This window comes from Salmo trutta, chromosome 37 (assembly GCF_901001165.1).
Source record: "Salmo trutta chromosome 37, fSalTru1.1, whole genome shotgun sequence".
Taxonomy (NCBI): domain Eukaryota; kingdom Metazoa; phylum Chordata; class Actinopteri; order Salmoniformes; family Salmonidae; genus Salmo; species Salmo trutta.
Genome location: NC_042993.1, coordinates 29,906,851 through 30,028,746, shown reverse-complemented (window position 1 = coordinate 30,028,746; position 121,896 = coordinate 29,906,851). Strand labels below are relative to the sequence as shown.

The window sequence follows — 121,896 nt, the reverse complement described above, 5'->3', positions numbered from 1 at the left end:
TTGGGCTCTTTCACCATGCTTCCAAATGCTTGCAATGAGCTTCAGACTATGACTGCATGTTGAACATAGCCAGTAGAGGAAAACAAGCAAGTAGAAAGGAAATGGTCTCTTTTTCAATGTAGATGAGGTGGAGTTGTTATGGAAGGGACCGTCGCCTTGTGAACAACAGAACAGAGAGGAGAGGTAAGGGAGTTGTCACTGCAGTTCTACCATCCAGCCTCCCTGTGGGTTTCCAAACGAGAAGGGGTCGGGAGAGAGACAGTGGGGAAGAGAGATAACAACGAACAAACAAACCGACGCAACCAATTAACACCATTTCATCAGAAATTTTATAGCAGAAAAACGGGAATTGCTATAACGTGTTCTCTCAAATGTGCTTCCATAGGCGACACAGTATATAGCACTGTTGAAGTGTTTTGTGATCAATAATGCTCGGCTGTCCATCTTGGGAGACACACCAGTAACACACCGGAGGCATCATCCTTCGTTTTCATATCATCCTGAAGGTCACTGAAGCGATGTGCAGTACAGCTGCACCAGAGACAGGAAGTAAATAAAAGAGATGCTGGATTCACTCCTCTCTTTTATAGACCACTTGGATAATAGATTTTAACGGTCCTCTTTCAGATACTGTGTTGTATGCCCATGTATGCATTTGTGTAGGCCAAGAATGTGTTTGCCCTCTTTTATTTGTTCACCTATTTCTATGTTGTACAAATTAAAATGCTGTAAATCTGCAAGCCTGATCACATCTCATCTGGAAGGCAATTATAGCAACCCCATGCAGCCACCCCTCACCCACAGACAGACAGACAGACAGACAGACAGACAGACAGACAGACAGACAGACAGACAGACAGACAGACAGACAGACAGACAGACAGACAGACAGAAACAAGCACTACTAATGCTAATCCTCTCAGGATGACACATACAGATAATTGCCCCCCGACCACATGAAGCCATGGCCACATGACAGACCAGGTCAATTAGACATCCATTAAGGGCTGGTCCCAGAACAGCGGTAAGGACTTCCTGATGTCTTGTTTTTCTCTGCATGGTGCTGCAAACCAAATCCATCTTCTCCCTCACCCAAACCTAATTACAGGTATAGATAGTCTGGGCGAGATGAAAAGCTGGAAGACGCTTTGATGGATGGTAAGGCCTCTGCAAAGAGAACAAACAGGTCATTAACATGACAATGGGGATGATGCAATGGTCTCATACAAAAGACACGGGAGAGCAGAGGTGGGGGAGAGAAGAAAGAGAGCGAAAAGCAAACTAGCCGGAGCCGTGAGAGACCAGCAGTGAATAAACTTTGAAGCCCGGGGTAAAGAGAAATACATCATTTCAATAGAACGGTAGTGGAGTGGTGGTAGTGTGGAGTGAGAGAGAACACCTCCACTCCCTCCTCACATAGGTTCTCCCAGCCCTGTTTTCTATAAGGGATTTGAGCGTGAGCGCTGGGTTAGTGGGGATGTTGGAAGCAGGCAGTAGGGAGGGAATAAATGATCTATCCTTCGACAAAGTATACCTCGTTAATATTGCATGAGACTGTATTTTAAGGTAAATCACGAAAGCACGGGGCTGTTGCATGACAGTTGTATCAGTTTCAAAGGTCACATCTGTAGCAGCAGAAGTAGCGCTCTTCCTATACAGAAGGTTCAGTTCAGTTTGTGCCTTGGAGTGTGAACAGTGTCAATACGCAGTGTGGGTATCGAGTAAATACGTATAGGGGTCTTTTTGCCCCTCCTCCTCTTTCTCTCCCTCTCTCTATTCCTTTCTCTCCCTCTCCCTCTCTCTCTCTTCCTCTCTCTCTCCCTCTCTCTTCCTCTCCCTCTCCCTCTCCTCTCTCTATTCCTTTGTCTCTCTCTCCCTCTCCCTCTCTCTATTTCTTTCTCTCCCTCCCTCTCTATTTCTTTCTCTCCCTCTTTATCTCTCTCTCTCTCTCTCTCTCTCTCATTTACATTTACATTTACTCTCTCTCTCTCTCTCTCTCTCTCTCTCTCTCTCTCTCTCTCTCTCTCTCTCTCTCTCTCTCTCCCCACCTCCCCCTCTCTCTCTGTGCTTTCATAAACTAACTAAGTGCTAAACAGCTACCTGTATGCAATGGAAAAGTACAATTCTGACTGATTTATGACTGTTGTTTGTGTTGATGGAAGATTAAATCAACGTATCCAAAGACATTTCTTTAACTAAAATAAGGAGTCATACAATCAAATGTCGTAATTCTTACAATTCAAACACAAGATTGTAAAACATGTTGAATATTGATTAATATTATCATTATGATGATAACGTGACATATTGCAAATTTCTATTCTCCATTTGGCAATCGCCTTGGTTGTATTCAGAGCCCAAACATGTCATGGTTCAACACACCAAGTGAAAACATGCCATGAACCCAGTTTGATAAGACATCACATGACTGAAAGCCTCCAGTAATTCCAATTCTACAACAGAAATATTCCTGTGGGATTATTCTGTTGACAAGACGCCTTTGTTTTGGATTTTAATCCACTAAACTCTCTGGTCTCTAATTATTTCACAGCTTCTGTGCATTTTCACAGAAGTACTGTTTTTATTATCTGGTTAAAATAAAAAATATGGTTAGGAAACCACATTGATTGGTGTTTAGCTAAGATCAAAATGAGTTTGGTTATCATTGACAACATGTTTAGGCTACACGTAAACATGTTATCTACTTTGAATAAGCTCTCGCTGAGTTAGGCTAGATCTCCAGGTAGCCAAGTGGTTAGAGTGTTGGGCCACTAATCGAAAGGTTGCTAGATCGAATCCCTGAGCTGACAAGGCAAAAATCTGTCGTTCTGCCCCTGAACAAGGCAGTTAACCCATTGTTCCTAAGCCGTCATTGTAAATAAGAATTGGTTGTTAACTGGCTTGCCTCGTTAAATAAAATAAAAGATTGAGTACCATCAATATTTAATATGACTCCTATTATGAATGAAGTTTGCTACACGCTTTGGGAAAACTCCTGCCTCCAATGAAGAGGTCCGTGTCATAATTCTAAAAGTGATTTACAGATGACAGGCATGCGGGGCAGTTCTTGGAAGACGGGAGGGAGGTTTTGAGACAGAGCAGACAAGACCCAGAGCGAGGCTATTGTTGTGTGTCCCCAGCCCAGAGAGAAGGAGGATGAGACACCCTGCTGTGACCAATCCCTCCTCGTTAGATAAGGACTTATTATAAACCAGAGGATGTGATCGTTCCTTTGTAAGGGACTGTCTCAAAGCATATCATAGGACTGACCACGGGTGATGGGAGGCGGTGGTGATGATGATGATGATCGACGTGCACAGTGAGTGAGTGAACTGTAAAAGCATAAACGGTTTTTAAAAGAACATGTCATTTCCAATATCCGTTGTGTGCCAACTGTGTTGCATCCTATTGTTAATATGCCTTTCCTTTCATAAAAATGAGTATAAAACCATTTCACTGTCCCATGCTTTGAAATGTCCTCTAAATATAACCAAAGGTGCCTATTGACGCCATAACATATCCTATAACGACACGCTGACACAAATACTTCGACAGAGTGCGTTTACTTTGTTTTCTTTCCTGTTGAAGTTTGAGGTGTGTCGTTCTTCACTTGTTTATTGTATTTCAGGGTGTAGAGGCTGTTTTTCGTCAAGCACTCGAACAAAGATGAGAGGAGAAAACAGAGGAAGAGGGAGGAGGGAGAATCTAAAACCGCCCATCCCCCCCCCTCTCACAAAAAGCAGTAGCTCCATGATTTCCTCCTTTACCTTCTGATGTTGGCGCTGTTCTTTTTTTCTTCTTCTTTCTTTCTCTCTTGCTTTTTCTGAAATACTTCCGTCTGAGCCTCTCGCACTTCAGGCGATTGCTGCTTCGACTACAACAAATTGAGTTGCCCTAACGTGAAATAGACTCAGTCCTGTGAAGAAGGCAACAGGTTTCCCAAAAATATGTGAGAAAAAAAAAGAGTCTTTTGATCATGAATGCGTATCACATAACGTTGTAGATTAAGTCGCTAAATTCTGAGATGTGCTCGTATCTCACTCCTAAAGCTAGAAACATTTTCTCATTCACCTGTCGGATGGTATTATATATCTCAAAGTCAGCTGGGCTTCTGTTGGCTTCAGCTGTTATTGTCTGGAGGGAGTGAGTTCTTTTGTGTGTGCATGTGTCCGTTTGGGGGAGGGGTAGAGTGTTGAGGAATAGGAGATTGGGGATTCCAGTTCCTCTATGTTTTTGTCAAACTCACTAAACTGAAGCGTTTGTCTAATTACAAGACGAGTTGAGCACTCAGCCCTACACAAACAACAGCTGTCTCTGACACACACACACACACACACACCCACACACACACACACACACACACACACGCGTGCACACACACATGCGCGAACACAAACGCGTGTGCACACGCACGCGCACGCGCACACACACACACACACACACACACACACACAGTACTTACTTAGACGTAATTAGTGTGATCAAGATGAGTGAAGAGACAAAGAGATAAGCAATAGATCTATATTGAGCCTGTGAATTTCATAGTATGTGTTATACTGGTCTTGCAATATAATTGTACTTTGAAACTTCAATTCTATAGTCACCTACAAGCAAGGCATTGGATTTACATTATTTTGGGACACATTTATGTTAAAGAAGGAGTGCTTAGGTTGCGTTATGTGTCTACTGAGGATATCTCAGACAGCAATGTGCTGGCTGGAGAGCCCAGTCAATAGGGCTAATGGAACCCTAATGCCGGACAATGGTGTGCATCGAGAGCTTCAGGGCAAGGAGCTGCCGAGATGGTCGAGTAAAAGATGATCAAATCAGATCAAAAATCGAATCAAACGTTATTTGTCACGTGCTTCTTAAACAACAGGTGTAGACTAACAGTGTAGACTAACAGTGAAATGCACAGTGACATGCTTACTTATTCCCAACAATGCAGAGAGAAAGAAAATAGAGAAATAATAGAAAAGTAATAACATATAATAATAAATACACAATGAGTAACGATAACTTGGCTATATATACGGGGTACCAGTACCGAGTCGATCTGCAGGGGTATGAGGTAATTGAGGTTGATATGTACAACTCATATAACTAGGAATAGAGTGACTAGCTATTTACGTGTAATAACTATTTAGCAGTCTTATGGATTATGGCTTGTGGGTAGAAGCTGTTCAGGGTCCTGTTGGTTCCAGGCTTGGTGCATCGGTACCACTTGCCGTGCGGTAACAGAGAGAACAATCTATGACTTGGGTGGCTGGAGTCTTTGACAATTTTTAAGGCATTCCTCGGACACTGCCTGGTATAGAGGTCCTGTATGGCAGGGAGCTTGGCCCCAGTGATGTACTGTGCCGTACACACTACACTCTGTAGCACCTTGTGGTCGGATGCCAAGTAGTGATGCAGCCAGTCAGGATGCTCTCAACGGTGCACGTGTAGAAATTTTTCTACAGGTGCATGCCAAATATTTTCAGCATCCTGAAGGCGAAGAGGCATTGTTCTGCCTTTACTTCACGACAGTGTTGGTGTGTGTGGACCACGATAGGTCCTTAGTGATGTGGACACAGAGGAACTTGAAGCTCTCGACCCGTTCCACTACAGCCCCGTCGATGTGAAGGGGGGTGTACTCGGCCCTCCGTTTCCTGTAGCCCACGATCAGCTCCTTTGTCTTGCTGACGTTGAGGGAGAGGTTGTTGTTTCTGACCTCCCTATACTGTAGGCTGATCAGCTCTGATCAGGTCTACCACCGTAGTGTCATCAGCAAACGTAATGATGGTGTTGGAGTCTTAAGTGGCCACGCAGTTGTGGGTGAACAAGGGGTACAGGAAGGGACTAAGCACGCACCCCTGAGGGGACCCCATGTTGAGGGTCAGCATGGCGCAGAGGTCTAAGGCACTGCATCTCAGTGCTAGAGGCGTCACTACAGACACCCTGGTTCCAATCCAGGCTGTATCACAACCGGCTGTGATTTGGGAGCCCCATAAGGCGGCGCACAATTGGCCCACCGTCGTCCGGGTTTGGCCGGTGTAGGCCGTCATTTTAAATAAGAATTTGTTCTTGACTGACTTGCCTAGTTAGGAAGTCCAGGATCCAGTTGCAGAGGGAGATGTTAAGTCCCAATGTCCTTAGCTTAGTGATGAGTGTGGAGGGCACTATGGTGTTGAATGCTGAGCTGTAGTCAATGAACAGCATTCTCACATGGCTGCTCCTCTTGTCCAGGTGGGAGAGGGCAGTGTGAAGTGCAATAGAGATTTCGTCATCTGTGGATCTGTTGGGCGGAATGCGAATTAGAGTGAGTCCAGGGTGTCCGGGATGATGGTGTTGGTGTCACTGATCACCCTAAGCAGCAGAAAGTGCAACCAACTAGCTTCAGTGACATTTTAATACAATAGTCTTGTATTGGAGTGTGCTCATGCCAAATGAGCTTGATGATCAGAACATTTCACTAGCTGAGCTGTCACTCACACAGGCACAGAGACACACCCACACACAGTGTTGGTAGAAATGTCTATTCAACATGATTCAAGGGATAGTTCACCCAATTTACAAAATATTGGCTTCCTTACCCTGTAAGAGGTCTATGGACAAGGTAAGACATTAATCCATGCTTTGGTTTTGTTTACCTGGCCACTATCCTTAAAAGCTAACTTTTTATCATTTCAAAATCAATACAACTCAATATCCCCCACGTTAGCATTCTTTGAGCTTCATATCCCAATCATCTTAAAGTTACTATACCCCTAAATGCATGAGTGCATATTATGCATTATTTAGTCACTATGAATAGCATCAAATACACTATATATACAAAAGTATGTGGACAAACATTCAAATTAGTGGATTCGGCTATTTCAACCACACCTGTTGCTGGGGAAGGCCCTTGCCTGTTTCAGCATGACAATGCCCCCTTGCACAAAGTGAATTCCATGTAGAAATAGTTTGGAAGAACTTGACTGGCCTGCACAGAGGCCTGACCTCAACCACATCGAACATTTTTGGGATGAATTGGAACGCCGACTGCGAGCCAGGCCTAATCCCCCACATCAGTGCCCGACCTCACTAATGCTCTTGCGGCTGAATGGAAGCAAGACCCCGCAGCGATGTTCCAACATCAAGTGGAAAGTCTTCCCAGAAGAGTGGAGGCTGTTATAGCAGCAAAGGGGGGGGGGGGGACCAACTCCATATTAATGCCCATGATTTTGGAATGAGATGTTCGACAAGCTGTCTATGGTCTATTCAACTATTTGTCAACAAATAAAAGTTTTCTCAATGCATTCAAACAGCTAAAAAATGACCCTGCTGGAGCCCTGTATTTAAAAGACACTGATGAGAGGAGAGAGTGTATCCTTCCTTTCTCCTCCATATAATGTGTCCTCAGTTACATATGATGAGGCCATCATTGAAAGAGAAACCGTGCATGGCAAAGAATGAGAAAGTACTTCCTGCCTCTGTGATCCGAAACAGGATATGTACACAATGTATTCAGTAAGTTGTAAAGGTAGGGTACGATGACAATGTGCAGTTCACCTCCTCAGCTCAGGAATCATATTATCCTCTTAGTTGTATTTTTTTGTCCATGCCATCCTGGCAGCTTACTGTATAAAACACATTCATTCACGTCATGGACTATTTTTTGATTGTTCTTTGTTCTCGCAGCACCTTGGTCTGTGTGCATGTTTCTCTTGCTTTGAATGATCTCATTCTTCTTTGTGTGGCAACTGGGACTGTATGTGTGAGTGAGGTGGGGGGGGTTACAGGGGTTTTGATGAAGGGAGTATAGTGTCTGTGTGTGTGTGTGTGTGCATGTGTGCGTGTGCCTGCGTACGTGCATGTGTGTCTATCTGCATGAGTGAGTGTGTGCCTGCATGCAAGTTGACGTGCACGGGTATGTCGGGGAGAGTGGGTTTCAGACAGTGATAATTCTGATGAAGAGAGGCAGAGGAGGGGCGGGTGGAGGAAGGAGAGCTGAAGAAGACAATCTCAGTGCTGCAGCATCATCACTGTGTGCTGTATCCATCAGGCTCCCTCCTCCTCCTCCTCCTCCTGCAGTCACTGCTGTTTAAAATGCACTGCCAGAGACACACACACACACAACACAGCCCCCACAGGAAATGGGTTCACTTCCTGGGTTGGCTGCTGGCTGCGCAGGAGTCCACTTTCTCATCCAAGATAGGATTAGCATGATATTACATGATTACACCACATGATTATATTAGCGGAGGAGGATGCAACCTGGGACTTCCCAATCAATTGCCTTATTCCCTATCTGAGGCAAGACTTGTCAACGCAATCACACACCCAATAACCAATGACAGGCGTCTATTCATTTTACACAGCAATACGGACCTGTATCAATATCCACTTCAATAGTCAAACGCAGATGAGACCAACGTGTAATGCCTAGACGTTAAGTCAAGTCACCTTTTATTAACGGTGCATTTCACATTTTGAACAGCATTTTGATGTTTGTGTGACGCCGTGTGGCGTTCTCGACCAACCCGGGTTGGTTACCTGTTCTGTTGGCATTGATAGCAGGGGTCGTTGGGATGTAATGCTTCGTGTTGCACGTCAAGGCCTGTGGTCGGATATTTTTTTCCCGGTCCTGAACGACGCGGTTAAAATAGCGTGATCAATGGAGGGGGCGGATCCACTCTCTACGGCCACAGTGGAACTTGATAAGAGGGGATTTCAAACAGTGCTTTTAAAAAGACAGCGAGGGGGAGGACAGAAACAGCGAGAGGGGGGGGGGGAGAGAGAGAGAGAGACAGAGAGAGAGAGGGGGGAGGAGAGCACGTTAAGGAAACTGATAAAATGACGAAGGCTGGAGGATAGAAAACAGAGGGTAAATAAAGTGTTAGTTATTTGCCTCTTACTCAAAACAAGTAGTCTGATACATCACATGAATAGTTGATATTGTATAGCATTATGGTGGGGATTGCATGTGCTCATGATGTGGTCATTGGCCGTGAGGTAACAAAGCACTCCCCCTCAATCCTTGTGGTAAGGCAGTAAGGTTGTCAGTGCACACCAAACAGCTGACAATTAGCAAGGCGTCAATAATGTACTGGGAGCTAATTGAGCACAAGGGCCTGTGGTGTCAGTCAGTTGTGTAACACACCTTCACTGTTACTGCAAGCTAGCCCAACTACAGGACTTTTATAAATATAGTCTCTGTCGCGTTCCTGTAAGAGTGGAATATTACATAGTGTATGGCATTGTGGTGAATACAAGTAGAAGCTATTAAAAGCCCGCCCTGAGGTTAGGACCAGCATGTGTTTGTGTGTGTTTTTGTGTTTTTGTGTGTGTGTGTGTGTGTGTGTGTGTGTGTGTGTGTGTGTGTGTGTGTGTGTGTGTGTGTGTGTGTGTGTGTGTGTGTGTGTGTGTGTGTGTGTGTGTGTGTGTGAGTGAGTGAGTGTGTGCATGTGTTTTTTTATGTGCATGTTTTTGTGTGTGTATGTGTGTGTGAGTGTGTGTGTGTGTGTGTGTGTGTGTGAGTGAGTGCGTGCATGTTTTTTTGTGTCTGTTTTTGTGTGTGTATGTGTGTGTGAGTGCGTGTGCATTAGTGTGCACTACACTAGTTACTTGTGTGTGAGTATGAATGAAGCCTAGAGGGTGACATTGATTCCAATGATTCATTGAAGTTTTGCTACAACCCTGAAGCAGAGTTATTGCAGTGTGAATAAAGAACCGCAGTAGGACGTTTGACAAATGACAGGGAAGCCTCTTGAATGACTGGCTTACAGAGGACACCTTGTCTCTTGACCTTCCCTGCCTCTCAGATGGTAGAGATAGAGGGAGCTTGGAGTACGACCCCTCTGTTGTGACAAGAAGCATCTCAGAGCACGAGTCTAAGACACTGTAGAGAAACATAAAGAGGAAGCGGGCTCTATAGCCATGTTGTTATTATATGGCATTGTGTGTACTGTACACATGTTCAATGCATATACACTTTTAAAAGGCTAACTATCTCTCCCAAAATAATGATTTATTTGCTTGTCTTTGTGTGTGTGTGTGTGTGTGTGTGTGCGTGCGTGCGTGCGTGCGTGCGTGTGTGCGTGTGTGTGCGTGCGTGAATATACAGTTCCTTCGGAAAGTATTCAGACCCCTTGACTTTTTCCACATTTTGTTACGTTACAGCCTAATTCAAAAATTTATAAAATCGTTTTTTCCATCATCAATCTACACACAATAACCCATAATGATGAAGCAAAAACAGATTTTTGGAAATTTTTGCAAATGTATTAAAAAAAAGTATATATATATATATATATATATATATATATATATATATATATATATATATATATATATATACTGCTCAAAAAAATAAAGGGAACACTAAAATAACACATCCTAGATCTGAATGAATGAAATAATCTTATTAAATACTTTTTTCTTTACATAGTTGAATGTGCTGACAACAAAATCACTCAAAAATAATCAATGGAAATCCAATTTATCAACCCACGGAGGTCTGGATTTGGAGTCACACTCAAAATTAAAGTGGAAAACCACACTACAGGCTGATCCAACTTTGATGTAATGTCCTTAAAACAAGTCAAAATGAGGCTCAGTAGTGTGTGTGGCCTCCACGTGCCTGTATGACCTCCCTACAATGCCTGGGCATGCTCCTGATGAGGTGGCGGATGGTCTCCTGAGGGATCTCCTCCCAGACCTGGACTAAAGCATCTGCCAACTCCTGGTCAGTCTGTGGTGCAACGTGGCGTTGGTGGATGGAGCGAGACATGATGTCCCAGATGTGCTCAATTGGATTCAGGTCTGGGGAACGGGCGGGCCAGTCCATAGCATCAATGCCTTCCTCTTGCAGGAACTGCTGACACACTCCAGCCACATGAGGTCTAGCATTGTCTTGCATTAGTAGGAACCCAGGGCCAACCGCACCAGCATATGGTCTCACAAGGGGTCTGAGGATCTCATCTCGGTACCTAATGGCAGTCAGGCTACCTCTGGCGAGCACATGGAGGGCTGCGTGACCCCCCAAAGAAATGCCACCCCACACCATGACTGACCCACCGCCAAACCGGTCATGCTGGAGGATGTTGCAGGCAGCAGAACGTTCTCCACGGCGTCAGCAGACTCTGTCACGTCTGTCACATGTGCTTAGTGTGAACCTGCTTTCATCTGTGAAGAGCACAGGGCACCAGTGGCGAATTTGCCAATCTTGGTGTTCTCTGGCAAATGCCAAACGTCCTGCACGGTGTTGGGCTGTAAGCACAGCCCCCACCTGTGGACGTCAGGCCCTCATACCACCCTCATGGAGTCTGTTTCTAACCGTTTGAGCAGACACATGCACATTTGTGGCCTGCTGGAGGTCATTTTGCAGGGCTCTGGCAGTGCTCCTCCTGCTCCTCCTTGCACAAAGGCGGAGGTAGCGGTCCTGCTGCTGGGTTGTTGCCCTCCTACGGCCTCCACCACGTCTCCTGATGTACTGGCCTGTCTCCTGGTAGTGCCTCCATGCTCTGGACACTACGCTGACAGACACAGGAAACCTTCTTGCCACAGCTCGCATTGATGTGCCATTCTGGATGAGCTGCACTACCTGAGCCACTTGTGTGGGTTGTAGACTCCGTCTCATGCTACCACTAGAGTGAAAGCACCGCCAGCATTCAAAAGTGACCAAAACATCAGCCAGGAAGCATAGGAACTGAGAAGTGGTCTGTGGTCACCACCTGCAGAACCACTCCTTTATTGGGGGTGTCTTGCTAATTGCCTATAATTTCCACCTGTTGTCTATTCCATTTGCACAACAGCATGTGAAATTTATTGTCAATCAGTGTTGCTTCCTAAGTGGACAGTTTGATTTCACAGAAGTGTGATTGACTTGGAGTTACATTGTGTTGTTTAAGTGTTCCCTTTATTTATATACTTTTTTTTAATACTATATATATAGGCTATATATATATATATATATATATATATATATATATATATATATATATATATATAATGTTGAAGTCGGAAGTTTACAAATAAATTTAAACTCAGTTTTTCACAAATCCTGACATTTACTTCTAGTAAAAATTCCCTGACTTTGTCAGGGATTTCTTCGTCGTCAGACGATATGGCGAAATCATCGTCGGAAAATGAGGACCAATATGCAGCAGAGTTGAGATAGTTCATTTTGAACGTTTAATAAACTCAAAACGAACATACAAAAATAACAAAATAAACTCACGATTTACAGACAGTCCTGTTATGCTCACTCACGCTAAACAAGAAACAATCTCCCACAATTACACAGACAAACACACCCAACTAATATAGGACTTCCAATCAAAGGCAACACCACACAGCTGCCTTCAATTGGAAGTCCACCCCAATTAACCAAACATAGACATACAACTAACTAGATCAACATAGAAATACGTAAACAAGGAACAGTGCCCAAAAACCCCGGAATACTTAAATCAAATGCCCTTTTAGAAAAAACACCACCCCTAACCACATGAAACAAATACCCTCTGCCACGTCCTGACCAAACTACAATACCAATTAACCCTTATACTGGCCAGGACGTGACAGACAGTTAGGATCAACACTTTTCTTTAAGAATGTGAAATGTCAGAATAATAGTAGAAAGAATGATTTATTTCTGCTTTTATTTCTTTCAATACATTCCCAGTGGGTCAGAAGTTAACATACACTCAATTAGTATTTGGTAGCATTGCCTTTAAATTGTTTAACTTGGGTCAAACGTTTCGGGTAGCCTTCCACAAGTTTCCCACAATAAGTCGGGTGTATCTTGGACCATTCCTCCTGACAGAGCTGGTGTAACTGAGTCAGGTTTGTAGGCCTCCTTGCTCGCACACGCTTTTTCAGTTCTGCCCACACATTTTCTATGGGATTGAGGTCAGGGCTTTGTGATGGCCACTTCAATACCTTGACTTTGTTGTCCTTAAGCCATTTTGCCACAACTTTGGAAGTATGCTTGGGGTCATTGTCCATTTGGAAGACCCATTTGCGACCAAGCTTTAACTTCCTGACTGATGTCTTGAGATGTTGCTTCAATATATTCACAAATTTCCTCCCTCATGATGCCATCTATTTTGTGAAGTGCACCAGTCCCTCCTGCAGCAAAGCACCCCCACAACATATATATATATCACATTTATATAAGTATTCAGGCCCTTTACTCAGTAATTTGTTGAAGTACCATTGGCAGCGATTACAGCCTCGTGTCTTTTGGGGTATAATGCTACAAGCTTGGCACACCTTGATTTGGGAGTTTCTCCCATTCTTCTCTGCAGATCCTCTCAAGCTCTGTCAGGTTGGCTGGGGAGCGTTGCTGCACAGCTATTTTCAGGTATCTCCAGAGATGCTCGTTCGGGTTCAGCTCTGGCTGGGCCACCCAAGGACATTCAGAGACCTGTCCCGAAGCCACTTCTGCGTTGTCTTGGCTGTGTGCTTAGGGTCTTTGTCCTGTTGGAAGGTGAACCTTCACCCCAGTCTGAGTTCTTGAGAGCTCTGCACAAGAGCAGATCTTTTAAAAGGTTTTTATGATCTCTGTACTTCTTTGCCTCGATCATGACTAGTCTCCCAGCCCCGGAAGCTCTTGGTCACCTCCCTGACCAAGGCCCGATTGCTCAGTTTAGCTGGGCGGCCAGCTCTAGGAAGAGTCTTGGTGGTTCTAAACTTCTTCCATTTAAGAATGATGGAGGTCACTATGTTCTTTGGGACCTTCAATGCTTCAGAAATGTTTTGGTAGCCTTGCCCAGATCTGTGCCTGACACAGTCCTGTCTCAGCGCTCTGCGGACAATTCCTTTGACCTCATCGCTTGGTCTTTGCTCTGACATGCACTGTCAACTGTGGGACCTTATATAGACAGGTGTGTGCCTTTCCAAATGATGTCAAATCAATTGAATTTACCACAGGTGAACTCCAATCAAGTTGTAGACACATCTCAAGGATGATCAATGGAAACAGGATGCACCTGAGCTCAATTTCGAGTCTCATAGCAAAGGGTCTGAATTGTTATATAAATAAGGTATTTATTTTGTCATTATCGGGTATTGTGCGTAGATTGCTGAAGAAATAAATATTTAATCAATTTTAGAATAAGGCTGTAACCTAACAAAATGTGGGAAAAGTCAAGGTGTCTGAATACTTTCCGAAGGCACTGTATATGTGCATGCTCAGGGAAGCCATTGTGAGCTGGAGTGTGGTGTGGCAGTGGGTACCCATTCAAGGCTTGTGGTTGATAAGAAGTCTCAGTGGCTTAAAGGCTTCTTTCTTCCCTATGCATGCAAAGCAAACACCCTTATCCAGGGCTTACTCACTGCAATGCAGATATGAATCTACCCACAATATAAATTGAACTCAAAGTGGCACAATTTAAAAGTAGTCTTATATTATCTAGGCCTCTTAGTTTAAATTCAACCTGCCATAGTCTAAAGTCAATTTAGGCGGATCAAGACATAACACTAAATGTATCTTTCAAATCGGTGTGCTTATACAGCCTTCCTATGCTAGTGAGTCTACAAAAATAGGCCAACCTACCACGCAGATATTTTTTTTCACTGAAACAACATATTACTATTTTACCTTTAACACCACAAGTGAATTCCACTGTATCAAAAACAATAGAGTAGGTTACAAACATATCCTGTATTAATGCAACTAACAAATGAATACACTTTGCTTTCAGCAATCATTACAGAATAAAAATGTAATTACACCTTCGTAAAGATTTTAATATAGCTAATACATGTTTAACTAATGTTTTTTTTATGCCATGGTGTTGTAGCGAACAGATGGAACGAGAAGCTAACTGGATCTCTAGAAAGGAAAACATCGTATGCATCGCACCAATAGAGTAAACGCACTTTGTGGAATTTTAATGTGGCTCATTAAACGAGGGCTACACTGCCCCATCCGAAAAGGAAGCTACGTCCCCGTACTTCGACTAACTTCAGCCTCACGGTGCAATCCGATGGCCCCACGGCCCCCGTCCCGCTTCTGACACTGATATAGCTAACGTAGGGCATGGGAAGCGAACCCGGGTCTCTGTGAAAGGCATACACCCTACGCATCTTGCCAATATGTTAACCCGGTGGGAATTGTAACCTGGCTCATATAACGTGGGTCGCTACAGTATATTACTAATAATTACCTCGGCCAATTAGAAGTTAAGCTAGTTCATCTAGGCTATTTGTTTAGGATTGATCTGATTCCTGTCTGTAACTGCATGCATACCAAACGGCTTCTGTCTGTGACGTGCGTAAACAGGTTTGAGAACCTGTCTGAATTGAATCCATATGATAACTCATTGATACTCAATATGTTGGCGAATATACAAGTGTTGGGCCTACATGTCATGTCGTCGTGTATGTCAAACGAATATTTTATTTAGTATAGTATCAAGAACTTTGTGCTGATGGAGACAATAGTAAATAGTTCATTTAATGCGGGAGAGACCATCCACAGGCACCGAAAGGTGTATCCATGAAACGATCGAGGCGCAAACGTCTTGGTTTTGCTCCTAATGTAACACAGTCCAGGAAATAGACTCTACTTAGGAGTTAAAGAAGCAATTGGAGGCTTTGCTTATCGTCATTGCTCGAGAGGAATCAAACTCTTAGTGCATTGACTACTTGGGAGACCGATGACTATCCCTGTGTCACAGTGGTCTCGACTCACTCAATCATATGCACTTCAACATACAGCGCATGCTTTCACCTTTGCGTTCGCCTATTCTTCGGGAGTGCTTCCAGGATATGTTTTGATCACACACTTGCACACAGGTACGTAAACTATATTAGATTATATTGATGTTTCGCTTCCGTGTGTTTGGTGAGGGTTCTGAATGGCAGCCGAGTCGAAGAGTAGGAGTTGGAGCAAATACGAACCTATTAACCTACTCGAGACTATATCAAACAAACAAAACAAACGTTCCATTATCAATAGTCTGTATCTGTATCAATAACAACATTCGTACGTGGTTTATATCATATGGGTTGGATAGAGCTGCCCTAATTAATATAGGCTACCTTTGCTTTGTCATATTCCTGAAATGTGAAGTTGAAAAGGTTGCTGTGTAATCATGCAACATCAAAACCCAAGGGATTACTCCGATTGGAGGAACGTTATTGGAAGTGCATGGTTGACTAGATTCACGATTGTTGTTTTTAGAAATCATAGTCAATTATGAAATGGTTATTTAATAGACTTTGTTGTTTGTTTAACAGGCAGAGACAGTGGAAAGCACATCCATATTAGGAAGTCGAATGTCCTACATATAGGCCTAATGGACATGCCATAGCTGTCATTTAGTTAGAGGAACATGACACATTTCATGCGTTCATAATAACTGATTTTGAGGCCGCCGACTCAAAAGTCCCCAACATGTTAAATAGGCTACCATCAAAATTAGTTGGAGCTCATTACAAATTCGAGTCTATGGTGGGGGGATGCAAAACATGTGGCGGGGATGTGGAGTCGAAAGATGCGGGCTGGGTGGGGGTGTCGGAATCAGATAGAGCACAACTTTTGAACTACATGTCTTATTGTCCTTTATTAACGTCAATACACCGTTGTAGACGGAGGTCCTATGCTCTATATGGGGAAGCCTAAACAAACAATTATTCTCCCGTTCTCCTAGACATGGAGATGTGTGTGACATTGTGGAAGGAAGAAAGCAGGAGGGCTGTGACTTAATCACAAAGTAGTGTCCACGTAGGGCGAGGGAGCAAATCACACGTCTGCGCACAGATGTCTGGCAGAAACAATTAGAATACGCTTAGCCTATTCAAACCTCCTATTTTTTTGTATAAATATTTTTTTAACATGTATTTACTTATTTGACTGGTTTTATTTACTAGCAGACTACACAGATTAACATTCGGTAAAGGCTATGGGCACAATACCCAAATCTATTGCCGTATAGGCTAACAATGAAACATGGAGTTGTAAGCCATTTAAGCCAGCTGTAGGTTAGTATGCGATGCATAACGTTGATACAACTTTTCTGTTTTCTTTTTTTTCCCACCCTCGAGCTGCCTGTCCTCCTTTCTAGTTGCAGGGACGTCACGCGGGTGCGCTACATTCTTAGCGCAAGTGACACGAGAGAGGAAGAGAGCCGGTGACAGAGGGAGACAGACAAACAGACAGGGAGAGAGAGCATTGAACCTGTACAGTCCTACGGCAACGAGAACAGCGCGAGTAAAATAAGCCAGAAACGTGTCACGCAATGTAAATAGTAATTCATAGAATCAGAAGATGAGTGGAACCGGCACTCTCAAAATATAGTGCCCCAAGTACCCTAGGCCTATCTGGAGTAATTCCCTCATTGCATAACCATACCTCTCCTAAGGTTAAAACGGTTGTCTACTGTCTTACTGGGAAAGGAAGTCGTTAAATACAGATTATTGTTCCTGGTTGCAGGTCGGAATGGTATTATAGCCTCAGACAAACTTATTTGACTCCGTGTGAATATGGTGTTACTTGATGAGGAATGGGAGCGGGCATTAAATTAGGCTACTATTTCGTTTTATTTGCTTGTGCCCTGATTTGAAGAATGGCATAACATCAAAACATGGCTGTTTTGTTTCGAGGACATTGCAACAATGTATCAGTATAGCGGTGTACTTGTCTGTTTTGAATGACCCTGCATGCTGAAAAAAATTGTATGATGTAGTTAGTCCTACAACAAGACGAATCTTGAAAGGTGGAAAATAACTTGACATGTTTGATACAAAGCAGACTAATAACAGTGCAGAATGCAGCGTTGGGGACAGTGTCCTTAGCCTTCCCACGTGTTCTACAGGATGCAGTTGTCGTCGTCTCTGGCAGCGTCAGGTTTCAGACGTATAAGAAAATTGTATTCACCTTTCAAAAGTCCACTGATGAAAATAGTTTTTTTTTGAGATACACAAACTCATCCGTGACAAATAAAAGTCAGAAATAGCGATTAAATGAATCACTTACCTTTGATGATCTTCATCTGGTTGCACTCCCAGGACTCCATGTTACACAATAGATGTTTATTTTGTTCAATAAAGTCCCTCTTTATGTCCAAATACCTCTGTTTTTTTCACGCGTTTAGTTCAGTAATCCAAAGGCACAAAGTGCGCTCACAACATCCAGACGAAAAGTCAAAAAAGTTCCATTAAAGTTCGTAGAAACATGTCAAACGATGTTTATAATCAATCCATAGGATCTTTTTATCATAAATATTCAATAATATTTCAACCGGATAATACTGTTTTCATTAGAAAGGAAAGAGAACGAACGGCGCGCTCACGCGCAATAAACAACTCATGGCTTTCAGCTGAGCAACTTGCTCTGAGTGGTCTTATTCCCTCCCCTTTCACAATAGAAGCCTGAAACAACTTCTAAAGACTGTTGACATCTACTGGAAGCCTTAGGAAGTGCAATCTGACCCCACAGACACTGGATACTGGATAGGCATTCACTTAAAAAACTACAAACTTTAGAATTCCCACTTCCTGGTTGGATTTTTCTCAGGTTTTCACCTGCCATATGAGTTCTCTTATACTCACAGACATTATTATAACAGTTTTGGAAACTTTAGAGGGTTTTCTATCCAAATCTACCAATTATATGCATATCCTAGCTTCTGGGCCTGAGTAACAGGCAGATTACTCTGGGCACGCTTTTCATCCAAACTTCCCAATGCTGCCCCCTATCCCAATGAAGTTAAACTCACTCTTTTGTCCACAGTATTCTCATCATGTGGACTATACCTGCACTGTAGGCGTTATTTATTTATTTAAGTAGGGAGTTCAGTTAAGAACGAATTCTTATTTTCAATGACGGACTAGGAACAGTGGGTTAACTTGTTCAGGGGCAGAATGACAGATTTTTACCTCGTCAGCTTGGGGTTTGATCTTGCAACCGTTCGGTTTCTATTCCAACGCTTTAACCATTAGGCTACCTGCCGCCCCTCTAACCACTAGGCTCCATGCCGCCCCTCTAACCAGTAGGCTACCTGCCGCCCCTACTCACAAGATGTTGGCCAGAGTGCATGTGAGTGTGCCCATACCGGAGTGGGAACATTAGCTAAATAAAGCAACCAAAAAATGTCACAAAACTATCAGTAGTTGAAAATGCGATGGAAACCCATTTAATTTGTATTTTTTATTAGGTACATGGGAATTTAACTGCAAAAGTTATTTTTATGTGCACAACTTTTATGTGCACACACACTTTTATGGTTACTATATGATTCCATATGTGTTATTTCATAGTTTTGATGTCTTCACTATTATTCTGCAATGTAGAAAATAGTAAAAAATAAAGAAAAACCCTTGAATGAGTAGGTGTGTCCAAACTTCTGACTGGTACTGTATATACATGCTCAGAGACTTGTGATCACATGCATGTGCATGTGGCATCTCCAAATCTCACAAATATAAGTTTAAAGTTATGAAAATAGAAACATGGTGGCCGTGTTGAACATGCTTTCTCAATCTTGATTAAATATCTATTTATATAAGGATCAACTTTGTAGCAACATACTGTACCATGATCCATAGCTGATCCCGCTGGGGCTCCATAAATGCACAGCTTCACAGAAGAAAGCCACTGGTGGAAAAGCCTGGTGCAATGAAGTCACACAGTAGCTCATACATGACCCAACAGAGATTGTATTTGATTGGGAAAGAGGGATGCCTAGTCAGTTGCTCAACTGAATGCGTTCAACCGAAATGTGTCTTCCGCATTTAACCCAAACCCTCTGAATCAGAGATGTGCGGGGGGGATGCCTTAAAAACATCCACGCCATGGGCATCCAGGGAACAGTTGATATTGTCTTGCAGAATGGCAGATTTGTCCAACTTGCTGGCTCAGGGAGTTACTGGCCCAACGCTTTTAACCACCAGGCTACCTGCCTGGTGGTTAAATATCATACTTTAAAAAAAAAAATCTTGACTCCAAATGAATGATGAATAAATTGAAACGTTAGTCTTTCATAAGTAGACTGTGTGCTTACTTTACTTTCCTTCTCTTGGCCTATCACACTTAAACTTTACACACTGTACCATGAAATGTCTTTCAAAGACGTTTTGTCATAGTTCCCCCTCCCGTTCTCTATCTGTAGGAGTCAAATTAGCGATTTCATTTTTTGAGCCGAATGTGTTTTATCGGCCTATGTGAAACAATGAGGACAAGGCAGGCCTTTGTGGTGGCTGCAATGCATTTTTAACCCATGTGAATGGTGCCTCACATTCCACAGCAGCAGGCCCTGGCTGAATGGCACCAGGCCCTAGCAGAATGGCACCAGTAACTCCCTCTGCTGTTTTCATTACTGATTACTCTATTGGGCTTTTTGGACAACACACACACACACACACACACACACACACACACACACACACACACACACACGAGTCATACACATCTTACTATATTTTATATCATCACATTATGGAAGATCCATAGAACCCCATTTGGTTATGCATCTTCATTTCCTGTGTATCCCGTCCCTTTGTCCGGATAACCTGAGGTGCAACACACAACAGTTGCCAGTCTTTTGTTTCCTCCATTTTTGTCTACCATGGCAACACCTTTATGGGCTAGGCTGATGTGGTAAACACACCACACCTCTACTACATTCTAGGAGATATAAGATACGTAATGTTGTTGCATAACCTGTATCCAGAGTAGAAAGTACTTTCTATAGTCTTTTATCCATACACAGGGTTGACTCATTTTGTTGTGGCTTACTTGGTTTGGGTAAAACAGCTAAAACAGCTATTTGTTATTATTAAATTAATTTACTGTAATGGAATCTGTACCTGGTGGCTGTCTACAGACAATCCCATAATTGGTTTATCGGCAGACTGATAGGTAGGGGTACCTGGCTGTGTTAGTTTGTGGCCATGGCATTGATTTCAGCTGCACAGTGGGACTCCTCCTGTGAAAGGGCAGTCTCTCTCTGCCAGCTCAGAAAGACTGTGGCTCCTGGATTAAATTATAAATGAGCCCCTCCATAGGAAACTCATTGCTTATGTCCTCAGTATAATCAAAAGGAATGTGTTTGGCAGAAGACTGACTGCAGTACCTTTAAGGCACTGCTGTATCTTCTCTCATCATCACTCCACACAAGAACTCACACACACACACACACACAGACACAGACACACGTGTTTTCTCCTAATTCTGAGCAAAGGGTAACAGGTGGGCGTGTAATCCCCATATTTGGGTCACACCTGCAACCCCATGGCTGGATCAATAAAATGCCATGCTACATAAGCATGGGCTTGATAGTAAGCTATCTAGCAAGATATCTGGCCAAATTAGACCCGAAGAAAATGATTTAGTCATCGTGGGATTAGGGGTTAGAGGAGAGGAGAGGGGTTGGAATGAGTTCGGGGGGGAGGCTGTGGCCGAGGGATTTAACATGGCACATTTGAGACCGCATGCTTAGCTAGTCAAGAGGCTGTGCTATTGTGATGGGGGAACATGTAATATGGTGTATTGGTTACAGTTGATAACACACATTCATGAATAATCATGAAAAATAACAATTTCATTATTTGTTAGAAGCATTATCAAAAAGTGTTACCGTTGTGTTTCAGGGAGTGTTCTAGTGAGACTGATTTTGGACTGCTGAATCTGAGATTGAATGAGGAGTTTCAACGGGACATTTGATTGGGTGATTTCGCGACTGCCTAGTGTGTGTATAGATTCTTCATACACATAAATGCTTCCCTTCCAATTAACACATCATGCCTATTATTGGCCATTCATCTCACATGAGAGAGCGAGAGAGAATGATTGGACAACACCATGTTGATTATGCATCTGCCCCACTCCTGGCGAGTCAATATCTTACCCCCACAGCAGATCAGATCACAAATACATTCATAAAACACTACTTTGATTAATACTCCCAGTAATTATTTGAATCCCCGTTGGTTGTGGTATGCTGTAGTAAATGAACATATATCTAATAGATTTTTGCCTGCTCTGTGAACCAATGGTGGCATTGTTGCTCTTGCTAAGGGATTAAAGAAGAGAAATACGATTAGGGAGAAGTAGCCCTGAGCCACGTGGATGCAATCAGGGATTGGAAAGAGACTCTGTGTGTGTGTGTGTGTGTGTGTGTGTGTGTGTGTGCGCGCGCTGGGGCGAGCTCATTGTCCAGCCCAGATGTCACTAGCAACTAGCTCACTGGTATTATTGATCCTTTTTTTATAGACCCACTGCTCAATAGAGTAATGACATTATAAGCAGACATTGTGTTGAATAAGACCAACATGATACAGTAAAAATGACTGTGATGAAACGCTCGCTAATAGAATCGGATTTTGTCTTTGATCAGTTACCTTCGTCCATTGCCGTTTTTATTCAAATTACGAAGGTCATCAAATGAAATTGATTGAATTAGGCCTTTAGCTTTTGAACATGACTTTTCCATAAACAAAGAAAACCTTTTGGTAAAAAGTCCCAGTCGATCAAATGATAATCATTAAATCAATATTAAGTGGGATATGAAGGAGGTCATTGCTCCTGTTTTGTCTACGTTAACAGGTAATATGTCCTTGATATATTTGTTTTAGCCTTTGGTATCTCTCTATACAGATACAGATAAAAATATAGATAACCTATCATCCCATCTGGTAGTGACTGTCTTGACTGCATCGAATCGATGTAAAGAAGCTAGCTAAGCTAGCTACCTAGGCTAATCGAAGCTTTTCTGTTGTACTTCCCCTTCCTTGTCCACAACAACTCCATTCAGATGGAACAGCAGCCTACCTGATGGTTGCTCGTTGTAGCCTACTCCTCATTTAACTCATTTAATTCTGTCATTTTAATTCCATTTTTGCATTGATTAGAGATCTCTCACGTTGGTTGCTACACATTTAGCCACTGACGGTACCACTTTGATTTGCCAACAATAACAACAAACGTGTGAAATCTCTGTAGGTTTCGCAAGTATTCAAACACTAACGTCCGTTCGGATATTCAAATAACCGTGCCCATCTCTACCTAACGCTAGTAGTGGCCTGACTCTGTGTCTGTCTCTGCTGTGTGACGGAGGCTGTGGCCTTCCTCACGACCTTGTTCATATTTGATGAGCCACCGCGAGTCACTAAGCCCCAGCCAGCTCTAAACACCCAACCGTAAGGTCTGAAGAGAGGAGAGGGTGGGAGGAGTGGAGGGGTATAGGGGTAGAGAGGTGGAGGGATAGAGGGGTGAAGGGGTGGAGAGATGACGACACTACGAACTTAATCCAAACTCTGTGTTCTAAAGGTCAACAAAGTGGGGTGGGGGGTTGGGGCAACGATGGCTTTAGCCTATATCTCATTCAAATCTCGAGAGGTGACCACATTTTTAAAAACAACGCTGGTTTAAAAATACATGCTACTGTTTTTCTGCCACGAAAGTGGTGCTTCGATTTCCCTTTGAATCCCAGTCGGATAACACGTCATTTAGCTGAGATTTATGTACAGTGGGACAACTAGCTGGCATGTTATTTTTGCCGGTCCATGAAATGAACAGCAGGAGATGTGGTTCTGCTGTGAGTGAGGCTGCTTCATGGTGGTTAGTGAATGCTCTTATTAGATTAGATTAGCACGGCATCGTAGCCTGGACAGGCTCACACAAAGACCACACCCAACAGTCACAGTCACACATACAAACAGCCCAGCAGACTCATTGAAGCATATTTAAAGTGGCTATACAGAACTTTTGCCTCTGGGTTGCTCATGAGCCAAAAGGGATCCCGTAAAATAGACAGACATATTGTCAAGAAAATACCTCATTGGAAAGAAAGGGGCGTATATTTCCACACCCGTCGTGAGCCAAAACATATATTGTTTACCTAAAACAAAGGATCTGCTTTGCCATCCCTAATATTTGTGGATGACAAATAACTGGAAATAGAACAGAGTTATGGCTCTGCTTTCCACTTAACTTGAGTTCTATGAGGATGATGTCGTTTCTAGACGGAGACACTGGGTAGATATGTGCTTTGAGAGTGGAACAGGATGGATGTAGGCCTAGTTATTGTGCTCTTTGAAGCCTGGTGATGTTCGACGTCTGAATGACTTAGGGAAACAAGCTGGAAATGCCTCTGGGCTACAGCTGATCATTCACCACAGAGGAACTGATCGTTAGCCACTGATGTCAACCTAACCTTGCCATGACGGAGGGCGATATTTCTGTTTCTATTTGTACGGGTGTGTATTGGGTTGTGTGTGTGTGTGTGTGTGTGTGTGTGTGTGTGTGTGTGTGTGTGTGTGTGTGTGTGTGTGTGTGTGTGTGTGTGTGTGTGTGTGTGTGTGTGTGTGCGTTCGTGCTTGCGTGTGTGTTTGTGTGTGTGTGTGTGAGGGAGGGGTCCCCCAGTAGCCAGGCCCAGCTGTGTTTAAACACATTGCTTCACTAGAAGTGTCTTTCTGTGTGTGAGTGTGTGTCTACGTACGCAAGTGTGTGTCCAAGTAGTACAGTAGTACAGAACAGTAGTTCTGCTTTTACTTTTTCTGTAATAAAGTGATAAACAATGTTGCTTTCATGCACATTATAGTATCCCCCCCCCCCAAAAAAAACCTGAAATGTTCGTTGTGGATGTGTTCTCTCTTAGTAAGCATCTCTCTCACAAAGCTACTCATGTGGAAAAGCCAGACGGAGGGAGAGATAGTCTAGGATGGTTATTTGATTTCTCCGTCTCTGTCGGCAGCTGTGTCTGCCATTCTCAGAATGAGGGAGAGAGATGGAGGCAGAGAAATGGAGAAGGAGGGAGTGAGAGAGAGAGAGAGAATCCACATTTATGCTTATTTATTTTACCTTTTGTACTTTAACTATTTGTACATCGTTACAGCACTATATATAGACATAATATGACACTTTTATTGTTTATTTCATTTTTGTTTATTATCTATTTCACTTGTTTTGGCAATGTAAACATATTTTTCCCATGCCAATAAAGCCCCTTAAATTGAAATTCAGAGAGAGAGCGAGCTGTGGAGAAGATAGACAGGGGCAGACTGGTTTTGAGGTCACTGAGGAGGTGGGTGAGGATGATGACTGCCAGGGGCTAATGAACTTGCCCCATAGCCATGTGTGGAGCTGAATGTAAAGCTGGACAGAGGTAGCTACCACATGATCCACTGACTTTGCTGGCCTCTCTCCACTACATCAGCCAAGGCAATGAAACAAAATGAAAGATCGCTGCTTCCTGAGTGGCTGTTCTCTTCCACCCCCCCATCCTCTCTCTTTGTCTCTGTCCCTGTCCCTCCCTTTCTCTCTCTCTCTCATTGCTGAAAGGCTGCGCTATTGTCCCAAACTAGGCTTAATCTGAGTCTGGGAAACCGACCCTCTATGTTTTCCACCTTCCTCTAGTCCAGATTCTGTTTTCTACCTTCTGCCTTCCATGGGCTACTGCCGCCAGCGGCCAGTGTTATCCACTGGGGATGCATGTTTCTCAGCTGCTGCCTCTGTACCTCTCGCCCTGGGTGTAGCTTGGTGGTGTAGTAGCAGTTCAGAGAGGGGAAACCAAAGTCAGGGAGCTCTTAGCAATGACCCCCAACCCCCCACTCGCCCCTCCTCATTGGTCCTTGGTGTTTTTAAAGACCTAGATCTCCTTGCACTCCCCCGTACGCTCCCCTACCCCGCTGACCTCGGTGTCCTGTTCCCACATTATATCCAGATGTGTGTGTGTGTGTGTGTTTGTGTGTGTGTGTGTGTGTGTGTGTGTGTGTGTGTGTGTGTGTGTGGGAGGGAGGGAGGGAGGGAGGGGCCCCCCAGTAGCCAGGCCCAGACTCAGATTATCTGAAGCTGCTATCTAACACACTCATTCACTAGACTTCTCTGTTTACGCTCTACTGAGAGAAAGGAAGTCAGATGTCATCATGATGAACTGACTACCATGCCCTCTTACACCACTTTCAATTTCCATGTATTTCCATGTATTTCCATTTAAATAAACACTTTACATTTTCCAGGGTCGAAAAGGAACCTGCCAGTAAGCATTTCGTTGGACGTTGTATACCATGTGTATTTATCCTGCACATACGGCTAATATATGGGAGAAAGTGAGAAAGGGTATCTTTTTTAAAAGTATTCGAACAGGGCGCTGGAGACATCTAGCCTAGCTTCTCTTAGCTCTACTGGGTTATAACGCTTTAGGAATCACAATAAACACTTTGCCGGGTTCTTGTTTTGTTTCTGTGATGCACTGTGACTGAACTAACTTCAAATAACATTTTATTTGTCACATACTTTGTAAACGGCAGGTGTAGACTAACAGTGAAATGCTTACCTACGGCCATTCCCAAGAATGCAAAAAAAACGAAACAAATTATATATATATATATATTTTTTTTTATAGAAAAATAATAAATGAGGTATAAATAGAAGTATAACAACACAAGGAATAAATACACAATGAATAACGATAACTTGGATATATACACTGGTTACCAGTACCGAGCCGATGTGTGGGGGTACGAGGTAATTGAGGTAGATAAATACATATAGGTAGGGATAAAGTTACTAGGCATTGGGATAGATAATATACAGTAACAGCAGCGTATTTGATGAGTCAAAAGAGATTAGTGAAAATAGGGACACTGCAAATATTCTGGGTAGTTTTTTGGTTAACTATTTAATCAACTATTTAGCAGTCTTATATCTTGGGTGTAGATGCTCTTCAGGGTCCTGTTGGTTCCAGACTTGGTGCATCGTAACCACTTGCCGTGCGGTAGCAGAGAGAACAGTCGATGACTTGGGTGGCTGGATTCTTTGACAATTTTTAGGGCCTTCCTCTGACACCGCCTGGTATAGAGGTCCTGGATGGCAGGAAGCTTGGCCCCAGTGATGTACTGGGCCGTACGCACTACCTTCTGCAGCACCTTGCAGTCAGATGCCAAACAGTTGCCATACCAAACGGCGATGCAGCCAGTCAAGATGCTCTCAATGGTACAGCTGTAGAACTTTTTGAGGATCTGAAGGCCCATGCTGAATCTTTTCAGCCTCCTGAGGGGGAAGAGTCTTTGTCTTGCCCTCTTCACGACTGTGTTGATGTCTGTGGACCATGATAGTTCCTTAGTAATGCGGACACAGAAGAAATTGAAGCTCTCGACCTGTTCCACAAAATCCCCATCGATGTGGATGGGGGTGTGTTCGGCCCTCCGATTCCTGTAGTCCACGATCAGCTCCTTTGTCTTACTGACGTTGAGAGAGAGGTTGTTGTCCTGGCACCACACTGCCAGGTCTCTGACATCCTCCCTGTAGGCTGTCTCCTCGTCGTTGGTGATCAGGCCTACCTCCGCCGTGTCTTCTGCAAACTTAATGATAAGAATAGTTTGCAAACCCTGCCACATCCGACGAGCGTCAGAGTCGGTGTAGTATGACTCGATCTTGGCCCTGTATTGACACTTTGCCCTTTTGATGGTTTGTCGGAGGGCGTAGCGGGATTTCTTATAAGAGCCTGGATTAGTGTCCCGCTCATTGATAGCGGCAGCTGATGTGGTAAACTCCTCAATGCCACCGGATGAATCCCAGAACATATTCCAGTCTGTGCTAGCGAAACAGTCTTGTAGCTTAGTGGCCGCTTCATCAGACCACTTCCGTATTGAGTGTGTCACTTGTACTTCTTGTTTCAGCTTTTGCTTGTAAGCAGGTATCAGGAGGATAGTTATGATCAGATTTGCCAAAAGGAGGGCGAGGGAGAGCTTGTATGCATCTTTGTGTGTACAGTGAAGGTGATCTAGAGTTTTTCTCGCCTCCAGTTGGACAGGTCACGTGCTGGTAAAAATGAGGTAAAATGGATTTCAGTTTTCCTGCATTAAAGTCACCGGCCACTAGGAGCACCGCCTCTTGGTGAGCATTTTCTTGTTTGCTTATTGCCCTATACAGCTCGTTGAGTGCGGTCTTAGTGCCGGCATCGGTTTGTGGTGGTAAATAGACAGGTACGACAAATATTTCCATGACAATTGTGGAAATGCAGTTGTTTGGTCTCCAGCATTGCTTCAAGTTGGACCTGTGTCACCATAGGAAAACGTCGCCATGCAAAAAGCTCCACTTGTTTTTGCTGAGCCCACACATGAATGGTAATCTAATAGACCTCGGAGATTCAGAGCTCGTTGTCAGAATATTATTGATTCGAGGTGACACAAACACACGTGCACACGCACACACATACACACACACACACACACACACACACACACACACACACACACACACACACACACACACACACAGACTCTCTCTAATGCCACTATCTTGCTCGGAATTATTGTTGTCATGGTATTCCCATAACAAAGTCAACGAGACAGAGGCTCTTTGCTCTTGAGGCTCCTGGCTGTGATAATCTAATCCCTGGCCACAGAACTCTATTTAAAGAGCAAACTAATCTCATCAGATTATACCTTGCCGACTACCACAAAATCACCCAATTCATGCCCCATGGCTGTGGGTGGAGAAATCTGTTCACCGCCATAATCGAGGGAAGCTACAGGAGGGCCGTGTTCATTTGAGCATGAAGCATAAAATGTTTTAAAACATTCAGTAACAGAAAACAAAAATGTCTGTTTCTTATTGGACAAGTCGAGGTAGTCCCTCCCTGGTTCAGTCTGCCTTCTCCTGTTTGGTGCCTAATGAACACGACCCTCGCTATTAAGGCAGAAAGGGAGTCAGTTTACAGGGAGCTGCAGGCAGGTGTCATTGGCCCAGATAGTGCTAGCGGACAATTGTGATGTGAACACTTGTATTGTCTGCAGCCTGTTCCGTTGTGCTGCTGTTACAGTGCTTCTTTGTCTCTGTGGATATTTACAGTCAGTGTACAACCACTACCTTATACTGTATGTCTTCAACTGTCTTCAGCTATGCCAATATGTTATTCTCTCCTCTCCTCTCCTCTCCTCTCCTCGGTGCTCGTCTATTCTGGTCTAAATCACCTAATTCTGTGCAGTGCAGACATCACTGACACGAGTTCTGTGTAGGCTAGTGTATTGCTCTGTGCAGGGTGCTGTAGCACAGAGCTGCTCTGTGTGCTGTGTTCCACCGTGCAGTCCCATGCTGCTGATTTACACAGAATACACACTCGGTGCTTATAGACGCACACACTACCAGTGAAAAGTTTTAGAACACCTACTCATTCATGGGTTTTTCTTTATTTTTACGATTTTCTACATTGTAGAATAGTAGTGAAGACATCAACACAATGAAATAACACATATGGAATCATGTAGTAACCAAATAATGTTCAGCAAATCTAAATATATTTTATATTTGAGATTTTTCAAATAGCCAGAAGATAGCCCTATTTGGTAAAATATGAAGTCCATATTATGACAAGAACAGCTCAAATAAGCAAAGAGAAACAACAGTCCATTACTTTAAGACATGAAGGTCAGTCAATACGGAACATTTCAAGATCTTTGAAAGTTTCTTCAAGTGCAGTCGCAAAAAACATCAAGCGCTATGATGAAACTGGCTCTCATGAGGACCGCCACAGGAATGGAAGATCCAGAGTTACCTCTGCTGCAGAGGATAAGTTCATTCGAATTACCCGCCTTAGAAATTGCACGCCAAATAAATGCTTCACAGAGTTCAAGTAACAGACATCTCAACATCAACTGTTCAGAGGAGACTGTGAATCAGGCCTTCACGGTCGAATTGCTGCAAAGAAACCACTACTAAAGGACACAAATAAGAAGAAGAGACTTGCTTGTGCCAAGAAACACTGAACATTAGAGCCTGTAGTGATGATCCATGGCACGAAGCCTCCAGTGATAATCCATGGCCCGGAGCCTCCAGTGATGATCCATGGCCCGGAGCCTCCGTCCTGACCATAGAAAACTTTTATTTTCTATGGTAGAGTAGGTCAGGGTGTGTCAGGGGGTTTTGTCTAGTTTACATTTTCTATGTTGTGTGGTTCTAGTTTCTGTTTTTCTATGTTGTTTTTTTGGGGATGATCTCCAATTAGAGGCAGCTGGTCATCGTTTTCTCTAATTGGGGATCATATTTATTAGTTGTTTTTTCCACCTGGGTTTGTGGGAGATTATTTTGAGGTAGTGTATGTTGCACCGCTTCGTCACGGTTTGTTATTTTGTTTAGTAGTTTATTTGTATGTCTTGCATAGTTTCACAGTTTAAATAAAATGTGGAACGATACACACGCGGCACCTTGGTCTTCCTTGAACGATGAACGTGACAGTCGGACCGCAGAGTGAAGGAAAAGCAGCCAACAAGTGCTCAGCATATGTGGGAACTCCTTCAAGACTGTTGGAAAAGCATTCCTTGTGTAGCTGGTTGAGAGAATGCCAAGATTGTGCAAAGCTGTCATCAAGGCAAAGGGTGGCTATTTGAAGAATCTCAAATATAAAATATATTTGATTTGTTTAACACTTTTGGTTATTACATGATTCCATATGTGTCATTTCATAGTTTTGATGTCTTCACTATTATTCTACAATATAAAAAATAGTAAAAAATTAAGAAAAACCTTTGAATGAGTAGGTGTTCTAAAACTTTTGACCGGTAGTGTACGTGTACATAAGACAAATACACAGACATACAGATGTAGAATCTTAATTTCACCAGTTTCTTACAGTAGAAGAATAATCCTGCAGCAACAGACAATGTGAATTATTGTTTGGATTATAATAAGTTTACATTTTTGTAGGGGTTGATACATTTTTTTGTTAGGGGAAATCAAGTTTGACATTATATAAAAAATATATATATACACACACACTTCTTTTCTCCCCAATTTCATGATATCCAATTACGATCTTGTCTCATCGCTGCAACTCCCCAACGGGCTCGGGAGAGGCGACGGTCAAGTCATGCATACTGCGCTCTAGCAACAAGGAGTGCAATAAGCCAAGTAAAGCCAGCCCGGCAAACCCTCCCCTAGCCCGGATGACACTGGGTCAATTGTGCACCTCCCTATGGGATTCCTGGTCACAGCCAGTTGTGACACAGCCTGGGATTGAACCCAGGTCTGTAGTGACATCTCAGACCGCTGCGCCACTCAGGAGGCCCCGAGTCTGACATTTTTTTAAGTGGAAATTGCAAACTTCGGAAGCTTTTTTAAACCTTGAATACACTACATTTACATTACATTTTACATTTTAGTAATTTAGCAGACGCTCTTATCCAGAGCGACTTACAGTAATGAATGCATACATTTCATTTCATGCATTTTTTTTTTTACTGGCCCCCTGTGGGAATCAAACCCACAACCCTGGCGTTGCACACACCATGCTCTACCAACTGAGCCACAGGGAAGGCCTACACTCCTCAAATGCAAATATGGACCTTGAAGCCAGTGCCATTGCGTTTTTTCATTAGTCACTTGTAATCAGGGACTGATTTAGACCTGGGACACCAGGTGGATGCAATTCATTATCAGGTACAACAGAAAACCAGCATTCTCTATAGCTCGTAGGGTAAGAGTTGAATACCGTTGCACTACATGTTTGCATTTCCTGCAACAACCGGGGGATCAAATTAAGAACGTACACCTGTACAGGTCTTGTTGATGTTTCCATCAGTAATGCATCCTCACACAGCTACAGTATATACAGTTGAAGTCTGAAGTTTACATACACTTAGGTTGGAGTCATTTAAACTCATTTTTCAACCACTCCACAAATTTCTTGTCAACAAACTATAGTTTTGGCAAGTCGGTTAGGACTACTTTGTGCATGACACAAGTCATTTTTCCAACAATTGTTTACAGACAGATTATTTCACTTATAATTCACTGTATCACAATTCCAGTGGGTCAGAAGTTTACATACACTCAGTTAACTGTGCCTTTAAACAGCTTGGAAAATTATGTTATGGCCTCAGAAGCTTCTGATAGGCTAATTGACATAATTTGAGTCAATTGGAGGTATACCTGTGGATGTATTTTAAGGCCTACCTTCAAACTCAGTGCCTCTTTTCTTGACATCATGGGAAAATCAAAAGAAATCAGCCAAGACCTCAGAAAAAAAATTGTAGACCTCCACAAGTCTGGTTCATCCTTGGGAGCAATTTCCAAACGCCTGAAGGTACCACGTTCATCTGTACAAACAATAGTACGCAGGTATAAACACCATGGGACCACACAGCCATCATACTGCTCAGGAAGGAGACGCGTTCTGTCTCCTAGAGATGAACGTACTTTGGTGCGAAAAGTGCAAATCAATCCCAGAACAACAGCAAAGTATCTTGTGAAGATGCTGGAGGAAACAGGTACAAAAGTATCTATATCCACAGTAAAACGAGTCCTATATCGACATAACCTGAAAGGCCGCTCAGCAAGGAAGAAGCCACTGCTCCAAAACCGCCATAAAAAGCCAGACTACGGTTTGCAACTGCACATGGGGACAAAGATCGTACTTTTTGGAGAAATGTTCTCTGGTCTGATGAAACAAAAATAGAACTGTTTGGCCATAATGACCATTGTTATGTTTGGAGGAAAAAGGGGGAAGCTTGCAAGCTGAAGAACAACATCCCAACCGTGAAGCACGGGGGTGGCAGCATCATGTTGTGGGGGTGCTTTGCTGCAGGAGGAACTGGTGCACTTCACAAAATAGATGGCATCATGAGGGAGGAAAATTATGTGGATATATTGAAGCAACATCTCAAGACATCAGTCAGGAAGTTAAAGCTTGGTTGCAAATGGGTCTTCCAAATGGACAATGACCCCAAGCATACTTACAAAGTTGTGGCAAAATGGCTTGAGGAAAACAAAGTCAAGGTATTGGAGTGGCCATCACAAAGCCCTGACCTCAATCCTATAGAAAATTAGTGGGCAGAAGTGAAAAAGTGTGTGCGAGCAAGGAGGCCTACAAACCTGACTCAGTTACACCAGCTCTGTCAGGAGGAATGGGCCAAAATTCACCCAACTTATTGTGGGAAGCTTGTGGAAGGCTACCCGAAACGTTTGACCCAAGTTAAACAATTTAAAGGCAATGCTACCAAATACTAATTGAGTGTATGTTAACTTCTGACACACTGGGAATGTGATGAAAGGAATACAAACTGAATAAATCATTCTTTCTACTATTATTCTGACATTTCACATTCTTAAAATAAAATGGGGATCCTAACTGACCTAAGACAGGGAATCTTTACGAGGATGAAATGTCAGGAATTGTGAAAAACTGAGTTTAAATGTATTTGGCTAAGTTGTATGTAGACTTCCGACTTCAACTGTACGTGAAACCACGCTAGACATCTAGCCTAAATGCTGCAAAAGCACACTCACCCACACACACATATACACACAGACAGAGTGTGCTGTGTAAAGCAGGGCAGTAGCTCGGCCCGATGTGAAAATAATAAAAGGAGTAGCAAATCCTTTTTGCTTATTTGTTGTGTAACAGGACTGAGGGTTTATCATCGCTTGGGCAGACCGAGAGAGAGAGACACGCACAGCCCAGGTCTCTGTCGTCACGGCAACCTGCCGGCCCGCCTGGCAGGTGAATCCCGTTGGAATCGCTGAGCTCCGTCACTGACTGTCTTGAGTTCACCAGAGAACCTGTAGACGTGCTGTAATCACCGCTGTTTACAGTATGGTTATGTACAGCTGCGAGTGTTCAGCTTAGCTGTGCATAGTAGTCCGCTCAACCCTCTGATGACGACATTGTCTATGTTACCTTACCTTACTCATCGTTTACCTCACATTACCATACTATCTAAAAACCATTGCAGAAATCTCATTATCTCACCCCAGGTTTATTTGTAATTTACCCCACCAGGACATTCTGTTAAGGTGACTGGTGCGCTGTTAAAATGAAGTGTTTTGTAACACTAAAACTAGTAGCAACTAAGCTGCCACTGTCGTTAAGGAGACGAAACCTTAACTTTCCTCGAGGTTTGAAACACGTGGGTGTAAAGGGTTATGGTACAGATTTAAGGCGTACTGAAACATTCATCCTGAGGTGTGCTGAAACATGACATAGTGTGTTGTAACACCACTTAATCAAGAGTTGGGAAACATCTTGCAAGAGGTTGAGTACACTATTATGGTGTTTCGAGTCCTGTCTAGTGCAGAATAAGATCCTTTCTTCTGAAGTTTCCAAAAACTGTAAAATGGGAGTCCCTCCTCTTGTTGTATATTCCTTGCTCTTATATAGTGTACTGATAAACGCCTCATTGGCCAAATGTACAGTGTTATGTTCAAACAAAGGATACAAGAAAATATCGTTTTGTGAAAATACAAATTATTAACGCTTGTCCAGGATAATAACTCATGAGCACAAAATGTGTTTTTCAAGACATGATTTTGAAGCTTCGAATGCTTTCTTTTCTTTGCAGATGTATTTGTTCTGTTACCTCGTTTTACCTCTGCTGCTATGACTTACATAGCCCACAATGGGCCTGGCTACTGTAGCCTGTATTTAGTGCCATTGTCTACCCTAGGAAAAATATTCAATTCCCAGTGTCTTCTTTAAAATGTTAATTAAACAGTCAATATGTACACTATAAACTATTAGCATTTCAAACCATGTGATTGTATGAGAGGCACAGTTTGCCATAATCTGTTGATGTGGCCTATTACATGCACTGAAACACCAACAGTGGGTTTTCACAAGACAGTCTTAAAAACATTCATATTTCTGCGTTTCAGAGTACTTCTGTTTTTAAAATATATTCAGTGGTATTATAACACTTACATTGGGTTTACATTCAAACACCGTCCATAGAGTTACAACCATGTGCCTTATCTCAAATCGACCCCTTGCCCCCATACGTCAGCGTTTCCCAAACTCGGTCCTGGGGACCCCAAGGGGTACACATCTAGTTTTTTAGCCCTAGCACCATACATCTGATTCATATCATTAACTAATCATGGGTAGTGTTTGGGTAAAAAACAATATGTGCACCCCTTGGGGTCCCCAGGACCGAGTTTGGGAAACGCTGACGTATGTCTAAGCAATGTAGTGAACGTTTCACCTAGCTTATCGAAGGGCAAGGTAGATTTAGAACCATATCGCCCATGTCAATCAAATCCTCTCTGATCGTCACAGTTAATTCTACCTTTAATTCAACAGGGAGTCCCATTGAGACCGAGGTCTTTTTCACCAGGGAGGCCCAATATTTTACAATTTCTACACATTTTAGAAAATAAAAGAGAATTCAAACAATACAAGTGCATAGGGCACAGGACATAGGGTCTATGGGGTCGATTTCTGGATTGGGCGACGGTATTTCAGAAGCACTGGCGGTGATTGTAGGAGACACTATGGCTCTAGTGTACTCTGGCGCTGGCAGGTTGTGACTCCAGACTCAAGTCAATCCTAGTCAACAGTAACTAATAAGCAGACCAGCCCAGGTTCCTCTCTCTCTCTTAGAGAACAATGCAGAGTGGAGACCTCGAGGGGCTTGAGGCAGACCATTGTATTGTGCTGGTCTTTTTGGATAAGACACGTCCATTGAATCCACCTGTGACAGACATCACTACGTCCTTACTTCTGCTTGTTTTTAACCTCATATATCTGAACGTTGACCTTTAGCATTTCAAGTGGAAGAGGACTCTAAATCAAACCATTTGAATGTATCTGTATAAACAAATCCCATGCAACACCAGGAGACATTTGGCTAGATGCAGTATCAAACTATGCAGAGTCATGATGTTATATACTAGTGTAACCGATGTGAAATGGCTAGTTAGTTAGCGGTGGTGCGCGCTAATAGCGTTTCAATCGGTGACGTCACTCGCTCTGAGACCTGAAGTAGGGTTTCCCCTTGCGTTGCAAGGGCCATTTCACATCGGTTACACTAACACACAGTGACTGTGGTGTTATTCTGTGTTGCCTTTGGGATGCAGAAAGAGACTCCTGTCTTCAACATGCATGTAGCATCCATAAGCCATAAGCTGACAGAAAGAGGAAGCCTCTGAAATACTAATCCTATCAGATTCTCCCCCATAGGAGCTTTCTGGGCTAGGAGTGTTTGGCGATTGGAGAGCATGTAGCATTTCCTTGCTGGGGTTGGAGCCTGCGGTTTATCTCTCTTGCTCAATCATTCACATAATCTCTTTTGTTTTGTCTTTATCTTGTTTCTCATACTATTTTTATCTGTCTGTCTGTCTGTCTGTCTGTCTGTCTGTCTGTCTGTCTGTCTGTCTGTCTGTCTGTCTGTCTGTCTGTCTGTCTGTCTGTCTGTCTGTCTGTCTGTCTGTCTGTCTGTCTATCTATCTATCTATCTATCTATCCCTCTCTCTCTCTCTCTCTCTCTCTCTCTCTCTCTCTCTCATTCTTAGTTTATACTTTCCACTTGGTGAGTTAACAAGCAAGGGTGATGTTCACCAGCGGGAATCAGTCAGCCCTGTAAAGACATGACACAGATGTCCATGGTTCTGCTATCAATCACATCATTGTAATGTCTCATTTGAAGGAACTATTTTACATGTTGATTCCTTGTAAACGGACCTTGGTTCAAATACTATTTTAAATCATTTCAAATACTTTATCTGAGCTTGATTGATCTTGGCTGGCTCAATCAACCAATAGAATAGTTCCAAAACTCCAAACCTTGCCAATCTGGCACTCCTGGCAGGCTAGAGCAAACGCTCAAGGTATTTCAAAGATTTCAAGTAATATTTGAACCCAGGTCTGCTTGTGAACTCCTTGTAATGTCCTGTGTGAAACTGTGAAATATCAAACACCTAAAGTAGTGGTTTTCCTGTGTGCTGGTTCTGAGGCCCCGGGCAGATGTTTCTTTCTGTTCCCAGACCAATAGTGAAGTGGACTCCGTGTCACAATAACAAAGTGTTTGTGGCGAAGAAATTGGATTTCACCCACTGGTTATTTTATTTAGGTTGCACCTCGTTGTGTTATTGTATTTGTTTTGAACAGTTTGAACCAAGTTAGTGTTTGAGCATCTACCGTCTCCATTGACCTGAGGAGTTCTCTGTGAAACCACTCCCATATGAGAGAGAGAGAGACTCTCTATAAAAGCCTCCATTCTCTCCATCCCTATTTGTCGTATCTCTTCATCTCAGCCTCCTATGCACTTCTTTTTCTACAACGTACACATGCTATGTTATCGTCAGGTTTTACTTCACGTCAGACTGCAAGAGTAAAAAGGATTAGAAGGGAAATAGACAAAAAAGAAGACAGGAAAAACCCTGGCATAGCTATACATTGACAATGTCCTTCTTTCCATGCATTCTTTTTGTTCCTGTTTTGTTTGTGGCCACGTGTGTGTGTTGCTGTGGGGCTGGCTGGAAGTGTCTCTCGCGGGCCTGCGCTGCAGAGGGGGAATGCACGGGGAGTTCAGTGACCTAATTGCATTCCAGAGAGACTCATTTAAGTTGCTGTTCCAGGGGTTATTCTGGGCTGCCTACACAGGGTGTCGTAGGAAAGAAGACCCTGGGACAGACCCTGGGATGGAGGTTCCATATGGGAGTCTCATCGCAGCCTACTACTCTCTCCCTCGCCTCAGTCACAACTAGTCCATAAGAAACCTGTTAGAACTGGTTTGGCAAAGAACTCAACACGAAATGACCAAAACAAACAAATACATCTTATCACTGTCCAAATGTGTTTCCAGTTCCAACATCTTCTATTTTTGTCTTCATTTATCTGTAAAACCAGATGTCTTGTCTTGGGAGCTTAAACTGGATTCCTTGTCTTATTTGTAAGACAAATCCTACATTCTCTCTAGCTCTCTAGTCTCTCGTTCAGGGCTGGGAATTGCCAGGGACCTCGCAATACGATATTATCACGATACTTAGGTGCTGATACGATATGTACTGCGATTCTCACGATTGCAACTCGATATTGTGATTTTATTGCGATTTGATGTCCGGGAACATATTGTTCACTATATCTGCTGCACAGAGACAAAAGATAGAATGAGAAAAGTAGTTTTGATCAGTCAGGGAAATGAAAGTGCTGAAAACCATGTTGGCTCACTATTTATAAGGAAGATAGTGAACAAGCTATGGGATGGACCAGAGTTTGGCTCAAGTGCAGTCGACTAGCGCTAGCTAACAATAGCAAAAACAAAAAAATAATAACCATCCGATTAGCAAAAAAATAAATATAGATACAAATGTTCTCCTCCGCTCCTGACTGCATGTGTTGCCATTCAAGTCAGTGATGGCATAATGGGTGGACTGGCGGCCACTGTGAGTGTATCTATATGGACAAAGCAGGAAATAAAAGCAGGAAGTGTACCCATCAATATTTGCTGTGATTTGTTGATTCAACTCAACTGACATTACAAAAAATACATTCCATTACATGAGCCATATCAGTTTGTGGGCGCGTTTGTAAATTTGCTCTGGCTATCTACTCCGATTTCAGAGCACTCTCATCTGAGTGAGGTGTTCTCTCATTTGTGTCTGGAAGTAGCTAGAAAGCTAGCCAACGTTAGCCAGTTAGCTTGGGTGCTTGACTGTCATTGTGTGATCAGAACACTCTGATCAACCCTACTCCTCGGCCAGAGCGTCTACTCTGAACACTCCGAGAGCAAAACACTCTGAATTTACGAACAGACAATCTGACAACGCTCTGGAGTTTACCAACGCCCAGAGCGCACTCTAGCACTCTAGAGTGAGAGAGAGAACGCACCCTACATCATTTTAATGAACATTCTAAATGATTGCATCACAATACCAGGCAGCTATTGCGAGTAAACCCATGGGTTTACCATTCTAGATTACCATGGAAATTATTGCATCATGATACCAGGCAGCTATTGTTTGTGTACCCATGGGTGTACCATTAACATGTCCACGGTTATAGGTTCCAAGTCTGTTCTATTTATTCTAATTCTATGTGTGCTGCTGCTGCATTGTGGATGTCGTTGCCTAGGCAATCAAAGACTTGTTTGCTACAGCGCCTTGCTTGTTTCAGCAAGGAACAACAACGTTTTATCACATTGCTAAGAGTCCATGTTACCGCAGAAACTGACTAAATTACCCGGCCGGCCGTTCTTCAATCAGCTGTTAGTTGATACAATCATTTCCATGGCGATGTAGAAGTTTCATTCAAAGGATGTGAACTGATGTGGCCATAACAAGTACCAAACAAATCAACGTAAAACAACAGTAGTGTATACTTGTTGTCTGTATGTTGGGCTGTCTAATCCAAATGTGAGAAGGATCTGAAAAAAAGGGAAGCACACTAAGGCTGCCCACTTATGAAAGACAGTCCCTTAACTGCAACCTCACATCTGCAGGGTTAACTCCAGAGGGCCGTGTGTGTGTGTGTGTGTGTGTGTCGTTGTGTGCTTTCCTCTTCCACCACTCCTGTCTGTTTTTCTCACACCACTCTTCAACCCCTAGCTGCTCTCAAAAAAAATACAAAATAATAAATAAATATATATTCTGCGGACTGATAAAACTTTGCTGCTCCTTGCTAAAACAAGCAAGGTGTTGTAGCAAACTAGTCTTCAGTTGCCTAGGCAATTCCCCCCCACAATGCAGCAGCATACATTGAAGTATAATTATTACAACAAACTTGGAAATTTGAATGGTTAAAAAAAAAAAAAACGGTTAACATTTTTATTTTCATCAACAACCGTCAGTTACACGGTTATGTGTTCATTGTGCCAGCCCTAATCACTACTTTCAATGTCAAGTCGCTGCAGTGTCTCTCAGTCTCTCTGGGTGGTTTAGCTCAGTAGTAGTAGTTAGTCTCTGGTTAAGTTAGGTGGTCAGCTCTGCATCTTTGTGTGGAATGGAGTCATGAGTCGAGATAACTCAGATTTATACAAATAGGGCGTTCCTGTGGGAGCAGCACGGGGTTAACGAGTGGTGTGAGAAGAACAGACAGGGGTGGTGGGGGGAGGAAAGCACACACACACACACACACACACACACACACACACACACACACACACACAGCCCTCTTGAGTTAACCCTGCAGATATGTGGGCCAGTTGGGCGACTGTTTTTCACCAAGGGGGCAGCCTTGGATTAGACAGCGCAACATACAGGCAACAAGTATACAGTACACTACACTAACCCTACAGTACACTACACTAACCCTACAGTACACTACACTAACCCTACAGTACACTACACTAACCCTACAGTACACTACACTAACCCTACAGTACAATACACTAACCCTACAGTATACTACACTAACCCTACAGTACACTACACTAACCCTACAGTACACTACACTAACCCTACAGTATACTACACTAACCCTACAGTACACTACACTAACCACTAACCCTACATTACACTACACTAACCCTACAGTATACTACACTAACCCTACAGTACACTACACTAACCACTAACCCTACAGTACACTACACTAACCCTACAGTATACTACACTAACCCTACAGTACAATACACTAACCCTACAGTATACTACACTAACCCTACAGTACACTACACTAACCCTACAGTACACTACACTAACCCTACAGTATACTACACTAACCCTACAGTACACTACACTAACCCTACATTACACTACACTAACCCTACAGTATACTACACTAACCCTACAGTACACTACACTAACCCTACAGTACACTACACTAACCCTACAGTACACTACACTAACCCTACAGTATACTACACTAACCCTACAGTACACTACACTAACCCTACAGTACACTACACTAACCCTACAGTACACTACACTAACCCTACAGTACACTACACTAACCCTACAGTACACTACACTAACCCTACAGTATACTACACTAACCCTACAGTACACTACACTAACCACTAACCCTACAGTACACTACACTAACCCTACAGTATACTACACTAACCCTACAGTACAATACACTAACCCTACAGTATACTACACTAACCCTACAGTACACTACACTAACCCTACAGTACACTACACTAACCCTACAGTACACTACACTAACCCTACAGTATACTACACTAACCCTACAGTATACTACACTAACCCTACAGTACACTACACTAACCCTACAGTACATTACACTAACCCTGGTTCCAATGGGGTTATTGGGTTCCATGTAGAACCTTCTGTGGAAAGGGTTCTACATCAAACCCAAAAGGGTTCTTCAAAGGGTTGTCCTTTAGGTTCTAGATTGCACTTTTTTTTCTAAGAGTGTACTGTTGCTTTAAGTTGGTTTGGTTGGTAATTGGTATGGTTTCATACAAGAATTTAGTAAAATTAAGAATTAAAGATATTTTTTTTAATCAATGAGCAAAGTAGACAATGATTCCCTGAGCAAAATAGAAAATTGTGAGAACAACTCAAACAGATTCCAAAGTGTCCAGAACAATTCAATTTAAGGGGCTTTATTTGCATGGGAAACATATGTTTACATTGCCAAAGCAAGTGAAATAGATAATAAACAAAAGTGAAATAGACAATAATAGTAAACATTACACTCACAAAAGTTCCAAAAGACATTTCAAATGTCATATTATGTCGATATACAGTGTTGTAATGATGTGCAAATGATGTACAAAAGGGAAAATAAATAAACATAAATATAGGTTGTATTTACAATGGTGTTTGTTCTTCACTGGTTGCCCTTTTCTTGTGGCAACAGGTCGCAAATATTGCTGCTGTGATGGCACACTGTGGTATTTCACCCAATAGATATGGGAGTTTACCAAATAGCATTCTAGTGTGCTCTGTTTTTTTTGTAAATTCTTTCCAATGTGTCAAGTAATTCTCTTTTTGTTTTCTCATGATTTGGTTGTGGTTAGTTGTGTTGCTGTCCTGGGGCTCTGTGGGGTCTGTTTGTGTTTGTGAACAGAGCCCCAGGACCAGCTTGCTTAGGGGGCTCTTCTCCAGGTTTATTTCTCTGTAGGTAATGGATTTGTTATGGAAGGTTTGGGAATTGCTTCCTTTCAGGTGGTTGTAGAATTTAACGTCTCTTTTCTGGATTTTGATAATTAGCGTGTATTGACCTAATTCTGCTCTGCATGCATTATTTGGTGTTTTACATTGTACACAGAGGATATTTTTGCAGATTTCTGCATGCAGAGTCTCAATTTGGTGTTTGTCCCATTTTGTGAATTCTTGGTTGGTGAGCGGACCCCAGACCTCATAACCATAAAGGGCAATGGGTTCTATAACTGATTCAAGTATTTTTAGCCAGATCCTAATTGGTATGCCAAATTTTATGTTCCTTTTAATGGCATAGTTGGCCCTTCTTGCCTTGACTCTCAGATCGTTCACAGCTTTGTGGAAGTTACCTGTGGCGCTGATGTTTAGGCCGAGGTATGTATCGTTTTTTGTGTGCTCTAGGGCAACGGTGTCTAGATGGAATTTGTATTCGTGGTCATGGGAACAGGACTGATTTTGGAACACCATTATTTTTGTCTTACTGAGATTTACTGTCAGGGCCCAGGTCTGGCAGAATCTGTGCAGAAGATCTAGGTGCTGCTGTAGGCCCTCCTTGGTTGGTGACAGAAGCACCAGATCATCAGCGAACAGTAGACATCTGGCTTCAGATTCTAGTAGGGTGAGGCCGGGTACTGCAGAACAACAGTTTTTTGTTGTTGAAAACCTCCTCCCTCCTTTCCTTGACCATGCAGTCATCCCAGCAGCACGGCCCACTCTCCGAAATCTAACATGATATTGTTGACCCAAACACCTGCTCTGGCCCCCGTACCCTCCTACAGCCCTCTGACATACACCCAAGCAGGGACCCAGTGGGTGCTTTTCATTTGTAAGACCCTTCTCACGTAAATATAGAGACCCCCCTCTCCTCTTCCACCCACCACCCTCCTTCCACCCCACTTATCAAGGAGAGAGAGAGAGAGAGAGAGAGAGAGAGAGAGAGAGAGAGAGAGAGAGAGAGAGAGAGAGAGAGAGAGAGAGAGAGAGAGAGAGAGAGAGAGAGAGAGAGAGAGAGAGAGAGAGAGAGAGAGAGAGAGAGAGAGAGAGAGAGAGAGAGAGAGAGAGAGAGAGAGAGAGAGAGAGAGAGAGAGAGAGAGAGAGAGAGAGAGAGAGAGAGAGAGAGAGAGAGAGAGAGAGAGAGAGAGAGAGAGAGAGAGAGAGAGAGAGAGAGAGAGAGAGAGAGAGAGAGAGAGAGAGAGAGAGAGAGAGAGAGAGAGAGATCTCCATTGTTTTGTCTATGCTGACACATTCTTGGTGGGTTTCTGTTGGGGCTGTGGCTGGGGTTGGGTGGGGGGTATGGTTGGGATGGGTATAGGGGATGGAGAATGGGGGGGTGGGGGGAGACAATGGACACCGTGAGCCCCCGCTGGTCTCCCTGTCTGTGAGCGTGACCTGCTTTGACAGACCCAGGCCTAGGCCCAGCCAGTCCACAGGGTCCTGGGCTGTGGGACTTCTCTGCTGCCCTCCACCCAAACACATCAGTGCTCATGCACAAATGCATGCATACGCACACACACACACACACACACACACACACACACACACACACACACACACACACACACACAGCAGGACTGGGACTACACTAGAACGCAAAGCCTCATTATTGTCATTGAAGCTAGTACATTCAGCTATGTAAACAAGGAGCATGACAAGAAGAGTTAAACAACAAAGTAAGCTACAGAGAATCAAATTGATTCGATTTGTGTTTGTATGCTACAGGCGACACCAACTGGTCATGCATACATGTACATTAACATGCACTGCATACATACAAAAGTCATCAGATACTCCACTGTCTAAAAAGTTGCATGCAGAAGTAATAGCCTGTGCTTTCCCTGTCCTCTTGTCGTTGTTTATCCCTCTCTTCTTCTCATTCTCTGGTTCTCTCCATCACACGGCTTACAGCAGGGCTCTTTGTCTGCATGCCGGGAATGGGGAGGCGAAGCACAGTTTGTTCATAATGGATTATTGATTGGTCTGAGAATCTGCTGGCTTGGGGGTTGATGGAGGGAGAGGCGAGGGGATGGGGACTCTGTCCACACCACTGCGGTCCCGCCCTGAGCACTGAATGTGTCCACTTTATGAGCCCCTGTCTCTATACCATGTGTGTGTGTGTGTGTGTGTGTGTGTGTGTGTGTGTGTGTGTGTGTGTGTGTGTGTGTGTGTGTGTGTGTGTGTGTGATTTTAAAGAGTTCTCTGTGTCTAATGCCCAAAGCACACATGTGACTGACTGTGAAGCTCTCAGTATGTACCAGTCACTTTCAAAGCTTTCTCTCTCTCTCTCTCTCTCTCTCTCTCTCTCTCTCTCTCTCTCTCTCTCTCTCTCTCTCTCTCTCTCTCTCTCTCTCTGTATGGAGCAGTGTTAAAATCTCACAGTGTGCGTGGACCTCGTAGAAATCTGTGTGGATAACTTTTGTAAAGGGCCCCTCTGTTTGGCAATTTCCTTTTTGTGTGCGTGTGCAGGCATGTGTGCAAGCGTGTGTGCCTGTGCGTGTTTGTGCATTTGTTCACGCATGTGTGTGTGAATAAGCAGACCACTTTTCATTTTCTCTCCGTATATGTTCCTCTTAAATGCTGCGCTCTGTGTCCCAATGAGGCTACAACAGACAGCAGGGCTGACGATGCCCCCACACCGAAATGGCCCTGAGCCATTTGCTTTAATAAAGCGTATAGTGGGTGAGAAGGAGTGTGTTTTTTTAAAAGGCCATATCACTCCACCTCCTTCCTCTGTGTTTGGAGATGTGTGCTGCATCTCCGTCTCTCTACACGGTGTTTGTTGTGATTGAGAGCCCTCCCTCTGGCTGACGGCGTCGTCCATCACAGCCACGCGAGTACAGCCACAGCCCTCCTTCCTCGCCTTTCTCCCTGGCTGACGCACAGAAGAATGTGCTTCAAGACCAGCTCCAGATGTCCCAAGAACCTCCCTGAGATCTGAGATGGAAATAGGCTCCGGATCGATGGGGAGAAAAAAATCAAGAGCGGATTTCCTCGTTTCGCACAGCAGCTAGACCTTCAGCTGCCTGAGTTCAACATTTTTGTGTGGGGGGGGGGGAATGTGTTTTTGTATTCCTCCCCGCTAACAGCCTCCTTATCTCAGCTGAGAAAGGTCATGTGGGTTTTAAACTCATGGTACGACATGTTAAAAGTGCATCGGTATATCTGACACATTTATAGAGCCTTTATAGACATTTATAGAGCTACAGTATAATAGACTTAGCCCTTCTCAAACCATGCATCTGCACCAGGGTTGGGATCAACGCTAGCAAGATGGAGTGGGCTACATGACAGCCAAGGCATTCAATTCAAGGTTGGGCTTATCATAGGATATGAGGAGCTTTTTGGGTCAGCGGGGTGGGGGGAATGGGGATGGGGGGAATGGGGGTGGACATGTTGAAATCAAGTCTTTGACAAGAAACCCTTGGTGGGTGTAGTTTTTGCATTACTGTAACACTCATCACAGAAGTCCTAATAATGAATGGTAACATTGTCCCTCTGGACACACACACACACACACACACACACACACACACACACACACACACACACACACAGTCTTGTACAGCTAACCTTGTGGAGACACACAATTTAGTCCCATTCAAAATCCTATTTTCCCTAACCCCTAACCCTAACCTGTACTCTTACCCTAACCTTAACCCAAAAACCTAACCTTAATCCTAACCCTAGCTCCTAACCCTAAACCTAATTCTAACCCTAACACTAATTCTAACCTTAACCCTAAACCCCCTAGAAATAGCATTTGACCTTGTGGGGACGAACAAAATGTCCTCAGTTGGTCAAATTTTGTTTGTTTACTATTCTTGTGGGGACTTCTGGTCCCCACAAGAATAGTTAAACACGTCCACAGAGACACACATACACACTATTAGCCAATTTGTCATTTTTTTTCTTACTTTGTGTTGAGAGGGGAGCACATTGTTTCTCCTTCAGCTAGGCTAATCTCATTACAGTTTCATTTGGACATGTGACCGTCGGATGACAGGCTTAATGCTCGCTGAAAACTTACCCAATCAGCAAACCCCATTTAATAACAAATAAGATCATTATCCTCTTTTTTTAACACTTAAACAGGAAGAAATAAACCAGGAAGTATTAAAGGGGCAATCTGCAGTTCGAACAATAACAAAGTGAACACCCCGCCACTGATTTGGTAAACAGCTGAGGGATGGGTCTGGAGAAATGTAACCACTCTCAGACTAAATGGGGCAAGAGACAGATAGGAGGGATATTAAGGAAGAAAAAGGGGGAGGATGAAGATCTGTTCAGATCTAGGTGTTTACTTGTCAGTCCTTTCCATCAATGTGAATTCCTTATGGGCAATTCCAAGGTATTTACGCTTTGACTTTAAAATGGATGCCAAACAAAAACCATTGATTTTAAAGTACAACTCTATGCACAAGGAATAATTTTTACAATTCCTACAGAAAATTTTACAAAAACGAATTTATTGGAAGAACTGTGCAGATGCAAACTTTGGTAACAGAGTTAGGGTAAAATCTCCCTCGGGTTTTTATGCGACCATGTTTTCCAAAAGCTCTGTTAAATATCTGCTCCGAATTAAGATTCAACGATGTCTGCAGAAAATTTGAAAAAATCTCTCGGTTATTGAACTACAGTAACTGAAGTGGATATACATACACCCAGTAACGGAATTACGGTAACGGAATTAAATGACCTGTACCACACAGAAATGCATAATTATGGATCTGAATCTCATTCTCCTCATGTTTCACAAGTTTGGACATCACAGCGCAGCACAGCAGAGCACAGTAGAGTACAGTGCAGTACAAAACAGCACAGCAGGGCAGTAGAGTAGACTAGATTAGAGTAGGGTAGAGTATTGCAGGGTTGAGTTCAGTAAAGTGCAGTATGGCACAGTAGAGTTCCGTACATTACATTAAAGTACAGTGTAGTTCAATACAGTAAAAAATACTCTACTGTACTGTACTATCCAAACTTGTGAATCATACGTCTATAATAGGTTCAGATTTGGTCCGGTCTGTCTGTGGACGTTAACATCAACTCCAGTGTGGACTGAGCCACATTTCAACTACTTTTCAATGTCCATGGACGTCCAGTGCTTAGTGGGTGAAGATGCTGGTTACATTACATGGAAAGAGAGGGGGCTTATGGGTATGTGTCAGTAAGTGCTAGGAGAGGTGACATTAACTGGAGAGGGAGGCTGAGAGGGAGAGAGAGAGAGAGAGAGAGTTACCATTTTGGTAACGGAATTATGAGTTTGAATCACTTAATAATTCATAAACCAATGGAAATGCCCTTATGTAATTTGCTTGCTTGTTTTAGTGTGATTTAGTCAAGTTTAGTCTCTTAGTTTTTTTTGTGATCACTAATATATTTTCTTTGAGGCTCAATGCTTTGCCAGGAAAATCATTCTATCTTAGACTTTACTTTGATCAAATCAAATCAAAATGTATTGGTTGCGAACACAGATTTGTAGATGTTGTCGCAGGTGCAGCGAAATTCTTATGTTTCTAGCTCCAACAGTGCACTAATATCTAGCAATACAATAACAATCCACACATAATCCAAAAAGTAAAAAAAGAATAACAAGATATTAAGAAATCGGAGAGGAATACACTGAGCGCACACAACATTAGGAACACCTGCTCTTTCCATGACATAGAGTGACAAGGTGAATTCAGGTGAAAGCGGTGATCCATTATTTATGTCACCTTTTTAAATCCACTTCAATCAGTATAGATGAAGAGGAGGAGACACAGCCAGAAGAGGACTGGCCACCCCTCATAGCCTGGTTCCTCTCTAGGTTTCTTCCTAGGTTTTTGGCCTTTCTAGGGAGTTTTTCCTAGGGAGTTTTTCCTAGCCACCGTGCTTCTTTCACATGCATTGCTTGCTGTTTGGGGGTTTAGGCTGGGTTTCTGTACAGCACTTTGAGATTTCAGCTGATATACGAAGGGCTATATAAATACATTTGATTTGATTTGATTTGAAGTTAAGGAAAGCATTTAAAGCCCTGAGACAATTGTGACGTGCATTGTGTGTTTGTGCCATTCAGAGGGTGAATAGGCGAGACAAAATATTGAAGTGCCTTTGAACGGGGTATGGCAGTAGGCGCCAGGCACACCGGTTTGTATCAAGCAGTGCAACACTCGAATAGTTTCCCGTGTGGATCAAGAATGGTCCACCATCCAAAGGACACCCAGACAACTTGACACAACTGTGGGAAGCATTGGAGTCAACATGGGCCAGCATCCCTGTGGAATGCTTTCAACACCTTGTAGAGTCCATGCCTCAACGAATTTAGGGTGCTCTGAAGGCAGAAGGGGTGCAACTCAATAGTAGGAAGTTGTTCCTAATGTTTTGTACACTCAGAGTATATAAATGGTGTGTATAGGCAGTGTGGACAGGATATGAATACAACAGTTGCGTACAGCACTAGTTATATAGGATAAGCCATGACTACAATACAGTATATACATATAAAGTTAGTAAAAACAGTATGTGAACATTATTAAAGTGTCCGGTGTTAATTTTTTTATTTATTTTTTTATTTCACCTTTATTTAACCAGGTAGGCAAGTTGAGAACAAGTTCTCATTTACAATTGCGACCTGGCCAAGATAAAGCAAAGCAGTTCGACAACATACAAAAACACAGAGTTACACATGGAGTAAAACAAACATACAGTCAATGATGCAGTAGAAAAAAAAATAGGACTATATACAATGTGAGCAAATGATGTGAGATAAGGGAGGTAAAGGTAAAAAAGGCCATGGTGGCAAAGTAAATAAAGTGTAGCAAGTAAAACACTGGAATGGTAGATTTGTAGTTTGAAGAAAGTTCAAAGTTAAAATATAAATAATATGGTGCAAAGAAGCAAAATAAATAAAATAAATAAATACAGTAGGGGAAGAGGTAGTAGTTTGGGCTAAATTATAGATGGGCTATGTACAGGTGCAGTGATCTGGGAGTGACTGTGTATGTACAGCAGATGAGAACTGCTTTGTGATAACTTGTATAGGCACAGTTAAACTGACATATAGTGCTGTACCTTGTTAAAGCAACACCATTTACTCACTGTAATGGCAGTTTGTGTGTGTGTGTGTGTGTGTGTGTGTGTGTGTGTGTGTGTGTGTGTGTGTGTGTGTGTGTGTGTGTGTGTGTGTGTGTGTGTGTGTGTGTGTTTTGATAGCCCCTCATTTCCCACCTCATCCTCTTATGATTTTGATCGATTATCCACTTATAACGACAGTCAGTCACTCAGCCTGGTGAACTATGAGCTGTCAGTCACTCAGCCTGGTGAACTATGAGCTGTCAGTCACTCAGCCTGGTGAACTATGAGCTGTCAGTCACTCAGCCTGGTGAACTATGAGCTGTCAGTCACTCAGCCTGGTGAACTATGAGCTGTCAGTCACTCAGCCTGGTGAACTATGAGCTGTCAGTCACTCAGCCTGGTGAACTATGAGCTGTCAGTCACTCAGCCTGGTGAACTATGAGCTGTCAGTCACTCAGCCTGGTGAACTATGAGCTGTGGATGATGTAATAACCTGTAATTATGCTGTCAATCATCCTTCCTCATAACTCCAACTCACTACTCTATTATTCTCCCTTCCTGTATATTTATTATTCATTTTAGTCGCTTCTGGTATCTTTTCAAGTTGAAATGAATCTGAATACAGTGAAGGGCTTTTCGAGTTAAAAAGTTCACATTAATCATCTGTGTCCTGCACTTCAACTGGGCTTTTGTTGAGTCCACATTCAGAATTGTGGAACTTGCAACAGTGAGATTGAGACATGAGAGAGAGTGTAAAGCAACTCATAAATGATCTCTCTCTTTACTCTGGAAGAGTAAAAAGAGCCACTTCCTGTTGTGTGCTTAAGATCCCTGCCATGTGATAGTGTCAGTTGAAGCGGGCGTGGGGAATATGGTGGCTAGGCTCAGGCTGCTGGTGCTGATCTTGCTGATGTGAATGAACGTTGCACTGCGGTGCGATTGTGTGCAAAGTGTCGACTCAGCTGGAGTGGTGTCAGTGGCAGCGCCATGCACAATCACACACAGTGGCCCTCTCTGTCTGACATTTCAACAGACCTACATATGATATCCCCCCATACACACGCTGAGGTGCTTACTTACATAGAAACGTACACACATGCTGCATGCTCTGACACATACCTGGAGTTATGAATATGCAAATGTGTAACGGATCACTGTAGGTGATGTGGCATGCTTTGGCTATGCTAACGCTGTCTCTTTGTTATCTCTCTCTCTCTCTCTCTCTCTCTCTCTCTCTCGCCAAAGTAACTATGTTGATTATGATGTGAATGGTGTCAGTGGCAATTCAATAAGATATACAAGACATTTTGAAACATTTATCAGACTTAGTGAGTACTCAATTTCATTTGATCTCTCTCTCTCTCTCTCTCTCTCTCTCAGGGTGAGGACCTGCACAGGCTGTGCAGAGAGCTCGCAGAGAGTGATGCAACCTGGAAGCTGCTGATATGCTGAAAAATAAAGCCGAAGAAAGGCCAGCCAGTGAACTGAACAGGAGAGGAGACATGGAGTAACAGTGTCTGACTATACACAGCCACAGATAGAGCTTGTTAATGTGTTGCCATATTCCATGACTGATTCTTTCTGACACAGTGTAAGGTACCCAGAGATGTACGATTCCCGATAGTGCTGTGTAAGCTATTTTACAAAGGGCCGTATAGCAGGTACAGAGACATTGACAGTGTTGGATTCACTGACTGTCAGTGCATGGATGAAGATAGATAGATGGCATACTGAAGATAGATGGCAAAAGAGTGTTAGATGAACACGGGCTAAATAGTACTGGATGCACCCTTACAGTTGGCAGTGGATGAGCACGGACAGATAGCATTGGGATTGGCTGATACAGACGGAGAACGCTAGAGCTAGATGAGCTACCGCAGATAGCCGTGTAGATCCACTGTTGGCGAGCTAGCGCAGGCAGGGAGTGGGAGGCAAAGCACCATGAACCCCAGAGAGAGTGGAGGAGGAGGAGTGGAGGCCATGGAGACCCAGGCGGGAGGGCTGGAGTTGGGGGAGGAGGGAGGCAAGGCCAGCCATGGAGGAGATGGAGAAGAGGGGGAAGAAGACAAGGCCTCAGCCTACGACTGCAACGTGTGTGGCCGCAGCTTCCCCTTCCAGAGCTCTCTGTCGCAGCACATGCGGCGCCACACAGGCGCACGCCCCTACAAGTGCCCCTACTGCAACCACCGCGCCTCCCAGAAGGGCAACCTCAAGGTCCACATCCGCAGCCACAAGCTGCGCACACTCACTAGCCACCACCCCGAGGAGGAGGAGGGGCCAGAGGAGGAAGAGGACGGGTCAGTTGAAGTGGGTGTGTCTGAGGGCCTGGACGGTGGAACCAGTCCGACGAAGAGCAGCTCGGCCTGTAACAGGGTCGTCAACGGAGACGCTAACACAGAAGAGGGCATAGGGAAGACGGCGGTGAGGAGCGTCAAAAGGGAGCAGCGGCCATATTGCTGCCGTCTGTGCGGGTACCAGACCCAGCGCGAGGACCAACTCCTCAGTCATATCGAGAAGGTCCACATCACAGCCGACATGGAGGACGAGACTACCCCAGTGAGTCAGGAGGCAGTGGCAACGGAGGGAGAAGCAGGGACTCAGATCACTGATGGTGCCTTCCCCTGTGAGACATGTGGCCAGGTGTTCACACAGGCCTGGTTCCTTAAGTCTCACATGAAGAAACACGCAGGCCTCCTTGAGCACTGTTGTCGGGTGTGCGGCCGCCGCTTCAGGGAAGCCTGGTTCCTCAAGAGCCACATGAAGACCCACAATGGCTCCAAGGCCTCCGGCCGGGGGAAACCCAAGGCAGACTCCCAAGAGGCCGCGGCCACCATCAACGACGTGGCCCAAGACCCAGAGACCAATGTGTCCTCCACAAGCCTTTACCAGGTTTGCTCCAAGTGTGGAAACCTGTTCCATGACCGAGAGAGCCTGAGGGCCCACGAGAAGATCCACAGCCAGGCTAAGCAGCTGACACAGGGCCAGAGACGACCTAGCGATGACGGGGACTCTCTCGGTGCCAAAAGGCTCCTCCTGGACTACCTCAGCCTCCGGCCACCGGTTGAAGAAAAACCAGAGGAAGAGAAGAGGCGCTTAGGCCAGAGGATCCCTGAGCTGGACCCAGTTTGTAGCTACCAGGCCTGGCAGCTGGCTACGCGGGGCAGGGTTCTGGAGCCTGTGGAGGCATACAGTATAAAGGCTACGGCAGGCGGAGAAGGGGATGAGGCCCTGGCTGGAGGGACCGTGGTGTACGAGAAGGAGAGCAGCCGCTACATCATGGAGGGCGAGGAGAGGGACCGACGCTCAGTGAGACGCAGCAGCGCCAGCGGGGGAGGGGTTAGTAGCCACCACACCTCCCCCGGGGAGCGCACTCCCGAGAGCCTGAGCGACTCGGAGTACCGTCCCTCCTCCCGCCAGGGCCGACGTTCCTCCTCCTCCCAGCAGAGCCAGTCCAAGTCCACCGAGTGTTTCGAGTGCGGAAAGGTGTTCCGTAGCCGCCACCAGATGATTGCGCACCAGCGGGTCCACCAGAGGCGAGATGGGGGCAGGGGTTCCGGGTCCGGAGGGGACAACAGGGCAGGGCAAGGAGGGGACCGCTGGGGATCCACCAGTGATCCTGAATCAGGCTCTCCTAGCAGGCCCAACACCCCAGGGTACGGGAACTCACTACCAGCCTCCACCCTGGGAGAGGACGCCCCTGAGATGGGCACCGCCAACGCAGTCCCACTGGCAGGTTAGTGAACATACCTCGACTGTTATTTAAGTAGTTCCTGACCCTAATATAAGCCCTCTGTCGTGTGACCATAGTTGGACTAGTGAGGGGGCAATTGGGCAATATTTGAGAGGAATTAGAATGTGAACAAACCCTTTCTCTGACAACAGCAAGATATTTAGCTCTGTCCTCAACAGATTTAGAATGACAAAATCCAAGAGATAAGCTTCAGTGTAAGGACTATGTTAAGCATGCTGTAGGAGCTCATTCCTTTTCAAGCTCTTTCAAGGCCCTTGATCTTGACAGTCTCCCACTAGCAAACATCTGTTGGTGAGATCCCTATCATTGTGATTCCATCTCGTCAACTCAGCCCCATATGGAGTGGGGACATGAGCCACCCTGTGGCGATAGTCGGAACTTCTCAGGATCTGTTTTTGAGTGTGCTTTACATAAACAAGATGATAGGCTGTATCATGTCAGGTCATGATATTCTCATTTGTGTTCAATCCACTGTTGAAAACAACAAGACAGTTGACAAAATCAAAAGATGAAAAGTCAGTGGGGTGGTTTGATGAAAGCTTATGCTTTGAAAGTGGCGTTACAATGGAGTTGGAATTTTTGGAATGCCTGTCATTTCTTCACCTCTTTGAGCAATAAACACTGGGGGGGAAAAATATGATAAACATATACATCTTGGTTGATTTAAGATTCAAGATTGCTTGGTATGTATGTTCTTCAGTATTGTACAGACAGGTATTTGAGTGGGTGTCAGTGTTAGCACTGACTTGTTGAAAATATGTCTCTGCTTATCATGTATTCATACACAGTTAAGAATCAGAGCTTACGCTTTCACTCTCTTCCCTGGCGGTTTAGAATGTCAGAAATAGAAGTAGCTTTTCTTCGTGCTCGAGCGGTGTGCTATTTCAGCTTTTCCTGTCTCAGGAAACCCCCCCCCCCCCCCTTTTATCTGTGTGAATATGTTTTTGCTCTCCTTTTCTTTATTATTTACAGTAAAAAATCTGTCTTTTTTCTTTCAACATGAGAGTGTTTGAAAATTGAGCAGAGCGAAATAGAGAAATAGCACGAGAACACGCAACTTCACTAGACTAAAGAAAGAAAAGAGAAAGTTGCTTTTTTCCTCGACCATAGTGTCACACACAAGAAAAAAAGAAAACACTTTTTCATGCCTGTTGTGAACTTCCTGTTTTGTCATTCATGTACTAAATCCTCAGACAGGAACATTTACTTATTCAGTTAGCATGCAGATCATGGACCTTACTTATGATCTCCCTTAGGATGTTATGTGCAGTAGCCTATGTATGAGAACATTAAGAATATTAAGTCAGAGCCATGAGTGAGTAGCCTGGTCCCAGAACTGTTAGTGCAGTATAGACAACTCAACATGTTTGTCATCACAATGACCATAGGAGTTGGCAAGACAGCACAAACAGATCTGGGACCAGGCTAATGAGAGATTGAGGAGATTTTAAGATCACAGCAATGGATTCTGAGTGAGCATTGTTTTTTTTCTCCCTCGTGGCAGTTGGTTTAAAACAGAACTCAGGGTCATGGTTCATTAGGTTACACAATGAAATACATTTTTAAACGTTCTGCAACTGCAAATGAGCATTTCTTATTGGACAAGGACAGGTAGTCACTCCCTGTCTCAGTCAGTTTTTCCCCCCCATTTGATGCCAAATGAACAGGACGCAGGCCGTGGCAGTGATGGCCACATTTTACATTTTAGTCATTTAGCAGATGCTCTTATCCAGGGCAACGCACAATTAGTGCATTCGTATTAAGTTAGCTAGGTGGGACAACCACACATCACATAGCTATTTTATTGAGGAAAAATGTACTTACTATCAGCAAAGTCAGAGCAAGTAAGGGGGGGAAGTTCACAAAACTTTTTTATGTGGGGGGTGCTGCGAGAGGAGAGTGCTGTGGGATTATTTGAGATACTCTTTGAAGAGGTAAGGTTTCAGATGTTTTTGGAAGATCCTAGTGGGAGGGTCAAGAGACCTGAGGTGGCAGAATGGAGTGATCGGGTTGGAGGTGTAGGGTTTGAGTACAGCCTGAAGGTAGGGAGGGGCAGTTCCTCTTGCTGCTCTGTAGGCAAGCACTATGGTCTTGTCGTGGATGCAAGCTTCGACAGGAAACCAGTGGAGTGTGCAGAGGAGCGGAGTGACACAGGAAAACTTGGGAAGTTTGAACACCAGGCGGGCTGCAGCATTCTGGATAAGTTGCAGGGGTTTGAAGGCGCAAGCAGGGTCCTAGCCAACAGCCTAGTCCAGACAGGATATGACAAGTGCCTGGATTAGGGCCTGCGCCGCTTCCTGTGTGGGGTTTGGTCGCACTCTACGGATGTTGTAGAGTATGAATCTGCAGGTGCGTGGAGTTGTCAACTGTGATGGAGAGGTCTTGGAGCGGGAAGGCCTTCCCCGGGAGGAAGAGCAGCCACGTCTTGTTGATGTTCAGCTGGAGGTGGTGGGTCGACATCCAATCTAAGATATCTGCCAGGCACGCAGAGATGCGTTTCGTCACCTGGGTGTCAGAAGGGGGGGAAGGATAAAAGTAGTTGAGTGTCATTCACATAGCAATGATAGGAGAGACCATGAGAGGAAATGATGGGGCCGAGTGACTTGGTATATAGAGAGAAGAGGAGAGGGCCTAGAACCGAGCCCTGGGGGACACCAGTAGTGAGAGTACGTGTTGCAGATACAGATCCTCTCCACGTCACCTGGTAGGAGCGGCTTGCCAGGTAAGATGCAATCCAAGCGTGTGCAGAGCCTGAGACACCCAGCCCTAAGAGGGTGGAGAGGAGGATCTGATGGTTCAGTGTTGAAGGCAGCGGATAGATCGAGGGGGATGAGAACAGAGGAGAGAGAGTCAGCTTTGGCAATGCGGTGCGCCTCTGTGACACAGAGAAGAGCGGTCTCGGTTGAGTGAACCGTCATAAAGTGAACCGTCTGACTGGTTGGTGTCAAGACGATCGTTCTGAGAGAGATAGTGAGAGAGTTGGTTAGAGACAGCACACTCAAGTGTTTTGGAAAGAAAAGAAAGAAGGGATACTGTTCTGTAGTTTTTGATGTCAGATGACTGTTGATTTCTTGAGGAGGTGGAGCGACTCGGGCCCTTTTAAAGTCAGAGGGGACGCAGCCAGTGGTCAGGGATGAGTTGATGAGGGAAGTGAGGAATGGGAGAAGGCCTCCAGAGATGGTCTGGAGAAGGGAGGAGGGGATGGGGTCGAGCGGGCAGGTTGTTAGGCAGCCGGACCTCACTAGTTGCAGGATTTCATCTGGAGAGAGAGGGGAGAACGCGGTCAAGGCATAGGGTAGTTCTGTGGGACCACTGGACTCAATAGGCTGAGTGAATGAGAGGCAGATGTCGTCAGTCTTCTTTTCAAAGTGGTTGACAAAGTCATCTGCAGAGAGGCAGGAGAGAGGGGGAGGGGTGGAGGATTAAGTAGGGAGGAGAAGGTGGAAAGAGCTACCTCAGATCCCCTGTCAGACAGTCAGGTAACAGGGCCTGGTAGGGCGTCCTCTGCCCTATCTATACCCTCTATGTTCCACTGGCTGGTTACCTAATCCCCGCTGACGCCATCCAGCCACCCTGATGCCTCTCCTGCTCCCCCACGTCTCAGGGATTTGTTATTTATAGAGACACTACTAATGGACACACATACTCTCAGAGGACACACACACACCTAGCATACACCAGCGGCATACCACCCTGCATCCCACTGCTGGCTTGCCTCTGAAGCTAAGCAGGGTTGTTTCTGGATGGGAGACCAGATGCTGCTGGAAGTGGTTTTGGAGGGCCAGTAGGAGGCATTCTTTCCTCTGGTCTAAAACAAAAAGTCTCCCAATGCCCCAGGGCAGTGATTGGGGACATTGCCCTGTGTTGGGTGCCGTCTTTCAGATGGGATGTTAAACAGGTCTTCTGATTCTCTGTGGTCACTAAAGATCCCATGGCACTTATTGTAAGAATAGGGGTGTTAACCCTGGTGTTCTGGCTAAATTCCCAATCTGGCCATCATACCATCATGGTCACCTAATCATCCCCAGCTTACAATTGGCTCATTCATCCCATTCCTCTCCTCTGTAACTCTTCCCCAGGTTGTTGCTGTAAATGAGAATGTATTATGAGTCAACACACCTGGTAAAATAAATGCATGCGCAAACACATACACACTCCCAGGCTTGGCTCAAGTGTACTGACAGACAGGTGATCTGGTTGCAAGGTGAGCTAAGGCCTAGATTCAATCAGATCAAGTGTTAACCGCCGGCAACCGCATAGCTGATGTTTCGGCGGTGTCGGAGGTGGAACTGCGTTGGCGCCGTCAAATGTGATCATTGTCACCAAGCCACACCAGTCCCACTCGCATTAGAAGTTCACAGCGAGAAAGTCTAAGCTGTATAAAAATAATGAGGCTCAAAATGAAAATCCGTGAGCCTCTTGTGGAATTGACAGCTCTTACGGCGTTCCAACTCCGACACCGTCAAAACATCAGGTATGCGGATGTTGCTTAAAGCGGATTTGATTGAACCGGTCCCTAAGTCATTCAAATCAGGGGTTCATTCAAGGTTTACGGTGTCGACAATGTTGATTATAATTTGGAAATGCCAATGAACATGACAGGAGGGCTGCAGGAGTGTGCTGCTCAGGTGATCAGGTCCATGGAGGTGAGGTGATACACTGATGAGGAGTTGGCAGGTTTCCACCCTGTCCATCACTCTTATGATCCCTAGACAGAGACAGTATCTAAAGGCCTTTTTTTTAAACCTATTTACTATCTACCGTACATACTGTACAGGAGAACATTCTCATTTTCAGGCCGTTACTTATGAAGTGTGGATAGGCTTTCTAAATGGCTGAGTAATGTACGTTTAGAATGTTTGTATGGTCACTGTAGGCACTGGATATCTAGTCTCCTAGTCCCACCCAATTGTTAGTCTCTTGTGACAGACTGGCGAGCGCAAGCAACATTTGGTTCTGGGTTCCAGGATTACCTGTATGTCTGCAGTACATGTGGAGGAGAGGAGCGTTGCTACGGTGTCAGTCCCGATTGCCTTGCCTGCTGAGTGGGAGGGAGGGAGGGGGGGGGAGGTGTGCAGTTAACGGCGGACATCCCAGCCAGTGTTTGTTTATGTCAGATGGATGTTATTCCCCCCCCCCCCCTCCCCGTGGTTTCCCCTTGGCAGCAAGGCAGGTTTTGGCACTGACAGCTCTATGGGAACCAGGTTCTTTCCCCTTCTCAAACACAGACATGCACACACGCACCACCTACTGGCGCTGACTTTTCTGAATGTACATTTTTCCTCAATAAAGTAGCTAACTATGTATGACTGAGATATGTGGTTGTCTCACCTAGCTATCTTAAGATGAATGCACTAACTATAAGTAGCGCTGGATAAGAGCGTCTGCTAAATGACTAAAATGTAAAATGTAGAACACACACACACACACACCCACACACAGGGATTAGCCTCCAGCTCAACCCTGGCTGGGTTTTAGCCACAGCAGTATGTGGACAATAGGGAAGCCAAATGAAAAGCAGATGGCAGTGGCATGTTCTAATTACGAAGTGGGAACACAGTGGTGTGTGTGTGTGTGTGTGTGTGTGTGTGTGTGTGTGTGTGTGTGTGTGTGTGTGTGTGTGTGTGTGTGTGTGTGTGTGTGTGTGTGTGTGGGTGTGCGTGTGTGTGTGTGTGTGTGTCCATTTGTTTCAGTGGGCAAGGGAGGTCTTGTACATCAGAAGGCACTGAGTGTGTGGACACATATCCTTCTTAATTAAAGGGGCAATCTGGAGTTTCTACATCCATTTTTGTTATGATAATTGAAGGATATGTACCCATTGATGCTTGAAGAATATAACTTATAAATGCCTCATGAGCTAAGTTCAACTCCGGTACCCCAGCATAACCCAACATATACACTTGTTTGACTCTAATGTTTGTCAGCAAAGTAAAGTTAAATAAACACTACAGCATCAAAACATGGTTAAAACTATCATTTTGATATCCTGGATGGTCAGTCCTTGCATCCATTGCTCTGCCTATGAATTTGAGAGCGGTTACATATCTCCAGTCCCATCTCCAGGGGCGAGGAGCACGCTTTGTTATTGTTTCAACTGCTGATTGCCGCCTTGAGGGGCCTCAGGAAGTATTAGTGAACATTTGTGTGTGTTTGTGTTTCTTCCTGTATGAGGGAGAGAGAGTGAGAGGTGGGTGATCAATGCTCTGGAGTAGTGTGGGTGTTTTGGTATTTATGTTTGTGTGTGATAGATTGTGTGGGTTCGGTTTATGTATGTGTGCAGGGGGGGGACTCGGTATATATGCCACCATGTGGTGAACATTGACAACTGCACTCTACAAACAGTAGAAATATACACGGAACTCAAATATAAACGCAACATGCAACAATTTCAACAATTTGACTGAGTTACAGTTCAGATAAGGAAATCAGTCGATTGAAATAGACCCTAATCTATGAATTTTACATGACTGAGAATACAGATATGCATCTGTTGATCACAAATACCTTACAAAAAGTAGGGGCGTGGATCAGAAAACCAGTCAGTATCTGGCGTGACCCCCATTTGCCTCATGCAGTGCAACCTCTCCAGCGTGCCAGGCCCATCGAAGGGGAGCATTTGCCCACTGAAGTCGGTTGCGACGCCGAACTGCAGTCAGGTCAAGACCCCGGTGAGGATGACGAGCACGCAGATGAGCTTCCCTGAGATGGTTTCTGGCAGTTTGTGCAGAAATTCTTCGGTTGTGCAAATCAGTTTCATCAACTGTCTGGGTGGCTGGTTTCAGACGATTCTGCAGGTGAAGAAGCCAGATGCAGAGGTCCTGGGCTGGTGTGGTTACACGTGGTCTGCGCTTTTGAGTACAGTTGGATGTACTGCCAAATTCTTTAAAACAACTTTGGAGGCGGCTTATGGTAGAGAAATGAACATTACATTTTCTGGCAACAGCTCTGGTGGACATTCCTGCAGTCAACATGCCAATTGCACGCTCCCTCAAAACATGAGACATCTGTGGTATTGTGTTGTGTGAGAAAACTGCACATTTTAGAGTGGGCTTTTGCCTCCAGCACAAGGTGCACCTGTGTAATGAGCATGTTGTTTAATCAGTTTCTTAGTATGCCACACCTGTCAGGTGGATGGATTATCTTGGCAAATGAGAAATGCTCACTAACAGGGATGTAAACAAATGTGTGCACAACATTTAAGAGAATGAAGCATTTGGTGAATATGGACCATTTTGGTGATTTTTTTTTTTATTTCAGCTCATGAAACATGGGACCAACACTTTACATGTTGCGTTTGTATTTTTGTTCAGTGTAGTAACGCAGCCAATAAAATACATGAATCAGCGTATCAAAAGGCAGGAAGACTATTTTCACTTCAGTTGTTCTTGTCGTGATATCACAAACCATGATCATACTCATCATTAGGCCTACGAATACTTCTCGCATCAGAGTGAATTTCTACATGTTCATTTCCTGATAAAAGATACTGTTTACTCACATATGTTGGAATAATCTGGAATTACACTCTTTTGTGGCATGTACAGATGCACTGAATCAGATGCGAATACCATACCATACATTAGGAGAATCTCAATTCAGAATTCCCACCCCTCTGACCCCTCTGACGTGAGGTATCAATTCAGATTCTCTCCATATATTCTTACGGTTTGGTACAAGTTTGGTATTTAGGCCAACACTGCCACCGAGTGGTCATGAGGAAGCACAGCACCCCCTTTTTCATGGAACATGACTCAATTAAACTTGTCAGTTACTATTTCAAGCAAATCTGTAGGCAGATCAATGTTTTGTAGAATGTTTCACCATTTATTAAAGAATGGATAATGCAAGTCTTGCCGATATAGACTCTGCTCCTTCAGGGTAGCTCACTGCCCAAGCAAAGCGTCAACATATAAAATGACCTGCAAGCAGTGAGCGCGGTAAGCTATAAAAACCACCCCAGCAGGAAAACAGAGCCTAACAGGTGGAGGCTGGGGTGGTGGTGGGAGCAAAAGAAGCAAAAGCGTACAAGCAGTAGCAGCAAGTGGTAGCAGGATATGTGAGCAGAACCGGTCAGCTTAAATAGACCGCCAAATAAGGAAGGCGTGATTGTTACTAGCATCTAATTGGTGCAATCGCTGAGGCAGGCTCTCGGGTTCTGTTTCTGAACTGGCTTCACTTTATTCGTTTTTTGGATATCTGTACTTTACTTTACTGCTTATTTGTTTTGACAACTTTTACTTTTACTCCACTACATTCCTAAAGAAAACGTGTACTTTCTACTCCCTGACATCCAAAAGCGCTCGTTACATTTTGAATGCTCAGGCAGGAGAGCGATATGGTCCAATTCACGCACCTATCAATTTTGTCATCCCTACTACCTCGGACTCACTAAACACAAATACAGGTTTTATTAGGATCCACATTAGCTGACGCCCAGGCAGCCTCTACTCTTCCTGGGGTCCAAACAGGAATACAACAAACAGATAGCAACAAAAACATTGTCTACATCATTAATAAAACAAAACGCAGACCTTGTGCGCTATACAAATGTACACTGCTCCACAATCACACATTTACAATGTACAAGTGTGTGTCTTTTTGTGACATGAGGTGTTGTTTTATATGTTCTTAAAAATCAGATTTTACTGCTAGCTTGAGCTACCTGATGTGAAAGAGAGTTCCATGTAGTCATGGCTCTATTTGCTACTGTTTGTAATAATGCCTGAGTGTTGGAGTGTGCCCCTGGCTGTCCGTAAGAAAATGTCAATAAAATATCTTTGTGCCATCTGGTTTGCTTAATAAAATCTAAAGAATTTGGTGCATTTACTTTTTACTCAAATGTGAAAATGTAGTACTTTTTCCACCAGATACTTTTAGACTTTTACTCAAGTAGTATTTTACTGGGTGACTTTCACTTTTACTTGAGTAATTGTCTATTAATAAGGTATCTCAGGTATGACAATTGAGTGCTTTTCCCACCACTGGTTGAATGTTTCAGAGAAGTGACCAAACCATCTCTGTTCTGTTTTGCCTTCCACAGATGAGAAGCCTTATGTCTGCAGCCTGTGTGACTTTGTCAGCACAGAGTCCTCTGCCTTCCTGTCCCATCTACGTCTCCAGCACACCAGTGACGGCCGACCTATTGCTAACCCCAGCTCTGAGAGAGGCACCCCCAGTGGCTTCCCCAAGCTGAAGAGGGCTCTCCTCCACGGGCTTGCTCAATCCTCTGCCTCCCACCCATACCTCTCTGCCCGACCGTCGAGAGACAAATGCACCGCCGAGAGCAGTTCACCCGCTGACTCTCACCATGTTGCTCCTCTGGACCTGTGTGTGAGAGCCGAGGGCCACAGGGGCCCGGCCTCCTCAGCCCTTCAGCAGAAGGGCCTGCCAAGTCATAAGTGCTCCTACTGCTCCCACTCCACCCACTACCTGGAGGTGCTGTGGATGCACCAGACCGTCGCCCATCGCATCAACAGCAGCACCCTGGCGCCCAAATGGGCCCTCCTGAAGAATGGCTTCAAGGGCCCCCGAGAGGGCTCGTCCTCCAGGAGACGCACGGGCCCTCCTCCCGCTCTGGATGGGAGGGAGTGTCCCCCGTTGCCCCCTGTGGTGCGCACCCCCCGCACACACCCCCCATTGTTGAATGGGGGCCAGAAGAAAGACAGCAGGGACAGGGCAACCAGTCAACCCAGCACCTCTTCCTCCTCCACACAAGGGTCCTCCTCCTCTGCCTCAGGTTCCCAGAGTGTGCGGCCTCCCAGGGCAGGCAGCAGCAGACAGAGAGGCGAGGCTGTGCCGGAACAGGGCCAGCGCTCTCGCTCCAACTCCAGGCCCAGGGTGGAGATCTACCCACGGGGAGGCTCCTCGACCGGCTCCCTGGAGAAGAGCACTGCGGCCGGGGCTCCCCAGCGACCCTCAGCCCCTAGCCCCAGTGTTGGAGGAACCACCAGGCTGGTGGAAAGGTACATGTTGCCTCAGGAAGGCCTTGGATTCATGCTGTCCAGCAAACATGGCCTGGCAGAGTACAGCAGAGCCAGGAGCTCGCCTCAGCCCCAGCCCAAGCCCAAGCCCAGGAGCTCCCAGTCCCACACCCAGTCTCACCCACAGTCCCAGGGCAGACCCAGGGCAGAGCGCCCAGCCCACAACACCACCACGGCAGGCCAGGGCTATGGAGCCTCCCACTCCCAGACACATGGGAGCGCCGTCCAGGTATCCTCCACCTCCTCCTCCTCCTCCTCCTCCTCAGCCCAGCGTGCGGAGATGAAACAGGAGGAGGCACGGGGGGTGGAGACACCAGAGCTGCCCATGGACATCCTGAGCTTCCTGAAGAGCTGCAACTCCAATGACCTGGCGACACTCTACCACCGCTGGGGCGCCGCCAACCCCCTACTGGACCCCACAGGTATGAGCCAGGGCAGAGCTATGAAACAACCTTAGGTCCTTTAAATAGATAGGAAAATATGTATAGCGAACTTGGCACATTACGTGGACACAAAATAACATCAAGAAAACAGAGGGAATGTCCACTCATTGTTTGCCACTCTCACAAGATATATTTAAATCACTGTAAAGTCACCCTCTGGCACCCTCTGGCAATAAAAGTCACCCTTTTCACAAACAGTATATTTTTGGGATCTTTAGGCCTACTATAATATTCAGATATGTTTCTAATCTGTGTTATGTGAGCAGCCTGTCAGTGCTGTGATGAGAAGGGGAGACAGTCAGAAGGGCAGTAGGGATGATGATGAACACGCCTTAGGATCATGTGTTTAGAGGAAAGGCCAGATGCCAGGAGATGTTGAGCAGACCTTTTTTGGCTCGCTGATTGACAGCTCATATCACGTGTGGTGGGGGAGCTTCACTGGACTGGATCTACCAGAAGGACTGGCCCCTGAGGTGGTCAGTACAAACACGTAGGCTCAGTTGTACACACACACACATGTATGCAGGCACGCACACACACACGCACAAACACACACGCACGCACACCTACACACACACACACACACACACCACCTGGCAGAAGATGATTGATAGACAGGCCGACTGGCCAGTCTGACAGGGGCATAAATAATGAAAGGGAGATGCATTAAAGTAGCTGTGCGTGTGTGTGCTGGCCGTGTCAGAATGCATGTGTGTGTGTGTGTGTGTGTGTGTGTGTAGGAGCACACAAGGTACTGTATATTGTAAAAGGGCTGTATCTGGGGCAGTGTGTGTTCTATATGTAGGGAGATGTGGTGACTGGTTGGAGGAGCTATAGGAAGACGGGCTCGTTGTAATGGCGGCAATAAAATACATGGAATGGTATGAAACACATCAAACGTATGGGAACCCCATATTTGAATCCGTTCCATTGATTCCATTCCATTACAATGAGCCGGTCCTCCTGTAACTCCTCCCACCAGCCTCCGCTGGTAGGGAGTGATGTTATAACAGTGAACGATGTGGCTGTACCTTCGTGGGTCTCTGTTCTGCGAGGCGTACCTCCACTCTCCCCTTGACCTGTCGCCAACTGTTTGGGTCAGGGCTCCGGCTGATGATACTCTCACAGACGGGAGGAGAGAGAGAGAGGGAGAGACAGAGAGAGAAAAAAAGAGAGAGATATGTAAAAAGAGAGAAAGAAAGAGAGAGCTACATATGTATATATAAAAAGAGAAAGAGAGAGAGGGAGAGAGCGAGAGAAGGGCGGGAGAGAGAGAGAAAGAGAGGGAGAAAGATGGAAAGAGAGAGGCAAAGAGCGAGAGACGTGACATAATGATTAACCCAGCAGCGGCTGCTTTAGAAATGGTGATGACCAAAACATCCTGAATGTCCCCCGTATTCTGCTGCTGCTTTCCTAAGGTCAAGTGGGCCTCTGCTTAAGACACCCAGCTGGCAGGCTTCTATTCCTCCCCATGTTCCAGAGAGAGAAAACAGCCTGGGAGGCAGACGTATGACATCGCTGTCACCCGTCCAGGCAGATACCGTCACGCTCCGCCTTAGCCCTTTGAGTCAGATGCTATAAAGTGACCTTTTTTGAGAAAGCCAGGATGTGTGTGTGTGTGTGTGTGGATTAGTGTGTTTAGTCCAGCTCACTTGTCTTTCATTAGTGCCTCGGCGAGAGAGAGAGAGAGAGGCTTGTGGGTCTGGCTGGATGTTTCCAGGGGCCAGGCAGGGTTAGACCTGCCAGAGACGCTCTCAGTCACCTCCCCTCCCCTGTCACCCATACCACCAGCGGGCACCACGAGCCCAGGTACATGCCAAGGCAGGGCTGGGAACTCACCCCCTCACTCTCGGCACACACCCCCAGGGCTTTTTGGGCTGGCAGGGGAAGAGGTCATAGGAGGGGTCGGTAGTGCCGGTGGTGGGGAGGAAAGGGGGATATGTGACGATGGATGGACCAAGCTGGTCCCTCTCGTCTTCCTGCTGTCTCCCTGCATCCTGCATCACCGGATGACACGCCGATGATCTTTTATATTCCCCTTCTGCACATGTACACACACGTACAAATAAACAGAACACACACTCTCTCTCTTTCTCTCTCAAACACACACACACACCTGACGGGATGACACGCGGGCCGGGCGGCGGAGCGGGCACATCACAGCCGGGGCGTTTTAATTGGCTGTAATTTATGCGGCGGCCGTGTAGCTGTGTGTGTCTGCCTGTCAGAGCCCGAGATGATGCTGTGTGACAGCGGCAGTCCAACCCCTGGAGCTAGCCTCCCATAATGACACATTAGACATACTAATGATGCTTCCCTCTCTACACTCTACTCTTCTCTACTAGAGTTGAGGCGAGCTCTCTTCAGCCAGAGACGAAAGACCAGTCTGACCATGTCTGTCGGTGTCTGCTCCTTTATGGCCCCTGTGTTCCATTCATTTACATCCAATCAATCCATCAATCAATTACATGTATTTCGAAAGTCCTTTTTACATCAGCAGATGCCACAAAGCGCTTATACAGAAACCCAGCCTGAAACCCCAAAGAGGAAGCAATGCGGATGTAGAAGCACGGTGGCTAGGAAAAACTCCTCAGAAAGGCAAGAAACCTAGAGAGGAACCAGGCTCTGAGGGGGAGCCAGTCCTCTTCTGGCTGTGTAGAGATTATAACAGCACATAGTTTACGTCATTTTATATGTTGTTCCTCGTATTGAATCCCTCCCAAATAAAACCGCTCAAGGGGAGAGTTCTGCCACCACCTGTCCTCTCTGGAAGGTCACGCCATCTCTGCCTTGACCTGTGCCGGTGGATATTATAAGAGTACATGGCCATTAAAGGCGAGATCGTTCTTCAAGATGTTCAAACGTTCATAGATGACCAGCCGGGTCAAATAATAAACACAGTGGTTATAGAGGGTGCAACAGGTCAGCACCTCAGGAGTAAATGCCAGTTGGCTTTTCATAGCCGAGCATTCAGAGGTCGAGGCAGCAGGTGCGGTCCGTGTGCCCTTCATCTAGTCCTTCCCTGCTATCTCTCCCTCTTTCTTCCCATCCTCCCATCCTTCTCTACACCTTCATTTTGGTCATCGGGTCTTTTGTGTGGATTTTCATTTTTTTCCCCCTCACAATTCCCAATTCCCTTAGTCTTATTTAATCACCCTTTCCCTGTTACCTCTCTCTTTCTCCCTTCCCATATCCTTCTCTCGGTGTCGTCCCAGGTGACGTGTGTTTTAAGCTGAGCGACGTCTTAACCCGCGTTCCTCTCTCTCTGCGTTGTAGGAATGCTGAGGCCTCTGGTCCGACAAGGGGAATACGCCTGCCAAGAGTGCGGGAAGAGCTTCAGTCAGCCCAGTCACCTCCGCACACACATGAGATCCCACACAGGTAAATGGGGATTAATACACACACACACACACACACACACACATATACAGTACATACAATCACATATCCAATACTGAACATCAGTAACATTCAAGTAGATTATTTGTTCATTTGCTCTCCTCAGCCTGTAGGTCCATTCTTTGGCCTTGACCAGGATAGCTGTCTGTAGGTGTCTGTCACTAATATGACTTGCTGACCTGTGACAAACAGTGTACATTATTAACCACGCGCCAGATAGAGAGAAGGAATTGTGCATGCTAGTGAACCATAGCATTTGTCCATCATGCCAACATATGTCTCCATTATCACGCGTCCTTGTTCACGGGTCCTCGTTCAGCAGTTATGGTGCCTCCTTTCTTCTCTTTTTCCTCGCTTCGCCTCTGCTCTCCTTTGTCCTCTTTCTCCTCTCCTCTCCTCTCTGGTCGCGTCCATCAGTGGGGGCCGGCTGTAATAGTGGTAGACAGTGGGATAAGTAACTTCTTTATGGAGAGTGTGAATGATACGCGGCACGGCCCGTGATGCTAAGTGACAGGAGCCAAACGGTAAGTGATGCAGAGGGAGTCCTCCCCTCCCCCAGCATCCACTGTAAACACACACACACACACACACACACACACACACACACACACACACACACACACACACACAGAGAGTGAGCTGTAATTAATGTTGTCACCGATGGTTTTCTTCAGCATGGACGTCAACCTCACGCGAAAGGCCAGTCACCCCGAGGCCCTCCATTAGCATGTCTGTGTCGTATTAAATCACTGGCTTCACTCCACCAGGTCTCATCATCACCATCATCATCGAGCTCCACTCTGCTCTGCTGTTGTTGTGTCGTCTCTCTCTGACTAACTGGTTGTCGTGTTGGTGGATGGTGGCGTTTGCTAATGGTGATGCTGGTGAATGGAGACTATGAGCTTTTTTTTAACAAGTACCCAACTCCCCCCCACCCCCCCCACCCCTCACCCTCCTTTTTCCCCACAGTCGTGTTTGATTATAACGGACTCCGAGGTGCTGACGCTCAAACCAACTCCTCGGAAGCTCCCAAACAAGTATGTTGCTCCCCTAGATTCACATTGGATTGCTGCTTCCTGTTTTCATATGCACGTCAGTTTTGTGTGCATGTGTTTGCCTGTGTATGTTTGCATGCCTGCATGTTTGCTGGTGCTCCTGTCCTTATTGTTTTATATTCATTCTATCATTTTCACTGTGAGTTATGTGTCCTTCCGGAATCATCCGCTTTCAGACTCCACATATTTCTTGGTGTCACTATGTCACCAAGTCACTAGAACCATAGACGGCAACAATACAGTTCCGATAGTCTGTCCCTGTATGAAGGATTGGCCCTGAGAATACAGAAAATGTATCTTTTCTCTCTGCATCAGATGAAAGTTTTCTGTGAGAAAGAGAGGGGGAGAGAGAGAAACAGAGGGTTGGGTGAGGTAAATCTCCTCTGCTTTGACATTCGGAAAGAGCCTGGTCCGCAAGCCGCACCTCCATCTTAATGAATCACCCATCCGTAAAATGTATCGCGACGCTATGAATGATGGGAGCAGAAACAGCGTCGGGGTCCAATTAGATGTAGTGTTGGTGGTGCTTTACGGTGACGATAACCTTTAGTGTAATTTAGTGCACCACTCCCATCCAGCCTCCCTCCCCGCCTTGCTTCCTAACAGGACGACGGTGTCCTAGAGGTGCTCGCTTTCCGCTCACGCCTCAACCTGCCCGCCTGATCGCCTCGCTCTGCTTTTAGATTCTTTTTTGATTCATTGTGTATTTTTTGGGTTTTATTTCCTTCACCGCAATATAATGATGTATGATAACACACATATTTTTCTGTTTCTTCTTCAGGTAAGAGAGAGGGAATGAGAGGTTGAATGAAGAAGGAGTCATTTGTTCCCCCCCCCATTATATATTCTTCCATTTATCATAATGATAATTAGGTGCAATTAAACGGCAATGTCATTTGTTTAGTTCAGGTGTGCTGTTGCTTATTTATGTGATTGGCGTCAGAGCCCGTTTGTAGGTCAGTCTAATTAGCAAAGCGAGTGGGTGGAGCTGGCTGATTGAGGGAAAGAGAAAGAGAAATGAAGTAGGACTTCAGGGTTGCGCGGCCCTTTTCCACACACGTCAGGCTTCTCACAGGAGAGGAGGGCAGGTTCATGTAGGTTAGAAAAGAGGAAAGTTAACGTGTTGTTTTTGGAATCAGGTGCAGTATATTTTAATGGTTCGAAGTCTGTTGCCGTGACGTTTCATGATTTGGGGTTAAATTAGTTTTTGTGCCTGTTTGTGTTATACCTGTGTATAGGTCTTATTCATTGTACTGTTTACCTACAGTATGTCCCAGCATGGTTTAAATCATACATCATTATGTATTGTTCCTCGTATTAAATCCCTCCCAAATGAAATCGTTCCAGGGGAGAGTTCTGCCACCACCTGTACTCTATGAAAGGTCATGCAATATCTGCCCTCTGTGTGACCTCTGACCTCTGTGTGTGTTGCTGTGTGTGTCCCAAAGGGGAGAGACCGTTCCGATGCCGCCTCTGCCCGTACCGAGCCTCTCAGAAAGGGAACCTGAAGACCCACGTCCAGAGTGTCCACCACGTACATTTCGACAACGCCCAGTACCCTGATTACAGACCACCGGGACTGGGCCCCGAGCAGGACGAGGAGCAGGGGGACTGGTTCTCACCCACCACCACCACCGATCCACCGGGACCTAATAACAGACCCACCAACATGACAACCCCAGGGCCTAAGATAGAGCTAGAGACTCCATCCATATTCCCAGCCCCTCCCCAAAGACAGCAGAGAGACCTGAGAGCTGTGTCAGAGACACCACCTGACAGAGTGACATCAGCGTGAACTCACCCCCGTTGCCGTTTCAGATTGAAATATTACCAGGATTATTTGAAGTGTGTTTTTTTTTTAAAAGAAAGAAAAGGATTTCTTGGAAAGAGAAGAAAAATCGGACACTGTGCAACCAAATGCTGTTTTTTCCCTCTATGGACCCATGGGCAAGGATGGCATGGTGGCATAGCGACGTCCCTATAGCTTTCCGTTGTCCTATTTTTCCCCATTTGATTTAGATTGTGATGAAATGGTTTTGTGCATTCCTCAGGACACTGATCCCTTAAAAACACACGGCAGAATGGATCAGCCAAGTTGGTGATGTTTACGCTGACTGAACTGAACACACTTAGCTAACCCTCCGATTGCAGCTAACTTGACAAGCTTAAGACGGTGTGTGTGTGTGTGTGTGCGTGTGTGTGTGTGTGTGTGTGTGTGTTCTATCCTCTCGAGGACCACTATAATGAGTCCAGTATGATTGGCTGAAGTGAAGTGACCACTACACGATCTGACTCCGAGGCTGTTTGGCCGGTCATTAAAGAGAGAGAACGAGAGAGCGAGAGAGAGGGAAGGAGAGAGGGCTAATGACAGTGTGAGAGGAGGTGCCTGCTTTACTGCTCATTAAAAAGAGTGTGCGCTTTTAATGGGGGGGGGTATAAGCGAGCGTGCTGTTTTAATGGTCGTTCAATTATTGGGAGGAGAAGAAGAGGAGGCCGTTTTCTGATCCCTCTGATCCGAGTGTGGTCCTCTTCCCACACCCACACCTCCAACCTCAAATTAGACCCACTTAATGAAACCTCTTAGCAGGAACAAAGTGGTCGGACTGTTTGGTTCAAGTTGCCCTTACTGTCCTTTCTACTTGAATAAGAGTATACTCCTAAAAGCTAGTCCTCACAACAGTGGCTTTTTTTGGGGGGGGGAGTTGAGAGGTCAGGCGTCTAGAGCTTTCAGGGAGCATTGATGAAGACAGTGTTTAGTTTCTGATGGCTACGGCGCCGTCGTAGGGTTGCTGTGTGTGTGTGCGGCTTGTGTGTGTGTGTGTTTTGCCCCTTCTTGATTACCTCTGCGTATTAGACTCCCTTTAGACGCTTTGCATACTACCTCCTTTGCAATAAAAGCTTGTTTTGGTTTTTTTACGGCCAGGTATGAAGTGAGGACCATAGCCATGCCTTGTATACTGGAAATGCGATATAAGAAGAGGCTTCACTGTAACCATATGTGTGATGTTTTTCTCAAAGTTGCATTCACCCTCATAAAACGCATCCTGGATTCATAGCCATGCCTATGACTATTGGATTACATTGAAATGTAAGTACCTGGGTCCTGTTTGTTAGGGCAGACACCAAAAACATTTTGCAACGGAAAACAAAAATGAGCGTTTCTGATTGGATGGGCCCTCCCTGTTTCAGTCCACTTTCTTCCGTTTGGTGCCTAATGAACACCACCCAGGTGAGGTGACGCTCTAATAAGTTAGTCATTCTTGTTTTGGTGCATGGATGTCAACATGTTTGTTCAGACAAGCAGACTATTGTACAGACAGTCTTTTTGAGCAGACTTTGTGTACACCCAAGGCCACATGCGCAGTACATGACACTGCAAATGTCCAAGTGTGAGACAGATAGCCAGAGATAGATAGATAGGAAAAGAGTGAATACTTATCAGCTGTTTAGAATAATATTTTTGTGGGGGGGTTCAAAGATATGGAATTATTGGCATGGGATATAGTACTGTCTACTTTGAGACCTCGGTAGTAGTTTTTACATGAACACAAGATGAAACGATTTCTGTATCGGTTACTTGGTGTGGGTGGTGGAATATGCATACAACAGTGTGCTTGAATATAGCTACACTTACTGTATGTGTATATTAAAGATGAGGATAGTCAAATACTTGAAGTGGATAATATAGCCTATCAAGTAGTGTCCTTAATAATTAGTGCCCTTAAATACCGTTGTACAGAATTACCCTTTACGATGAACTCCTAAAATACACATTTGTACTCCTTAAGTGTGACTTAGCAGATATGAGCAGACCACGCGGGACTGAGAGAGTGAGTATTTGTGCGTGTGTGCGTATGTAAGTGTGTGTGTGTCTGTATTTTCATCTTACCAAACCCGTTACAGCGTTAGATACCAAATGGCATTTCCGGTGCGCTTAGACTAGGTTACTGCTTTAACCCGTTTAACTGTCTTCATTTCATTCGGTCTTTGATTGGTTAAGGTGGTCCAGTTCAATGTCACCTCTGGTTTTGAATCATTATTATTCTAATATTATAGATATCAATTATTTAATATCATTTGCTATGTGTTTTTGGGGGGGGGCTTTTGGTTTGTATTACACTGCTTAGTTCAGTTTTCTAATGGAAAATGATAGGTGCATAAATATGTTTCATAAAGAGTGCGTTTTTAGTCTCTCTCTCTTTGCTAAAAAATTAGGACTTGTTCAGTAGATATCCAAGGGTGCCCTCCCAAAGAACTTGGTGAAAGTCTTTATTTCTATTTGGTTTTTTTAAACAATGCCTCCAAGTTGTGTGTGTGTGTGTGTCTGTTGGCTTTTTATTTGTAATTAACTACATTGTAATTTTTCCGTAGATGACATTATTTGAAATGTATTTGGTTGACATCTGTATTTATTAGTTACAAGGATCAGAGCAGAAGCAGACAGGAGTTGTTTTATTTGATTATTTTCAGATTTGTTTTTATACTTCGTTTTCACTGTCCTTGATGTGAAAGCTCTACCTCATCTGAGGCCTTCTTCTGTTCTGTTAAAGTTTTGTACATCGTTGCAGAAAATGTAATGTCCTCATGTCCACATTAAAAACACAAACATGGCACCGTTCAACCGGTTTCATCAGTCTCCCTTCCTTGCATGTGATAGAATGAGCAGCATCCTGTTTGGATCTGCAGATGAAATACTGTAGCCTTCTGATGCAGTAGGGGAAAGTGGGGTAAGTTGTGCCATTGTTAACATTCAGGATCACTCCGTCAAGGGAAATATGGTTTTCTTTCTAACAAAGGTATCTACATATATTTCAGGATGTTGTGTATCCCTGGAAATAATCAGAATTAATGTAAATGTTACAGTTTTGAAAATATAGCTTGTCCAATAAAGTGGTCTCTTGGCACAACTTACCCTGGGTATGGGTTAAGATAGTTAATTCTTAGACTGAATTAAATATTCCCACAAATTTTTTAGAAACAACGGTTGCTCAACTTACCCCTGTATCTCAACTTATCCCACTCTCCCCTACATGTCCAGAGAGGTACTGGGTCATGTTCATTAAGGCACCAAATGGAAGAAAATAGGGAAGAACTACCTGAACTTGTCCAATAACAAACACTCATTTGCATACGGTTCTAAAACATTTTTGTTTTGTTTAGTGCCTTAATGAACACGACTATTCTACTATTCTTATAATACAGAGAACTGACTTTCGACTTGTAGTAAGATTCCATTTTGATTAGGCATAAACCATTTTCAGATGCAAATATGGTCGTAGACTAAGAAGAAACAAAAATACCTTTTTAGGGGTTGACCATCATTTGTCTATGAACCACATGTGACACTTGAAATTAGATGCTTTCTGACACCTATGATGAAAGGCCCAGTCCAGTCAAAATTCATTTTCCCTGTGTTTGATCAGTGTTATTTCCTGATAGTTGCTGTTTGAAAATACAATCTACACAGGACCTTCTAATCAGAAGGTTTGCTTGGGCGGAATGTTCGGCTTGCCTGGTGGCATCACCAGGTGGTAAATTGGTGTTCCAAACCTCTCTGCCAGTAACAGCTACTTTTCCCCTCCCAACTCAGACCACTCCCAGACACCTAGCAAAATTCTTGCTTGATCATTTTTTGTTGTTGCTAAGAAGCTATTTTTGCTTATTTTCATTGAAAACAGATACATTAGAGGTACTTAATACTCAGAAATGATTTGATTTAAAAAATGGCTGCATTTGGCCTTTAATGTGGAAAAATAGCTTGAGCTTGTTTCTATTTCTGATGTTCTGCCCAGTTGGGGCCAAAGTCCATTTGAGGCGATGTTCAAAAATAGACTCCCAGTCTCCCACCCACCTATTGCAGAGACACACTGACTGCCTAGGACTTGACAGACCTGCTCCTCACTTTACCAGTCCTTTTCATGTACTAGCCTGTGACTGTGTGCTTTGAGACCTAACTGACTGAAGGACTGACTGACTGAGTGGTGAGTGACAGGTTTTCCCAGAGAACATGGCACATGACGTTAATGCCAGCGAGGCCTGCAGGCCGGTGGAAAGACAGAGAGACAGCAGCTGCCTGTCGCTCTCCCCCTCCTCAGTAACTGAGGGCGACTGCCCAACATGACGGCCATGCAGGCAGCACTCACTGAGAAACCTGTTCCCTGACGTCTCTGCTTTCTGTCTCGCTGACGGGAAGGAGAGAGAGAGGAAAGAGGATCAACCTTCAGGCAGCGGACTCCATTTTGATGACTGATCTGATATGTGCCTTCTCAATAGATTTATCCATTTGAACTTGAATAAACTTGTGAAATGCAGTTTTTACTACAGGGATTATCGACTAGATTCAGCCGCTGGCAGATTTTCTCTTGAGGGGATAGTCGGGGGGGGGCCGGAACATCATTGCAAATCATTTGTAGACTGCAAATTGACCTCAAGAAGCGCAAACATATAATATTTGACTAAAACATAATCATTTCAAACCTTGCTTACATTTGTTTATGATCACGTGTCTATATTATGTGTTAAAAATGAAATCACTTGGAGCTGATTTCTTAGAGTTTTTAGTCTTTTATGTCCAACCATGAAAAATAAAGACAAATTTGCTCAGAAAACTTGAGGGGCCAAATAAAACCACCTGTGGAAAGAACTCATTAGGCCTATTTTTTATAAATGTTTGTGATCATACAGTCTGTTTTCACCCCACAGACAGACACAAAAGATCACGTTTCCCTTCACAATGCACAGCTCAGAGTGGTGGTAGTATTACTGTATGTATAGTAAACCTCACAGCCACAGGCCATATCTTCAGTGCTCTTTGCTGTTGTTCTACTATGTAAACATGTCTGTATCGTCTCTTCAGACTAGCTCTCCTATGTGTCTCTTGTCTCTGTACGGCCCTCTGTTGTGTCTGTGTCAGGGGGCATGATCTGGGCCTGCCACCAGAGTGCAGCATTCTGCTCTAATAGTCACTAAACTACCATCTTCAGGAGGACAAGGGCCACATCAAACACCAACCCAGTCCAAATGGGGGGGGGGGGGGGTCTAAATAAACTTAAAACACACACACTCACATACACAGAACAGTAGTGCTCTGCTCGGCAATCCAGGCAAAAGGCCAAACACATTTACAACACATCAAGTGATGCCCTCTCCACCGAGAAATATGTAAATAATGCACTAATCAAAGGGTTCCGGAATCGCCAAATGCCACAGAAAAGGTTATGACCTGGAGCCTGTGATAATAGGAGAGTGAAGGCGCGTTTGGGGGGAGGGAGGGAGAGGGGGTCAGAGTGACAGCTTCCACAGGCACTCCTCGTGCCTGAGGAGGACCTTCACACGGTGACCTCTGCCCCCTGTGCCTTCCTGCGCCTCCTGCACTCCACCAACGCTGACAGTAACGAATAGAAAGGGGCTGTATATGAACCACAAGCAGAAAGGGGAAAAAATAGAGGAGAGAGAGAGCGATGCAGAGCCCTCTGGGCACTATGCACAGGAGGACTGTGTGGACTTCGCTTTGGTGATCTGTCAAATAAAATGTCATGTTTGTTGTTTTATTTTTCATGGATGGATGTTTAAGACTTTGTTCATAAAGTTCACAAATACGGAATTGTGAATAGTGATTATTTCTTAAAGATATATCAGTCTGTTTAATAGTTTTATCCGAAACCAAAGCCATATATAAGCAACCATATACAGCCCTGTCCTAAAACACCGCAGGGTACTAGATTCTGAGACAGAATCAGGAAATACATACATTCCAGTCATGTAATTTCTCTTAGGCTGGATTCATTATTTTATACATTGACGTGATTGGTCTTAAATACCCCTGGAACCTTAAAGCCAAAAAAGGAAGAGAAGCCTGAGTGGAATTATTTAAGGGAATGACATTCTCGTGATGACAAGCTCAGGAAAGTAACCTTGAGCCAGCGAACAATGAGCAATCAGCCGCCAAAGAACGTATGTGTTTTTTAACACTACGTGTCAACATCATCGGTTTACCGCTCTGGTTCGTTTTATATCACTCCTGACAAGAATTAAGTTGGATCTTAAGTATGCAAATGAGAACCTATTCTGTGCCCCCCCCCACCACCACCCTCTGTATGATTCCCTGGACAGGACCATGACATTTAACATCGCCTTCACTAATTTGCGCTTTATAGCCAAAAAGTGATTAGAATTAACATTAATGACATTTCATATGTCTTCCCCTCCACATTCATTTCCCACTTTTCTACTGATACTTAACCAGCTAAAGCTTGTGGCTGCTTCTTCTTACAGCTTAAATTTAATGGAACACTTTTGGCAGAAATCCTTCAGTCGCTTTAACTTTTTTCTCTCTCTCCCCAACAGCCACCCTGCTTCTTTTGAGGAGTAACAACAAGAAAGGAGAAGAGAAAGACTTAAAGCGAGAGATTGTGGATTGTAGTAAACCCCTTTAAGTTTAGAATCTATTCTGTAGGTCACAAACTCTTTACCAATTGACATCAGCGTCACCAGAGATTAAGGGAGGGGGGGGTCGCTTTCTCTTGTCTCTTCTGGGCACGTCTTTAATTTTAGCTCCCCGCTCCCCCTCTTTAAACAAATGCTGTCCGATACCCTTCATCTTCAAACTCTAACCCTGTGGCATGCCTATAGTCTTCCTTTCAAAGCCAAATCACACAATGGATATATCAGAGGAGGAGCGCTACCATGTGTTCCTGCTCATTCTTAGGACTGCACAGAAAGAAGAGAAACATGGACATTGAGCACTGAGCAGCCAATCCCTTCCCGTGTCTTGGCAGTCCCATGTGTTCTTTGTGTGTAAACCAAACGTGCAGATGAACACATCAGCATTGCCCGGTGACTGAGTGTCAGAGCAGGAGACAGCGAGGGCAGCAGCTGAGCACATCGCCTCTTGTTACATCTAATCGCTCTAACTGGTCACTCTCCCCTGGGGGAGGGAGAAGAGGAGAGGTGGAGGGGTGATACAGGGGAGGGAGGGGGACGGGGAGAGGTGGTGGTGGGTGCTCATGGGTAATGGCAGGGGAACTGGCGCTGACGGACAGCCCAATCTCCCGCCTGGACAGGCTCAAGAGAGACGTGTCACTCTCCTCAGGCACCCCAGGCCGGCCGAGCTGCTACAGTGCTAAATGTATATTGGCAAACTGTCCGTGCCAATGCCATTAGCCAGCAGACTTAAATTCCCCTGTAATTTTCCATGGGCCGCTCGTTATTGGCACCTCTGACGGGTTAAGTATTTGAGTCCAGGTTCAGCTTTAATGGATGACTGCATGGTGGTGGGGAGCAGGGGAGAGGCTCACGATTCCCCCCCCCCCAACCACTCTCTGTCTGCACGTCCCAATGAGACAATCACTGACACTACCCAGCATCCCTCATTACACCAACAGGAGAGATTTAATGGAGGAAACCAAGGGAGAAACAGAGGAGATCCGGATTGGACAACCCCCTGTTTCTTCTTGACTTACTGGAACCAACTGTCTCCTCTCAAAACTAACTACACTGAACAAAAATATAAACGCAAAATATAAAGTGATCATCCCATGTTTCTTGAGCTAAAATAAAAGATCCCAGAAATGTTCCGTAAGCACAACAATCTTATTTCTCTCAAATGTTGTGCGCAAATTTGTTAACATCCCTGTTAGTGAACATTTCTCCATTGCCAAGATAATCCATCCACCTGACAGGTGTGGCATATCAAGAAGCTGATTAAACAGCCTGATCATTACACAGGTGCACCTTGTGCTGGGGACAATAAAAGGCCACTCTAAAATGTTCCGTTTTTTCAAACAACACAATGCCACAGATGTCTCAAGTTTTGAGGGAGCGTGCAATTAGCATGCTGACTGCAGGAATGTCCATCAGAGCTATTGTCAGAGAATTAAATGTTCATTTCTCTACCATAAGCCACCTCCAACGTCGTTTTAGAGAATTTGGCAATACGTCCAACCGGCCTCACATCCACAGACCACGTGTATGGTGTCGTGTGGGTGAGCAGTTTGCTGATGTCAACACTGTGAACAGAGTGCCCCATTGTGGCGGTGGGGTTATGGTATGGGCAGACATAAGCAACAGACACTGAACACAATTACATTTTATCGATTGCAATTTCAATGCAGAGATACTGTGAGATACCCATTGTCGTGCCATTCATCCGCCGCCATCACCTCATGTTTCAGCATGATAATGCACGGCCCCATGTCGCAAGGATCTGTACACAATTCCTGGAAGCTGAAAATGTCCCAATTCTTCCATGGCCTGCATACTCACCAGACATGTCACCCATTGAGTAGGTTTGGGATGCTCTGGATCGATGTGTATAATAGCGTGTTCCAGTTCCCGCCAGTATCCAGCAACTTTGCACAGCCATTGAAGAGGAGTGGGACAACATTCCACAGGCCACAATCAACATCCTGATTAACTCTATGTGAAGGAGATGTGTTGCGCTGCATAGGGCAAATGATGGTCACACCAGATACTGACTGGTTTTCTGATCTACGCCCCTACCTTTTTTTTTAAGGTATCTGTGACCAACAGATTCACATTTGTATTCCAAGCCATGTGAAATCCATAGATTAGGGCCAAATGAATTTATTTCAATTGACTGATTTCCTTATACGAACTGTAACTCAGTCAAATCTTTGAAATTGTTGCATGTTGCATTTATATTTTTGTTCAGTATATTACCAATACCAAGTAAGCAAAACTGGTTGCAAAGCCTCAATTTGGTGTCTTTTATGACGTTATGGTCAAGTTGTATACTAGTTTTATTCAGAATGTTTTGCTACCGTCTTTTTAGCAACCAGAAAAAGCTGTCTTTATTGAGTTGTAATCAGTGGCGTGCATTTTTTCAAACGTAACCTTTATTTATACAGGTTTTTCTCATTGGATAAAAACTATTTTTTCAAGAGAGATCTGGTCCAACAGCAGCAGGTGGAACAAATTTTCAGACAAAACAACTTACATAGACGAACACAACATTGAACAAAACTATAGACACACGTACAATACAACAATTACATAAAGAAACACAAATGTCATAACTAAAAAGCAGCTGACCTACAGACAATTACACTCTTCTATGATAGTTACATCGACCAAGTGTTTAAACTCCACCAACGTGACTAGATCATCACATTTTTAAATGTTCAGGAGAGAATTCCAGGACCACAGAGCTGAATAATTAAAACTATTTCTACCATGACCTGTTCTAATTCTTGGTACTGTTAGAAGCAAATGAGAATGGGACCGTAATTGATATTTATTTACTGACCTGCTTATAAAAAGAACAGAGATAAAGTGGCATTTTACCCAGTATGGCCTTATAAATCTGTGTATTCATGGCTGCCAAATACTTGATCAATAAAAAAATACAAATTATAAAACAATTATTAATTCTCCTCTCTGTGTTTTCATCATTTTCCGTACATTTGCAAGTGGCTGAATCTCACTGGAGAAGTCATCTGAATGAGGGAAGCGTCACCTCTCTGTCTCAGTATGTGTAGCCCAAGTGACAGATTCTGTGTGGAACAAAATAGTATTTGATTGATGCCAGCAAGCGTTTGGCCTCGCTTGATAAAAAAAGTGTAAATAATTAGCCAATCAGCATTGAACTGAGCTCAACTGTGGGTTGTCCTGGTGCAGCAAAATGCCCCCCGAGGGAGGCCAGTTTAGATTTGGCTTCACACCAATCAAATCACATCCTAAGCAAAACTTCATCATTGTCAGATAAACCTGTCTGTTTCTGGTCTGCTTGTGTTGATGTCCTACAGTAACTAGCTTGCTAAATCAGCCCTTGCCTAAGCCATGGATGGAGATGTGCATTTGGATTTGTGGTTTTGACAATGATTACGACGGCGATTCTGATCTAACCATAAATTCATATGTTGTGCCACAGGCCTATTCATATGTTGTGCCACTGGCCTAAGACGATTGAAGTGCAATATTGTAACGGCCGTCGTAGGAAGTGGACCAAGGCGCAGTGGGTTGAGTGCTCATATTAACTTTATTTAGAACACTGACGAAACAAAACAAGAAAACGATCGAACGACAAACAGTAATGCAGGCAATACACAGCTATGCACAAACAACCTCCCACAATTCCCATGACAAACACACCCCTATACATAGGACTTTCAATCAGAGGCATCGAGAAACAGCTGCCTCCAATTGAAGGCCCAATCCCAATACCTAAACATAGATATAGAATGACTTGAAGGAACATAGAAATACACTAACATAGAACATAGACCAAAACCCCGGAATAGTCTAAACAAACACCCCTCTACATAAACACACACCCCAAACCATATAAAACAAATACCCCCCTGCCACGTCCTGACCAAACTACAATAACAGATAACCCCTTTACTGGTCAGAACGTGACAAATATGTAGCCTAGATGTAGCCTAGATGTAGTCCCCAATTTTTTTTAAACTTTCATAAGCATGCACACACGCACACACATGCTGGCATGTACGCACACACACACACACGCACACACAGAGAGAGAGAGAAATCAGTACCATGGACAGCCACATGCTTCTTAGCAACATTCAATGGACTAAATTGTTTTTGGTATTTTTACATTTGTTTTCAGTGTATTAAACTAAGCATGTACTGCATAGCCTTGTTGATTTGATGATGTTTAAATGTTTAAGTTGAAATGGTGCTGGAATGTCGGAGGATTACTCCTGATGTCTTTGTGCTGACTTGCAGTAACTCCTTAGTTCTAAATCAGTAGTTATTTAGTAAACTGTCGAAAACATGAACTTCTTCCGACCATGCTGCAGGTCATAAAACTGTTTGTTACTTTGAATATTTGCTTTGTGGACTTTGCTCTCCAGGTGTTGTGATGAAACAAACGTACGCGTGGTTGAATATATTCCGCCGCCGTGGGACTGTTGTCTTTTTGTTGTCACAGCCGTATTGTATATCACGGTGGCGTATGAACGAATGTGTTATAGTGCAAACAACATTATCACAACATAGGTTGTAATATGCCTTTTTAGTTGGCTTGGCTTCCCCACTGATTTTACCCACGCGCCACTATCGGTTGTAACCTATGAGTTGTCTTTACCTGCTTAACAGAGACCGATTGGTTATAATCTGGTTACAAGATGTCTTCATAACCTGAAATCCAATTTACATCCGTGTTGCCTGCTGTGTAGGGACTAAGAATAGAACTGTCCCTGGGTTAGTGATTAGTGAAAGATCAAATACACTCCCACCAATGATTGCCTGGCAATAGAGACACTATGAAATCATTGTTTACAGACTCTTATCAAAGGCTAAAATAAATGTTGAATGTCATATCGTCAACTATAAGACAGGTCTATTGGGAGTTGTGGTTATATAGACGTTTGAAACTAAACAGATTTATTTTTCTCTCCCCCCTCTCTCTTTTTTTCATTTCTCTCTTTCTCTCTCTTTCTCTCACTCTCCCTCCTCTCTCACCCCCCCCCCCCCCTTCCCCCTCTGCCCTGTTCCTATGACATTGCCCACAGTGTGCTGCTTTGCGCCAGGGGAGTAGGCTTTGTCAGGGCTAAGATAAACAAACCACAGAGGTAAATAAATATATAAATAAACAAGAGCAATTTAGGTCTACTGTAATTTGTATAACGTTTGACAACCTTGCTGGAAAGTTTCACCCCAGAAATGCTAAGTACTCCCAGCAGGAGTCAGTCAGGGAGAAGGGGCTCTTTGGTTTTTAATGTATTCCTAGGCTGCCGAGAGGCCTCCAAAACGGCAGAGATGTGGAGATGACATACACACGCATATCTAAAGCTAGACACTGAAGGAGTGTTGCTAATGGGCCTGTTTTTAATGAGCCAAGGAATAGGAAGGGAGGAGTGACCCGATGAAGGTGAATCTCTCTCTCTCTCTCTCTCTCTCTCTCTCTCTCTCTCTCACACACACACACACACTCTAATGCTCAAACATACACACACACACACACACACACACACACACACAGAGACACACACACACACACACACACAGAGACACACACACACACAGAGACACACACAGAGACAAACACAGACTGTATACATAGATTTATCTCTGCACTTTTATGTATATGGTCGGCAACAAAACTGTTCATTTCATATTCACATGCTTTTTTCCCCCAGGACTGTGTCAATGATTGTAAGGTTTATTATCCATTCTATCACATTGTGGTACTGTATTTCAAAATGTGCCGCTTTCATCATCATCAGCCAACAAGATCTCATAGTTTCCCTTCGAAATTCAACGTATTATGAAAGAACGTCTTTTTTTCTTTTTTTTTTGTAACGCATTAATTCCACGTGGTTATAGGGTTTAAACAGATACAACTCAAAGGTTTACCGTTTAGGCATTCATTCTGAGTGGTTAAGGTTAGGGCTATGGTTTGGGGAAGGCTTCAAACAATATAATAAAAAACTAAACTATTACCACCAAGTATCATCAAGTATTCTGACGGCTTGCTAGAGCACTGTAAAATGTGGTGGCGCAGTGGTCTAACCAGCACGCTCTGGCTCTGAGCATCACGAGTTTGCCCCAGTGCTGGGCAATCAATTTTCTTTTTAATTTTGTGAGAGCCGAGAGGATATGTATTTTAAAACGTCTGAAATCGAAGTCTATTTCTAGTGATCAGGCTGCATCGCAACTCACACCGTTGGCACCAGCACTGCCATTCAAGCTACAAGCTGCAGAAGATGCTTCTATGTCTTTCAATTTACCATTCCCATTAGTCCAACACGTATCCCAAGATGATGACACCCATTTCACTGGTGTTCAGTCATTTTAGCTCCATTCATTTTCCAGGTAGAAGAGAGATGAGCTCAAAAAAGGTGCAGTTCTCCAGTTGACCAAAAGATGGCACACTATGGTAAGAGAGTAGCCTGTAGCCTACAGTATACTACTGGTAGGACTGAGCCATGTGCTACTGTTGCTGTTACCGCTCTATAGTTACAACAGAGGGACTGGAAAAAAACCTTCTCTGTTTCCTCTACTGGGAGATTACTGGGGTCTGTTCAGAATGGTGCGACACTACAGCACGTTCAGATAGAAAGGCCGTATGTAGAACCGACCCGATTGTCTGCCATGTAGAATAAGGGAATCATGTCCGCTCTATTCATTCCATTTCTATCTGCAACATCCCGACCAAACTTTTGGATGGAAATGTACTGTGTAGAACAAAACCGATTGTCTGCCGTGTGGAATAGGGGGATCGTGTCAGTTCTGTTCGTTACATTTCTACCGGCAACGTTCCGAACGTTTCACCTTTTTGAACACACCGCTGGTTAGGTTTCATCGAGGAAGAGCAAGAGAAGCACTTGATGTGAACAGATGTAATGCGTACATGTAATATCCTTGCCCCTGTTGTTTAACAAGCTGGGCTGCTTACACAGTGAAGGACATGAGGACATTCCACCATGGCATTGAGGGTATTCTTTATCTAGACACTGGCGCAGTGGCTTGAGCGTTGGGTCAGTAACTGAAAGGTTGCTAGATCGAATCCCTGAGCTGACAAGTTAAAAAGCTGTTATTCTGCCCCTGAAGAAGGCAGTTAACCTACTGTTCCCTGGCCATCATTGTAAATGAGAGTTAGTTCTTGCCTAGTTAAATTATATATATATACTTGTCCATTTCATCTAGAGAGGAGTATAAGTGTTCTAGTTTTGAGTGCACACGTCATTGTCTTATTCATTGTTCATATAAGTGAATTGTCAGTATCTCTAATTTAGTTATTCTAATCCACCCCAAACAGAAGAAAATGAAATTCTTTAATTTAAGGTAATATTTTACAGTGCTAGTATCTTGTAATTCTGATGTACTGTTTGTATCACCTGATAAATAACATTGTTTTATTATTATAAAATGTACAGTAGCCTTCAACAAAAAGCACATTCTCCTTTTAAATGTATTTTTCTTCCATTGTCCAATTCATTTTGTTATCTAAGCACGGCTTCTGTTGATTGCAGTTTATTATTTTTCCTTTTTAGACAGCCAATTGTATTTGCAGATAGGGATGATTGGAATGTCCCCATTAAGTTGGGTTAATTGCATACGGACTTGGGATCTGGGAGTCACTACATTATCGCTGACAGAAATATAATCTGTGGAATGTGCCTCCTTTTGCTGTGTCGGTACGTCTACTGTAAAGATTTACAACAGTGGTGCTATCTTCTTAGCACATCAGTTAGCAATATAACCAATGCAAAAAAATCTCATTTTTATTATATTCCTACAATTCAATCTAATTTCATAATTTGAATGAACCTTCATTTTTATAATTAACCAATGTCGGCTATAATTATACAGTACTATCCTTTGTAAACGTTCGTAAATGAAGCCTCTCTTATTTTGTGTTTTTGAATGCTGTCACAGTGTATCTAAGCAATGGGTTTGAGGTGAGTGCAATGATCGTTTCTCACAGCCTGAATACAGCTATTCTGTCCCCAATACACCTCCATAGCTCAGGTCCCTGCCTTAATTTACTCTGCTCAAATACACAGCTCTCCTTTCCAGACTGACACACACGCAAGCACGCACACACACACTCACGCACGCACGCACACACACACACACGCACACACACACACACACACACGCACACACGCACACACACACACACACACACAAACATGAGACTGCTGAAAATCAATATGACAGGTTTCAGTCTTCCCTCAGCATACACATCCTCTCCCAGATCCTCCTCTGATATCTGATCCATTACCTCCCCCTTCCACACACACACATGCACGGAAACACACAAGCGTACAGTCCCATTCACACGCACATACACACATGCATGCGCACACGCACAAACACACACATAAACACACACATCTAAACACACACGCAGACACACACACACACAGACGCACACACACACCCTCCCCCTGGCCGTTCTAAGCCCCTATGAGCCATATGAAATGTACTCTGTGCAGGAGAAACCAGATACTGCTCGCTGTGTCACATCGCGTTGCCAGAAAGCGTCAGGGCCAGGCTTGTTTGACTGCCAGGCATTCTGACAGTGTCAGTCATCTGCTCAGAGAACCCAGTGTGTACCCACAAGCAGTACAGAGACAGAGAGACAGGGAGCTGAGAGCTCTCCACAAGCTACATGGATAATGGAGTGATAGTCTGTGTGTGTGTGTGTGTGTGTGTGTGTGTGTGTGTGTGTGTGTGTGTGTGTGTGTGTGTGTGTGTGTGTGTGTGTGTTGTGTGTGTGTGTGGGTGGGTGGGTGGGTGTGTGTGTGTGTGCCAGTGTTCGTATGTGCATGTACAGTACTAGTCAAAAGTTTGGATTATTTGTACTATTTTCTACATTGTAGAATAATAGTGAAGACATCAAAGCTATGAAATAACACATATGGAATCATGTAGTTAACAAAAAAAGTGTTAAACAAATCAAAGTAACCACCCTTTGCCTTGATGACAGCTTTGAACACTCTTGGCATTCTCTCAACCATATTCACCTGGAATGTTCCCACATACGCTGAGGACTTGATGGCTGCTTTTCCTTCACTCTGCGGCCCAAGTCATCCGAAACCATCTCAATTGGTTTGAGGTTGGGTGATTGTGGAGGCCAGGTCATCTGATGCAGCACTCCATCACTCTCCTTCTTGGTCAAAGGTGTGTTTTGGGTCATTGTCCTGTTAAATAACAAATTATAGTCCCACTAAGCACAAACCAGATGGGATGGCGTATTGCTGCAGATTGCTGTGGTAGCCATGCTGGTTAAGTGTGCCTTGAATTCGAAATAAATCACTGACGGTGTCACCAGCAAAGCACCCCCACACCATCACACCTCCTCCTCCATGCTTCACGGTGGGAACCACACATGCAGAGATCATCCGTTCACCTACACTGCGTCTCACAAAGACACGGCGGTTGGAACCAAAAATCTCAAATTTGGACTCATCAGACCAAAGGACAGATTTCCACACATCTAATGTCCATTGCTCGTGTTTCTTGGCCCAAGCTAGTCTCTTCTTTTTATTGGTGTCCTTTAGTAGTGGTTTCTTTGCCCCAATTTGACCATGAAGGCCTGAGCTCAGGTCCCTGCCTTAATTTACTCTGCTCAAATACACAGCTCTCCTTTCCAGACTGACACACACACACACACACACACGCAAGCACGCACGCACGCACGCACGCACACACACACACACACACACACACACACACACACACACACACACACACGAGACTGCTGAAAGTCAACGTGACAGGTTTCAGTCTTCCCTCAGTATACACACATCCTCTCCCAGATACTGACTGTCTGTCAAAGCGCCTGACTGTCTGTTTGTCCGTCTGTCAAAGCGCCAAGAGGGGGGAGTTCTTCTGACTTCCAACTATCTGTAGAAGAAACAGGTCCTAGCTTTTTACGAATGATTAATAAACAAATCTGTTAACAATGCAGCAGACATTTTACAGAAAGGTTCATTTTAGGAAACACAATCTCCCTTTTGTTAATAATGTCCATTAATCATGGGAGGATGTCACTTAACGCAAGGTTAATGAAACATTGTTAATGCATCGCTAATCTATTCCGAGTCAGAAAGCCCTTATAACTGTAATTCGTAACCCCTAAACTATTTCCTGGAGAATTCTAAGTGGCTGATTGATGGGTGTAGGACAAGGGATGTCCATTATTTTTAAGTGGAAACACAAAGGCAGCATGTGGGGGTCAACCTGGGCAGAACTCAGAAAGCTTTACCTGTCCAAGGCCGTAATGAACCAGCGCAAAGATATATGAGCAACACTTTGGAGAAGAATTTAAGTAGGACATAACAGCTTCATAATGGATTTACTGTGGCGTTCACAACCATTCATTAACAATCAGCGATAATATCCACGGCCGCCTTCCATAATGCTCTGCTTTGAGATGTGTAGTCCTACAGTATTTTCCATCATGCTGATAGTCTGTGACCTATACATGACTTACATGACTGAGGCCAGGATTCAATCCAGACGACGGAAGGACCACTTTGTAGCACAGTTGTATTGCCTTTAAATGGTGAAGAGCCAAAAAGGAGCAACAGGATGGAATCCTGGTGAAGGAAGGGATCAGGTTGGTATGTGATATAGTCTGTGTTGAAGAGAGATATGACAACAGTCATACTAACCTGTGTTTGGGGCACATGCCCCTGTCTCCGGGCCATAAGTCCTTTACTCCAATAATTGTTCTTTCGCTCCCGGGCCCATATTCACAAAGATTCTCAGAGTATTGCTGATATAGGATCAGTTTTGCATTTTAGATCATATTGATTAGGCTTATATGGATAGGGGGAACCTGATCCTAGATCAGCACTGAATACGGGACCAGAGCTCAAACCACTACTTCAACTTAAACAGAGTATTGTCATAGTTTGTGTGACAATGGTGTTAGCATGGAGCGCTAACTGCTTAGCGCTACATTAGGGGGGGGGGGGCGTTTGTTGTTATCTGGCTCGCTGTCTGGTTGCAGCTCAGCTGCTCAGCTCCTAGGTGTTTGGAGAAGCGGCGGACTGTTTGATTGATTGTTTGATGACAATGTGAGGCTTGCATCTCTATCCCTTTCGTCGGCGTCTCTGAAGAGCCGTGACATTAGATGTCTGATGTTGGTGTGTCGATCTGATGTGCAAACACAAACCCTACCAGACACCAGACATCTTTTTTTTTTACACAGCGTTTGTCGTTGTTTTCTTCTGTTGTTTTGAGAATCGAGTCAAGTTTTCCTCTCCGTTCTTTGAAAGTTTGTTTTTTAAATCAGATATTTGCCCAAATTGAAGTGTTTAAAAAATGATTGTCATTTGGGGTGAATCACTTTTTTGGTTTTCAATAAGATGTTGGTGTGTGATGTGGTCTGTATGTTTGTGTGTGTGTGTGTGTTAGTACGTGATACAGAGGGGACGAGGTAGAACAGATTCTGGTCAATAGGAGCTCTAATAAACCAGCAGTTCATTTCCACCCTGCTCTCCCCCCGGCCAGGGGCCACTCCATATACAAGTCAAATCGGCTTTTTGCCTCCCAAAGCTCTGTGATTTATGACCCACTTCCATTGACCAGACCAGCTACTTTTCATTTTTGTTAAATCATGCCGGCCCCTAAATGAAACTATTGATTTACAGTCAACTTACTGAGGATTTAATTTGTATTTGCAAAATTAAAGCAGGTAAAGCGTTATAATTTCACACTACAATGGAAATAACAGTATAATCCCCCACCAGCCCGGCATCCGCATACGCTGAAGCATCACACTGCTACACTGCCTCCCCCTCGCTCCTCTCTTATTCTCTTTGTGTAGCCATTAATGAATTTTGGAATTGGAGATGAGGGATTTATGGGCCTGGGAGTCATAGTTGGACTGTCCCAGAGTTATTGGCCTCTATCCAGACCTGTGGAGAGCTGTGGCGCATGAGCACTGGACCGTCGCCGCTCACCCTTAGTCCCTCTTTGACCTTGACTTGCACTGCCGCCTCCACCGCCCACTCCTCGTCCCCGGGAATCTTCCCTGGAATCCCCCACCTCTTCCCTGGGAGGAGATGGACAACGTGGCAGCCTCACCTCCCCTCATCCTGGCCCCGCTGAACACTCTCTTCACCAAGCCCTTCATTAACTCCCCACCCCCACCCCTCTCAACCCTCCTCTCACTGGCATTGAAAAGGCACTGTCTTTAAACCTGTCCTCATCCAGCGCCCTAGCGTTGAGGTTTCAATAGGGGCCGCGCGGGGGCGGGAGGGTGGATCCTTCTCTCGCCCCCTCGCTGGCGGTTTATATTATATTTAGTCATAATAATCACAGCTATCTGTGGCCCGGCTCCCCCCTCTCCTCTCCCTTTTTTTGTTCGAGTCTCCCACTCGCAGGCTTGTAGGATGGGAGCGCTGTCTCCGTCGCCTCCTCACCTCAGCAGGGCTGTGTGGTGTCGCTCACAGGCCCATAAAGGAGAGGGAGGAGCGGAAGGGCGTGAAGCTCTAGGGTGTCATTAACTCCTTTCTCCTGCCCAGGAGGAAACAGCGGGTTGACTAGCATGAGCCTGACCCCCCCCCCCCCTCCTCACCCTTTCTCACCCCTCACACAAGCCCCTCGCGACCCCCTCCCCCAAGCTCCTCCATAAGTGTTTATTAACATGTCGTTGACTTCCCCAGGGTCTTTAAGCTAAAGCTGCTAATGCTACCCCCTCCACCTAGACACCCACCATCCTCACTCACACAGTTGACGCTTGTGCTGTTATCAGGATAGACCTGCAGAATGTCGGACTCTTCACCTTTCCCCCCGCTTCTTCTCTTTCTTTTTTGCTTTCTTTTGTTCAGTGGTGATAACTCAGCTGACACCATAGATGTGTCACAACACATTTAAATGGCTAACTTAAAGGCAAATGTCACTGTGCACTATTTAAAAGACCTGTCTCGCTTGCCCTTTTTGAAAAATGTATCTAAAAAGAGGTTCACCAAACATTTCTGCGGGGGAAAACATTTCTAAAATAAACAGCTTTTTTTTGTTGTGACATCAATAGCTGCAGCAGTCTCGTCCCAAACATGGAAACAGGGCTCCGGAAGGTTTTCTGAGAAATTCTGTTGTGCAGTGGGGACAAGAGGCAGCTGGCGACGAGGGAAGGGTGGATGGATTCTGGATGGTTCAGTTCTTGACTGTGTGGAGATCCCTGAGGGAGGGGCGGCAAGGATTGGGGAGTGGGGGGGACCGTGGAGCCCCAGGTCTTTCTCCTCCCATAAACATCATGAGGGGTGATGGCTTGAAAAAGCGCTGAATGATGTCTGTGAATGGAGGAACGCTAGTGATTAATCACCACGGTGATTCTCATGGAAATCAACCCTGTCGAGAGAGAGAGAGAGAGAGAGAAGGGAGGGAGAGGGAGCGGGGGGTGGGGGGTGGGGGGGGGGGGGGGTTCACAACCGTGTGAAACCCATTTCGGGCAAATACTGGGGAGCCTGATTGCTCACAAGGGGATTTTTATGTTATTAAAAAAAGAGGTTCTGTGAACACAATGGGCTCCTCCCCTGCAGATGCATTAGAGTTACGGTGCATTTTAAAACTATAGCTTATAGATTAGAGGGACCATTCTGATCGTTCCGCATATTAATGTCACACTCGGAGCGTGAGCAAATGACGAGGTTTGGCTCAGTTACTAATTGTACGCCATTCAATGAGCCAACACTATAGAATTAGAAAAGCAGCGAAAATGAGTCACGGCCTCATATACTATATCATACTGTGGTCCTCAGTTGGTTATAACGTGGGGAAAGCAACGTGAAGGCTGTGGGTTAAATTCCTGCAGGGATCACATGCTTACACAAAACATTTCGAATTGACTGTAAGTGCAAATGTATATTTCGGTGTACTGTAAGTGCCTTTGGATAAAAGTATCCGCTAAGGCATATGTTTAGTAAATATATATTTAGTATAGGCATAAATATGGAACACTTGAGACCCTTAACGTCACTTCATGTTCCCATCAGGTGAATTAGCTGATGTGTTGTTGCGGTTAGGGGGGGGATACAGGCTGCAGGTGGGATGGAGGTGTTGGATGTAGTGTCACTGCCTCAGATTTCCCTGTGGGGCGGTTCTGCCTGCTACGCTGCTGGTTCGATATTGACTTGAGTATTGTCCTCTAACAGGTCATTCAGATCTCAATGATAAATATTGTTTTTCCACAGACAGAGATGGATCTGTGCGCAGAATCCTTTCAAATATATCTCCGACTGCCATTCCCGAGCAATGTAGGAATTCATACCGGTACTTCTTCGTGACAATGCCTCCAAAACGTTACGGCTGACACGGAGAAATGAATGAAAGTTAAATAGAATTTTGAGTGTTTGTCAGAGGTTGCGTTTATGCAGTTCCACGTTACGGCCTTCCTGAACCAATAAGTCTATGCCAGCATTAAAAGCAAATAGCCAAACAGAAAAATATGGTTGGAGGAAATTTGCCAAAGTGAGAAATTGATTTTCTTCTGGCTCTGGAGAGTACTTCATTCTTGGTCACAGCAGTAGGAGGGTTTAGAGACATGTTTCACTAACGGGGAGTGCAAAGGCACTGATGCAAAACCCTTTTTTTTAACGGTGCCTGGGAAAAAATCGACTTCTGTACGTCAATATTTTGTGGGGGTGCGCAGGTGACACAATACTTTCCAGTCACACGTCACCTACAGGAGCACCTCATGGTCACCTTTCTGATTTAAAGCTATGGTAGCACGGGCCACAGAGAGAGATGGTTTAGGTGATGTTGGATTGGCTGGTACTGTGGTACTTCTACCAAAATAATTCTAACCATCGTTGAAGTGTCAACAATGCACAGGTCCCTAATCCCTAACTATAAACCTAATACTTTGCTGACATGACTAAACATAAACCTACCCTACCCAAACTTACCCTACTCAGAGGATGATGATGATGCGGGTGATGACGATGATGTGGAGGAGCAGGAGGAGGAGGAGGAAGAGGAGGAGGAAGGTTATGATAACAATGACATATGCAACGATGAAGGAGAGGATAATGAAAACGATGAGGATGGCGGTAGTGATACCAATCATAATGATCAGAATTATTCTGATTAGTATAACTATGTTAAAATGTAAATGTAATGTTAGCATTTGAGACACGATCATAACACGCTGAAAACGATACCGCTTTCACTTTGAGCTGTCACAGTTTCTGTCCACCTCAGCAACAACCTCGGTTTTATGAGGGAATAAAGAGAGGAAAATGTGAATAAGCGAATTTGGAAAGTCTGACTCCTCGGCTGCACTAATTTAGTGTGTGAGCTAAGTGGCTGCTTTTTATGTGAACACCATTGTGTTCCTAACTATGCAGCAAACAATCGCTGTTCGGAGGCAAAGAATGACACAATGTGAACAATAGAACAATGAACGCCTTTTTTTCTCTTTTGATGCCTGGAGGAAAATATCCTAACAAAACAAAACTGGGCTGGTATAATTGTTTTCTAAAGCTTTTGATTCAGGGATGTTAAATATGGCTGAAAAACAGACCTGACAAGATGCAAGAACATACAAAAGAATGGTCTGTGTGCCTATGAAAAGCATACTCTCTGAAAACAGGCTTCTTAAACCTCAAACAGAGGAGGAATGAATCGGAGTTCACATACATAAGCACAAACAGATACATACATCAATGCACGCACACACACACACACACACACACACATTTCAGACATTCCTGGGTGATGCCATGTGTGTTAGTGTGTATGTTGACAGGGATCAGTGATGTGTGGGAAACCTTTCAGCCCACCTCCCCATCCACAGCTGTGCCATTGACAGTGTGAGACCTGCCACTGTGCTCCCTAACCACTATCTATCACTGGGAGCATGCAAAAGTCAATGCTACAGTGGGGACACACACATGCGCAAACACACACTGACACGCGTGTGCGTAAACATACACACACTCACATACACAAACACAGCCATAGAAAGCAGACACACCTTACACAATTAAACAAGCAAATTGCTATTTATGTAGATCATGTGATGTAAATACAAACCAGTGAGCACACCTTAAACTTAAACTATATTTTTTGGTAAGCAACTCCAGTGTAGATTTGGCCTTGTGTTTTATTGTTATTGTTCTGCTGAAAGGTGAACTCATCTCCCAGTGTCTGGTGGAAAGAAGACTTAACCAGGTTTTCCTCTACGATTTTGCTCCATTTCCGATTTTAACCCTATTCCGTACATTTTTTTATCCTGAAAAACTCCCCAGGCCTTTATCTGTAAATGAACCTATGATATCAAGCCACACCCGGCCATGATTACAGACACCTGTGTGTCCTTTGAAACGATATAAACTAGTGACCCGCAGTGTTTGTCATTATACCCTGATGAAGACAGCTTGTCTGTCCAAACGTTGGTTATTAAATTATTGCATCTGAGCTCCTTGAGTGTGCGGCTATCCTTTTCTTTTTTACGTGGTCTACTCCACTAGCCAGCACCTCGCCTAGTACTCAGTAATGTATTGGATTGGATTTGCCCTGAACATAAACACTTTGTATTCAGGACAAGAAAACTGTTTTGCCACATTTTTTGCCGTATCACCATAGTGCCTTATTGCAAACAGGATGCATGTTTTTGAATGTTTTTATTCTGTCCAGGCTTTCTTCTTTTCACTATGTCATTTCAGTTAATATTGTGTAGTAACTACAATATTGTTGATCCATCATCAGTTTTCTCCTATCACAGCCACTAAACTCTGCACAGTAACTGTTTTAAAGTCACCATTGGCCTCATGGTGAAATCCCTGAGCAGTTTCCTTCCTCTCTGGCAACTGAGTTAGGAAGGACACCTGTATATCTTTACAGTGACAGGGTGTATTGATACACCATCCAAAGAGTGAGTCCATATGCAACTTATTATGTGACTTGTTTAGCAAATTGTTACTCCTGAACTTATTTAGGCTTGTCATAACAAAGGGATTGAAAACTTAATGCACTAGACCATTTCAGCTTTACATTTTTTATTAATTTTCTAAAATATAATTCCACTTCGACATTATGGGGTATTGTGTGTAGGCCAGTGAAACAAAATCTCAATTTAATCAATTTTAAATTCAGGCGGTAACACACCAAAATTAGGAAAAAGGCACCCTATATCCTCCATCACATGTTCATGGTAGATCAAACACAGTTCCTCCCCAGTGTCTGCCCAATGGGTACGTACTGGTTGAATCAACATTGTTTCCTCGTCAATTCAACGGAATTATGTTGAATTGACATCTGTGTCCAGTGGGAAGGCCTGGTATTCACCTACTAGCGTCTCTCTCTCTCTCTCTCTCTCTCTCTCTCTCTCTCTCTCTCTCTCTCTCTCTCTCTCTCTCTCTCTCTCTCTCTCTCTCTCATGATCCTACAATCGCTCTCTCAGCCAATCATAAACAGAGAGCACTCTAGGGTGTTGTTACACATACACAAATACACACAATATACATAACACACACACACACACACACACACCATTGCAAAACTATCCTGTCGTTGCTCTTGTCATGTCTATTTGTGATATATAGTACAATACAACACAGTATCTGAGACACACACCCTGACATCCTATACAATAACAGCACACAAAGGAATTGATACCCTGTACTTTTCCATTAGGGTCTTGCTCTAAATGGCCCCACTACCCATTTCAACCCCTGTAACACATACAGCTGATAATAGCAGACATGAATCTGTGTCTCTCTGCACTAAACAGATGCTGGCTGTCCATAAATCACATCACCTCCATTTTGTTTGAGAACAAAAAGCAGGGTGTTTCAGCGGGCCTGGTAGGAATCCCATTGCCTCGTGTTATGTTTTGTCCCTCTCCTCTTTCCTCTTCTCTCTTTCCTCTCTTCTCTCTGTCACGCTCCCGCTACTCCAGACGTAGTACAATAGGGGCAGCGAGGTGATGAATATTTGTGTCCGGCCTGGCGTTAAGATTTCATTAATCACGCAAAAGACTACTGAGAAGCAGCATACCTGGTCCTAGCCAGCAGGCCTTGCACCAAGCTCTGGGTATACATAAACCTTACAGACCATTTGCAGACCAACCATCTTCTTTTTTGTTGTCGTTGTCTTTTCCTCTCTTTCTCTCTCTTGCCCCCTTTCTATCTGTCCTTATCTGTCGTGGCATGATGGAGTGACAGAAGAAAAGAGACAGAAAGGAGGGGATGATAAGGAGGTAAAATGTGCAACATTTACTCATTCTTTTCATTATTGTCTTTCGCCATGGGAGAAAAATGGAAGGAAGGAAGGAGGGAGGGAGGGAGGGAGGGAGGGAGGGAGGGAGGGAAGGAGTGAAAACAAACGGGTGGGGTACAAGGACTCCTGTGCCGCCAGGGCCTCGTTCACAAACCACTCAGCCTTGATAGGATTCACCAGGTGCCAAGGATATACATCAGTCGTTCACTCTCTCCCTCCCTCTGCCTCTCTCTCTCTCTCTCTCTCTCTCTCTCCCTTTCTCTCTCTCTCCCGCCCTTACTCTCCCTCACACTCACTTTCTGTCTGTCACTCAATTTCGTCTCGCTTTCCCTGTCTGTGTGTACCCTCCCTCCCTCTCTTTCTTCCTGTCTGTAACCCAGAGCGGTGATGGATAGACATGTGCTGGCGTGCAGAACAACCTATTTGGACTGGTGTGTCAGCCCATCTTTATCAAATGTTGTACAGGTATATTCTCTTGTTATGCTTCATTACTCTGGAATGGCGTGCCTGAAATGTTTGTCTGCTCTGTCTTCTTCTCAGACCCCTCTGCCTCACCACTCCCTCTTTCGCTCTCTCTCTCTCTCTCGCTCTCTGTGCTCCTCCTCGCTTCCCCCCTTTCTCATTTAGATGCTGTGGTTGCCTGTGTGTGAGCTATGCTGGTCGAGCTCCAGAGGGACAGGCAGAGCGTTGCCTTCTCTCCGCGGTTAAGGGAACATGGCACTGCCTGGGGGACAGATATTGATTCCACTGCCTGGCTAACAATGCTAACAATGCTAACAATGCTAACAATGCCCCTCACTCCCCTGCCAAACAGCTGCCAAGCCACTCTGTCATTGGCTGCTGATCAATGTAGACCCTGCAATTCAGAATTCCTGAGAGGGCCTTGTTCCCTGACAATGACCTCAGGATGACACACACCAGAGACATGTCAGGGCATATTGTAGGCCAAAAAGATGTGTCACCTTACAAGACAGATTCAATGACCATCCAGCTTATGACCGATCAAGTGAGCTAGGTATTTTTTTGTTGACCATGTGTCGTTCCAAGATTGTACAATGTTGCATATATTATTTTTCTCCCAAGATTGAACCTTGGGTCAGCTTTTATGAAGTGTGTCTCCGGAAAGTACTCTGTGTCTGTCCAGTTTCATTATACAGTATATCTGGGCTGCACACCTTGACTGCAAAGCCCCAGTGTGTATGTGTGGATGAATGTATCAAGCCAGAGGAAGTGGAGATCAATAGTAAATCCTCTTGAGCTGGTGGATATTTCTCCAGATAGGAGGGGAGTAGAGGGGATGGTCTTAACCAATCAATGGGGAGTACAGACACACATCCCTTGGACTTGATGGAAGTTTGAACTGATGTGAGATATGACTCAGGCAGGTGCTATACACCAACTGCAGTAAGTAAGAGTGGGTCGTCACGTACTGTGGATTGAGTCATCGTTTTTTTTTGTTGCCTCTATTAAAGACATTCTACGGAACTTTGGCGACTAGTAAGTACTTTTGAAATCTCCCGCTTTGGGATGGATGTGTCAATGTGTAGTTCATACATGCATAATCTATGAGACGATTAGCCACAAAATCCCTAGTTTGAAGGTGGAATGTTTACTGGAAGCTGTGCGGTGCCATTCTCCCTACATTTTCCGTCACGTGGGCCAGCCCTCTAGCAATTCGAGTTCCAGGCAATAAGCTTCCCTACAGGACTCCAATAGGACTGGTTCCAAAATTGGATTATTTTATTGGAATCCCATAGGAGTCTAATGCATTTCTTTTTTCCATTTTGGTGACCCCCAAATCAAAATGCATCTGGTTGTCTTCAGCAGGTTGTCCTTTAATGAGTGATGTAACAAATATTTCCAATTTCCATGTGGTTTTTGAGTTGTCCCTAGTCAAAAAAAACAATCCAATTAGAATCCAATAGAAAATCTTATCAGATTTTGGAACTATCCGACAGGATTTTATTCTACAGTGTGTTTTTTTTGGGGGGGGGGGATTCTTGTATTGGAATCCTGTAAGATCCTATAGGTTAGAATCCTGTAGGAGTCCAATAGAATATAAAGCTACATATCTAATTTCCTGTAGGTGGACCGTATGTGTTACTACATTACATAACCTCACGTTTCGACCACATCGAATTGAGGGTAATTACCCATCCTTTTTACCTCAGATTAAAGATGTTAATGTAAATGTTTATAGTAATCACAAGGACACAAAATCGATTGCTTCAGACAGATCAACATCATTGGTTTTGTACAGTTGAGTTTTTTTCATACGACCGTCTTCAGCAAATTCTCCTCTAACCAGTGATATAGAAATGATTTGAAGACTCAGTGTGGGCTTCGAATAGTGTTAGTTTAAACAGCGCATGCACACCAAATGTTTGTCGCCGCTCTATGGATTTCAAATTTATATCAATATTAGTGCTTTAGAAATTAGTGGTGCATTTAGCTTTCTGTGTTGGCGACCCACTTGAAACAAAATGCAACAATCCAAAATGCAGCTGGTTCTCTTCTACAAGTTGTCCTCTAACCAGTGATATACATACTATACACAGATTCTGTGTGCTTTTTTAGTAAGGTTAGTTTGAATACTACGTGCAAACCGACTCCCCCCTCTCGTTCTATTGATTTCAATGTGATCAATATGATTGCTTGACAAACACGTGTTGTGTTTCTCTTTCCATTTTGGTGACCCCCAAATCAAAACGCATCACTCAAAAATATAGCTGGTTGTCATCTGCAGGTTTTCCTCTAACGGGTGATGCAAACAATATTTCCAGTTTCCATGGGATTTTTGAGTTGTGCTAGTTTCAACAGCACGTACAACCTGATTTCCCCCCTAATCAATACGATGATTAATTGAGTTGTCGTTTGTCTGTGTAGGTAGTACATTTTATGTTTAGGTTTTCAATATATCACAAACTGTATATTGATTATTGATTTTGTCAACGGGAAGCAGTAACTGAATAATTTTCAACTTATGTTTTAGGAATATAAATGGAACTTTCAACATTATTTTCCAATAGTGGTGGTAGTGTGATGGTTTTGGGATGCTTTGCTTCCTCAGGACCTGGACAACTTGCCTTAATAGAAGGAGCCATGAATATTGTTCTGTATCAGAGAATTCTACAAGAGAATGTCAGCCCATCAGTCTGTGAGCTGAAGCTGAAGCTGAAGCGCAGCTAGGTCATGCAGCAAGACAATGATCCAAAACACACAATCAAGTCAACATGAAAATGGCTAAAAAGCAACACATTTGACATTTTGGAATGGCCTAGTCAAAGTCCAGACCTAATCCGAATTGAGATGTTGTGGCAGAACTTGAAACAAGCAGTTCATGCTTGAAAACCCACAAATGTTGCTGAGTTAAAGCAGTTCTGCATGCAAGAGTGGGCCAAAATTCCTCCACAGCGATGTGAGAGACTGATCAACAACTACAGGAAGCATTTGGTTGCAGTCACTGCAGTTAAAAAGGTGGCACAACCAGATGTTGAGTGTAAGGGGGAAATTACTTTTTCCTCACAAGGGAATTAGATGCTGCATAAACTAAATAAAATAAGTATAAATTTTCTTTGTTATTTGTAAACTCAGGCTCCTGTTATCAAGTATTAGGTTTTGGTTGAAGATCTGATAACATTCAGTATAAAAAAAATATGCAAAAAAGATCAAATCTGAAAAGGGACAAATACTTTTCACAACACTGTATTTAGCAATAACAAACATGTCACGGTTGTCGAAAGGAGGAGCGGACCAAAGTGCAGTGTGTGTGTCGTTCCACATTTTCCACATAAACTAGAAAACCCCCCTGTCATGCCCTGACCTACTCTACCATAGAAAATAACAGCTTTCTAAGGTCAGGACGTGACAGTACCCCCCCCCCCCCCCCCCAAAGGTGCGGACTCCGAACGCACCAAAACAACAAAAGAACCCCCCCAAAAAAGGGAGGGTTACAAATGTCTATGGCGGCTCTGGTGCAGTAAGCAGAACCTTCTCATCCCGCGGCTCCGGCTGATCCCTCTGCTTTTGTGCCACCGGACCGTGGATCGTTGTCGAAGGATCCGGACCGTAGATCATCGCCGGAGGCTCTGTACTGCAGACCGCCACTGGAGGTTCTGGGCTGCCCACCGCCGCTGGAGGTTCTGGGCTGCAGGCCACCGCTGGAGGTTCTGGACTGCAGGCCGCCGCTGAAGACTCTGGACTGCAGGCCGCCGCTGAAGACTCTGGACTGCAGGCCGCTGCTGAAGACTCTGGACTGTAGGCCGTCTCAGGAGGTTCCGGACTGTAGGCCGTCTCAGGAGGTTCCGGACTGGGAACTGTCGCCGGAAGCTCCGGACTGGGAACTGTCACTGGAAGCTCTGGACTGGGAACTGTAACCGGAAGCTCCGGACTGGGAACTGTCGCCGGAAGCTCCGGACTGGGAACTGTCGCCGGAAGCTCCGGACTGGGAACTGTCGCCGGAAGCTCTGGACTGGGAACTGTCGCCGGAAGCTCTGGACTGGGAACTGTCGCCAGAAGCTCTGGACTGGGAATGCGCACTGGAGGCCTGATGCGTGGTGCTGGCACAGGGGGCGCCAGACTCGTAACACGCACATCAGGGCGAGTGTGGGGAGCAGGAACAGGAACAGGACACCCCGGACTGGACAGGCGCACTGAAGGCCTGATGCGTGGGGCTGGCACAGGTGGTGCCAGACTGGTGACACGCACCTCAGGGCAAGTGCGGGGAGCAGGAACAGGACACACCGGACTGGGAATGCACACTGGAGGCCTGGTGCGTGGGGCTGGCACAGGTGGCGCCAGACTGGTGACACGCACCTCAGGGCGAGTGCGGGAAGCAGGAACAAGACACCCCGGACTGGGCAGGCGCACTGGAGGCCTGATGCATGGGGCTGGCACAGGTGGCACCAGACTGGTAACACGCACCTCAGGGCGAGTGTGGGAAGCAGGAACAGGACACCCTGGACTGGGCAGGCGCACTGGAGGCCTGATGCATGGGGTTGGCATACATACAAAGCTCTCCCTCGCCCTCCATTTGGCAAATCTGACCATAATTCTATCCTTCTGATTCCTGCTTACAAGCAAAAACGAAAGGAGGAAGTACCAGTGACTCGCTCAATACGGAAGTGGTCAGATGACACAGATGGTACGTTACAGGACTGTTGTGATCTATCTAATGGCATTGAGGAGTATACCACCTCAGTCACCGGCTTCATTGATAAGTGCATTGACGACGTCGTCCTCACAGTGACTGTACATACATGGATTACAGGCAACACCCGCACCGAGCTAAAAGCTTTCAAGGAGCAGGACATTAATCCGGATGCTTGTAAGAAATCCCGCTATGCCCTCAGACGAACCATCAAACAGGCAAAGCATCAATACAGGACTAAGATTGAATCGTACTACACCGGCTCTGCCGCTCGTCGGATGTGGCAGAGCTCACAAACTACTACGGACTACAAAGGGAGACCCAGCCATGAGCTGCCCAGTGACGCGAGCCTACCAGATGAGCTCAATGCCTTTTGTACTCGCTTCGAGACAAGCAACACTGAAGCATGCATGAGAGCACCAGCTGTTCCGGATGACTGTGTGGACACGCTCTCCGTAGCCTGTGTGAGCAAGACCTATAAATAGGTCAGCATTCACAAGGCCGCAGGGCCAGACGGATTACCAGGGCGTGTACTCAGAGCATACGCGGACCAACTGGCAAGTGTCTTCACTGACATTTTTAACCTCTCCCTGACCGAGTCTGTAATACCTACATGTTTCAAGCAGACCACCATAGTTCCTGTGCCCAAGAATGTGAATGACTACCGCCCCATTGCACTCATGTCGGTAGCCATGAAGTGCTTTGAAAAGCTGGTCGTGGAAACCCTAGAAACCACTCCAAACCCGGAACCAATAGACCCACTCCAATTCACATACCGCCCCAACAGATCCACAGATGACACAATCGCACTCCACACTTCCCTTTCCCACCTGGACAAAAGGAATACCTATGTGAGAATGCTGTTCATTGACTACAGCTCAACGTTCACCACATAGGACCCACAAAGCACATCACTAAGCTAAGGACCCTGGAACTAAACACCTCCCTCTGCAACTGGATCCTGGACTTCCTGACGGGCCACCCCCAGGTGATAAGGGTAGGCAACAACACATCTGCCACGCTGATCCTCAACACTGGGACCCCTCAGGGCTGCGTGATTAGTCCCCTCCTGTACTCCCTGCTCACTCATGACTGCATGGCCAGGCATGACTCCAACACCAACATTAAGTTTGATGACAATACAACAGTGGTAGGCCTGATCACCGACAACGATGAGACAGCCTATAAGGAGGAGGTCACAACAACCTCTTCCTCAATGTGAGCAAGACAAAGGAGATGATCATGGACTACAGGAAAAGGAGGGCCGAACAGCGGGTCGAGAGTTTCACGACAACACCTTTTCCCCCTCAGGAGACTGAAAAGATTTGGCATGTGTCCCCAGATCCTCAAACAGTTCTACAGCTGCACCATCGACAGCATCCTGATCGGTTGCATCACCGCCTGGTATGGCAACTGCTTGGCATCCGACCGTAAGGTGCTACAGAGGGTAATGCATACGGCCCAATATATCACTGGGGCCAAGCTTCCTGCCATCCAAGACCTATAAACTAGGCAGTGTCAGAAGAAGGCCCAAAAAATTGTCAAAGACTCCAGTTACCCAAGTCATAGACTGTTCTCTCTGCTACCACATGGCACGCGGTACCAGAGCACCAAGTCTAGGACCAAAAGACTCCTTAACAGCTTCTACCCCCAAGCTATAAGACTGCTGAAAAATTAATCAAATCGCCACCTGGACTATTTACATTGACCCCCCCACTGTTTATTATCTGTTCATAGTCACTTTACCCCTACCTACATGTACAAATTACCTCAACTTACCTGTACCCCCGCACATTGACTCGGTTCCGGTACCCCCTGTATATAGCCTTGTTATTGTTATTTAATTTAATTTTTTATTTAATTTTTTACTTGAGTTATTTGGTAAATATTTTCTTAACTCTATTTCTTGAACTGCATTGTTGGTTAAGTGCTTATAATTAAGCATTTCACGGTAAGGTCTACCTGTTGTATTCGGAGCATGTTGACAAATAACATTTGATTTGATTTTGACAAGGGTTCAGCTCTTTGCCATTTGTGACAGCTAGCAAGATGCACACACAGCAGAACAAGAGAGAGAGAGCAATGACTTGTGCACATTCAGTGCATTCGGGAAAGGATGTTTAATCTATTTTAAATTAAGGCTGTAACGTAACAAAATGTGGAAAAGTCAAAGGGTCTGAATACTTTCCGAATGCACTGCATTGGATGTAGTAAGCAAGACCTCCCTGGGAGAATCTCAATTTCATTTCCTTGCCTCCTTGCATCCACTTTCCTCGCCTCCTTCTCAAAACTCATTGGAGGAGAAGGTCAGAAGGGAGGGACCTCTAACTTTTTTATCCAATGGGTTGGGTCAAGGAAGCGAGGAGAGAGGATGTGAGGAGTCAGGGAAACGAAATTGAGGTTCCCCCACTTTTATGTTCCCATTCGGCTCCATTTGGATCTGTATGCACGGTAATGCCATGGGCAGTGCCTTTTAAAAGGAGCCAGAATGGCCCTATGATCAATGACAGAAGGGGACACTATGGGATTCAAAGCGAAACTATGGAAAACATAGCAGCCATAACTTTCTGGGTTAATTACGTTTGGAGTAAATGTCAGTGCACCCCAGACGTCTGGGACTCATCGGCCTCCTCGTAATACCAGCTTTTGTCATTCTATCAAACAAAATCACATTTGGACCAAAATATTTAGAGAACGAGCATGTTGGGGATTCGCTCCATGCTGTGCAGTAAATTAGCAGAGAAATGTAAACTAGGAACTCCTTTATGACATGCGCAGTAAACATGCTGTAAATTGGATTGTCAATGGTTGAATTCTTTTTCATGGTTGAGGTGCTAACGATGAGTGTAGGGCGTTTAAAGGGAGTGGTTGAGTTGATGGTTGCGGTAGAAGAGTTTTTGAATCGAAGTGAAACAAAAAGGCTGGTCCACTCGTCTGCGATAATTATGATTACGCTCTGTTTTGCATAATCACCAGGAAGATAAAAAAACGGAAGAATAAGGACAGAGCTTTATCATAATGATGCGATCTCCAAGAGAGGATGTTATCAATATATCTGTTTCACATCCAGATTTCCTTTCCATATTTAGCACATTTAACCTTCTTTGTCTGTTTCTCAAATGAAATTGCAGCGTGGAAAAAACAGACTTATATTAGCATGAAAAGATGGCTTTTTTTTCTGGAACAATAAGCAGTCCTTGAACTCGACATCATTAAAGGGAACGCCATCATTTCCTTTAATTAGAATGACTGTGTGCAGACACATATGGCAGATGTAAGGTGTAGCAGCAGCAGCATCAACAGCAGCAGGAGACTCATTTAAAACCTCCCTAATCTACAAGATGATAGCTGTAGCATTTAGAGGGTTTAGACTGACGCCCTCTCTCTGAAAATGAATGTTAGAAGGTTTTGTCACTCAGCTATGAGAACAATATTTTTTAGACTATACAAGTGGCAACAACAAAAAAAATCCCGCAGAAACTAGTTATTTGGTAACATAACTCCTGAGATATGTCCTGTTCTATCATACATCCTCTATTTGCCTCAACAAGTCTGAAAATGGCCTTGCTATTTTGTAATGTGTATCGGCCTACTGTATGGAGAGAATATATCTATACTCTGCTCTCCTGTATCCACGGTCCATGGACAGGAGTCTGAAAGACTATTGTAGGAAGAACGGACATGGACATAAATATCCTCACAAGGTGCTTTGTAATAAAAAATAACAATGTTATGAAACGCAGTGAAACAAAGAGAAAGGGCCGGGAAATATCCATCAAATTAACACATCAGTGGCTTTGATTGTAATCTCTCCGGCCCTGCCGCAGCTCTCTCTGCCACACAGAGAAGCAGCCAAACGTGATTTATCAATGCAAACCTAATAGCATCAATATGAATCTAACTAAAAATCAATATTTCATTACCAAATTGTTAGCGAGAATGAAGAAAAATGGCCACCGTCAGTGCATTCTCCAGGGTAGGAGCATCTGGAGTTCAATGTGACAAGATGAGCGATGCGTGACTCGGGGCTCGAGGAAGGACACCACGAGGACAGGACTCAGTCTGTGCACACTTTGAACTCTCTCTCGCTCTCTTCTTCCTATCTCTCTCTGCATGTTTCTCCTCCCTCCCTCTCTCTCTCTCTCTCTCTCTCTCTCTCTCTCTCTCTCTATTCCGCCTCCTCTCTCTCTCTCTCTCTGCCCCTTTCTGTTTCTCGCTCACATTACTCTCTGACCAATTTCATTGTTTTCAATGTAACTTTCCATCCTTTCATATCTCTCTCCCCCTCTCTCTCGCCATTTCCTCTGTCAATCTGTGTGTGTGAGTTTGGTGTCAGCCTAGGACCACACAGTTTTTCAACTCTCTTCCTCAATTAATGGCAAACTCGAACATGGAGGCACTCAATCTCCCACCACCTATTTCAATTATTTTTTCTCCTTTGAAGACAAGTCAGTAGATTTTATTAAAATCTCTCCCTCTCTCTCTCCCAGTAGATATTTCTCCCAAGGCTCATCATGCTTTCTCTTAAGCAGCTCGACATGGCTTCCTCGGTAATGAGAGAGAGAGGGGTTGCTGTGGTGAGGATATATCTACCTGGTCTAGATCACACCTCCCACAGACCTGCACTTTATTTGTATTCGCTGTGTTCTTTTCGTAACAAGTATTCATTAGCAGGAGTTGTGATTGTGGCACTTCTTCAGGTAAGTAATGATGCACTTGCTTGTGCAGCAGCCCCCATTCGCAATTAAGAATAAACTATTTTTCCCCTTCTCTGCATCAAAGAACATTCCAGCTCCTAGCTACCTTTTCATTTTTTCTCCTCCCGCTCAACATGGACGCAGGGGTAGACATAAAACATAGTAAATGTAAACCCAGGAAACTTCAATTTGTATGATATGTTATGTTTCAAATGGTACATATTAATTTGTGGATGTCGATCATGTTAGTCTTATTTACAATTGTAGTATGTATGTGTGAAATTGTGGTTTACTGTTTTATTTTGAATGTCAAACTTTGGCTGGATTTGATGTCTCTTTTTCATGATATGTATGATATGTTGCAAATTACAATTTGTATGATATGTTGCGAATTGCAATTCGTACAATATGTAACGAATTGCAATTCGTGCCATACGTTACACATTTGCAAACGTAAAATATGTTACAAATTCCAATTTGTTGTAGTTAATGTTTGCTAGGTGGCTAACGCTAACATTAGCTAGGTGGCTAACATTAGCTAGGCTAGGGGTTAGGCGTTAAGGTTAGGGTTAAGGTTAGGGTTAGGAATTAGGTTAAAGGGTTATGGTTAGTGTTAGGGAAAGGGTTAGGTAACATGCTAAGTAGGTGCAAAGTAGTTTAAAAGTAGTAAGCAGTTGCTAATTAGCTAAAATGCTAAAGTTGTCCGGGATAAGATTCGAACATGCAACCGGAGCATGTTATACGCACACCCATCCACCCCGACCAACCACCCTACTTTCATTTTTGCCTTAATAAACTTGTGTCTTATGTAACCTACCAAACGTAACATTTCATACTAATGTTACGTCTAGTCTATGAGACTGGGCTGCCCCGCTGGACATTTGGTCTCCTCAATGTCACTCTCTCATTTATGTCTCCCCTGGGATGCGGTGGTAATTTCTGAGAAGCTAATTTCTCTCGGGCTGAAGTGGATAGGTCCACTCCTCAGAATGAAAAGGAGAAGGGGTGATTGTAAAACGTGTCATTACGGTGTCAAAACAGCACACCACACAATGACTCCATCCTTTGAGGATGTTTCGGGGAGAAGGAATTCATCCTGTAATTTATGACTAGCGAGACAAGTGTGTTGAGAAGTGTTTTCGTGTGGTCCGAACCGCAACGAAGGATATCATACATGGGGAGAAGAGAACCGACTAATATGAATGCTAATATCACTTGTGACATACTGCAAATCAACCCTGTGTGTGAAACATATGCTGCTCTGGATAAAATGTGCCTGTTTCCTTTGCTTGGAGATTAACCCGTGATGTTTTTTTTTATTGACGTTCACTTATTCCCAAGCGTGAGTGTGGGAACAAATGAGGGTGGAGGAGATGTTCTCACACAAACACATTGTAACTGATAACGTGCTACAACCTCTACTCGTGTCAGGTACACCTTTCCCCAGTTCACACGTACAGAAAACTACAAACAATAGCTAGTCGAGGATTGTGAACAGACAGCATTAATGATTGATAACGTAGTTAGCGGGCAACTAAGTAAAAAATAACAGTTTTACTTGACAATGCTACTATCACTGTTGAGCTAGTTAACGTTAACTATGACAGATTGTGTGTTTCCCAACACAAAGCAGATAAAAAAGTGTGCCTCTGTATTCAGCATAAGCTAAGATTGGGTCTGGAAAATGAGGCTAACAAGTCTTTCGTTTTCTCTTGATGAATCAATTAGGCCAGGTAATGCATAAAACATAGATAATCCTGTGTTGGATGGAGTGATAGATAATACATATCATTCATTATTTATTTCATGACATTAACTTGGTTGGAGGTTTTGGAGCCAGGAGTCCACTGTTTTAAAGAGCATGACGAGAATAGCGATTATCTGGTTGATTCTGTCCAATATGACTGGTACACTGGCAATTAAAAAAATATGAGAGAATCGGTATAAAACTGCACTTTCGTGATGTACTGTACGTCAAAGAACTACTTCCTGCAGAGAACAGGCAATCATATCCAATTCATGTATAGTGAAAATGTCTGGTGCACTTATCTGTGGGTCTACTTGAAAAGGGTGAAATAACTTTATCATCTGACCAGCACGTACATATCTACTATGTTCTGGTTGTCATTCTTTTTTCCACTTGACACCCTCATCAGGTTGGGTGATCAAACCATAGAAATTTACATAGCTACTCAGTAAAAATATTATGGCCCAAATCTGGCCCACATCTACATGGTTACTGCTTTCAACATGGTACAGTTACAACTTTCGGTACTCTATACAGTGCATTTGGAAAGCATTCGAACCCTTCAATTTTTCCACATTTTGTTACGTTACAGCCTTATTCTAACATGGATTAAATTGTTTTTTCCCCCTTATCAATCTACACACAATACCCCATAATGACAAAGCAAAAACAGGTTTCTGGAAAGAAAAAAACCCTTAAATATCACATTTACATAAGTATTCAGACCCTTTACTTAGTACTTTGTTGAAGCACCTTCAAAAGGGATTACAGCCTCGAGTCTATTTGGCTACAATCTTGGGACTATTGTATTTGAGGAGTTTCTCCTATTCTTCTCTGCTGATCCTCTCAAGCTCTGTCAGGTTGGATGGGGAGCGTCGCTGCACGGCTATTTTCAGGTCTCTCCAGAGATATTATACTGATATTATAAGTCCAGGCTCTGGCTGGGCCACTCAAGGACATTCAGAGACCTGTCCCGTAGCCACTCCTGTGTTGTCTTGGCTGTGGGCTTAGGGTTGTTGTCCTGTTGGAAGGTAAACCTTTGCCCCAGTCTGAGGTCCTGAGCACTCAGGGGCAGGTTTTCATCAAGAATCTCTCTGTACTTTGCTCCATTTATCTTTTCCTCGATCCTGACTAGTCTCCCAGTCTCTGCCGCTGAAAAACATCCCCACAGCAGGATGCTGCCACCACCATGCTTCACCGTAGGGATGGTGCCAGGTTTCCTCCAGACGTGATGCTTGGCATTCAGTCCAAAGAGTTCAATCTTGGTTTCATCAGACCAGAGAATCTTGTTTCTCATGGTCTGAGAGTCCTTTAGGTAACTCCAAGTGGGCTGTCATGAGTCTTTTACTGGGGAGTGGCTTCCGTCTGGCCACTCTACCATAAAGGCCTGATTGGTGGAGTGCTGCAGAGATGGTTGTCCTTCTGGAAGGTTCTCCCATCTCCACAGAGGAACTCTGGAGATCTGCCAGAGTGACCGTTGGGTTCTTGATCACCTCCCTGACCAAGGCCCTTCTCCCCATTTCCAGGAAGAGTCTTGGGGCTTCCAAACTTCTTCCATTTAAGAATTATGGAGGCCACTGTGTTCTTGGGGACCTTCAATGCTGCAGAAATGTTTTGGTTCCCTTTCCCGAGATCTTTGCCTCAACACAATCCTGTCTCGGAGCTCTACGGAAATTCCTTCGACCTCTATATAAGGTCAACTGTGGGACCTTGGAAACAGGATGGAAACAGGATGCACCTGAGCTCAATTCCGAGTCTCATAACAAAGGGTCTGAATACTTATGTAAATAAGGTGTTTCTGTTTTAAATTTTTTTTATACATTTGCACAAATTTCTAAAAACCTGTTTTTGCTTTCTCATTATGGGGTATTGTGTGTAGATTGATGAGGGAAAAATTTAATTTAATCAATTTTAGTATAAGGCTGTAACGTAACAAAATGTGGGGAAAAAGTCTGAATACTTTCCGAATTCACTGTATCCTACACTGTAAAGGGAAACAGTAATTTATAAAGTAATTTTAGGTATTTTCAAAGGTAAAAAAAAATACTGCAGCATACTGTAAGTTATGGTTAATTATAGAAAAATTGCTGTATTTTGAATGGTACTATAGTTCCACCCCACAGAATATAGTACCATATCTTTGGAGCACCAAGAACCTTTTAGCCACTAGTGGATGGTATTGCTGTCTCTGGCTCATTAACATATTTTGAGGCATGCCTTGTAAGGGGCTATATTTGTTGCACCTGTGAGTGAGACTGTACCAGTTGAACTCTTATGTGGTTATTGTGCCCTGTGAATTTATAGGGTAATATAGGGGTCAGATTCAGTGGCAGCAAGTCTTAATCCTTAAACAGTTGAGCATGTTGCGTATCCTTTCGGTCTGTTTTGCCCTGTAGTTGCTGCCAGTTAGGAAGCCTTTGTTAAGGCCTCTTGAAGTGCAAGTGATATAAAACACCAAATCTATTAATATGCTGTAAAGTGAAAAACATTTTACCTAGCAGGCAACCTGCTTGCACCAATCCCTTGTAATTACAGTAAATACTGTGAAATACAAACCCCTCCCCTTAATGAATTTCATTCATTCATTCATCCATTCAATTATCCATTCATCCATTCATTCATTAATTTGTTCCAATTACCGTATCATTTACCTTTTTACATTATAATACAGTCAATTTTACGGTATTGTATTGTGTGTCATTACACAGCTCTTGCTTTGGTACTGTATTTAGATTACAGTAGGTGTACTGCAATATGAAATACAGAATTTGACTCGCCACCGAGATGCCTGTAAGATACTGTCAAATTCATGGCAAACCCTTTACAGTGTACATTCGGAACAGACAGGGCATATGTGTTGCCGTACCAGCACTGAGCCATATGTGCTGAAATAATCCGATCTGGTTCACAGGGACTTGCTTTTTGGGTAAGTACTAATTTACAGTGGACATTGCTTTCTTATGGATTGGAGTGGGATCTGCCTTGATATGGGCTTAACAATGTAACAGAAATAGTTACACACCCATTATGACTGATCCCCTACTAAACTGTTGTGAAAATCAATGCAACATGGAAGCAGTGGAACTTCACTGGACACGGGAACGTCTAATTGAGTCATTCCACTAGCAGCAGTATCCCCAGCCCCTCTTCTCATTTTATTTCCCATGTAACCGATTACAGGTTTTAATCAGGCGTACAGCAAGAGACCAATTAATCGTGGAATAAATTAGCGAGCATAGTCAAGACCTGAACACTCAACAATGGAAATACCGGCTCAGATCTGGGGACTGATGGCGGACGGTGTGACATGGGTAATGTACTGTACGTGGCTGGAGGGTCCTTCAAATCAAATCAAATGTTGTTGGTCACATGCACATATTTAGCAGATGTTATTGCGGGTGTAGCGAAACGCTTTGGTTCCTAGCTGCAGCAGTGCTGTAATATCGAGCGATTCACAACAATACACACAAATCTAAAGTAGAAGAAGATCCATACGAAGATCCATACAGAGGCATTGATCGGTGAAAAGTAACCACAATTTGACTTGCTTTAAAATCCTGGCTCTTTTACATGGGTAGAAGTAATCAAACTACCTCCTATGTTAAAGAAATCATGTTCCTTTTCAAGTAATCGTAGACCTACTAACGTTTTGATATTTTGGTATTTAGTTTAGTTCATCTCATTGTAACAATATTCAAACAAATCCATGTCTTTGTTGACATTTCCCAGTTTCAAGACAGAGCTATCAACCACCATATCACCATAAAACGAATTGAAAATCTCACCATTTACCTGCGGTTTCCAGCCAGTCAAGCACTGGTGTGCCTATACACATTATGGCACGAGGGGGGTGGGGGTGTCTTAGGTTTTTATCACCAGCACATTCGAAGGGTCTTGGGGGAAAAAAGGCGAGGCAGAATTTAGCATAGACTAAGGCAGTATGACTAATGTGGGGAATGGGCCATTTCCATAGTAGAGAGAGGAGAGGCAGAATGCGGTCCCTCCCAAAGGTATGGTTGCCTGACGAAGTGATCTGTTGGCTGGCTGTCCTCAGGGTGCTCTCTCTCTCTCTCTTTCTCTCTCTCTCTCTCTCTTTCTCTCTCTCTCTCTCTCTCTCTCTCTTTCTCTCTCTCTCCCTCTCTCTCTCTCACACACACACACACACACACACACACACACACACACACACACACACACACACACACACACACACACACACACACACACACACACACACACACACACACTGCCACTTCATTTCCATGCTCCATTTTAGATCAAGGCCTTTCTAATATTTCCACATTATCCTAGAAGGCAATCTGAGATTGGAATTTGATACACTTTGAGGGACACAATGCTGTACGTATATACCCATCCCCACCCCCTATGGAAATAGTTTTTTTGTATTTCAAGACGGTATCATTTGTATGGTTCAGTCACGTCACACTATGTTGATTGATATTTGTTTCTCAACGGTGTCAACCTATGGCAAGCTTATTGAAGGGGTAGTACAGCTATCCTGTATCCTGAAACCTTGAAAGCAGTCACTCCTTGTCCATAGACTCCTTTCAAAGTAAAGGAAACAAATCAGGATTTGGAAACAAAATGATTTTTCTATTGTTTCGTTCCATCATTTTTTTTGCGTAGTGTTCCACTGTTCCGACCAGTAAAATAAAGTTCTGAACCGCTTCAAACCCCAAAAAGGTAACGGTTTATATCGTTCCTTTCTGTTCCTTTTTAAAACTTCTGATATCTGCCTTTTTGTTACATTTTGCCTGACATTCATTTACTTCACCTATCAGTGGAATAGAGCGGGAAAGCTATTTACATACATTGGACAGGCAAGTGTAGGGCGCAAGATGTGACTGAAATTTTACGGGTGGCAAGAGAGCGAAAGAGCGAGAGAGGGTGGAGGAGGAGGCTGGGTTTGAAGCGCTGAGCATCTTGTTGTTATGACATGCATTATCTGAAGTAGGTCCACAGAATTATAACAGAGGAGCGGCTTCTATGAAGGAACAGTGAATGTCTTTAAACTTCAGAGAGTTGGCTTAACGTTGGACTGGCGCTAGCTAGCTAGCTAACAAACTTATATGTGCATAGTGGCACCAGAATTAAAATAAAAACACATCTTACCTTTTTGTAGTTAATAAAGTCAATACTATAGCATCCTTAACTAGCACCGAACAAGTTAATCCATTAAAAATCTCTCTCTGTAATTTCTGAATCACGCTTGTAATGTCAGTAGGATACAGTAGACTATGCTTTGGAGAAGGGGGGGGGGGGGGGGGGGTGGCAGGTAGCCTACACGCAGATCTTCAGCTGGCAGGCTGACACTGAAATCAATTTATGAGTGACAGAGTGAGGGCTTTGCATAGGCTCTTTGTTAAGTTTTTTTGTGGGACTGGAAACATATGCCTTGAATGTAAAATAAAATTATTATCAGTTCACATGCTTTTCAAATAATGGTTCTGTTCTGGAACAGTATAGATCACTTTCGTTCCCGGTTCTGATTCTGTTCCTCTAAACATTTTGTTATTTTCCGGTTCTCGGTTCTGTTCCCTGAACCGGTTCCGACCCCTGAAACAAATATCTAAATATGTCATTTCGTTGAACTGTTCCTTTAGAAGATGAAAAGAAAAATGTAATGATATTGACTTAAACAGAGGGAGTGGACAATCCATTGCAAGGATTATAAAACATGAACTAGAACAACAGTAGGTGTTTTGAACACCTCTTGTGACTACCCTTACTCATTCTGCAAGAAGTAATTATTAGCTGCAAAGCCTCTCAGCTTGAAGATTAGTGGTGCACATTAAATAGCATGCGCCTTTGTAATTGTACAAGGGGAAAGCAGCAGGATAGAGAGTAAATTAGCAAAGTAGAGCGAGAGACAGAGAGAGAGAGAGAGAGAGAGAGAACAAGACAGAGCATGAGAAGCCATTGGAAAACAAGAGGAAGGGACAGCAACAATTTTCTTCTCAGTGAACCTCCTCCACTCTTTGGTGCCATTCTGCTGTTGTTTTAATTAGATGTGGGTATAGGAGGAAGGGTACAGGTGAGATGGATGAGGAGTGAGATGCACTGTAGGTATGATAGGGTCCCCTGTGTGTCTGTGACAGCAGGCAGACAGTAGCTGCAAGCTAAGGGCAGACTGAGGAGCTTATGCAGATCCTTGTGAGTTTGTCAAGTCACACTGAGAGAGGAGTGTCGGAAGCCATCTCAATCTGACCAAACTGTACCGCTTTCTCACAGCTAGAGGTTGAATTGGAACAGGAAGATGTCCTCGCATGAGCTATCCTTGCAGATTATGACACAACACTAGAAAAGTCAATACAGTACCATGTAAAAGGCAGAGGAATGGGGGTAAAGGGAAGTAGGAACAAACTATAGAATTACATATAGATCTCTATGGCGTATTATAGGATCTTTATGGTACAATCCACCACTGAAATGTACTTGCTGTATGGTGAGCAGGCTAGGGTTGGCAGACTGTGTGGGGTAGAGGGGTGGGTTGTTGAGAGGCAGGCAGGGGCTATGTGGCGACAGGGGGCTGTGTTTGGCAGAGAGGAAATGGAAGCGCGGGCGAAGTCTCCTTGACCTGCCACGTTGAGTACGTAAGTGTAAGGGCGGCCCTGGCTGGGCTTGGGGGCGCTCTCCTTGTCCAGACATGGCAGCTCAATTGGCAGGGGCCTCACCCCAGGGTTGGAGGGCCCCCACTCTACACTGGCACTGGAGTTCATGGGTACATCCTGATTTGCAGAGTGTGCATGCCTGTGTGTGTGTGTGTGTGTGTGTGTGTGTGTGTGTGTGTGTGTGTGTGTGTGTGTGTGTGTGTGTGTGTGTGTGTGTGTGTGTGTGTGTGTTTATGTGCTTCTGTGTGTGTTTTCACACTTCTGTGTGTGTGTGTTTGTTTCGTGCTCAAATGACGAACACGGTAGTAATGCCTGTTGGCAGATGGAGACCTCCACCACCCCTCCCTAACAGTGGAGAAACATGGAGACGAGTGTTTCGGGAGAGGCTCAACACACTGACCCCACTGCCATATCCCGGAGGCCCTCTCACCCCACTGTCGTATCAGAGGGGCCTTACCAACCCTCTGGGGTGGCCTCCACCAGTAGAAAGGCCATGAGGGGCCCCTCTCTTCTGCCCCCAAGGGACCCCTCTCTTTTACCTGGCATGTGTGTGACAAAGGGGGGCACCGGGAGTCAGCAGAAAGCAGAGTGTGGCTGGACAGGACGGAAGAGTGAACAGGCTAGGCTCCATGCTCATGTTCCCCAAATTGACATGAAAAACGCTGTTCCTGAGAGCTTCTTTGACCTCGTTTCACTGAAAGCATGAAATCCCTACATCCAGTAACATGTTTGATATTTTAATGTGCACATGTAACGCCCACTGCGCCACATTAAAAATCAATGACCTTGTCTTTAGAAGAGCTACAGCGAAGCAATTTTGTACCTCTGATTTCCTTCTTCTATTTTCCCAAAGTCCTGTACTTTTCCATTCGCCTCTCGGTACACACGACGTCCATGACACGTTTATAATTGTAACTCTAAATGAGTCTTTTTCTGTGGAGGCAGAGGAGGGTACAGAATTGGCATTCCTCACCTCTGTGTGCCAGCGAGCTTTCCTCTCCTCTGTCAAGTGAGAGTTTGACAAAAAGAGTAGAGTAGAGCCAAGCGTTCGTCTCCAATCCCACATCCCTCACTTAGCCCTGGTCTCTGATGAGGAGGAGAAGGCGAGATGTGTGTTTTGGATTAGTGTGCCACAGCACAATAAATCTTTGTTGAACCAATGCAAAGCAGATGGCACCGTGTGTCTCCGCGAGGAGACGGGAGTGAAAGAAAAACACGCCTACTCCAACATTCTCATCCTCCGCATGCACACTCACTCACGAAGTGAACGTACATTACGTGGCATGCACTGTCGTGTACTGAGTGAAAAGATGGCTGGAATGACGCACCTCACTCATGTAAGGCAGAAGAAAAGCAGGAGAAAAAGTGACATGAAAATATAGATCGAAAGCCAATTCAATTCCACGCTTATCAAAGAGAGAGAGACAGAGAGACAGAGAGAGACAGAGAGAGAGACAGAGAGAGAGAGAGCGAGAGAGACAGGGAGAGAGAGAGAGAGAGAGGGAGAGAGAGAGAGAGAAAGAAAAAAATGCCTGTCATGTGTATTTGATGATTTAGTGGCATGCCCAACATTCTTTGGCTCAGGCACATCAAAAAGGGGACCATGGCAGGACCACTGCAAGACCACAGCAGGGGTACAGCAGGAGAACAGGGAGGTGAAAGGATTATATTCTGCCTCAACCTTTTCATGTCTAGCTGGCCTCTCTCTGTAAGGCCAGCTTGCTCTGGCCCTGGCTGTCTTGGGTAGTTATGGATCCTTTTCAAAAGCTTGCGTGTTCTCCACCATGAGGAACGAAAATAGCCAGGGGCTATTCTGCACAGCACAACATTACCAAGACGGCCGGAGACGATCCCGCGGTGAGACTGATTTGGTCTTCAGGAAGAGACGTGTAGAAATCCACAGTGACCATCGTGGAGATCAGACAACTCTTTGAGACAGCAGGGGTCTAGCTATCGGATTCAGGGCAAAGACGCACAATTCTGTTTCTATTTCTCGATGAGTTCTTTTTTTTGCTCATTATAATATTCATCCTGACATCATGTCCAGTCGGCCTTGCGTAACCCCAGTGAGGAATCATCGGATACACGTTTAAAAATAACAAGAAGAGAGGCCGCATCCGTAATTATGATGATAGGTGACAGTGGTAGCAGACCAGACGTCATTGTAAATGACAGTGGCCTGTGTGTTTATATTTGTAAACAGCAGCAAAATACTGCGGGAAGTAAAAAGTGCCCCTTTAAAGCACAACAAATATTTCCCAGAGACATAAATCTTCCCTGACACTAACTATTTCCCTTTACGTCTCATATATTTTCCCCTCATTGACTGTGGCTTGTGATTAATGAACTTAAAATCTCTTATACTCCCGAGACTTGATTACTCGCAGCGTCTCACGAAGCCGAAATTCTGTTATGAAGAGCCTTTACCGGCGATAATATTAACATCAAGGTGCACTTCTCTTATCTCTGTACCTCCAAACGTTTCAGTCCCACTGCACTATATTTAGAACCCAAGACACGACTGATTGGGAGGCCGAATTGAACCACGCGCACTTCAGCACTCCCTCTCTTCTCCTTTCATCTTGGCTGCAAATGGAGGGAAAGCATCACTTAACATTGCGGCTCTCCAGACAATTACCTGAGTACCTGTTCGCACTGCAATTACAAGCCAAAGACAAATAATTAGTCTGACAAATGACTGCCGGGCACGTCGCCCTTGTTGTGGTTGAGCAGTGTAATTTGGAGCCAGATGCAGAGGATGCTGGCACTGTGGCGGTAATTAGCGATTGGTGCACTGTAACTTTACACCTGCGGTGTGTAAAGTGGAGTGTGTGTGTGTTTGTGAGAATGGGCACTTGTTTGTTTGTGCCTGTGTGCGCTCCTGTGAGGATATACATTGAGTGTACGAAACATTAAGAAAACATCAAGAAAGCTATGATCCCTTTTTGATGTCACTTGTTAAATCCACTTCAATCAGTGCAGACGAAGGGGAGGAGGCAGGTTAAAGAAGGATTTTTAAGCCTTGAGACAAATGAGACATGGATTGTGTACGTGTCATTCAGAGGGTGAATGGGCACAACAAAATATTGAAGTACCTTTGAACGGGGTACCGGTTTGTGTCAAGAACTGCTCAACAACGTGTGTACTGTACCAAGAATGGTCCACCACCCAAAGGACATCCAGCCAACTTGACACAACTGTGGGAAGCATTGGAGTCAACATGGGCCAGCATCCCTGTGGAACGCTTTCAACACCTTGTAGAGTCCACGCCCCGATTAATTGAGGCCATTCTGAGGGGAAAAGGGGGTGCAACTCAATATTAGGAAGGTGTTATTAATGTTTTATAAACTCGGTGTACATGTAAATGGAAGTGGGAGTGTGTGTGTATATGTCTGTGTGTGTGTGTGTGTGTGTGTAGGGGCAGGAGTGTGGGCATGTGTCTGGGTAGAGTGGTCTCCCACAAACACCGTACCTGGTTTCTGGAAATCCAGGGCCAGTGGAAGCTCACCAGGAGCTGACCACATATCTGAACTATCCTTCACTCATTTCAGATTGCCAGTGCTGACAGTAGATTGTCAAATGGGGCGATACCTTCAGGTACATCCATCATTAAACAAGTGCCATAACCGGAGAGGAAAGTTAATCAGGTAGTATCACTACTGCACTTTGGAGATGAGGCCGGTTAGAACTAGCTTGTACTGAGCTATATTTGCTCCTTTCTCTGACTTACCGTAGCAGAGAAAGGCAGCCTGACATAATAGATAAGGGAGTATTTAGACTAACAGAACAGGTACAGATGATATACAATATAGTCTAGACCATGGCAATGTTAACTAGTATCTCATGAAACATACAGTACCCACAGCATTCCTCCTAAACATTATTTCTTTAATTGTCTTTAATTGACATTCGCTTGCACACACTCAAACACGCACACACACACTGAAACACACACACACGGCTCAGCATTCATATTATGTATACACATAAAGACCGTAAACAAACCGTTTCTCCACATGTTTTGAGGGGTTCCCCTGGGGCCTCTTTAAGAACATTGGGTCTCTAAATCAAGCGCAGGTGTTCCTGCTCCACCAGGATGAAAGGAGTTTCTCCAGGAGCAGAGAAGAGACCTGGCCTTTGTTGGGGAGTAAGTGCAGGTGAAGCCTGTGTGTGTGTGTGTGTGTGTGTGTGTGTGTGTGTGGGTGTGTGTGTGTGTGTGTGTGTGTGTGTGTGTGTGTGTGTGTGTGTGTGTGTGTGTGTGTGTGTGTGTGTGTGTGTGTGTGTGTGTGTGCATAGACCCCCCACAGTGAGTCACGGAGGGCCTGCGGCCCTTGAACACAGACCACCAACCTCTACCTCAGGGAGCAACACACAGCAACACACAGCAACACAGAGCAACACACAGCAACACAGAGCAACACACAGCAGCAGCAGCAACAGCTGCAGACGACAAGCCTTCCCTCCCTCCCTGAGACTGTTACACAGATGTGGAACCAAGCAAAACAACAATATTCCTTAATTAGGTGACTTTTTTATCTCTTAATCTATGGAGAAATGATCTCATTATCTGTGGTGTAAATACAGTGGTTGCATATGTTCTGATTATAATGAAATCATGTTATGTTCTATAATAAGGTAAAATAGCGATGGAGATAATGGCAAAATATGAATTTATTCAATCAAATGGACAGAATTCTGTTCAATGAATGCTTTTCAGTAATTTACTTATTTACCAATGCGAGGACATGTAAGGGCACATGTTAGGAAATAATAATAATAATTTATAATAATAATAACGACCTTGGTAACACTTTATAATAACTTTCATGAATAATCATTAGAAATACTTATAGATGTTTACGAACAATTACATACTTTTTTATTAATAATTTATTTAAGCAATAAGGCACGAGGGGGTGTGGTATATGGTCAATATACCACGGCTAAGGGCTGTCCTTATGTACGACGCAACGCAGAGTGCCTGGATACAGGCCTTAACCGTGGTGTATTGGTCATATACCACAAACCCCCGAGGGACCTTATTGCTATTATAAACTGGTTACCAACGTAATTAGAGCAATAAAAATACATGTTTTGTCATACCTATGGTATACGGTCTGATATACCACAGCTATCAGCCAATCAGCATTCAGGGCTCGAACCACCCAGTTTATAATAGTATTTCATGAATTCTTATATGTGAAAGTTGTTATAGATAATAGTTTAAATGCATTACAGTTATTATGTTACTGTTTACTCACTAAGATATTATTATAAAGTGTTACCAGACCCTTTTATTGGATATTAGTACCTTGTTATCAGATCAGTCTACTGTATTTCTGTCTCTCAACAGCTATGATCTCACACTTCAAAGTTGTGCAAATGAAACATTTTGGACTTCTGACAAAATCACACCGGTTTCTCATCAACTCCTCTACTTTTGTTTCACACAACAGAAAATAACACACCCACATGTGACAAAGTCCACCCACATCCATCAAAACTTGCTCCAATCTACCAACAGTATTGTGTAATAGAAGTGAGTCTATTGTGGGCAAGATAGCATCGATCATTTCACACAAAGTTAAACAATGAGTGCGTTTGGAAGCATATAGAAAACAAAGTCAGCAGTTAAATTTCCTTTTACTTTACTATAGTAGTTTTCCCTGCCAGTTACCTTATCTTAATATCTGTGTAACACTTATATATGTGACACCACTGTTTGATAAATGCATTGGCGATGTCTACAATATTAAAAACACTGACCGATTCTGTGCATTGAATGCAGTGTACTGACTTAGGCACCAACAATGGTGATGCCATTGTTTTGCCAAAACTTCAAAATGTGACGCATATAACCTGATACCAGGCTGGACAGCCCTTAAACAACCCACATAGACTCGAGACCTAGTGGTCTTCAGCATGACATTGTTGGAATGTCTGGCATGATAAAATACAACCCCATACTGTGGTGACCGGTCTCTATCGTAATGGTGCTATCTCGTTGCACACAGCAGGAGGAGAAAATGCTGTGGTCAACCCTAAAACAACCTGAAATAAACGGTCTGGTCAGCTTCAGGTAGATGTAGAGAGAGGAGTTATGTTAGAAACCCAACTCAACCTGTTCACTTCCATCACCTTTTCCTAAGTAGGAGTATTTAAAAAAAAAACATTTCACACCGTTAGAGACATCTCTGGGTGAGATTCAGGTGAACGGGGGAAAAAACAAAGATACTAATAATCCAACAAGAGAGTAGAAGGTAAAAACACAAAGAAAGAGAGAGAAAAAGGGAAAAGGTCAAGGTAAAATGGACAACAGATTTAAAATGGTCATCTAATCAGGTATTGCCATCAGCTATTAAGCGTCCTGCAGTGGACATCCACACAAATCCAGGTCGGACGGGGTCTCACAAAAACCTCCTTATCGCACCTGTCCACCTGTCCCACTCACTCGTCCATCTTCCGGCTGGCGTGGCGGGTGATTACATCTTAAGTGTTACTGCCCAACTGACAGCACTGGTGCAAAAGCAACATAAAGTCAGCCATTAAAAAAGTGTATTTATTATTTGTGAAACAGAAGACGACAGCAAAGAGGATTGCTACTTCATTGGACCTGTGTGGCTATGGGAGCTCAAGTGTGATGTAGGGGAGGTGAGAGAAGGTTACTGATTCAGGTTTGAACAGATTCTAAAGAGAGATCCTGAATTATATTACAAATGGGATGTCAATATGGATTTGGTCAATCAAAACAAACGCTTACACCCTTATGCCTGAGAAATTCTTCGTTGTTCGGCATCGATTTTGTCTTTAGAATTCAAAGGTATGTAAGAACGACATACATGTTTTTCACACCATCCAAGTCAATGGATTTTTTTTTCAATATATAATTGTATGACTTTAGAGGTGTAAAGATACTGTATAATGGACAGATTATTTGTGGCAACATAAAGATGTATGTTTCCATTCCACAGTGTTACCCCCATTGCGTACAACCACAGCACACTATTCTGGGGCCACAGTGTTGTTCTTCCTTTCTTGCCTCCCTCAAAGTGTCTGTATGGGCTTCGTCTACGCTTAGCGCCGCGGGGGTAAAGGGCGCTGAAGTCAACGGGTGTTGTGCTACTTTAGCCACCCGTCCCTGAGCCCTCTCACGCCCTCTCAGGCTTTACACAACTTACCGACGGAGGAAGTAGTTCCACGTGTTTCACCAGACAGGCCTCGTCCTCCTCCTTCGCTCTCCTCTACAGTGGAGGAATCCACGGTAGCAGAACAAGGTCAAGCCTACATAATGACCCTAACGAGTCAAGATGCGCTGGATTGGATTATTTCAAACCGTTTGCAGAGCTTCTGTTTTGACAAAAAATATCCCCGAGCAAGAGAGTGATGGTCATTCCGTGGCTGCTTCTGACATGGCAAAAACAATGTGTTGATTTGGATTTCACGTTCAGCCGCTCGCCACGTCCACACGGCTTACTCAGAGAGATATGTCATTCCGGGGGTTAGGCTAATTTCATCCGGGCCATTTTAGATGATGTCAGGGGAAGTGGGAGAAAATGGAGCTGACCTCCCATGCCCTACACTGCTACAGCGCGTTAAAGATGCACCGCACCAGATCAGAGCCAATCTGCCGCCGATTATTCCCCCAACGTCCACTTCATTACGAGGCGTCTTCGAATCCGGGTGCACTGTCCCATGACACATCACCGGCAGCCCCTTCTCTATCCACCAGCAGATAACTCTGCTGGATTCCCCCTAATGCAAGGCGATGGGAAGCAATGTGAGCGTTTGGTTCAAAAATAAAACAAATCTCTTCCACTGTCACTCCTGTCTTCAGGAGCCATTTGGTTAGAATGTAGACCTAATCTGCCTTGTCTTTCCGTCTAATTATCAGCCGTGTAAGAAAACCATGTCTCTTCCTCCTCACATTGGGCCTCTTTTGTCTTTTGGTTTTGCTCCTCTGTTTTTTCTTCTCTCCACTGCCATTTGATTTCACCGGATTGAAGAAGAACAGCCCTGATTGTCTCGCCTGAGGTAAGAATTCACAGGTATACATATCAAAGTCTATAAATAGATAAGAGCTTTTGAAAGGGGAAAGTGAGAGGAGTGTGTGTGTGTGTGTATGTACGTGTGTGCGTGTAGGTAGAGAGAGGCTTCCCTCTTGCATACATAGAGAGAAATCAACCTCCATCAAAACAAAAGGGATTATGGCATTTCAAGGGTATTGTGTTGTGTTTGACTTATTTATTAACACAGCTCATGGGCCTGTGTTGTACCTGTTCTGAATGTCAATGCCCGGGAAGGAACACGCTGCAGTGAAAGATAAACATGAGGAACAATGAACCTACATTCAGACTGGAGATGGTGTTCTACTCCTCTCTCACGACATCAAATAACCCTATAATACTGCTGACGCGGTCGTGCTGAAAATGCGAGGCTGTTGCCAGGTATATCCAAGGTCTCCTGTTGTGCATATACTGTAGTATAGAGTGGCACTGTCCGGAAGACTTTGTATGGTACACTGGGGTATTTATCAATGAGAATTCCAATCTGGGTCCTATTCCAAAGCCTGGTTCAACTCATTTACAATGCGTAAAACATCACAGTAATGATGACCTAACATGCTGGCCAGACGGAAAGGCGCGTGCGTCGTCGTACGTCATCGCTCGCATGTTCATTTTGTCCCCCCACACCAGACGTGATCAGGACATGCAAGTTGAAATATCAAAACTAATTTGGGGACAGGTCAAGAAGCATTTAAACATTGATGGCAATTTAGCTAGCTAGCTTGCTGTTGCTAGCTAATTTGTCCTGGGATATAAATGTTGAGTTGTTATTTTACCTGAAATGCACAAGGTCCTCTACTCCGACAATTAATCCACACATAAAAGGGTAAACGTTTTGTTTCTAGTCAGCTCTCCTCCAGGTTTCTCCTTCTTCGTTGGACTTTATATGGCGGTTGGCACCAACTTTAAAAGGTGCATTACCACAACTGACTGGAGTGTGGACCTCAGCTCATCTTTCAATCACCCACATGGGTATATGCTCCTAAAAACCAATGAGGAGATGGGAGAGGCAGGACTTGCAACGCGTTGAGCATCACAAATAGAACCATGCTAAGCAGACGCTCGTTGGCGCGCGAGAGCCATGTGGGCGCAATGATTGAATAACATGTATGTGTACATTTATTTTGCAACGCTCGCGCACGCAACGTGTCCGGTCTGGTCAGCATGTAAGAAAAAAACGGAAAATAATTATCAATGATTAAAGACGGAGATGATTTGCATAAACAAATTATGTCAGAGACAGAGCAGGTGCAGTGTGTACTTTGCCCGTGATGCAGGTGCTGTGATTCAGGAAGAACCTACGCAATCACACTCATGCCTGCTCTATCTGTAGAGTAGATCAAATCAGCATAAACAGTACATACAGTCGTATACAAGACTAGTGTATATTATCATTATTGTTTCCTATTTGAAAAAGTCACCTTCGAAAATGATTCAAGTTCTGAGATATACTGTATCACTAATGTTCAACCTGTTTGTTAACCATAGCAACCTTA

At 44.3% G+C, this 121,896-nt stretch overlaps 1 protein-coding gene and 1 long non-coding RNA gene across 3 annotated transcripts; one reads left to right on the top strand and one right to left on the bottom strand.

Moving 5' to 3' along the window:
* Nucleotides 1–310: 310 nt before the first annotated feature.
* On the bottom strand, nucleotides 311–4,167 carry LOC115177308 (uncharacterized). The gene is made up of 2 exons (XR_003872384.1): nucleotides 3,768–4,167; nucleotides 311–1,167 (listed from the first exon to the last, which is right to left on the bottom strand). It is a non-coding gene; the product is annotated as an uncharacterized LOC115177308 (long non-coding RNA).
* An 11,111-nt stretch (nucleotides 4,168–15,278) lies between these two features.
* Nucleotides 15,279–72,060, top strand: LOC115177307 (zinc finger protein 516). 2 transcript variants are annotated; one of them, XM_029737958.1, is made up of 6 exons: nucleotides 15,279–15,771; nucleotides 50,192–52,544; nucleotides 61,603–62,964; nucleotides 66,262–66,366; nucleotides 67,354–67,421; nucleotides 68,888–69,044. In XM_029737958.1, exons 2-6 carry the CDS (start codon nucleotides 50,753–50,755, stop codon nucleotides 68,945–68,947), a joined length of 3,387 nt encoding a protein of 1,128 aa, XP_029593818.1. In that variant the 5' UTR covers nucleotides 15,279–15,771; nucleotides 50,192–50,752; the 3' UTR covers nucleotides 68,948–69,044. The 2 variants fall into 2 exon arrangements, with proteins under 2 accessions (XP_029593818.1, XP_029593817.1); XM_029737957.1 differs by lacking the exon at nucleotides 67,354–67,421 and having other exon boundaries at nucleotides 68,888–72,060.
* Nucleotides 72,061–121,896: the final 49,836 nt, after the last annotated feature.

What these genes read in the sequence shown, in the direction of transcription:
- LOC115177307 (XM_029737957.1), top strand. Translation starts at nt 50,753, where the DNA reads ATGAACCCCAGAGAGAGTGGAGGAGGAGGAGTGGAGGCCATGGAGACC. An exon ending in CCCCCTACTGGACCCCACAG is followed by an intron (nt 62,965 to 66,261) that starts GTATGAGCCAGG and finishes TCTGCGTTGTAG; the next exon opens with GAATGCTGAGGCCTCTGGTC. An exon ending in ACACATGAGATCCCACACAG is followed by an intron (nt 66,367 to 68,887) that starts GTAAATGGGGAT and finishes TGTGTCCCAAAG; the next exon opens with GGGAGAGACCGTTCCGATGC.